This window comes from Catharus ustulatus, chromosome 11 (genome assembly GCF_009819885.2).
Source record: "Catharus ustulatus isolate bCatUst1 chromosome 11, bCatUst1.pri.v2, whole genome shotgun sequence".
Taxonomy (NCBI): Eukaryota; Metazoa; Chordata; class Aves; order Passeriformes; family Turdidae; genus Catharus; species Catharus ustulatus.
Window position 1 is genome coordinate 12,286,100 of NC_046231.1, and position 106,796 is coordinate 12,392,895.

The 106,796-nt window shown below is 40.8% G+C and overlaps 2 protein-coding genes across 8 annotated transcripts; both read right to left on the reverse strand.

Moving 5' to 3' along the window:
* Positions 1 to 40,046: 40,046 nt before the first annotated feature.
* Positions 40,047 to 86,028, reverse strand: SLC12A4 (solute carrier family 12 member 4). 5 transcript variants are annotated; one of them, XR_004419042.2, is made up of 26 exons: positions 85,750 to 86,028; positions 65,439 to 65,533; positions 64,380 to 64,511; positions 58,409 to 58,555; positions 57,786 to 57,840; positions 57,322 to 57,452; positions 56,655 to 56,896; positions 54,703 to 54,917; positions 53,630 to 53,794; positions 53,455 to 53,553; positions 51,809 to 51,866; positions 51,072 to 51,246; positions 50,690 to 50,808; positions 50,152 to 50,250; positions 49,717 to 49,836; positions 48,917 to 49,021; positions 47,802 to 47,970; positions 46,377 to 46,572; positions 45,548 to 45,717; positions 45,239 to 45,370; positions 45,035 to 45,142; positions 44,194 to 44,378; positions 43,476 to 43,490; positions 41,486 to 41,619; positions 41,027 to 41,199; positions 40,047 to 40,307 (listed from the first exon to the last, which is right to left on the reverse strand). XR_004419042.2 is itself a non-coding variant. In XM_033069707.2 (25 exons), exons 1-25 carry the CDS (start codon positions 86,021 to 86,023, stop codon positions 41,108 to 41,110), a joined length of 3,432 nt encoding a protein of 1,143 aa, XP_032925598.2. In that variant the 5' UTR covers positions 86,024 to 86,028; the 3' UTR covers positions 40,047 to 41,107. The 5 variants fall into 5 exon arrangements, 4 of the variants coding, with proteins under 4 accessions (XP_032925598.2, XP_032925600.1, XP_032925599.2 ...); XM_033069707.2 differs by having other exon boundaries at positions 40,047 to 41,199; XM_033069709.2 differs by lacking the exon at positions 85,750 to 86,028 and adding an exon at positions 68,909 to 69,147 and having other exon boundaries at positions 40,047 to 41,199.
* Positions 86,029 to 94,691: 8,663 nt separating this feature from the next.
* LOC117001209 (dipeptidase 2-like) lies at positions 94,692 to 106,224 on the reverse strand. Of its 3 annotated transcripts, none has more exons than XM_033069336.1 (11): positions 105,952 to 106,224; positions 104,078 to 104,362; positions 103,149 to 103,275; positions 102,544 to 102,673; positions 102,083 to 102,224; positions 101,575 to 101,644; positions 100,889 to 101,065; positions 100,298 to 100,385; positions 99,650 to 99,725; positions 97,953 to 98,088; positions 94,692 to 96,707 (listed from the first exon to the last, which is right to left on the reverse strand). In XM_033069336.1, exons 2-11 carry the CDS (start codon positions 104,203 to 104,205, stop codon positions 96,522 to 96,524), a joined length of 1,260 nt encoding a protein of 419 aa, XP_032925227.1. In that variant the 5' UTR covers positions 104,206 to 104,362; positions 105,952 to 106,224; the 3' UTR covers positions 94,692 to 96,521. The 3 variants fall into 3 exon arrangements, with proteins under 3 accessions (XP_032925227.1, XP_032925228.1, XP_032925229.1); XM_033069337.1 differs by lacking the exon at positions 105,952 to 106,224 and adding an exon at positions 105,454 to 105,534; XM_033069338.1 differs by lacking the exons at positions 104,078 to 104,362; positions 105,952 to 106,224 and having other exon boundaries at positions 102,544 to 102,647; positions 103,149 to 103,337.
* Positions 106,225 to 106,796: the final 572 nt, after the last annotated feature.

Consider the following 106,796-nt stretch of genomic DNA (forward strand, 5'->3'; position numbering starts at 1 on the left):
TGGTGCCATGAGATCCCTACATGACCAAAACTTGTGAGTTTTGCTACAGGCAGAAGTGGAGGAGGGGGGAGCAGAGGAAAAGAGCAATCAGCATAAGTTAAGTGCTTTTTTATTGTGAAGAAGTGAATTAAACTTTTCTGACAGTAATAACTACTTCAGATATTCATGCCACAACCTATTTAAACCAACACCACCTGAGCACTCTTAGATCTAAGGAAAGAGTACACCTCAGTGATGACAAAAGAGCAATTTTAACTACTCATGTCATTCATTAGCTTTCTTGCCATACTGTCCTTTGGGATGAGAGTTTGCATCCTTCTGAAATGAGGACTCAGTACTTCATTTTCAGTGGTTTTTATTAGTTCCTTCTCTTGGTGAAGAACATTGTCTTTGCTGTACATGTCCATGCTGTTTTCTGACCAGTTCCATTCCACTAAGCTGAAGAGCAGCAGGAAGAGAATTCCTGTTACAGCTACTAGTGCAGAACACAGCTTAATATCACAATGTACTTCATGAAAGAGAAATTCCCTTATATCAACAATTAAAATGGTTTTATCATATGATCCACACTCTGCAGACTTTTCCAGATAAGCAAGAAAGTTGCATCCAAATAGACAGACTCTCATCTTTTTCTTGTGTTTTGCTCCAAATAAAGAATGTAAAATACATAAGAAGACACAGTTTTAGAATTATATAATTACCAAGTGGCACAAAAAACCAAACTGGCTTTATTCCCCTCCTGTGTACATGTTATTATTATAATTTAACCAGGATTCGCCTACCAAAATGTAGTAAGATTTTGCTGAATAATTTAAAAGTATATTTTAGGCACAGTCAGCTCTCTAAACCTATTCCAGCTCTGTTCCCTAGTAGTATTATGCAAAGTAGAAGATACAGAACAAAATCTGCATTTGGGTGCTGTTCTTATTCTGTGGTCACTTGTCACTGCAGGAGCTTTCAAGTGATCACTACATTCAGTAGCTTTGAGTTGGTTCTTGTAATTATTTATCACTAGGTCTACAGCAATTTTCAGAGGCAGTTGCTTCTCAGATGGATCCAACCCAGAGTTTACCTCTAGACATTACCTCTGATTTTTTTTTTGTCTCTATACATTCAATTGAGCTTGTCTTTTAAATGTATGTAGTGCTTCCTCTTTTTAAAAACAGACCTTTTACATGGATGGGCCTTTTTATTTATAAAACAATTTTTGTTGAGTTGTTCTCTTTTTTAAATAGCCAAGTTTTAAAGTGCCAAGTGCTTGTGGGCTTTATCTATTTAACACTGATTTCTGTTCAAAATAATGAAAGGGAAATTTCTCTCCTTATTCATACTTTTCCTCCAACACATTCAATACTTCAGAACGAATCAAGTGTTGTCCTTCTCTTGAAGAGTCTCTGTGACAAACAGTAGTTTTATTTAAACAGGGATTTAAACCCAAAGAATACTTTCTTCTAATTATAAAGGAAGTCTTATTTTCTGGCCCAGCTGATGGCCAACAGCTGCTTAAACCCTGTTATTAAATATATTTCAATAATAAAGGAATTCCAAATGTTGCAGTTCTAATGCTGTAATTACACAAAAAGCTAAATAGTGAAAATAAGTTGAAGGCTTAAAAAAAGTCATCCCACCAACTTCCCAGTTAATCTCATTTTTATTGTTTGCCAAACTACATGAGAATCTTTCCAGTGTTTTAAAGCCTGCTTTTCAACAATACAGCTGCTTCAGTCGCTGTCTTGGCATGGCTCAAAAGCTTCTTAGCATGGATGTAATTATCAGGTTTTGAAAGTTCTAGGGGCTGTTTAAGGTGGAGCTTTAATAGGTTATCAATTTACACATTGGTTGGTTGGCTCATGATTGGAAATGCTGAAAACCTCCACCAACATTCACTTGGGACACAGACCATCAGCACCATCCCCACAGCACCCCCACATGGGAAAAGTTACATTTCCTCACCCCTCTGCTCTGACACAGGAACAAAGCTACCACACATGGGAGTGAAATCAGCTTCAGCCAGTGTGTTCAGGTTTGATTGCATTTCAATATCGACTCCCAAGGCAATTACCTACTGCATTGTTTTTATTTCTGTTACTGTATAACTTCTTGGGTTTTGTGTAGTATTTATAGCTCAGGACTACATTGCACTATTGCCACCTTGTTCTGAGGTTTTCTAGGTAAAGAACTTGCAATCTATACAGAAGACAAAAGTCTTATCAAAGAAAGTAGGAATCTTAGTACCAAAATTAGCCTGGATGAAAAAAGACAATACTCAGTGCATGACTGCATAGATAGACTTTAAAGCCAAGATGTTGCCCAAAGAAAGTCTCCCCTCAAATAATATGACTTCTGTCCTAGAGACAAATGTCTTCAATTCTCCACAGAATAGGATGATGAACTACCTCATGCCTCTTGGGTGATGAATGATGCCATTAGACAAACTAGCATCTATACAAATGACAAATACTTCTGTGAAGACCAGGTGATGTTCGTTTCCTCCACTCAGTGATGGTACAGACAGGCCAATAAGAAGCCATAGCATGGGCACCCACCTCCTCCTACACACCTGCTCCGGGTTCCCAAATCATTTTCAATATGGAAAATACCAAATGCCACATAGATACTCCTCTCCCTTCAGTTGAAACACTTGTAGTAAAAAAGAAAAAGACCAAAGCCTCCAATCAGGTCTTATCATCCATGTCACTTAACACAAGTCTTCCCCTAAATCCATCTGGACTTTTCAGCCCAGCAGCTCACCCTTCCCTTCAGCTAAACCTGTTTCAGGAACAGACCCTCTCTGGGGAATGCCACTCTCCCAGATATCCCCCTGGAATTGTTTGTATATACTGACTGAGTAGGCAGCCCACTTTTCAAAGAAGGAATTTTTTGGTACAAGTTGCAGAATCATCTGTTTGCTAATTATGTTGGCTGTTTGGGTAACGAGCCCACGGGAAGAGTTCAGTGAAGCAATTAAAGAGCTCATTTGACAGTTCTAGAAAGTATTTCCTTGAAAGCATTTTCTTAATCTTATAAAGAAAGCAGCTGTCATATATCAGCATCTCTCTTCTGACCTTTCTTTAGCCCAGTGAAAAAGACCAGCCTGTGATCCATGATGTTTCAACAATCCACAGAAAGTTAGTTAGCACCAAGGAAAGATTCTCCATTCTCTCTTTGACCCCCTCCCTGCTATCACTCAGCCAGCTAATTCTTCACATCCTTGGAACTATTCTAAAGCTACATTACTAAAACTCCTCAGATTTAGATTTCTGGAAGAAACAGTGGGCCTTCAAGGCAATAGTCCAAAAAGCACTAATGCTATTTGTTATTGGGCCCCCCTTTGACCCACATCTTTTTTATCAGTCCTTCTTGTGCTCAGTCATGTCCTGAGACATTCACCCTGGCAACACTTCAGAGACATCTTACCATACTTAGGGATTCTGCAGGATATCCAGGATCAAACATGACATTTTAAATTTAGAATGTAGGAGAATTACTTGGCTGTTACTACTATGCATGTTCCCTAACTGAACGTGCAATGTGTGTTATGTGTACTTTTCCCAGAGGAAATTTCCTGTACTTGGTCTTTTCTTCTCAGCAAAATACCATTTAGGTGTTATTATTTAAAAAGGTCAAGCCCAAAATTTTTGTATATACATTTACTTCTCATGCTATTGTTTTGACATGAATTAAGTTTATTTTGTACTGTTAGGTTAGGAGGCCACATCAAAGTTCTTTTGCTGTTCATGTCTCTTTTGCAGTCCTTCCAATTCTTACAGCATTAATTAGCAGATACTTGCTTTTATGGGAGTATATGCCTTTCATTCATATCCTGGACTGCTTCACTAAATTTCATGAGGAATTGGCAAATGTTAAAGAATTTCTTTCCTAAGAACGAAATTAAAACTTTAGCTCAGCAATTTCAAAAGAGATGAGACTTAAAAATATTTTATTTGCAATGCCATGTTAAAACATTTTAAAATGAGCCTGAAGGACTCAGACATCAGAAAACTCACAGTTCAACAAGGAGCAGTAAACTAGTATTAGATTTTGTTTAATTTCAAAACTCCCTATCTTCAAGGTTCCAACAAACTAGGATCTTTTTGTTCTAACACACTTTATTTTCTCAGTACTAGGAATAATTGTGATCCACAGATCACCTCATGTAAGAACCTGATTTTCTTAGTGTAGAGACTAACATGATGTTTCAGACTAGACCATGAACAGCTTGGGAGACTTTCTCCTCTGACTCATATCCATGTTCCTGTTGCTGGCTGTGGGCTTTCCTAGCTAATCAGTGGAAAGTGATTAATTTGTACAGTGGTACTGGTCAAATTTAGACCAAATTTAGGTGCATTTAAATTCATTAGAGGCTACTACAGAGAGCTACATGGGCAATAAAAACATTCCATCAGTAAAAGAACATAACAGGGTAATAGTCACTTTTAAGTACAGTTTTTATTGGCTCTCCTTCACCATTATAAAACAGAATGTGCTTAGACAGATTGCAGTCACTGGGTGACTGAGGAGCAGAAGCAGGAACTGAAGACACCAGAAGAACAGAAATGACACAGATGTGACTGTGCTCAGTGAAATTGTGCTCTTAGAAGGACATGAGGTCTCTAGATCTGAGTGCCTGGGAAGAGCAGGGGATAAATGGAGAGGTTTAAGTCTCAGTCCAGCAGTGCAGCCTCGGGTCCATTAACCATGCATTAATTTCCATAAGAACAGGAGCCTTTCCTGCCCAAGCACTGACAGCAAGATTGAGTCACCCACGTGCTTTGCTTTCCTCCTTTCTTAAGGTGTTTCTTTAGCTGCTGTTCTTAACATGAATTGCCTAATTTCATTATAAGGAAACAGAATAAATTCAGTGAATTAAGAGAATTACTAAGCCTTAAGCTGGCTTTCCTTTGAAGGTGTCATGTTGTTTCTTGGCCACTGCCAAGAGGCATCAAGCTTGCAGGTGACCTGCATTTGTAATTTATCTTGCACTCTGTGAACCTTTCTGCAAGACTTAGCTCTCCTTTGCTATGGGCAATATCAGTTACAAAGGGACAACCTCCAAACAGTACATTTTGAAAATAAATCCTAATAGTTCTGATGAAGATTTGCCTTACAAATAAAAGCTTTACAGTGAGCATTTACTTGGTTTACACCAGTGTTTTACTTAATTTTTAATGCCTTTTTATAGCAGTGACTAGAATTTAACTTAGATCAGGGTACCTCTGTATAGGAAATATTTTACTATTTTTACCAGTTTTTTTAATTTTCATAGAATATATGTATATTGTAAGGCGAGAAATTCAACTTTGATGTAACAAGGTTATCACACAGGACCTATCTCTCCGTTACCAGATTTTGTAGTCAGCCAGTCTAGTTCAATAATATGTTGGCCTTTGATTATAAATGTAAAAATGTGATACAGGAGAATAGAACATTACCTACAGCTAATGCACATTGTAGCACAATATTCTCCATTGCTGCCTTAATCTCATAGAATGAAGTCATGTGTTTCTAATTTATGTTCTAAAAAAAAAACCAAAAAAATCCAGAGTATCCTTTGGCTGCAATTTTGTGTTGTTAGATGACTTAACATTAAACCAAATGTGTTAGTGTCCAGTAGATCTACTTCCAAAGCAAGAGAACACATTGCAGTTTTCAGGAATAAGTCTTCATAGGAGCTCAAATCTTGCCACTAGTAAAAATTCTCTCCAAAGTGCCCCAGTGACCAAAAGTGTCCAAACACAGCCACCATGTTTCCATGCCTAATTCATTAACTGTGCAATCTGCAAGTCAATTTTGCCTTTTTTTTTTTTTTAAAGTCTTTGGTTATCTGGGGGAAATGGCATTTCAATTTTTTTTTCATTAATTTTTGTTTTTTTCAAAGGGAGACACCTACATGCCCATGTGTGTAATTAGAAACAACTTACATTTCTTATAAATATGGATATGGATGTGTGTGATGTGTGCTGGTTAATTATACTTAAAATGCTGATAAAGATGGTGAATGTAAAGTATTTGTCCTCATACCTCTGTCTTTCTGTGATCAGTGTAAATAAGAACTGTTTTAAGCTGTGCATTAATGTAACAGATTATCCCAATATTGTGTATAAAATTATTTAAATAAAATCTGACAAATATGCACATAAAAAGAGTATAAAGAAAAGGAATTATGTACCAAGAATTTACTTCTGTCAATTAAAAGCTGAAATGAAATTTTTGCGTTTTGTCAATACTTTTCAAGCTAAAGCTTTGCAGGGCAGCTGGTCCTTGGCTTGGCAGACAGCTGAAAACAAAATCCCAAAAACTGGAAAGCTACACAGCACCCAGCCTGCAGGAGATTGTTCACATCCTTTTGGTGCCCAGGGGATGCAGTGGGCAGATCGATTTCTGCATTTGAACTCCTTTCAGCAAAATAATTACAGTAATGCAACAAAGCTTTCACAAGCACACAGTGAAAGGAAATAATCAAGACCTTCTAGGAACATGAATCAAGATGCACAGCAGAGATACCCTAATTCTCCAAGGCTACACTGGTCTCCTTTTCACAAGAAATTCCTTTTGTCTTGTTAATTTTGCCATAAGTAGTAATAGCCATAAGCACATTATTCTAATTTACAGATCAGCTAGGAAAAGGAGACTATTAGCCCAACATAAATGAAGAATATGCAACCATGATTTTATTTAACTTTTTCTACTGTAACAATTTTCTTATATTTCCACATCAGTAATGAAAAGCACTATTTTCAAAGTCTCCATACAAATTTTAGTCTTGGAACATACAGAACCTAATGACCTTCCTTGGTAATTTTTCTTTAAACAGATCTCAATATTATTAAGGTACAGCCTTCAAATATTTATATTTCTCTACTGCCTTCAAGTAAGAAAGACATGGTTTAAATTATTTTAATACATCTGAAAGACTGAATGACAAAATTTTTGTATGCCAGTTTTTAATCATGTCAAACACTCCAACCCACAAGTTAGTATTAAAGCAAGTCAAAGTTGAATAATTTCAAGATACTTCAAAACAAATTTCTGTGAAACAGAATTTATTCTACTGTTCAACAGCAGCCTAATTACAAAAATTAACTTCTTACCACTACTCTTCATTCTCCCAACAGTTGCTCTAACCAAGCTTCAGTCAATTGGCAAGTGTTTGGGACTCAGCATTAACAGATTATTATGGAAGCAAAACTAGATAGGGATTACTTAAAATAAGGGGATCATTCTGTCCTCCTGGAAGTATTATTGAAGCCAAGTTTTCTGTCTGTTTTTGGATACTTATGTTACCTCTTCTGGTATCTCCCAAATTTACTCAAAAAAGCAGGAATTTAAGTAGCAAAGCAGAAGAGGCAGAAGAGGAAGATGAGGCAGAAGAGGCAGATGTGTCAGATGAGGTACTGGATACTACCAACTGTGTCAGCATCCCTGACTCTTCAGCATCTCAGTTTCATACATGACATTTAAATTTGCTTTCTTACCTAAGCCAATATTTCAAACCTAAGATCATTTAAAATGCAGAAGCACAACAAAAACTACCTTTGAAAATAAAATTGAAGGTTTGGGAAAGTCAGAAACATCTGCAGATTTTTTTCATTATAAGACACAATGCTGCCAAAAAGCTGAAGTATTACATTCTTGTACAAGCAAAGAGAATGAAAATTGATATGACATGTTTAAAAGTAGTAACTGAAATAAAAAGGACCTTTTTTAAGAGTTCCACAAGAAAGCAGATTTAAAAACTAAGAGTGAACTGCTAGAATTGAAAGAGATCCAGAAATGCCTACTTGCATAATCCACCAATGTGTAATTCCAGCAATAAATCAAGAGCAATTCCTAGAGAACAGCAGGGCCCTCTCCTTCCTCAGCTGGAAAAGCAGTGACAATATTGCTAATCTTCCTGAATTTTGAAGTGTCTGGGACAGACCAGAGCAATGGCATTACACAAGCCAGATATTAGAACCCTTCACCCCTACAGTTGTTAAAACTCTTTAAAGAACATACTAAAGCTACTCCTCTTCCTGTGGTTTGCAAAAAAGGACTAAAATAAGTCAATAATTTTCTTCCTAGGTGTCTACAAAGTGTGTGTAGAAACATTTATATATTTTAATGAAAGCTGTTCTGCATTGCACAAATCCACATTGAACCCAACTGGAAAGTTCAGTATCTCCTGGTCCTAATTCCTCCTTATGCACACAAGCAGACTCAAAGTTCAGCCACCCATTAATTATTTTTCTGCAGGGTCATGTTAAAATCAAATTTTGAAATTTACTGTCATTTCAAGCAAAAATGTTTGATCAAAACATTGATTCCCCTTTCAGCAAAGATTTAGTTCTCAGTTTGCACAGACAGAAATCGACTTTAACCAAAATATATGACACTGCATGCATTTTCAGAAGGCACTGGTGTTGGGGGTTTATTACTTTTAGTCTCTGAGACTCAGAAAAAAACAACATAATTTAAGATACTTACATACCACCGAAACATTTTAAAATTAAAATCCATTTTTTAATTTCCTTTCTCTCTGCCAAAGCCAGAAACAATCAAGCAGGGAGTACTGTTGGTCAATACTGGTTTTCTAAATCCCTGATCACAAAATTTCCATAGACAGGCTTGGGAAGCACTTGAAGTTCAAGTTGTTTTAACTAATTGAACACCGTATCTTTTCTGATAAATACTTGAGATTAATGTTCACAATTGTGCATTCAGTTTTATCAAAAAAAGCACTTGCTCCCCACAAATATCAACATGAACATTGTTGTCTCTAGATGAATTTCTGCAAGCAGCACTTTGTAACAATATTAACCAATGTGAGAATGGCAGCTCACAAACAGAACAAAATTGTCAAGTGATTTCACTCATTACCTTTTAACAAAACCTTCACAAACCACTACAGCAAAAATAAAGCACATGTAGGCTGCAAAATAAAAAACAAAAACAAAACAAAAAGTTGCAATTTCTGTCAGAGAAAAAGTTCTACCACATTTCAAAGAAGAGATGCTTGCTGCTTCATTCAATGGTGCTTGTGAAAGCAAATCTTTCAAGAAATTTTATATTTGACATTGAGTATGACCAGCAATTATCACAGTTAAAGCTATTCAGTTGCAACATTGAAAGTATCATACTCGAAATTCCATGTTTTTACCCTTTTCTTTAATTTGTAAAAGTGAAAAAAATTCCTAGAGGGGAAAGATTCTGCTGACTCAGAATGACTCTGGTGGAAAGGGACCACAGGGGCTCATCCAGTGGTGCTCAGCTGGAATTTCCTGTCCCTCACTCTCTGCCCATTTCTTCTTGTCCTGTTGCTTGGCCCCACTGAGCAGAGGCTGCTGCACCCTCTGCCACCTCCTGCAGCCCCTGGCAGACACTGGGGAGGTTCCCTCAGTCACCCCATGAGTCAATCAAGGCTAATTCCTCCCTCCCCAAGAAGGGAAGTTTATCCTAAATTACACTTTAAGGTAAATATGGATGATTTGCTTGAAACCAAATGTACATTTATCTAAACTATTTCCTGACTTCTTTCCAGAACACACATTAAAGGAACAGACCAGAATTCTGAGCCTGAGGTGAGCCAGACACTGACTGTCAGATAATGGATCTTGCCTGGCTTTAGTTCCCAGAACTGATTTATTTTTCTGCCACTTACTGTCACCAATAGAACTCCGGTCCTGAGCTGAACAACATTCAGACTTCTGTGTTCTGCTGAGGTCACTGACAGCTTCTGCTTCCAAACTTCAAAGTTAATTAAGCCTGATTGTGAAGAGTATATAGATTGAACTTTACAGCCAATTTTGAATTCTTCCATCAGGTAGCTTTCACCATCAGTAATGACAAATCTGAAGGGGACAAAGCATTGTAGGGCTGTGTGGTGAAAAGCAGAGATCACCAGAGTTTCACACAGTAAAAGCAGAGCTCTCTAAAGGCACACTCAGCACTGGTGCAGTAAGGCCATGGCACACATGGACTGGCACCAGCTCTGCAGCTCACCCCAGTGCTGTCCCCAGCTGCACTGCTCCCCTTCCCAGGTTTCTCTGGCCACCTATGCCAACCTGTGCAGGGGTTTCCAGATCCTCCTTACCCAAAACAATTCAAGTCAGCTATGGCACTGAAACCATTTGCTGCTCATTTAGTGCAGGTCAAGTGATAGAAATACAGGAGTTGTACAAGAAACAGGAAACCTGCAATCCTTTTAAAAGAACAGAATGAAGCATTAAGTTTTCCATAAAACATTCTATAATCTAAGAATACACAGATAACTGTCTGGAGCTGAAGACTATGAAATTTTAATATTAGAAAGAGCTGATTTTATATTATTTATTGGCCAATACTACATTTTGCTTCCTGTTTCGCTGGGCTTCAGTGGCCCCACTCCTATTGAGAGAGTAAATAAGGCTGAGAATTAACTTTGTAAAAACTTTGATTTCCTACTTTTGGAAAAGAACAAACTGGCTTTCAATTTATAGTTGTCTAATCCAAAACAATGGCAAGGGAAGCTTGGCTGCTGATTGAGTGCCAGTGCAACCACCTGGAAAGGACAGGAGCCTCTATCAGCCTTTCTCTGGTTTGAACTTCTTAGGCAGCCTAGGAATTTCAGAATCTATTTTTAAATTACTATTTTGCTCTTTTGCTATTTCTTAAGCACGTTGCATTTACCTACTGAACTGACCCTGAAACCCCCAAACTAATTTGTTCTTTGTTTTTAAATCTGATTTATTTAAAAATTAAACCTGAAATATTAATCTCCCTCCTAGGCATATAGAATAATCTTTGTTATTCAAGAACAAAAGGACCTGTTTTCTACTCATCTGATTTGATGTTTTTGTCCTTGTAATATGCCAGTTCAGTAGTTCACATTTTCCATTGACTTTTCAATGCTTTCTGAAGCCAAAATGACATTACCCTTTAAGTACACAAGGCTGTTGTCATCAAGAAAGAGGTAGCACAGAAAAGTCACAAAGGTACACAAAGCTAAGATACAATTAAGCAGCTAAAAAGAAGAAAAATAAAAATGATCAACCATTTCTGCTCCCATTCCCCCTTTGCATGCAGAGCCCACCTGGAGATACATCAGCTCATTCCTCACAGCACAAATGAAGGCAGCAGGCAAGGTCAGGTCAGGGAGAGTTCAGTTCAGGCTTCATGCCCAGGGTTGTTCTTTTCTTTGGGGTTTTTAGGGGGCTTGATTCACACACAGGAGTCCCACATATGACAAAACTTCACAGACAAGACATCTCACCGCCTCTTGTAGGTGTTCTGATCTAGGTAGCAGCCCTTGAGAGACCTTTTTAGGTACTCTGACCTGACCTAAAGAATTCTGAGACATTCCAGTTTCCTGTATTCAAGAGACATAGTTCATTTTCTCCTGAATTATGTTCTAGTCCATGACAAACAAGTGATCACTGATTTTTTGTTTGCCATCATTAGCACCTATCAGCAACACCAGCTTGATTTCCAGGAATATCTTCACCCCCTCCACACGTGCTGTGGCTACACCAGGATAGACTTTTTTGACTATTTTGTTAGCAACCTCAGTATCCATAAGATTAATATTAGAATTGACCACATGAGGATCTCAATCTAGCAGAAAGCTTATGAGATAAATATTTTGTAAAACAGACTGTATTTTTAGGCAAGAAGTTAGAACTTCTGTCAAAAACCCAAGCTAACTCTTCCAATATTTTGTTTCAGAAAATTTATTTTTACAAAGCAAGGGAGATATTATTTACTGCTTTTTTATTCATAACACTTTGCTACTATTTCAGAAAGAATACAGTAATTTCACGATTATAAGCCGCACCATTCTGACTAAAATTCTGGTCTGAACCCGGAGTGCGGCTTATAATCAGGTGCGGCTTATATATGGACAAAGAACGAAAAGTTGCTGTTTTAGTTTGGAGGACAGGTGTCTGCTGAGAAAGGCAGGAGCTTCTCTTTGAAATGGAGAATGTAAACCCCCTCCCTCCAAATTACTATAATTTTGAAATCAAGGGGTTTTCAGGCAAAGATATGGGAATTAGGAATAACAGTTCTTTTCTAGGGAAATTAAAATAGAAATACAGTACTACAAAGAAACAAACCCCAAACCCTGACACAGTCAGAGTACAACCTGACACCCCCTCAGGCAGGGTGTTGGCAGCAGTCCCATTCCATGGTGGCTGTATCCTCCTGCAGTGACAGATGTGGCTCAGTTGGAGCAGTGCTCCTGTACAAGGTGCAGTTTCCCTCCGGAGCTCCAGTGGTGATGTGGAGAAATCCGGTTTTCCTCTGGAGTCCAGTGGAGAAAGGGGCTCCCTTAGTGTCCCAAAACCTCTGTTTTTATCTTGGTAAGAAATGTTGGGCTCTTCCCCTTGGCTGGAGCAACTTTCAATGGGATGCAGTAATTTTATCAGTCCCACAGTGGGACTCAATGGCCATGAGCAGAAAATGACTGGCTGGAGGAAGGATGGGGTGTGAAAAGATAAAGAACAATGCCCTGCCTGGTTTCAATGGATGGCCCATTAGCAGAATATCTGCCATGGAGATAAGGATCACTGCCCCCACCCTCAACAGATGGTGATAGAACAGATACCTTTTATCACACTCTGTATTGTAACCCAAGACAGTTGCCGACACCCGGACATGCGGCTTATAATCAGGTGCGGCTTGTAATCGTGAAATTACTGTAATCCTTTTATGTCTGTTGAATAGCTGACTTTTGCTCAGCTATTTGCTAAGACCAAAATATGTTTTACAGAATAAATGATAGAGTAAGTTAGACAATTTTGACTGGAACCTGAGTTCCTTTAGCTCATGCTACATTCCCCTTTCTGGGCCAAATACAAAATTATCACCCATAAGGACGTTTATTAGATTGCACATACAAAACACTGTTCCATGCACAACATCAGTAGAAAGTTATTACCTCCATTGATTTTTCTGCTGCCTGCATTGGGCTTGAAACAACTCTGTACAAACAATGTAGATTTGCATAATCCTCATTTAAATCTCTCCCTGCTATACTTTCATTTTGAGACAAAATCCTACATAAGAATGCCCCAGAGATTGTCAGACATTCCCAGGGTTTTTCTTCCTTTATATATGGCATATTCTTTCATTTATTTCTGATATTTAATTTTTTGTATGCAAGCAGAATAAGCCATTATCACCTGGCTAGAACAAATGCATCAGGGTAGTAACAAAAACCACCCAGTATTTCTTAATTTCCAAGACTTTATTTCTAACACAGAAATTTAAAAATCCTGATGTGGACTAAACACTAAAAATTAGAAAAATATCACTTAAAATTATTCAAGAGGTTTCAAAGGTCTTCTGGAGTTTTAGTGCAATCCATTCTCAAAAATGATCATATACTTGAGCATATCTGGCTTTTCAGCAGTTTGTTAGCCAGCTGATTTCCTTCCAAACACCTGCTGCTATCTGGTGTGATAAAAGGCCAAATTTACAAAATTCCTTAAAATTTATTTCAATAATGAAAGTCAGTAAACTTCCCATAAAACAGCATAATTGCTGTGACCATGACAGTTTAATCCAATTCAAGAGGAAAAAAACACACTTTGGTTAGCTGTCTGGTAACAAACTCATTGAGACAATTTGGACCCTAATCTAATTCACAAAACATTAATCTGTCTGGTTCCTGATCTAAAAGCTACCATTCTCAAAAACTTCCATCTGCTCTTGTTTGAATGTTTTCAAGATGTATAAAAACATGTCAAACATCTTCCAGAAGGAAAAAATATTTCCATGATTTATGAATATTAAACATTAAATACCACACCAAATTTAAGGCAGTTCTGAAATACTCAAGCAAGAAAAGTAAAAAAAAGTTGCTAAAGTTCCTACTGTGTTTTTCCTATATATAGTTACAGAATTGTTAATGGAGCTTATAGATATGCATACAACACACTAAACAAAAACAAAAAAAAAACCAAGAGTAGCCTGATGTCAAGCAACACAATGTGTTGATTAATAGGAATTTTTTTTATGAGAGGACTTCCATAAAAAATAATTTTGTAAATAACTCAGCTGCTGCTCCAGCTATCTCCAGCTCTAGGAAGACACTTTATTCCAACTCTGCCTCTGTTGTGTTTCAGCTGTGCAGAGTAATACATGCCTCCCAGTTCTTCTTTATTTACTTTCTGTGCCCAACCAGTGCCAACTCGATTGATGCATGTTTCTGCCAAGGGAAAACTCTTATATTACACCTGGCTATAATAAACTATAAACTCAAATCCATCAATCAGAGTTTGTATAACCCCTAAGAGGGCACTTCCATCATTTCCAACAGTTTCCACAGCAGCAATAATTTCATTTACTATCAGCCCAGGATTATGCCCAGATTCAACTGTGTGAGCACACCTGGATTTGTCTAGTGAAGGCATTCAGAGGATCTGCAGAAAATTCTCAGTTTGGCCATTCCCCAAACAGCCAATCTCCCCTGAAGTGGTCACACAGACAAATAAAATGAGGGCAGAGGAAATGCAGGAAAACATCTTACATGAATATCCATTGGAATTCAACATGAAATTTTGGACTTACAAACCTCTGCAAACATGAAAGTTGGGAGGTTTTGGCTCAAAGACTGGAAAAAGGCCCTGAGAGGAGAATTCCCTTTCTACCAATGGCATATTTTACAGTCCTACAGGATCATTTAGGGCCACCAGAGAAAAAGTACATATAAACTCCCAGAAAATGTCTCCTTGTCTATACAAGCATCAGGTTATTGACATGTAATTGTGGTAACAAGCAGATGAAATTTTTTATTAGTTTTTGCTAGAGTGATTTTTGATGGGTTTTTTCCCCCTCTTTTTTATTTAATCTGGAACAGCACTATTAGAATTCTAAAAAGGAAGCTTTCCTTTCCCCATCTTAGTAATATTAGATGAGATTCTCTAAGAAAACAACCTCAACCATTTATTAATAAGGTTTACGATGGACAATGCAATGTATTTTCTATAAAGAGTGCTTTTCTTGTCAAATATGTATCAAAATTTACTACCAAGACATTAATAATTGTTCCTAAGTCAACAGATTAAAATGTTTAAAGGGTTTAGGAACACAGAAAGAAAATGTACTCCTGCTATACAAGGGCAAAGAATTTCAAGCCTCTGACCTGGCAAGCAAATCTCAAGCACAAGAACAACTAAAACCTGTAAAATCTCTTCTGGATAAATAAAACTTGCATGCAGACATGAAGACAACAGAACTGCTGAGGGCTGCACTGAGCTGCAGAATGGTTTTACTGCCCCAGAAAGGAGCACTGGCAGTAATCCTGCCTTTGGAATCAGATGCTGTCACAGATGTGGGGCACAGCTGGCGTGGCAAGAAGGAAGAAAAGCAGTGACAGGGCTGCTCCTAAAAGCAGTCTCACAACAGCTCTTTGTCACTTTATGTGGATGTGCCAGGTACACAAACCTTGGGATTTCCTAAGACAGCATCACAGCTGTGCAAGAAACACATCCACCTGGCAAAATCAACACCTTTACTTGAGCTCATACATCTTTTTCTCCATGTTTTGCCATCTATATGTAAGCCAGGCCATGCATTAACTCTTACACAGGAAAATATTTTTAAAAGTTGCAGCTGCACCACAGAGTAGGATTCCCAGAAGAGAAATCAGTGCTGGAAAGTTGGTGTTTATGCTCGGGGTAAGCTGTTAGGCACATGATTTTGGATCATAAAATGACAATAAACAAAGCCTGCTCTATATATTTTCTGGCTGATGGACAAATACCGTGCAATTAAATGTCAAATTAACTTGTGCAGCAACTGCTAATAGTTTTCACATATTTGGAAAATAGAGCATTGGTTTTCTGTTACAAATTATTTAAGGCTGACTCATTTTTAAGGTTCCTAAGCACCATAGGGCTCCACAGTTTTTTTGGACACTGGCTGGCTTTCATGAAAATAACACCGAAGAAATCTTAGGAGTAATGATAATAAGCAAGCCTGACATGACCTACTGGGGCTTTTTATTACAAAAACTATTTAGACAACAATATCTAGAGGCAAAGAGTATTTGAGCAATAAAAAAATAAGTACTTTTCCCCTCAGGAAGCACTCCTTTCTAACATATGTCAGCCATAACAAAATTTGGTGGTAAATAACAGTACCTAACAGTACAATTTTTTTTTTTTTTTAATATAATATGGTGTAAGTATTATGCAATTTTTAGTCCATATCACCAGAGTCCAAAGTTATACTAGAAGGAACATTCAGGCTCATGATTTAGCTTTAGGTAATCCTGCCATGTCTAATTCTTCACCTATAAAGCAAATGCTGTGATATTTAATTCTCTAACAGAAATCAGCATATTCATAGTAGTTCTATGAAACTTCCAAAGAAAAAAAGCAGTAACTTGAATACAACATCTTAGATTTTCTGATTAATATGCTGTACACAGCTGCTATTCTTGATTCATTTCAGTTGCAGCCTTCTATTTGGGTAACACTGCTCTTCTCTCACATACAATTGAAGGTGATAAACTCAATATTTTTCATACACATTAGCCTATAATAAGTGTTAAGCTCAATCAAATTCCAAAGATTGAAAAGGAAATGGATGTACACACTTGGTGTCTCTGAACTTAGAGGTTTTTTGTACAGAATCAGTGTACATCACCCCACCCAGATCTAACATTTCTACAGCACAGCTTTCTCCTCTGTGCACAAGCCTCAATTGCTTAGCATGGTCCCTTGGTGGGCCTGAAACAGGGAAGAGTTTAATTTATTTAAAAGAGAGAACTATAAATCGTTTTTCCCAGTGATTCAGGCATCTGTCTTAGGGTATAAATTAGGTTTTAAAAGTGTTTGTATACAAATAAATAATTCTTATTTTGAAAGTTGCCATAGAGACACACTGCTTACAGTTGACCAGAATGACAGCTCCTGTTGAAGGAAACAGAGCTGAGAAGACAAGAAGATAATAGACCATTGGATTTAAATCTGAAGTCATGTTAATCTAGCTCTTTAATAAAACTCATTAGTTACACAGAAATGAATTTTGTGCAGAATGTTCCTGTGGGCTGTTGTAACTCACTGACTTCAATGAAGTCCTCATGGATGAATTTGTCTGCAGTTTTACTGAGGTTCTCAGTCCCTGGTGAAGCTGATCTGCCAGGCTGGAGCTGAACAGGAGGGCTGGGTCAATAAGAATTTATCTCCCAGCTCAAACTCTGTAACTCTCCTGGCCTTAACAGGGCCTCAGAACACATCCCCACAAACCTCATTGTCAGAGCTGCTAAAAAATAAATGGGTGTCAGAGCTCCCAGGAGTTCTGACATTTTAAAAGTCCCTTGCAATTCAGCAGATAATTTTGTGTTCAAACATACAAAGCTTTTTAAAAGCTTTAACTCCTAATTTCCAGTTCTTCACTATGCCTTTTCTGCCAACCCTGATGGTCACCTTTATATCAGTTTATGCAAGATTATTCTCATATCTTATCAGTGCCTTTCTCTTGGTGGATTATTCAAAAACTCTCTTCTACCCAGCATTGCTGACATCCTTAATAGGCTGGGAACAGTGCATCTTCAGGAAAATAAGATTAGACCAGGAACATTCTATTCAAGGTTAAACTTGATACCTTTAATAATGCAAAATGTAAAAGCCCAAAGCATCAGGAAGCCACTTTACCATCATCTCAAAAGTTTAATATGGTTGGGTTTAGACCAGTTAAGTTCCTCATATTCAAGGAAGGGATGCACTGACATCCAAGACATGAGCTCAGTCAGGTAGGAAATCTTCCAGTTCAGTCTATTTTAAAACTATTAGAGCAAAGGGTACATTTTGTAAAAGCAAAACCCATAGGTATTCCTGCAGGCTCCAGGTGAAATGATTCTTTAAACAAATGTGACTTCTAAACAAAGTTGTTGTTCTTACCAAGCAGATCACAACTGTGCTGCCTGTTCACTCAACTGTGTGCTCACCACCAGGGCAAATGGTGTTTAGACAAATAGCAGAGACCAGCAGTGCAGTCAGCAGAAGACAGCTGTGAGAGCACATCAGCAAGCAAGAAAATATTTTTTGAGATTTCTGAGATCTTGCTACAGGAATTTCCTCCCTTCTCCTAAGATTTTGAAGCTCTCACAACTTAATATGTATTTTATATAGTAGACAAATTCTCGTATGCTGTGGTAATCAAGAAAAGAAGCCACAGTACCAGTCACAAAAATACAGTGTTTAGTTTTGAAAAGAACTTTAACACTGTGTCCATAAAGGCAGACAAAATCTAATCAAGTGATATTATAGGATTTGCAGACATGTGATGTTTCTAAATGGGAACAGTCTGTATCCTTCAAATATTTTGTAATTTTTTTTGAATGAAGAAAATATTTTAAAACAAATAAGGCTAATTTTAATGTGGAGATAAGCATTTCTGCACCAAACAAAAAAGATGGCTATAAAAATGCACATAAAACTAAGGAAGAGCCTTCCTACTTCAGACTGATTATATTCAAACTGAAGTAAAAAAAATTACGTACTAATGTGAAAAGATATGGCTTTAAAGAAGACAGAAGTGTGCTGAAAATTAAAATGCCTTTTCAACATTCAGGCCCCCCACCCCAAAATCTCCTCAGTTCTTTATAAGCAGAACTTTGGCTCCAGAGGGTTTGGTCTGATTCAGGGTTTTTGAAAATGTGAGAAGAGTTCATTACAGCTTCAGTAGGTCATGTAGGTGTTCATGTCACCAGGAACTGCTACAAGAAGGTCTTTTCCTCTCCTTCTGGATTTTATAACCAAAGACAAAAAGGAGCCTTGTCTGTGTGATCCACTGGAGCAGTAGCAATAATCTTCCAGCTCTAAGTCCCTACTGAAATCTGCTCACATCGAAGACATGGCCATAAAAGGACACCATTTTAGCCCCTCTGCATTGCTGAGAAGTCACTGCACTATTTCCAGGATCCTGCAGGAAGATAATTGCTCATTAAAAACAAGGAAGCTGGAGAGCAAGCTTATCTACCAACTCCAAAACTCATCACAGGGCACATGAGGCCAGCTCATACCCTGATGTCATGAGTCTCACAGCATTAATCTTTCCATGACACAGACTGAGGCTGCTGGGGAAACCTGCAGGCACCACAGCGTCTCCAGCAGCATTTCAAGGCCACTGCCACAGCACAGCTCATCAGTGTGTGCAAAGCCATGTTCCACAGGGGTCACTCAGCTCCCCCCATAGCTGCTCCCTTTACAGCCATGCACTCACAGCCACAGCACAGCTGCACTGGGCTCCCAGCACTTTGGAAGGGTGAGGGATGGAATCACCAGGGGAGGAGCAGAATGAACAGGTTCAGGCACAGCTTTTTCCTTGGGAGATGGCTGGGAATGACCTTGCTCTCCTGACACTGCAAACACAGACTGCCCCTTGCTCAGCCCTGAGTGGCTCTGCCAGCTCCTCTTCCCCCTGAGCTGTGTGCAGGGGCCATGCCACAAGCTCTTCTTTTCCTTTCAGAAAGAGGCAGACTAATAGAGTTTGCCAGGAAGACTCACAGAAGCTACACAGCTTTCACTTCAGGGATCTCGTGGCCAGTGTCATACCATCTCAAACAGAACTGGAATTATGACATGGCACGAGAATGTATCCATAGACTATAGGATCATTTCAGAGCCACAGGCCACAGTGTTTATAGTTGCATGGAAGGGTAGGGAAGGTACAAACCCTGCTTCCCTTCTCTTCTGAATAAAATAAAGCATGAGTGCCACGATTTGTTTCTGATGCCTTACACTGATTTCACTCAGGGAGGTGACTCCCCTTCAGTGTGGGTTCTACCCTGCACATCCAGCTGGCCAAATCAGAGTCACTGCCCCTCATCTCAGGCTCACACAGGTCTTCCCAATAGTCTCCTCTGAAGAAGATGGGACATTGGTTCTCCACTTCAGTTCTTGCCTCACTTCCCTCAGCCCTTTCAAGATTTGTTTATAAATACCAGCTACTGGCCTTCTGTTACACTAATTTTGTTTTCCCATTCAGATCTCTCCATTACATTTTTCTTCTCATCCACCATATTGCACCACATAAAACCCTTCTGTTTTTCCAGTCACTTTTAGCACACTTGTGGTGCAAAGTCCTGAAATATTCAACTTCCATAGATGCATCTTCCCTCTATCACCTCTGTCTCTAGACAAAAATTCAGGCAACAGAGTACTTCTCCAATGGGATCATTCAGCAGGATCTATAGGAAATACCTGGTTTTCATCCCAGTTACATAAATAGCAAGTTTCACATCTCTGAACATTTTGGGATTTTGGTCACCAAAGGAAGATGTTTCATATTGAACTATTTATATCAGAGGGTCGTAAATTCTTTTATATAATTAGTACTGGAAACCAGCTACATGCCCATTTGTAATAGCACTTCCAATCCCAACAACAGCAAAGAAATTACACCAAGGAAAAGGATTTTTAACTCTTATCTTGTAACTCACCAGACAAAACCAAGAAGTCTTCAAAACACAGATATTCATCTATGCATCAAAGTTTGCTAAGTGCTGCTTTAAAGACATCATCACAGCTGAGTCAGAGATAATAGCCTTTCATGTGGTGTCTTAACTCACAAAAGATTATTTGAAGAACTATGCCCATAAATGTGCACATATATCTTATTAATGCCAACTGAAATTATACTTGTGCTATACAGATCTTTGAATCTTTAATCTTGAATCAAAATTACAAGTCATATTATTTAGAACATAATTTTAAAAAAAAAATCTTAATTCATTTAATTTGGCAGAACAGGAAAGATAGAAATAAAACACCAAACTGGGTTTTGGTAAAGTCTTTTATTGTACTTAAGAGCTCCCTAAATCAGGATAAGACCACAGTAAAGTAAGCCAAATCTTTCTTGCCCTTTCCATACATAATCCTCACATACTGCAGCTGGTATTTTGCAGGGGAAAATCATCAGTACAGTAATTTCACGATTATAAGCCGCACCATTTTGACTAAAATTTTGGTCCGAATCCGAAGTGCGGCTTATAGTCAGGTGTGGCTTATATATGGACAAAGAACAAAAAGTTGCTGTTTTAGTTTGGAGGACAGGTGTCTGCTGAGAAAGGCAGGAGCTTCTCTTTGAAATGGAAAATGTGATTTCAGGCAAAGATATGGGAATTAGGAATAACAGTTCTTTTCTAGGGAAATTAAAACAGAAATACAGTACTACAAAGAAACAAACCCCAAACCCTGACACAGTCAGAGTACAACCTGACACCCGTCAGGCAGGGTGTTGGCAGCAGTCCCATTCCATGGTGGCTGCATCCTCCTGCAGTGACAGATGTGATTCAGTTGAAGCAGTGCTCCTGTACAAGGCGCAGTTTCCCTCTGGAGTCCAGTGGTGATGTGGAGAAATCCGGTTTTCCTCTGGAGTCCAGTGGAGAAAGGGGCTCCCTTAGTGTCCCAAAACCTCTGTTTTTATCTTGGTAAGAAATGTTGGGCTCTTCCCCCTGGCTGGAGCAACTCCCAATGGGATGCAGTAATTTTATCAGTCCCACAGTGGGACTCAATGGCCATTAGCAGAAAATGACTGGCTGGAGGAAGGATGGGTTGGGAAAAGATAAAGAACAATGCCCTGCCTGGTTTCAATGGATGGCCCATTAGCAGAATATCTGCCGTGGAGATAAGGATCACTGCCCCCACCCTCAACAGATGGTGATAGAACAGATACCTTTTATCACACTCTGGATTGTAACGTGCAGCTTATGATCAGGTGCGGCTTATAATCATGAAATTACTGTAATCATTAATTTTATTAACATTCTGCCATAGCCAATGCATTTGGGCTCAGAAGAATGTTTTGCGCTGATGATAGAAGAGAATTTAGATCTCAAAACAAACGGTGATTGCGCTCAGTCTAGCCCAGTCTTCAGAAGTACATTGCTGCCATTTTCCTGAGCAGCTCCTCTATGTGGAAGTGGCAGAAGAGAGAACACTGAACAAGTCTTCCATGGCCCTGCATGGAATCGAGGAACTGGGGCAACATGTTGGATTACAAGAGCTCCTGTTGAGTCTGAGCGGGAAAACAGACACAGCTGCTGCCCTGCAGGGCTCCCTCCCATTTGCTAGCAGCACTCAAGTAGTGAAATTGCACCATCATATTTATTTCATCATTCACACACCTTTACTTCAAATTATTGGTGCAATGTTTAAGATATGCAGTGAACTGATACTCCAGAGAATAGAAACCAGAATAAATCCTTCTGTCCATGAAAATAGAGTCAGGTTTGGCACAGCCCCCTTATTGAAGAGTTTTTATCTCATAGGGAAAAAAGCGCCATCTTAAATTTCATGAGGGATTTCCTTCTGAAGACTAAAATATTGCAAGATCTGATATAAGCCTATTGGTTGAGCACAGCTAAAGAACCTTACTCATGTCTGCAGGTACAGAAGCCAGAAAATCCCCACCACATATTCCACTTAATTGAAGCAAATGAGTTGTTTGGCAGGGTCCCAGTAAGGACTCCCAATGCCTTAGCAAGCTCTGAATAGAACTCTAAATTATAACAAAAAAAGATAAAATCTCCAGAAAAAAAAATTATCACATTTAAGAGAAAACACAGATGCTTAAACTTAAATTTAGCATCTTGGAAGTTGTGAGAGGAATTCAGTTGGTTTTTTATACTAGTTCTACATCAATGAACTTTAATAGGCATTTTTAAATTAAAGACAGATTTGCCATTATCAGCTTTTATCCTGCTGCAATGATAAATTTTTGGATTAAAAACTCTTCCACACTATGGCATAAGGTCACAAAGTACTTTTATAAATAGCAGTAATAGCTTATGTTGTTTCTTTTATAAAGAAAGCCAAGAATAGCAACAACCAAAATATATTATGCATTCACAGAAATTCCTCATTCTACAAAAAAAAGCTTCAAGCCAGCAGAATTTCATGGAGAATAAGTATACTTTGGCAGACCATGCTACACAGTTTTTCTTCAGCCAAAAGGCATTCACATGTACTTTGTTTCACTTCACCCTATGAAACTGGGGATGGGGATTCCTTTTACTGTGCACATGCTGTAGATGTGAGACTTGTGGAATGGATCCTCACACCAGACATTCTACAGAGTTGAGCTGAAACAAGCACACAGGAGATACTGCAGAAACTGTTTAGAAGTATATTCTAAACAAGTATATGCACTGGAAGTGAGAATGGCACCAAATTATTTTAGTGTCTCCCTAACAGAACTGTTAGCTCAGTGTCATAGAGTACAAGACTATAATACAGAAAAACTTTCAACATGAGCCCTTCATCAGTCATAAAACACTGAATAACTGAGTATAGATTAAGTTCTCTATAGGGAAACCACAACTGTCATCTTTTAAAATAGTTTGAGAAGACTACAGTCTCAAAAAAGTCATTAATTTCTCCATAACACTGATGTCAAGATGCATTTTAAAGATCATTAGGTATCATTAAAGAAAGGTTTTCATCCCCATCACATTTTCAGGGAAGGAAAAAGAAAATGAAAAAGAATTACCTCTTGTTCTGTTCTCCTATCTGCCCAGAGCAAAATGCAAATGCAAGCAGTAGGAAACAAGTGCCCATCTTTGATTGACCTTATTTCACTGAGTATAACCAAAAATTAAGAGTTCTCTTTCCCCAATAGCTCTAGTCCTAAAAGAGGTTGCCGCTTTTCAGAGATGACCAGATTACCAAAAATTTGCTAAGAGAATTTAAGTGAGGCATTTACAACTAATAAAAGCTCAAATGGTCACTATTAAAATGTCAGAACTTCTTTGGTGAACACCAAAGCTATTGACATTTTAAATGTCAACTATTTTGTATTTTCAACCCTATAAGCGAAGTCCTTTATCATTTAAAAGGCACTGTCCATTTTTTCAAAATTATTTGTGGAATTTCTTTGTAATTTTCATCAGTTTGTTCAGGACAACATTGTGTCCTACCTAATTCAATCATGTATGACCCAAACACAGATTATTTCATTTCACCTTTTATGGTAGCCAGAACAAATCAAGGCAAAGCCTTTTTGGTACCATTTCTTACACTGTCATCACTTGCCTTCCTTCTGCATAGAACACATCATTGCTAATGTGCAGAATTCCAACTGTGCATGACTAATACCAAGCTGCTAATAATCTCACCAATTCCTGGTGCAGTGATATTTCCAAAGGATTAATTCCAAACTCAGCCTCTGTTTTCCTTCACATGGTTTTAATGGGAGGCACAGGACAATGCTGAATATGCTTAAATGGAATGAACAGGTCTAGTAAAGAAACTTGTTATCTCTGCATCCTTGCTTAGTCTTCGTAGGTCACATTATCAAATACCTTGAAATACCATAAAAAGTGTATAAGTGACTGTAGCTGGTCAGTGCTAAAAAACCAGATGCTTTCCTATTGGCTGTATTGTCTTTGATTTTGGCTGTCACTTCTGTAAACTTCCAGGAGTGGAGCTTAAATATTAAAATTATTTAAACAACTCAAAGATTGGATGTTTTAAGAATTTTGCTTCTGCAACAGGGAAAGCTTTGTAGTGGGTTTGTTGTAGTTGAATCAATGTTTCTGTTAACACCCTTCTTTCAGGGAGAAGGCTTTATCAGAAGATGAACATTTCCTTGGAGCTAAACATGAAGTGCTCAACTTCTGTACACCACCTTGTTTTTACCCACAGTAGGAGGACAGCTGACTGTTTGAAACTTTTTAAACTCAAGATGCTGACCAGCAGGAGGAAACTGAGAATTTATCAGCTCATTGATAAGGTCATTATTTCAAGGTTTTCCCAGAAGGAGAACTCCAATCCCACCCTCGATTTTAAGGTGCAAGAGCAGAGTCCATGTTGACATTCTGTGACTGAGTCCCAAACAGATCAGTATTGCTGATGATGAATGAAAGCCTCGGATTTTAGCAATCCACCATAGACCTCACGTACATTTTCACACATACAACCTGTGAATGCTGTCATTGTCTGAAGCATTGCCCCTTTCCAGTCTGTTGTAAGTAGTGCTGGTTTGTGTTCAAGGTCATGAGTTATACTGCAAATGTTTCACCTCTCAGAGCTGAGGGATCTCCAGGTGGAAGAAGGAAAACTCACCTTTTTGTGGGCACCAGAAACAGACCTGCTGTGCTCCAGCAGACTGAATTCCAAAGACTACAGAACCACAGAATGCTTTGGGTTGGAAGGGACCTTTGAAGTTCATCTAGTTCCAAGCCCCCTGCAATGAGCAGGAACATCTTCAACTAGATCAGGCTGCTCAGAGCCCCATCCAACCTGCTTTTGAATTTTCCTAGCTACAGCTTCTCTTAACAATCCATAAAGAGCCCTTTATGCAATCAGCAGACATTCATTTTTCTCTCCTGTGACAAATAGCAATGGTTAATTCCCAAAGAGCCTCCTCTAGGAAGGCAACAGAAGTATGGATTTTGTATCTTCTGAAAAATCTCCTAGGAATTATCACTGAGTATCTTTGGGGCTAACTGGTTCCCATTACAGAAAAATGTAGAGACAGATGCAGGATTCTGTAACGATTTTCCATGTTCCTTTAGACAAAATTTGAATTTTACTTAACTAGCAGCACTTCATTAATAACTTCTGGTATAAGTCAAGCAAGGGAACAGTATGCACACCTTCATTATTTGCAACAGAATCAGCTACCCCAGTTGCTATCACCTCTGGTTGTCATGCAGTTCCAGAGTTTCAAATTAAATACACCACAAATCTCAAATGGAGACCAAACATGCACAGCCTGGCCACATCTGGAACTGGATCTGGCAAGGCCTGAAGTGAGTGAAAGGGTAAATTCTCAAGCTTACAGTGCTGGGCTGGCACCAAAGCCAGGAAACACTTTCAGATCTCACCATCACCATCCCCTTCTGACCTCCAAGTGACTATAAAAGGAGAGCTTTCCAGTAGGCCAGTTTCCATCTAGGAGCTCCCATTGTAAGATGACAGATTTTCAAGAGATTATAAACATGATTAGAAAAATCTCTGGTGGTTGATCTGCATGCATGAAATTAAATATCATCTCCCTGTTAAAATATTATCTCCCTGCCAGCTCTGGTTTGTCAGAACGCATCACACTGTAAAATTCAGACGTTCCCATTACGCATTTGTAGCTTTGCATAGCACAGTGGAACTAAGATTTATTAGGGCTTCTGTCCATAATACACAGAAAGATTCCAAATAAACTCCCTTTCCCCCTTCAAGAGGCTCTTTGACTTCACTCACTGACAATACAACCCCAGGAGAGAGGTAACAGACAAAGGAGAACCAACACAAAAATATTTGCCTTACTCTTTCAAAGCAGTAACCAGTGTCCCACTGTTTTCATAATCTTTGCTATGTCAAAGGCCACTTATGTTTAACTAATTAAAAATAAGGCCAAGAAAGAGCAAACCAACAGGGTAAAAGAAAATGAGAAAAATAAAATAGATTTGGGAAGTACAAATAAAATGGACTAAATGTGAAAAAGAAAGGGCTAACATGACTCAACAGTAGAACTCCCAGATGGTCTAGAGAGACATTTTTGGATATAAACGTATGAATGAAATCACATTAAACAAATATTACCCTTGACATTTTTCACTCATCATTTTACACATTTTCCTGGAATTTTCCATAGCAGCTACAGTTCAGTCAGCAGCCAAAGCATACCAGTAGATTGAAAAAAGTTTAATTTTTTTTAGAAATAAAATATATACTCCTGGTAAGTAACTAATTGCCCAATTGATTGTTTTTAGTCATGTTATTTCTAAGTAAACATTATTTCTACATGTCCAAATATGAACTTGAAACAAGTATTTGAAACAAAACTTCAGAAAATTTATAAAAGTTTGAGAGATATTTAAAGAACAACCAACTCCTTAGTTGGATCACAATGAGTATCAGAAAATCTATTACTGCCAACAAAACCTATGGATACCATTGAGAGAGAGCAGAGAATGCAAGAGATTCATTTATTCCATTAGACAAACTGCTCTCCAGATGAAATGTTGACAGGGTATTCAACACAGTGAGTATGTCATAGACCAGTGCACAGTAACCTGCAATGGGAATGCATGAAAAGAGACCTAACACTACTTGAAAAAACATTCTGAAGCAGAAGATGCCCACACTTCTCCTAAATGAAGATATTCCAGCAGTCTGACCCATGGCAAAAGCTGCCACAGACATCACACAGGCAGTCAGGGATTTGTTTCTTCCCACTAACCTCTGTCATCTATTTTTTTTTTTTGTTTGTTGTAAGAGGATTTCTGTTTTCTTGTAACCATCTAGTTCACATCTTCCTGACCACAGTGCAATTCAGAGGAGGGCTTTCCTCTCAACCAGATTTCTGCACCTTTCTGCATTGGGTTCCACAGTCAGGAAAGACTTTAACTCCACTTGCACAGGGAGTTGAAGTACTTGCTGGTTTGGATTGAGAGCACAAGTGACACCCTTTGGAGGCTTTGCTGTGCCTTCTTGCTGTGGCTGCAGTCATAACAAGGATAACCTTATTCAGTGCCTTAGAACAAATGAAAAATCTGCCCAGTGAGCATTTCCGTCAGCGCCCAGCAGGGAATCCAGGCCACATTCCAGCGTTTGTTATTTCTGCAAAGGCAGCTCCTGGGTCATTGTCTCAGCATCCTCCACAGGCTGCAGCACTCCAACAATGCCAGGGGTTTTAACTCTGATGCCTTTAGCGATCTGGCTTCAAGGGTGTTTCCAGAAAAATAGCCTCAGTGGAAAACTACAGGAGCAGGGAATGCAGGGGTGGGAAACTGCAGCCCATGAGCAGGGTGGGACCATGGCAGCATTTCACAATCCTTCTTTCAATTATTAAAGTTACCACATCAACAGAACAGGAATTTAGGAAAAATTAACCCAAGCCACCAAAAGAAGCTTCTGCAATATTTCTAATTAATCTGGTCACTCCTGAAACCACTTTAAAGTACCAACAGCAGCACACTGTAATATCGACTATTTATTGTTTTTCACAGCACACAGCTTGTGCTTGAAGCCACATAAAGTAATATTTGAAATTAGTTTATCTGGAATTCTAGTGCCATAACAAATGTTAGATAAAGGTTGGTTTTGAGCTCAATTATTCAAATTATTCCAAACACTGGTATTAGCTAAATAAAGACCCAAGCTGTGCATTGTCAGCACACAGAACACATGGGGGCACCCATGTCCAACAAAATGGGACACAAAATGTGACAAAAAATGCTCTCCTCAAAACAGCTTATTTGGCCTCTCCATCTCCTTCCTGAGGAAAATGTAATTGCTTTGTTCCATTTTATAATTTTGCTCCTTCTTTGAAGGATATATAGTTGAACAAAGCCACTAAGAGGAGTTTTTCTATAAGCCATAATATTGTCACAATGAAAGTTTTTAGATCCAGATTTAAAAGTAACTTAAATAGTTAAGAAAATAAGAGCCGAGACTGTCAACAGCAACCCCTTTAAAATTTTCTTAGAGCAATAAATTAAACAGGTCAAAACAAAGTCAAAAAGTCTAATTAGAGAGTACCTTCTTATACAACCAGCCAGGATCAGTGTTTATATGTCAGACATGCTCACAAAGAATGGTTTTAGAAAAGTTGCCATGCTGCAATCAGTAAAATACCTGATAATTTCAGCTTATTATACTAGTAAAATTAATCAGACCATCAGAACAGTGTGTGTAATTGCAAGCAGCAAATATTAAAATGAAAAGGCATTAAAAGAGTGTTTCTGTAGTACCAGTTGTATGTGTTTTATTTGAGCTCAAGGCTTACCTTGATGACATGACTGTTTTAGGACGTTCCAATTCTGTGGGCTCAGAGGCTGTTTCTTTAAGAGCCTGAAAATCTTTCTTTGGGCCATTTCACCCAGGTCTCAGCAGTAAAACTGAAGTAAAAATACAAAAACAGTTTAGAAGTCTCATTTTTAGGGACAAGCAGCCTATGTATAAAGACAACAGTATCAAATACAATCTCTCCTAATGAATCATAAGAGCAAAAATAATAACACATAACCTATAGCTTATGAGTTTATTATTTAGAAGGTTGATTCATATTCTTACACATGATTTCATATAGAAGGGGGGGAAATTTTTCCAACCCACTAGGAGTACTAGACAACAACTACTGTTCATAGTTTTTAGAATTTGCTTGCTCAGGCCCTTATGCCAATTTCTCATCTATTAAAGGTAATTAAACTACACATGATTTGCTAACTAGAAAGATCTAAAGAGTTGTTTAGAAGTAAGAGTGGGATAAGAAAAAAGAAATCTAGTTTCTCTCAAAAATAAAAAGGTTCTTCTTGTCTCATTGCAACAAAAATATCTGAAGTAGTCATAAAACTCCAAAGTTTTATACAGTCACAGAATTTTAAAATCAAAATCTATAGGTTAATTTATGATGAAGTATATCAGCAGATCCTTGCCTAGAGCCTGGCTTTCAGTGAGAAGACATCTCTGCTTTCACACCTCCCCAGAATATCCTAGTCCCTAGATTTGGAGACACTATTTGCTTCTTGTGTTTATCTTCTGTTCTCCAGCTTTCAAAAATGCACAGGCACAAAACTTTGTTAATATCAGAATAACAATAAAAAAAATAATCTCCTATTAGGGCACCTAAACTTTGTGCTTGCCATCATTTGAAACTAACCCCTCACAGTGCCTGTTGCAAGGTAGATCACCATCTATTTGATTTATTTAACATATTTTGAATTTTAGAGTGCATGTTTCAGTCTCTGTTGTGTGGAGTGTGCAATGCAGCTTCTCTTCCCCATGCCCAGGGTGCAGGTGTCCCCCTGAGCCATCCTGAGGCACTTCCAGCCCTGTGCCACCTCCCTGGCACCAACAGCAGCCTGAGCCACCAAAACCCTTGGTCATCTGTCCTGGGGTGTGACAGCCTCACAAGGAAACCTTGCAGATGGTAAATGCTTATCTCAATCTCAGATGTGTTGGTTTACAAGCAGTCACCTTCAAACAGATCTGCCACAGCTGTGAAAGGTGCAGTGCTCAAGGCTGCACCTTTGTGCCTTGTTCAGTAACAGCTATCATTAATTGTAGTTCAGATCCTGTGATCTGCCATTGCTTTCCCACCAACCTTCTGTAATTGTCACAGAAGAATCCTTGAAGGGCCCCAAAAGTCTCCTGATTAAAAATCAAGTCCTTAAATTCTATTTATTTTTATTAATCTCTACATAGGCTGCATATGGTTCTTCCCCTCCAACCAACTATAAAAAGCAATAGGCAGTGTACAAAGGAGAGAAGAGGACAAAAGCATTAAGACACCCAGGTCCCAGCAGTGGTTTTTTTTCCTAAATGTTCCTGTCTAACCAGCTGCCTGAAGTAACAAGAGGTCAATGTCTACCATCTATTTAAATATCTGGAATTAGATTCACAAATAACATCCCTATGGCAAATGCCATTTGTCAGTGCAGAAGAAAACTTAAAAGCCAGGAGCAATTGTCTCCACCTTCTCTTTTAATGCCTACAGGCCTGCTTGAGTCTCAGCTGTAGCATTTAAGGTAGAGGGAAGATATAGCATATTCATCAGTGACAGTAGCACAGCTGTCTAAACCCACCCATTCTGTCCATGTGAACAACTAGACTTAACACAACCTCTGCCTGTGCTGGGGGCTTTTGTGTTTAGCCTCAAAACATTCTTTGTGACAAAATACAAGTATTCCCAAAGAATGAACACTGCAAGAAAAATTGGGGTTGTATTTATTCCTACATAGGTACCTTGTAATTGGTTTGCTCTTCGGACAAGCTTTTTAATAAAGTCTGCCGCCAGCAGAGCCACAGCTCCATACAGGTTGTCAAAGTGATTAAAGTTCAGTGCTCTCATTTAACCCCTACCCATGGATAATCCTTTTTACATTGTCACAGGGATGTTTGCACTGACTTGCTGAAACAAGCCACACCCAAACTCCAGCATTGCTCCTGACATTCTGACAACTTGTTGCTCTCTTCTGAAGCTATGGAATAATTTTGCTTTCACATATCACAGAAGGAAATACTTTGTCTGTCCAATAAGCTGTAGGAATAAGGTGACTACTCCAGGCATGGCTGTAGACGTGCACCACATTCAAGTGTGCATAGCTTACCACTTTTATTAATATGGAGATTAGCTTTTTACTTACAGTTTTGTTGGGTTATTCCAGAATTTACATTCAGTTCAGGAGATCTACTCCACAGAATTGTTTGGAATAGAGATTAAAGTCCCTTTAGCTCACCATGAATAGAGAATATGACATTGTAAGAGGAAGTAATACCAAATTATAACTGATATATTCTGCAATTTCCCCTTTTCTTGCAGGCTGTAGAGCACATTGAAAAGCCCAAGTCTTCTACTTCTGAAGCAGATCTTTCCCTGTGCTTTTCATCCCCTCTGCTCCAGCTGAGGGAATTGAGCTCCATGTTCTCTTATCCACATGCACAAAGGACAAACAAGACTGTTTATACAGTTTAGCCACTATTGGAAAAGCAATTGAAGCTTGTTTGTTGTTGTAGTGTTTTTTAAGACAAACTAGAACTTGAGTGTTTAGCCAGAAGTTGCCACCTTTTATTTCCTTAGTGTTGCACATGGTCTAACAAGGGAGCAGATTATGCAATAGCTGTTTGGAAGTCAGTCAAGCCAAGCACTGCTGGTTACTACATTATCAAATGATAGGGCTGTTGTAGGAATTGAAAGCAGCAATTTCCTTTTCTATATTTATTTCCTTCTAGACTTGCTGTGTGAATTAAATCATCTTTAACTCAGCAGATATTTCTAGTGATCCTGGCTGCTCAAGAAGCCACAAAAGAATCAGTTAGCTGACTGAGAGCACATCTGTAAGCAGCAGCTGTCAGTGAAGGCACTGCCAGCAGCACCCACAGGTGCTTTGGTTTGAAAGACAGGTGTCTGCTAAGGAAGGCAGGAACTCCCCTTGCAAAAGAAAATATGACCCCCTTCCCTCCAAATTGTTATAACTTTGAAATTACAGGGCTTTTAGGCAAAGATATGGGAAAAGAAATAACAGTTTTTTGCTAGTGCGTATATATATGTATAACAGCAACAACAAACAGAACCAGAAACCAGTAACAGCCTTCTCTTGGCTGCAGCCACCTTCCCCTTCGGTCTGTTAATATGAAACATAAAATGGGATTATAAACTTTTACTGTCTGCTTTGGTCCATTGTAAAACAAATAGTATCAAGTACCAATTAACAAGCAAGATCATCTATTTGTGCTGTTTATAATTGTGGTGAGGAGTTCAAACAAGAAAAACTCTTATCACCTTCTTTCAACTTAATCACAGTACCTGTGTGCTGTTAGAGTTTATTTTACTCTTTGTTTTATTTTGTTTGTTATGTTTGTTTTATTTGTGGTATAAATAACCTATGAAGAGTACCTCAATTTTCATCCAAGTTCCATTTTAGTCCAGTAACTCAACCTCACAGTATTGCATTTGGAATAATTTCTGATTATTAACTGATCATCAAGTGTTCATTTTAAAATCCAGCATTTAACTGAAGAGTTGGCCCAGACACACCAGAGGGTGATGACACTTGAGTCTTTTTTCATGAGGAATTCAACGATTTCTGTGAACTGGCTCCAAGAAGTGCATAGATGTCACAGAGCAGGCGCCTGAATGCAGTAGGTTTGCAGCTGGAGTCTCTTTATCAGTGTTTGACATGGGTTTCTTTGATGATGCCAGTATACAAAAATACTTGGTCATCTGGGGTTGAAGCATGTCTAATTCTTTAGTTACAAAGGTGAGATCAATTTTCTGGCTAATTTTAGTACCTTAAAGCAAAAGAAATGTCAGCATCAGAAGAAGGTCAACCTTGCTAAAATATTTGAACTTTTTCCTTTGTGCCTCTTATCTGCAGGACTATCGACTTCTAATTTTTTTTTTCCTAAGTTGCCTTCTCTGCTTCTTTGATTTGCCACTGTATGCCCAATTTAAACACATTATTGAGTTTCCCTAAAAATACTGACAGGCAAGTTGCAGTACCCAGGATTTGATTGTGGGCATATGGTTAGTAATGACATTCTAATTAGATTTTGATACTTAAGCCTGGTGTGAGGAGGGTCAGACTCTTAATCGTGTTAGACTTTGAAGAGATTATGAGTGACTTTTTCCTCCTTACAGACTCTGCACTAAAAGCTGTCTCTCTGTAACTGGATTGCAACACTAAATGTAACTTGATAAAACATTGGCACATTGCTGTATTAGCTAAAAAATGATGCAGGCAAATTCAGTCATTTCACAACCCACAGCACTGAACTGCAATATGAAAAGACACCCCACACAGCCCTGCTGAAATCAACTCAGCATAATCACAGATGTCCAGCTGAACAATTCTGTGAATACTAACAGGATTTGTTCTCTCTGAAGACTTCACTGACAGAGGTGAATTAACACAGAAATAGGACCACCTCTAACTTCAGTCTCCCAACAAGTTTTCTGTACCTTGTTCCTTCTATGTAAGAAATTATAATAATAAAGAGCACGTCTGTCATTTCCACTCTAATTTTTGTCCTGACTTTGTGCAAAACTGGTATTTCAGGAAAACAAAGGCCACTCAGTATTAGAGGAAAGCTAAAGGTGAGGAGAAAATGCAGGGACATAAAAGAAATGCTGTAGAGTGCACATGGTCTAGAACTTATGACTTAGAATTCTTATATCAGTAGCTATCCTTCCTCCACTTCCTCTCCAAAATTACTCATTTATACAGACACATTTCAAGTAACTAAATATGTCTGGCACAGTTTCCAACAGCAATAAAATTTATTTATGCACAATTAAAAGCTGACATGTACTTTAGATCAGTCTGTACTTGGAATTAATCTCCCTGATGTTACATGTTAGTTTATACCATAGCAGTCAAGTGGCCTTCAGAGTGAAAAATCTCTCAACTGTTACTGAAACAATGAGCCCTCTCCTCCAAAGCCACCACTCTGGGCTGCCATTGCACCAAGGTACAGCCTATACAGAAATCAGAAGGTTTTGTGCATGAGAAGCAGGAGATGAAAGCCTCAGAATTGCACTTAGCCACTTGGGGTTGTACTGAACTCCAAGACAATGTCATCCACTCAGTGTGTTTTCTTAGGGTGTGTGGGCTGACTGTACAGACACTGCAGTAAAATACTTCAGTGATGTGGGGCTTATGCCAGCTTTCATTAACTACTGGCACAACAGGTGGCAGAAGGAATAAAGCAAATGAAGGATGGGGTCTGTCTGCAGACACAAGAGGTAAATCAGGCCTATTTGAAGTAGTTGATTTTAAAATCTGAAAACAAAAAAACCCCCCAGCATTGTAGAAATGATGCACTTCTCTGGTACTAGCATAGCTGCTAAGCCTTGCTCACAGCAGTCTTACACAGCTTTAACTTTAGTGGGTTAAAAACTGGGCATGAGAGTTAAACTGAAATACCTGAGACAGAATGGAGGAAAGCCAGTGTCTCTGTCTCTCTCTTTCTCTCTGCTTTTTATTTTCATTATGCTCATTTTAGCTCACTGACCAATTCAATAGGCTCTTTTGAGCTGAGAAATATCTCCATAAACACAAGCAATTTGTTGGAAATGGTAACAAGTAGAGCCCAGCCAAACACACTGATATGGAACAGAGCTGAAGCCACTCTGACAGGAGCTGTGCTAGTTTAAAATCCATTAACAATAAGCAGGGCCACACTTCACCCCAGCACAGCTGGCCTCTGAGGAGGCTGATTGTACTTGTCCTTGAAAGAGAAAAGAGCAGATAAGCCACAAAGAGTTATATTGTGGGGACAGCTTGTGTGGACCCTGGTGAAGGACATGAAAGGAGCCAAATAAAAATACATTCAGTCCTGATTGCAGCCAGCTTATTTTGATGGGAACTATTTACATATTCCACTTAGATCTATAATGTTACTGTAGTGAATTTTTTTTTTTTTTTTTAAGCCTCAGCAATTGATTCCTTATTTGCCAGTTTGGGGAGAGGGGGTGTTCACCCAAGAGAAAGCAAATTAAAATTTAAATCATAACTGTAAATTTAAAATGAGGATCAAACTAGTTGCTACATTTAGCAAATTGTTTCAGACATGTAACAGCAAAATCTGATGTATTTGGATATGTAGACGAGGGAAGTTTGACAAATACTGCATTTATATTATTTGCTACCTTGTTACCTGTAAAAAGTCTTGAATTTAGAATTTATGACTCTCAGTTTTAAGCTGTGATTCCTTATTGATCATAGATTGAGAGTGGGTCTTCTGTAGAGTTAACTGCCTGATCCAACCAAAACTTTCTCAAACCAATTACGAGAAGCTGAGCAGCAATAACAGAGTGGTCCATAAACTTCTTGACTTTGGGTTCTTTATTTCTTTTTTATTTCTACAAACTATTTTATATTCACGTGCTCTGCTGGTTACTGGTTTTTCCTCTGGTTTACACGCAGAGCAGAGGACTGAATTGTCAGAGAGGAACTGCACACCTTTAGTACTGACAGTATCAAATACATCATAAGCATGTGTGATATAACTCAGTCTGTACAATACAGACATTCTTGTATGAAAATCAGCATTTGTTGAGGGAGGCTCACCTCAGCTGTTATATAATATTTCAGTTTGCTGAAGAGAAGAGCTTTTCAAAGGTACTGCTTTTTGAAACTCAAATGTCTGGGTTGTGTTGGGCTTTCAGTCAGATTCACTGGCCTGACATCCTGCAGATGTACCAAGGACAAGCCAATCTCATCTTACAAAATATGAAGCTGTTGTTTCCCTTGAATCTTCCCTCTGAATGTGATCCATCCCCTATGACAGCTATGGTTCAAATCCCTCCAATGCTTTGCTGTGTTTGAACCATGGAGAGTTCTTTATGTCTGGAGGTGTTTGGAAAATATTGTTTTCTCCTGGCAGTAGTATTTTATTGGTAAGAGAAGAAACTGCATTAAAAGGACATGCCCCAGCTTGGAGCTGGAAGGCGAAATATGTGCTGAATTGTGTGCTTTAGTTCTTAAAAAGCATCAGTTTAGGAGGACTGACTTTGCCAGAGATTTAAGTTCTATCTCACATCCAGTGCTGCAGTTTAAACAGGCAAAACTTGTCCCTGCTGCCAAGAGACGTGGCCTCAGCCATTGCTACATGGCTGGACAGCTGCTTGTGCCAGCACAAAATGGGCAGGGACGGAAGACAAGAGAAGAAGCAGGCAAGGGCAGGCAGAACTGTCTCAGGAGCAGTAGCAAGCTATGGCAATTCAAAACCTCGCAGGAAATCCCCTAGATTTGAGCTGAGAGGAATGCTGAGCAAGAATTAAATAGTTCTGTGTGTATTTGACAGATCACGAGCAGCTTAGGATTTGGTGAAAGAAAAAAGGGGAAGAGTATCTAACCATTAGATATTTATGCATCAAAATGACAACTTGGTGCTTCCATTTCCCTGTTGAAGCAAGCCCAGAATATCCTGTCATAGATCCTGACCCAGAAGGTTCATGGCCCAACTGGTATTTTCCTCTTTTAGTGATTCTGTAAGACCCCTTTATTTGGTGAGATAAATCAATTTTTGTTTTACTTATTTAATAATGAGTGAGAATTACACTGCATGCAGTCCTATCCTCTCTCTCTTACCACAAAGCCACTGACCTATTGTATGACAAAGACCTGCCTGAGGTCTCTGGTGATCAATTCCATCACTGTGGGCCAAGAGCATTTCTTGAAACATTTCTATTTCAGTACTGATATCTGCATTACTGATATTGTCAGAAATAGCAGAAATCATGGCAAGCTGGAAAGGCTTAGCCCTTGTGGTGTCAAGCACTGATGGTTCTTGAGAGTCCCATGAGACAGCACAGAGAAGGGAAGGAGAAGCTCAGAGCAAGCCCTGTGCAGAGGGCAGCTGGGGACAGCTCCTGCTGCCACTCAGCCCTACCCAGGGCTGTCATTACTTTTGGGAGTGTCCCATTTTTTGGGCTTTCCCCCAAATCTCAGTGAGCTGCAGCCTGTCACATACAGTGACTGCAGTGACTGGCACTCCTTGAAGCACTCAGGAGCTGGCAGAGGAAAGAACATCAGGCCTGCCAGGAGTGAGCAGTGTCTGCCCAGCTGGCAGCACCTTCCCTGGCTAGAGGAAGAGATGTGCCCTTAATGATGCTGTTCCCAAGAGCAAGAGCCCTACCTGCATTATTTCAAGAGTGGAAAGAGGATTTTGGACAGATGTTGCAAACTGTAGAGTCCGTTTTAGTCAACTGTCCACTAGCAGGGTGTGTTCTGTTCAGAGAGCTTGGAATACAGGCTGTGACTCCTGGGGAATGGGGAAAATGGGGAAATGGGGCATTCCAAAACCCACCACCTGCTGAGGGTCTGACTGTGCTGTCTGACACAAGAAATCCAGAGCAGTGGGGAACCACTCCCAGGGAAAAGCAGCACTTTGTACTGGCAGCATCTGCCTATAGGTGCCCTATTTGACCTGGGCCAGTGGCTGTGCAGGGGGATAATTGCTCCAGAATGGAATGGGAACTTGCAACCTCCCAAGCACAGCATGAGGCAGTTTATCCCTTCCCAGGGGAACTCCTGAAGAAGCAAACATTATTATGGATGACGCAGATAAGAAAATGAGAAACGAGGATGGGGGAGGAGAAAAGTGGAATCTTTTAATTCAGCACGTTCCACTGGCTATCAGCACACACAGGAGGCAGGGAAGCACTCCCGGAGGCAGGGAAGTGCTCCTGGAGGAAGGGAAGCGCTCCTGGAGGAAGGAAAGGGCTCCTGGAGGAAGGAAAGGGCTCCTGGAGGAAGGGAAGTGTTCCTTGGGCAGGAGAGCACTCTTTGGAGGCAGGGGAAGCCCTCCTGGAGGAAGGAAGTGTTCCTTGAGCGCTACCACAGGAAGGGAAGCGCTATTTGGAGGAAGGGAAGCGCTCCTGGAGGAAGGGAAAGGCTCCTGGAGGAAGGGAAGCACTGCTGGAGCAAGGGAAGCGCTCCTTGGGCAGGGAAGCACTCTTTGGAGGCAGGGAAGTACTCCTGGAGGAAGGGAAGCACTATTTGGAGGAATGGAAGTGCTCTAGGAGGGAGGGAAGCACTTCTGGAGGAAGGGAAGCGCTATTTCAGGAAGCACTGTTTATTGGAGGAAGCGCTGTTTATTGAAGGAAGCGCTGTTTATTGGGGGAAGCGCTGTTTGTTTATTGGAGGAAGCACTGTTTATTGGAGGAAGCGCTATTATTGAAGGAAGCGCTATTATTGAAGGAAGCGCTGTTTATTGGAGGAAGCGCTATTATTTGAGGAAGCGCTGTTTATTGGAGGAAGCGCTATTATTTGAGGAAGCACTGTTTATTGGAGGAAGCGCTGTTTATTGGAGGAAGCGTTGTTTATTGGAGGAAGCGCTGTTGAAGGAAGTGCTGTTTATTGAAGGAAGTGTTGTTTATTGGAGGAAGCGCTATTATTTGAGGAAGCGCTGTTATTTGAGGACGCGCTCCTTGGCCGAGCGCTGCGGGCCGGAGCCGCTCCGGGAGCGCCCCCTGGCGGGGCTCGGCAGGGCCGCAGCGGCTCCGCGGGGTCAGAGCTTTCCGCAGGGAAACCAAACGGCAAAGCCAGCCCTGCGCTTCCCTATCCTTCCCTGTGCTTCCCTATCCTTCCCTGTCCTTCCCCGTGCTTCCCTATCCCTCCCCGTCCTTCCCCGTGCTTCCACGGGAGCGTTTTTAAAACCTCACGAAATATAAAAACGGCCCCGTTGATGCCTCAAGTATAATTCCCTATACCAAGAGTTTAAATCAACCCTGTCACACTGTATTTCAGTTGCTATGTTCTCCTTACCAAAAAAAGCTCCTGGCACAGGAAGAATGGAAGATGACCATTCAGGTACCCCCACAGATGACTCAGATAGAAATTACCTTTTTTTTCTTACACAACCTTTTCTATGCTACTTTACTTGCAGTGCTCTGAACAAAGTCTCAGAGGAACTTATTATGATCTTCAGGATGTAATGAAGGCTTACATAATTGGAACCTATAAAATCCTTGGGGGTCCCCACACTGCTGAATTAGTGTGGAGGTTTTTAATCCCCACGGTCTGTAACCACCTCTTGAAAACCCAATTTACTCCATCTATAAGAGATTCACTTGGTTGCTTTGATGTTAACACACAATGAGCCACAAACAGGTTACTTGGGTCAGGTAACAGATGGCACTGAAATCCTTTTGTGAAGCAGAGTCATCATCCACTTGCACAAAATTTCATAAGGAGAAGGTGTATGTACTTCTCAGAGTGCTTGAATGAGATCACATTTGGTAAAAGTCTGAGGAACACAATATTTCATAGTATTACTTCTATAAAATAATGTTTGCAAATAGGTATTGACTATGAAAATTTCTGTACACTTGCACTCCATTACTCAGATGTAAAAATAATCTGTACAAATAGCACAGCATTTGCAAATAAGAAAGCTTTATTCTTTCCCTTGGTTTGAAAGTGTGACATTAGTTTTGGCTTTCAAAATCAAAACGGCAAAGGCTTGTTAAAATAAAATCCACTCAATAGAGAGCACACCCTAGAGGTATTTCCTGGCTGTTGTCTTGAAGGGATCTTGGCACAGATGAATACCATCCTGTTCCCATCAGGTGTGTCCTTTACAGAGAGGACAAACAGGCTTTAACTATCAAACTCCTATGAACAGAACCTTTATTAAGTCATTCAAGATAAAAGCCTGGATAGTTTCTCAGATTTGAGTCATGTTGTGATCAGTGGAACACCCAGGAGTACCAGCACAGCAGAAGTAGCACAGCACCTAGCAAGAGCCCCCAGGACAGAAATGTGCCACTCCCCACCTTTCTTCCAGGTCCCTGGGATGTTAGTTCACACCTGTCCTGGCATGGGATCACCACTGTCCCAGACACAGAAATCCTGAGGGGTACCAGCCTGTGTGTTCACTAATCTGCAGGTGCAGAGGTCTGTGTGGCTGTGGCTCTGGCAGTGCCCCCAGAGCCTTTCTTCACTCCTCAGACACACACCCAGCTGCTCTGGTCTGAGCTGGCAGCAACCCTGTGCAGGACTTGTGGCCCCTGGGTGAGCACCAGCACAGCCCCAGCCCCTTGGTGCTCACCTGGTTGTCCAGCAGTGCCAGGGCAGGGCAGGGGCTCCTCCTGCACAATCCACCCTCACACACAGAACAGAGAGAGGGTTTCAAAGGTATGCAACATTTTATTGAAAAAATACGAATGTTCTGTACATAAAGTACAACTTAATGGGCTTGATAAAATCTCCAGAGACTTATTGGTTAATATGGGTCTTCTTTTCTTCTCTTCCCTCTAAGGGCACAAAGCATACAATGAAGCAGCAGGTCCCCTGTACTTGTGCAAGTGCAATCCCATCGCTGTGCGTGCAGCAGAGCACTGGCTCTACACGGGACTCCAACATGCCCAATGTACTTGTGATGGATGGTCTGCAAGAAATTTAAAGCATGGAAGAACTGCCACAGGACTGGTCCTTCAATCCACTGGTGATTCAGAATTTATTGTGAGATCTCTGCTCTCCTAAACAGTCTGCATCTGCATATCCAATATTTCTGACAAATAAATACAAAAATAAATAGGGATCTGGCCTCACACAACCTGAAGTCTCAGAAGCAACAAAACTTATAGCAAGCTACATACATAATTTCAACTATATCAACATAATTTATTTAAATCTCTATCAATAAATGTATTAAAAGTATAAATTCTTACCCAATACTGAGAGTTTAGTTCTGGAAATAAACCCAGAAAAGGAAAGCTTTTTCAGTCCTCTCTTACAATTTAGTGTGCTCTTAGAAAATGCTTTATAGCTGAACTTCAGCAGAAACTAGCTGCTATATAATGCACTTCTATCCCCCAAACCTAATATAAAAAGCTTTTTAAATCTTTTTACAGTAACTGGCTTTCATGTCCTAACTTTACATACAGTTACTAAAAATACTGCACGTAGCAGTGCTGACTAAAAATAGGTTTAGTGTTAAAACTACATGCACAAATGCTGGGGTACCAAAGCAGAAACTGAATAATGTGGCAGCTTCACAATTTATGTTGCAAAGTGGATGGTGTAACAAATACTGCAATCCCAAAAGATATGTATGTTGCAAATGGAAAACCAAGGACTGGATGAGGAGAAAGTTAGGCAAAAAACCTTTTTTTCTTCTCCCTTTAAAACTGGAATGTCCGTAATGGCCAAGAAGGTAAATGTAGAGCAGGGTTAGAAGCTTCTAAATCAGGAGTAAATGGTGATGACCTCTCGGCCCCCGCCTCTGACAAGTAGTACCCTCTCCAGACCTTCAGTCAAGACTTCCAGAAACTCCATGTCTGTTTGAGTAAAGTCAAGGACAAAAGATAAAAACCAAAACACACAGAGATTAGACCAGGGCCAGCTCTCAGCTCTGCTCTCACTTAGTGCAAACACCCCTCTAAGTACCAAAACACTGTGAGTTTGTGGCACTTTCTCCTTTCAGCAATCACTGCCTTACAGCCACAAGGCAGTGCCCTCCACTCACTCTGTCACATATTACAGCTCACTGGTGGCCAAATGAATTCAAGAGAACACATTAAAGAAAAACCTTCTGTGTGGCCCAAGCCTTGGCTGAAAGGATACAGTTTTCATCTCCATCAGTATTCTTTGGAGGACCAGGCATGTTGAGGAGCACAAGTCTGGCATCATGGGATCTATTTACAATGACTTCATTCAGCTTCACTGCTGTGTGCATCCTTCGGACATTAGACTGGTTCCTGCAGAGGAAGCACATTCAGACTTACTGTTAGAAACACGCCTCTGAATTATTAAAAAGGTCCTTTAAAAGCATTCTCAAATCTCCTAAATACCCTGCTAAATGTCAACTCAACACAGTGACTTTCTTCAAACTTTATGAAGAAGATACAAAAGACATTTCTCAGATTTACTCAGGTACAGCTAGTCCGCTGGTTTTAAGATCTCTGGTGTCAAGCCTCCAGTTTAGAAAGTTACACTGCTCTTCAAAAAGCATGCTTGATAAAGAGGATTTAGAGTAGCATTAGAAATGAAAACACAGTTGCACGAGGGGCTCTGGGTGACTGGGACCCCTCAGACCCATGGCAGCACAGGCACCTCTGCCCACTCAGCACCCCCAGACTCTCTCCATGGCCTGGGAACCAAGCAGCAGGCTGGCACCATCGTGCTCAGCCCACGTTTCCCAGCAGCAAACTTCCCTCTTGGTGTTAACAGCAGTTGGCATCCCCAGAGGAAGGCTGGGCTGCTACAGACTGCAGTCACATAATGGGGATTTACAGGATGGCAGCTGGAACAGGCTGAGTGTAAGGGTTTTCTGGAGTGTTACAGGATGTTAACTCTCCTTCAGGACACTACTCAACCTCTCTGCCTGGCTGTTTACAACAAACACTTTTCTCCAGGTGTCTTTAAAATCTCAATCACACTTTCAAACTTGAGTAGTCACAGTTCAGAAGTTGGGGGATAAAAGGGAAATAGGTGCAGCATAATCTCATATGCCTCCACTCCATAAGAATCCAGACAAAGAGAGGTAAAAGCACTAATTATTTGGAATATATTTACACAAAATACCAACAATTCATGTAGGAACAAAACTCAAAATTAACCTTTGGGGATTTCAAGCCAGGGAATGTTTCCTTCTTTGAGGAAATCAACCATTATTTTGTTAATATAAAAGAAAATACAATATAGAAACTTATCTAAAGAAGAATATATTTATACTTTAAGGCTTTTCCACTTGAGTTTTTGTCTTCATTTTAATATAGTAAAAATAAGTATTAGTAGAAACAAATGAAATATGAATCTGTGCTTTCATTGATTCAGATTTGCATGATGAGTGAAACTGTTTAGTAACCTTGTTGCTCTTCTGAATATTCAGATTTGCAAAGAAATTAATTTATATACACAGAAAGAAGATGCGGTGGGAAGAACCATGTCTATTATGCTAACAGAATAATTTACCCACTGTGAATTACCTCTCTGTTACTTCATGTTATTTAATTTGGAGCAAGGACATCCTCTGTCTTCACCACATCAGCTTCAGAAAAGCAGGGACAACACTGAGGCCAGATTATGTTTACAGGAAATGAGGAAACAACCAGCAGCAGGGACGTAAGTTGTTAGCTCTGTATAGTTTTGGAAAGGGAGCTGAAAACTAAAGGTTTGGTTTTCTCTAAAGTGATTTTTAACACTGGCATCTCCCCAGGGATTTGAAGGTGTAGGCTACAAGAAAGGGCTTGTTTAGAGCCCAGACACTGCCAGAAATAACATCCTAGCAGTGTTGTGTGGAATGAGGGCTTCTCTAAATGAGTAAGGTTTCCTCCTGCTTGTGTCATACTCTGCTTAGGAAAACAGGTGCAGACTGGAATTGTTTTCGATCCTCAGTTCTCGTCAGGACAACTCCTGTAGTTTGTTACATCCTATTTACAATGATACTTAGCTTAAGTAGCTAATCCTGCTCCCTTTAAAACATTGCTAAGGCTGCTCAACTCTAGTGCCTTTTCTTCCATCAGTACACACAGTTTTCCTGCTTTTAGCTGAAAAAATTAAGTCTTTCCTCTCAACCATCTTAATGTACTTCTAATTTAAATAACAAACTTACAAGTTTTCCCACCCTCTGAAAGCATGGAAGAGGAAAAAGTACAGGTAGTTAACACCAAATTCAGCAGAATTTCTCTTCAGTATGATTCAGCCTAAAACAGATTTGAATTCTGGTTTATAAGGAAGCAAAATCTGGACCTTTGCCAGGTATGCAAAACTGACTGAGCTCTTCATGTGAGATGTAGGACATCAAAGAAGTCACAGGAGATTCACACAGCTTTACACAAAGCCAAAATAGACCTTTCCTTCTCACTCTTCAGGGGGCACACACATGGTAGTTCCACAGCTGCTGTTACATGTCAGTGCTCCTGCAGCGTCTCAGAGGGTTTATCACACACAGATGCTCTTCCAAATCATTCATCACCATCTCCACAGATTCTGCCTTTATGCATTAAACGTCCACACTACACTTTTATCATCTTTTCTTTTAAATTCTGATTAGATCAGTGAAATTATCAGTGTGTTTTACTGAGGTATTTGGGAGACAGGAGGGAAGTTGTTACAGGATTTAACAGTTCCAATTCAGAATTTGGCTATACCAAGTGAAGTAATGAGGGATGTATGCACGTCTGATTGGTTAGAGATTTCTGGGGAGGCTAACTGCTGTCTTTTGTTGAGAAGCACAAGTCCAGACCAAGGATTAGGAAACAAAAGATAATAAAAGCACAGCACATGAAGAGCTTCAAGGGATGCAAAGTGTAGACTTAGACAAGACTCACGGCTTAATGCTGATGAGATCTCTAAAGCTTCCCACAGCACTGCCCCGGTTCCGCTTCTCAGCATCACATTTCTCTTTTGTCCAGGTCATCTGGATATTCTCAGGAACAGGGTCTCCCTCATCCTCTTCATCTGAGTAGAGGCTCTCCAGACGTGCTACTGAATGTCTGTCCTTTACAAGCTGAGCCTGGAGGGCACATGAGTGACAAGGTGAGCTCATAGAGACTTAACTTTATGCTCTCTGGTGCTCTTTAAATAATTATTTAAACTAGACTTTTTGTTCCATTGAATCTTTTCTTTTGCTTGCTCAATTTAGCCTTCAGGAGAGTTGTGATACCAGGCATTTGCCCTAGCCAAAAGTCTTACACATCAAACTGATTTTAACAGTTTTGATGGGTGTAAGCCAAGCAGAATTTGGACTGACAGAAGCTTGTATACAAGAAAAAATATCAGTCTAGCTCACATCATGACATGGTCAGAAATAACAAACAAGACCGGCCCAAAATTGACAACTCGAAAACAAAAGCTTGACAAGCACATGCAGAAAAGATGGATCATCTTTCATAGCTACATGTCATAGACATCATAGTCACATGGAAAGACATCTTCAGTAGGAAAACAGGATATGCTATAAACTGAGACAAATACCGGATATCCCATATAAAGAAAAAAACAAGAACTACATGCAATTTTGGGAAACAAAAATAGCTACACTAAAAGTATTTCCTTACATCTTCAGAGCACAGGAGTTAAATTTAAGCAGCAGCTACATAACACACTACTAGGAAGGCAGTTTGTGTCATCCCCTCAGCAGCCCACTGAGAACAACCACAAATGACATACCTCCCTTTCCCTCTCAGTTTTTGTCAGCCTCATTTGCCTCAACATCTGAGATCTCTGCTCCATCATAAGAGTTCTCTCGTAAGTATATGCTGAGATATCACTATTGTGCTGCAGAAATAAAGATAAATATTGTGCTTGTAATCAAATCATAGCCAGACATCACCACATGCACAATAAAGTGAAAAATGGGCTCAACTCCCTTACCATTTCTACCACTTCTACCTCTGCCTCTATACGGAGTTGATAGAGGAAAGTAGCCAAATCCTTCTTCATCTGGATGCTGTTATCATCCATCTGAGCAACAGTAAAAATTCTCATTTTGCATTTTCTCCAAACCTGGGGAGGGAACACAAACTCTCAGTTATTTGAACCAATAATACTTTGCCCTACAAAACAGAAACCTAGCAACACATCCACTCTCATTGATCAATACAGGCTCCACAACTGGACCACGTTTCTTTAAACTGAAGAATGCAGAAATTGGTGAGGGACATTCTCTGTGCAGCTGCTTACTTTGTGCTGTTTGAGAAGAAAAGGAAGCAACATCAACATGCCTCCATCATGCACAATCCACCACACATCAATGTTGCCTTCGTTGTAACGCTCGTGGTTGCTGGGGTAGAAAGACACATTTTTGGGAACCAGCAGAGCCAGATGAGCTGCAGTTGTGCAGCGAACAGTACCTGCCCAGGAAGAGAAGAACACAGTTACTTCCAAATCCTGCAAGAGTCATTTATGGGTAGAAAAATGCTACTCGATGAGCAAGTGTCAGCAAACCATAAAAGTCATCACTTAAATAAAGAAAAGTATGTACAGCAAGGCTTGCACAGACAGGTCAGTCCAAGTGACAAAGGCAGGATAAAGCAGACTTGCAGGAACACAAGCTCTATATCACAGTCAAAAAAAAGCAGCAATCTTCAAAGCTAAGTATGAGGAGACAGCATCTGCTCTGCTCTAATTTGATTAAGTAACTGGACCACAGCAGAAGGAGAAAGATAGAGGCAAGGAGAGTGCTAGGAGAGTTTAGAACCAGTGATAAAAAGAGATTATCTAGGAAACAAAGTTTGCCACAAAGCCAGCAGGTCTCAAGCCTGTAATTTTTTAACCATTCATTAGACACATGACTTTTAGCTGCTAGATTTATCTTTGAAGATCTTTCTTATGCCTCTTACCTACAGGTATTTGAAACTGAGCAGTTTTATGAGAAAATACGTACTTCTGCATCAATACTAAAAAGACAAACTCAAAACCAGTCTTACAAGGATTCTGTTAAAATCCCCTGTGTGTAGCATGTGTGTAATAAATCTGCAATGCCTGATCACACCAACCCTGTAAAGCTCACCTATAAATGTCTTCCAAGACCTTGGATCTTCACTCTGTCTCCAGCCATAGGGCCAGCCCAAAACCACAGTGTTGTGCTTCATGCCACCAAGTCCACAGGACTGGATCAAGTGAGCAATTCCTTCTCGAACTTTATTGGCTACAACTACTTGACAAAATCCTTTGACCTTCTCAATTTCCATCATATTCTTAATAGTCTGCAAGACAGACAAGGAAAAAAAAATCTCAGTTTTCCATCCTAAAAAGAACTCCTAATATTTCTCTGTCATGAGATTACAATGTAAAGTCCTGTTTCACATGTCCATAGGTAAAGCATATTGCAATGAGAAGTTCTGCTCATCAGATTTCCTTAATAAAACAAGAGAAAACACCCACTCGTTTAAAACACATTTTCTTTCCAAACATAATAATTTCTAACAGATTAAAGTAAGGATTTTTTGGTTTGTGCTATCATCTCTTATTAATAGTAGAAGACAGTGATATCTGTTACTATTTTACTTCCCATTTTCTCATCCTGTAACATTTATCTTTTTAAACTCAAGGCAAATCGACTTCATTTGGATTTCCAGTTTCAGATTCCCATGTAACATGCTGTGTTATATTAAATTTACAACTACAAGCACCAAATCCCACACACCATTAAGTATACCTTGCATTTAAATAAACTTGATCAACACATAGCCCATTAATTAGTTTTCCTTTTGTAACAATTTTCCTACAGAAAAAGCTTCTAAGGAAGAAAAAAATATGCTAATACTGTACAAATGTAAACAGGGCTATAATGGCATATATACACAATGAGGAAGATTAACTAATTTATTTTAAAAATTTCAGGAGCATCCTTCAATGCCTTTTGCAATTAATTTATCAACACACTAAAAAAGAACATATTTGCTAGGTTTAAAAATCATAGAATCATAGAATCACAAGGTTGGAAAAGACTTTTAATATCAAGTCTAGTCCATGCCCTAACAACTCAACTAAACCATGGCACCAAATGTCACACCCAATCTTTTCTTAAAAAGAGATGGTGACTCTGCCACCTCCCCAGGCAGACAATTCCAGTACTTGATCACTCTTCCAATAAAAAACTTTTCACTTGGAATATTCACAAAACTAAATACTCCTCTTCCCTCCATCAAGCAGCACACAGAAACTCCTACAGTAATTATTTCCTATAAATGAAGAGAGTTTTGTGCAGTAAGGCTGTTTGCAAACATGAGCATTGATCTTGCATTCCCAAAGGCACAACTGGCAGCTGAAACACGTATGCAAGTCCTTTACTGAACAGTTGTGGTGCTGCTGAACTTGTTCTGTGTTTCATGGAAGCCTTATTAAGATGCTTTTTTCCACATATGATTAGGAAACAAGATTTTGCATTATCTGCCCACTCACCCCTTTCTATTTCAGGATTTAGGACGCTCACCTGCTCAGCAGCCTGGGCTTCTCCATAAGTTTCCAAGAAATTCCCTTGGATGACTGATCCTATGATAGTCAAACCTTTACCAGCTTTCAGCTGGGATGCAAATGTTAACAGTCTAGGGTATTTTACATGCAAATCTTCATCAAGTTTCAGAAGCACCAGCAACTGAGGCCTGCAGAAAATAAAAATGACAACATATTTTTAAAATAAAGCTTTAACAATAACAGATGTAAAAATCTGCCTCTCATCACTTATATTGTATTTGTATATTAACTCTGAAACATTCCTTCTGTACCTCACACATTTGAGGGGTTTTACTGAATATTTTGTTTCTCTCAGTTAAAAGCAGATATGAAACTGTGGGAATTCTGCTGCTGCATTGTGCTGACAGTAAAAAACCTGCTGATATACTCAGCTTGAGAGGCTTGCATTAGTGTTTTATTTACAGGCATGTTTTTCAGGGCTCTTTTAAGTACTGTTGGAGCACACAGTACATACTGTAGGGCTGTTCTCCCAGATCTATCGGGATACTTGTGCCAAGAAAATATCTGTATTCTGCATCCAGAAACCTGGCACATGGAAAACACAAATATTTTCATCTAAACACAGATCCCACCTGCCTTCTGTTCCTTCAGGTACTGCTACACAATCAATCAAGTTGCATTCTGTCTGGCTGAGCAAGGATAAAAATATTTATAAAACTCCTACTGCTTTTGTTCAGAGCCCAAGGGTTGTGCAGTGCCCAACCAAGAGAAGGGCTCTTGCCCACTTAATCTGTTTTCAACAGTAAAAATGAAATCAGAAGGAATAATGTTGGCCACTGTTCATTTCCTGGCCACTACACCTCTGTACTCAGAGACCTCCAGTTTCCCCAGGTTCCACCTCTGAATTCACCAATTTGGAGCCCAGTTAAAGATCCAAAGGGCACTAAAGCTCTGCCCATACAGGATCCACACAGCAAGGCTGGGCAGTGACAGGACAGCTCACTGCAAATTCAACACTTCTTTTAATATTCTGGGCATTTGAATTCATTCACACATCTTGTTTAGAGTCCAGCTGAACTGCTCTGGTGTGAGCAGATAACCATGACAGCCATTCCATCAGCCCAAGGTGAGTACCTCCAGTTCTTGGTGTGAGGGGGGCCCTCCTCCAGCCTGAGCAAGGCGTACCGCGCTGCGCTCAGCGACAGCCCCCGGATGCCGTCGCCCCACTCCTTCTCTGCACTGTGGAGAACACACAGGTCAGCCAGGTTCCACCTAACTGCACTCCCACAGTCAGGCTAGAGAGATCTGAGCACCTTACAGAGTGTAATAACGTGACACATAGCACATATCCATCCACATTTATAATTTGTACATTAATATCTGCAGTATCACGGATCACATGAGGAAAGTGAAAATGTTTCAGTAAAATATATGTGATGAAGCACCATTCTGGGCTTAATTTGTAATCAACACTAGAGAAGGTTTCCCAAACATACACAAACATCAGGTCAAACTAAGTTATAAAGCCACACTACAGCCTGACTCCATTCAACGCTGATCTCCAGCAACCCAAGCAGCAGATTCAACTTTTCAAGGACTGTTCCAGACAGAACTTTGCACCAGATAAATTGGAATATAATGGTTGGCATCAGCTGTTCTGGGCCTGAAATAATCATGTGCAGTACACAGCAGATAGGTCCCAACCAGTTTTCTACTTCCTGTGATTCACATTTCATATAGCACCTTTAGAGGCTCAACAGCAAAGTGCTTCAGGGGCTTTTGCTTAGCAGTGACTCAGTAAAATAATGAAAACAAAAATCAACTAATAAGGGAATCCCTCCAAGTCCTCTCTGACAGCTCCTTTACCAAACATGAAGACATGAAGATAATTCATTAAACAGATCCAGCCTCTTCCTTACCCAGTCAATACTTACCCTTGGTATTCAATGTATTTGTAAATCATGCCTGCAATAAGCATAGCTACCAAGGCATAGTACCATGATGAAATGAACATCAGTGCCAGGCAAATACTCATGCCTAAAAATGAGAGGGCCCTGAAACAGAAAGCAAAGGCATTAATAAGTAGTGGGGCAGAAAAACTTAAAAAACAAGTCAGTCACATTCTTGCTCTTTTTTCTTTAAACTGTCTATGCTGAACTGGCAGTGAAAGTAAAGCCTCCAGTGGGTCTCCTGAGTCCCACCAGTTTTAGTATCCTGTTGTTAAAATGAAACTCTTGTGCCATGACATATCTGAGTCTGGCTCTTGTGTACAGCTGATACCCAGAGAAATACAAGATGCTCCCTGTGCTCCTAGAGAAGGTTCTCAAGTGCAGATTGCAGGCTCAGAGAGGTGCCAGCCCTTCACTCACCAGTGGTAGTATTTAAAGCGGGGCCGCCAGTTCGGGGTTCGCAGAAGAGTCTGGACTGCACATGCAAGATTAACAAAGAGGTAACACATCAAGAAAAACCTGCAAAACAAAAGTGCAAAACCTTTTAGCATGCACATTTACAGATCCTGGTATGTATTATAATTACATGATTGATTTCAGGTCAAACTCCCACTGCCCTGTCCCCCTACCCCTGTGATTTTTATCAGCCTGAACCATCAGCATAAAGAAGCTAGAGCAATTTTTTAACTGGATCAAATTAGATCTGTTAATGCTGTCTTTGTTCCAAACCAAATAAAAGTATAATAAAAACTTGCTTATTCACAGAATACTCCAGATCAGAAACAAAAAGATTTATATGTAGAGCCTGAAGTCAGAGGATTCATAAAAATTACAGAAGTGGAACTCAGGCTCTGGAAATTTGCTTTACTGATTTAAGATGTTCTGAAAGTCAAACTAGCAAAATTCAATAGTATTCTATTCCCCTCCCCCCCAAGATAGCAACCAGGCTGTTTCTTACATTGAGAGGATGGGAGCCACCATGTCAAGGGAAGCAATAAGGATTCCTAGCTCAGCAATTAATGCTGTTAACAGCAGAGCCCACGTTGGTTCACCATTCGCTTTTCCATGACCAAAGATCTGAAGAAACAGAAACATTAAGCATATCTTGCCATGCTTCACAGAGTTAAATGTTTGACTTCTTGATAAAATTATCCCACAAGTCTAGTTAAAAATCTTTAAAAGTATTCTTTGTTTTCAACAAGAGAAAAAAACCCAAAATAAAAAATACTGCCCCTCACTTCAGCACTGGACAAACTGGGGAGAATAAATCTGATTTTAACAGCATGAAGTCAGACAGCAGGTGGGGCAGAGCGAGCAGAAAGCCTTTGGAGGTTACAGACCCAGAGGAAAGGGATGATGTTGTCCTTGGCTATGGCCTGCAGCAGGCGGGGTGCCCCGGTGAGGCTCTGCAGACCTGCCCCGCAGGTGGAGAAGAAGGAGCCGATGACGATGACCCAGGGCGAGGGCCAGGACAGGGTGCCCACCACCAAGTTCTTGTTCACTGCATCACCAAACCTGCAGGCAGAACACACCCAGGCATTCCTATTCTAAGGACTGTTTTGAGACTCATGTTTGGGGTTTTCAGGTCAGTTTTAACATGTCATTTAAATACCATTATCAATAATACCATAATTTTAATACGCTGTACTGTATTATTTTCTTAACTAGAAAACACAAAGTAGCAAATAATCTGAGCTACTTCTGATAGACAGAAGTGTCTGCAGCTTGATTTCAACATTTTATTATACATATTTTTAAATTCTTGTATGAATATCACAACATTATTTTTTACTATCACCAAAAAAATGCAAGAACTAAGACACAAGATGGAAAATCTGAGGGTGCCCTGCCACTGAACATCAAATGGAATATAAGAATATGCCAAAAACAGTCTTTACCATTTACATACAAATGTGGTTTAAAAGGCACTCAGAAGTAAAAATAATATTATTTTTTTCATTTAAAACATTAAAAAATAACAAGGAGAGGAGTAGGGCATGCAGACTGACAGGCAAGAACATACCTACACTGCAAAAAAAAGAAAAACAAAGGAGAGCAATAAAGCAGCAACACTTACTTATCTCTCAGGACAACACCTTCTATGCAGGCTCCAAACAGCAACACACAGCTGAAATCTGGAGGACAGAGTGTGCTAAGGAAGCAGAATTTATTAGACATGGCACATGAAGGTATTGTGGAAAGGACAGTATGTGCCTCCATCCCATGGCACTCCAGCTTCTCCACAAGTACAGGGCAAAACTGGCAAGGAAATTAATGTCTCACTGCTCACATAAACCTTCTAATGTTACAGGGAAAGGTTCTTCTAAGTTTCAGTTTTTAAAAAAGGACAGGTTTAAATGCTATGATAAAGGAGGAAATAATCTAATTAAGCATTTTTATACAAAAATGTCAATTTAATCTTCTGCTAGTACAGAAGTTGACATTAAAATCTTTCTTTTCTCTCTCCTCCTGTGTCTGAAGATATTTTGAACATACAGAAAACCATTACCTTGCACATTCTTTTTTTTTTGTATCTCTGCTGACATTCACATCACCAATAAGTCTTTGGCTATCAGATTTGTGACTAACTGTACTACTTCTGCACTGGGGAGTACAAAATACCTCAGGCTTTTTGGACCTGGCACTCCAGTAAAGTTTGTGATCTTGTGAATTAAGCTCACTCAAATGATTAAATCTTGAATTCTACCCCTGAAATGCAACTATAAGTTACAAAGTGCAATAAAAGGAGAAACATGCTCCTGAGGGTGACAGTGCCAGCCTCCCCAGGGTGGCACATGGCCATGGACACATCCAGTTACCCATGGGAGAGGCCTGAGCTGCAGCAGAGCTGGGGTTGAGGCTGTGCCCTGTTTAATATTCATGATTCCACAGGAAATGCTGCTTCTTGGTACAGGGTCAGCTCCCAAAGTGACAGCAGGGAAAGGCTGCACTCCTAAGGAGCTGGGACAACAAGCTGCATGCTGATTTACAGCTGGGCAAGTTTTGGCAAAGAACAGGCATGAAACAGCAGAATTTCCAGGAGAGTCACCATCCCAGCCAGCTGCCCTTTGGGTGAGACTGACTCAGAGAGCTCTTTTGACTTTTTTTTTTTAATTTTCTATGTTGATAAATTGTCCTTTAGAACACCAAGAGCCAGATAAAGCTGAAAGATCTTGGCTCATCTCTTCTCTAGCAGGAGAGCAGAGATGAAGACAGTCTTTTGTAAGCAAAGCTCCTGTTGTCCTAAGCCCTGAAGAGCTGAAAAAACACTTGGGAACATTCAGTCTAATTTCTGACTCCAGTTTATCTTGTTCTAAAATGTTCAGGAAAACCTATACTCCTTAAAGTCACTCCAAAGAAAAGCTTTTTTTTTAAAAAAACATAGAACTGAAATTTATGAACTCTCCCATTAAAGCCTCCCCTCATCTTAATGTTTCACTGCAACCTAAAAATAAATCTCCAAGTACACCACCAGCCTGAAAAGTTATACATCACTGTGTAGCAAAGAACAGCAATGGGAATGCAAAAGAAAAGAACCCACCACACAAAGGGGGATGGAAAGTCACAGGATAATTATAATTTCAGCTCAAGGATTAATGTTCTGTTGTTGTTTTTGGGTTTTTTTTTCCACTGATCATACTTGCACTGACAATTTGGTGAGCTGAAGGCAGTTGCAGAAATCAGCTGTAATGTACCAGCACTCCAGTAATTTTAAAAGGATACAGACTAGAGATGTGGTGACAATGGCGAGAATCGTTCCAACAGGGATGGATTTCTGTGCATCCTTGAGGTCCCCTGATCTGTTTGAACCAGCCATGATACCTGCAGGGACAGGCAGGTAAGACACAGGGCAGGAGGAAGCCCAGAGCCCCAGGGACCCCTGAGCCAGCACTCTCACCTGTCACTGAAGGGAAGAAGATGCCAACCAGCACCATGAAGGACGTGGTGATGTCGGAAAGCACGTACAGGTGCAGGTTGTTCTTCTGGCCTGCCACATCCACAGAGGGCTGATGTGCCCTCTCCAGTATCTCTCCTTTCTCCAAATAATTGCTCCATAAGTTGTCTTCAAGGTTATTGTCACACCACAGAAAAAAAAAAAAAGCATGTTTCAGTTCAAACCTGTTCTCATTGTAATGGGTTTACAAATGAGGATTACAAATCAACACAGGAAAACCACAAATATGTATCAACAGACTACAGAAGTCTAAGCAACTTAAACTCCACTACTAAATGTAACATTCTTTTAACCTCATACCTATTTCAACCCAAGGAAATACACTGAATACTCTTATGAGCCACACAGTGGCTCAGAGAAAGCAAAGCAGCAATATTGACCAGATTTCTAGACAGAAAGTTTGCACTTCAGTCAGTGGAACAATTACAGAATTATATGTTTGGCATTTGAAATTTGGCTAACAAATGCTGTGCCCTCTTGTAATCTTAGAAACCAGACTGCTGGTTTCTGTGAGAATGGGAACCTTCAGCACTCAGCACCTGCACAAAGCAGCTGCTCTCTGGTGTTCATTTCCATAATGAACACTTTTCAATTATATTTTATTCAGGAGTGGGCAAAGAAGGAGACACACTATTTCTATACAAGTAGTCTTATCTTTCAGAGCATAATCTTAACCTGTCTAAAGTACAGAGCTGTCACTACAGAGTTCTGAAAAATTTTAATAATGCTATTATTCATGCTAGTATAACTTAAAATCACAGCTGACTTCATGCTGAAATTATGAGATGAACAAGGGAAATTGAATCAATTTTACAGGAGATAAGTACTGTATCAGGACAAAAGTTTTATCTCCTCTTTTTAAAGGTTATGAGACTGGACTTTATTGAAGATAATTTTCTTCACTGTAATTACATTTCTTCATTCCTTTTTTCTTACCCAGCAGGGAAGAGTTTGACCCATTTCAGCTGCTCAGCATGCCTCCTCTTTAAGGAAAAAAAAAAAAAGTTCTAACATACCTATTAAAATGCCACTAGCAGCTCCTGGAATTCCTGCTATCTCTGAGACATTGTTCATCAGGAAATATTCATCACAGTGCTCGGTGGTTAAGTTTGTGCTGTGGCAGAAGAGCTCCCAAAGCTTAGAGGCCACAGTTATGTTATCCTTAACTACAGTTTTGGCACAAACATCAAACTGATCTCTTGACAGAGTCCTGTTGCCCAACATGCAGATCCTGGAAGGGAAACATGAACACCAGAGTTATTGGATGGATGTCACTGGGAAAAGGAAATCCACACTTGCCCCTATTTATTCTTTTATATCATGTGGGAACTTCAAGTGGCTCTACTGTGCTACATCATTTCTCACCTTCAAAAGGACGGCTGTAGCATGACAAAGACTGCATCTGTTCCCTTTAAGGGCCAGAAGTATAAAGCTACTTTTTTGATTATGGAATTTGATTGATTTCTCTTAGACAATAAAAAGGAACAATAAGGATAATTTCTGGTTTTTTTTGTTGTTTGGGGTTGGTTTCCTTTTGTTTATTCAACAGAGCAACTGGAGTGGAAGAAATGTGAAGACAACTAGAATTCAAATTACTAAACATTTAGAATATTTAAAGATATTTGGAATCTCATTAACCCTGTTTCTATATTGCAATGCTTGAATTGCAAGATAGACATTTTAGATTCAGAATTAGGAACACATTAAAATCACAATAAGCAAAGGTTCTTCTCATTAGCAGATACTGTGCCTAATTGCTAAAATCCTCCACTGCCTGTTGTGTTTCATCTAACCACAAACATCATTTATTTCAGCACTGAAAAATTTTTAATCCACTTGTCCAAAGACAATTCCACAAGATGTAACAGGTTCCTGCTACTAAAAGTTCATTCAGCTTTTCTTTCCACTATTAGAAAACCCACAGGAAAATAAAGTTTCTTCTAATTTAATTTTAATTAACTTTAATTGTTTCACAGGTCTTATTTATCACTGAAGACAGAAAAATAGAAAACCCTGGGCTGTTTTTGCATGGTTTGCAAGCCTGTGAACTGTAAATTCCAAGAAGCCTTCCCCTACAAAATTAAAAATAAACACACTCTCTTGTTACTTCAGAAAAAAAAAAAAGAGGAATACAGTCCAAGAAGAAAGATAGGGAAAACATTCATGAACAATCTAAGAGATAATGAGGGGGATGCAGAGACACTGTTTTACTTTTACTGCTGTAAACCTTCACTGTTGTAAAACACTGTAATCACTGGGCCTTGAATATCCAAAGGGAACACTTGAGGGCTGCAAGTACTTAGCTATGGTCAAAGCATTTCAAGAGGTGAATAATTATGCAGATCCAACTCCTCTATTTCCATTCCATGCATCTCTTGTCAGCAGTATCAGAAAACACAGTTTGCATTCCTGGTAAAACACACCCATCCACATTTCTGCTGCTCCAGCTCCCAGTTAAGAAGCCGATTCCACGTTTGGCACGCCAAGGATGCTGGGTCCAGGGCAGGTTGCTCACAGAGCAGGGAGAGCTTTTCTGGAGCCTCACACAGCTCCACATCACACTCCCAAGAGGTGCCCAGTGTCTCAGCAAGGAGCTGACCACACCAGGAGTTTCCAACCACAAAGGCAGCCCGTGGTGTCTGACTGTCCTGGGGAAAAGGGACCTGCTAAACTGCTCCCCAAGAGCTCAAATAACCCAGCAACATCACTCAAATCCCAACCTGGACTGCCTTTGCAGGAAGCAGAGCAGTGTCAGCCTCCATCAGCCTCACCACAAACCAAAACTGCTTAAAAAGTGTAATAATATGTTCATTTTAGCACACTGTCGTTATACACAGCTAAAAGTAATGGAAGTCATTCACAAAAAGGGTACCTTCAACAATGTGTACAAGCTTTAAGTAACCCAGATTAAAGCCCAGCTTCCAGAGGCACAGGCAGAGCCACAGCCCCCTGCAGGAACAGTACTCACGGAAATTCAGGTGGATCGAAGATGGACTTGATAGCTCCAGCATAAATGGACAGGATGGATATTACTACACAGGCCAAGAAGAGGGAAGCAAATTTGTTCACATACTTCACACCTACGAACACCACCACTGCCATGAGGATGAGGAACACAGTGCCATAGACCCTCATGTTGTTCAGCATGGCACTGGATGCATCGTGGGCACCAGATGGATGGAAAATTGCTGCTTGTGGCACAATGTATGTCTGAAACAAGAGGAAGCAGAAGTGAGCTGGAGGAAAACCAGCAAAAAGCCCTGTCTGGGATTGTATGCCTGTACCAGAAATGTAAATCACTTTGCATTCTGCAGCATGCTCTTCACTGGGAATCTTTTACAGGAAAAGTCAAGAGACAACAGCCCTTTGTATGTCAGCTGTATAATTGAGCCAACTCTATCAAAGATGAGCTTGAGTCTTGGATTAAGTCACACTTTCATCTGTGCTGTCAGAAAAGCTCCCAGGCTGCATACTCAGAGTGTGCAGCTTCCAAAGGGAAGCACTAGAGCTAAAGAACTGGACACCAAGGAACTGGAGACCTTCCAGTCTCCTCCTGTAAATGTGCATGTAAATATGGGACAAGAGTACTGGGGCACTTTCTATATGTAATTTGTTTTTAAAGCAGGATTACTCACCAATAAAATCTCAATGGCACCAAGGATATACATGGCTCCTGCAAATGTTGTTCCCAAATAAAAACACAGCCCCACAGCTCCACCAAACTCTGGCCCCAATGACCTAGATATCATGAAATAGGAGCCACCAGCTGTGAAACAAGAAATGTCAGAGAAATTATGATTGAATGCTATAAATGTTTAAATATTCACAGAAAGAACACAACAGAATTGTATATACTGTATATGCTATTTTGAGGTTCAACTGAAGTATCTTTTTTGCTAGCACAAAGGTAAAAACTAAATAAATTGTTTTTGAGCCTGATTGGTAACAAGAAGAAATACTAGATATGAATTCAGGCTTTGTATTCTGGATTAAACAAATTTCTCTAGAATAAAATCATGTTAACAGCTTATAGTAACTTAGGTTTTAGAGGTTTTTTTACCTTTCTAACACAACTGAGACATTAGCTAACCACACTTACCTGGAACAACACCGTTCGTGGCAATTGCACTCATTGATATGGTTGTCAACATGGTCTGGGGAAAACAGGGAAAAGGAAGTAATTGTGTCAACAACATTTTTTTAAAACATAACTTATTTCTTGATAAAATAAAGCTGCCACTGCATATAAGACACAGCATTTCTATTTATTCTGCCTGTCATTATCGAAAAGAAAACAAGGGTAGCAGGAATTTAATCACTGAGCTGTTAGACTTCTGTTTGAGAGATGGCCCCTGCTTTATCAGGTCAAACAGTGGGTGTCTGCAGACAAGGCAAGATAACAGAGCACAGGTGCTCCTCCATCTGCACAGCTGGGATTCCAACCAAGGCTGGTCCAGCAAAGCAGGCAGCCCTTACCTGGGGCAGGCTTGGAAAACAGCTATTTGCTGAACCAACACTCTTCATAAGAGTGTATTTACATTACAATTTGCCAGTTTAGAAGTAATTGAAAAAAAGAAAAAATCCTGCAGCTATGAACATGGCAAAGTAGCCTGGCTTAAATCTGACTTTTCTTTACACCAGCACCTACAGTGCTGCCTCCCCAGGTTTCTCAGTGGTTGCACAGAGGTTATGTACAGTAATACATGTGACAAAAGTACTTACACAACAGCAGCAGAGCAATACAATCAGGAAGGACTGAAGGACTCCAGCCATCCCCACCATCCAAGTCAGCCGAAGGAAGAGAATAACCCCAAAGATATTCTGCATGCATGGCAAATACACCCCCATCAGGGTGCCCATGCTGGGTGACTGGAAAAAAAAAAGAATTGGTATTCATTAACTAAAATTATTCAAAACAGAGATAGTCAAAAAGGCCTTGAAGTTCAGTTTTTAAAAGCATAGAAACCTGAGAAACCTAAGGTAGACACATTCAAATACTGTTCTGGATTTCCACAGAACACAACAAACTCCAAAATCATTAATTTCTGAAGAAAATGCTGACCCTGTCACATACTGAAGTAATTATCCTCAGTATGACTAGTAACAACAGGAGATGTATTTATTTGGTTTTCTGTAGATCCATAGAACTTTCAGTATGAAATGTGTCAAGTGCTGCAGACTCCAAGTAAGACAGATCCTTATCCTACTGCCCAGAGTTCACAAATTAGTTTCAAGGAAAACATACTTTTGTCATGTTGCCACTAGAAGAGATTTGGAAGCAATCTGGAGACACAGATAATGTATTTTTCTTCCATTTATATATTCCACATATATATAAAACCAATGGTTCTACCCTTTCTTAAGTTCAATGTCTGAATTGCTCTTGACAGTGACTGAGAAAACACAAGTTACATGACAGCAGCTGCACATGACTGGCCTTCAACACAGCATCCTGCTGAATAATCATCCAAAATAATGGCACCAAAAGTGCCACTGCTCAGGGCTTTATTCCAAGGAATAGAAAAATGTTTGTTGCATTGGTACACCTGGCACCAGCAGCATTTCAGAGTTCCAAATCTCTGTGGTTTCCTGCCAAGACATTTCAGTGCTTCTGCTTTTTAAGATTTCCTTTTGCATTTAAAATTATACTGAATTCTAAAACACAGGGGGAATAGAGTCACTTCTGAAAAGCTCACCCTTTTCATACTCCCTTCTATAAATAAACATGAATTCCAAAACACATTAGATAGACAGCATTTAAAGAAGCCCTTGAACAGCATTCAGATGAGAAGGATATTAAAGGGAGATGACAAAACTTGTTCAAATTTGACTCCACACAGCATTAACTAGATGCAAAAATAAATAGCACCTTTATAGACAAATGAAGTCATGAACCCAAACCAATAGTATGTAAGACAAGCAATAAAATGTGTGCTAAAAACTTTATATAAGGTAATTCAAGAGTATATTTCACTACAAAAAGCAAAATCCTTAAAGAATCACATGTTTATAAGATCACCAGGTCAAAAGCAACCAAGGAATTTAGTGCTTCAACTTGCAGAATTTCCTCATCTGCACTAAAAACCTGAAGCAAAACTGTGCCCAGGAACATGATCTGAACTGCTCTTCCTCAGAAGTGCCAGCAGCTGCTGACTGAATTTTCTGAAGTCAGCTTTGAATTCCTGGTGTGACTAAAGCTGAAACAGATCAACCAGACTTTTCTCATGCACACTGCAGCTCAGGTGAGCCTCCTGAAGGAAACTGGGTGACAGAATCATGTGCTGAGGGATTGCAGTGGAATTATCCTATGTGACCTGCAAGCATGGGGCCAGAGCTGTTCCTCAGCTGCTCCAGTGCCACAGTACCAAAAAAAATTAATTCCCTAAACCATCACTTGCCAGTTTATAAAAATTACCATCCTAAATATCTAACCTGATCAGCTTTACCAGGATTATGTATGAGGATAAAATGAATTGCTGTCTGATAGTAACAGAAATGACACTTGTTACATAAGTGTCCTGAGGTAAGGATTTTTTACTGAGTTATTCCAGTGCTATAATTGAGGAGGATCTTCATGAACTATTATTTATAGTGTACTTGTTTCCTCAAGGAAGGGAAGGTGTAGATACTTCTGACTCCAACACTTTCATCTGATTCACACTGTGTCTATAACACCATAAACATACACTCAGAAAGGACTAAAAAATGTTGTCAGGCACTGGGGAGATATTGCCCAGCACAGGGCATTCCCACTGTCACATTACTGCACACTTTGCCTCTCAAAGGCACATTCCACATCATTTTATCATCATCTATCTGACCATTCATCCATGAGTCCTTCCCTTACAACATCTCTGAGCCCATCAAGTGAACCTGTCAGACATGTGGGTATCACAGGATAAAGGAGTTTGTCAAAACTGACATCTTGGAGAAGCAAATAAGCCCATCCTGTTGCTCCTACACAGGAGAAGCAAATGGACCATGGTTGTTGTGTTTTCTGTGTGACAGCCCTTCACACACTATGAAAGCAGGTGAGATTTCAGCCTGCCCTCACACACCTCCCAACACCTGCTTCCTTTGCACAAGAATCCACTTCAGCTCAGCTCTTTCCTGTCTTCTGCCCTATGTGGTCCCTGCAGCTTTGTGCCACTGTTCCATCATCTTCTCCCCCCTCCTAAGTGGCCTCTTAAGCCTATCAAGTTACAAGCTCACTTTGACCACAGAGGAAGAGAAATTGTGCATTAGCTGCGCACTTGTGAGACCACTGCAGAGCAGAGCAGCCTAGGAAATGCCCAAGTGTCTGCCAAGCAAGTATTACTAAGTGTATATCACACATAACAGCTTAATCTGGATTATCTTACTCTGGGAAAAAAATAGCCATAAGAAACAATAATTTACAAATATTACTTGAACCAGCTTGTTCACAGAAATATATAACACCAGCAATCTGCAGTGACTAGATTTTTTTTATAGCACCTAATCATCACTAAGTGATACTAAACCAGTGCTAAAGTTTCAACAAACTGTGACCTGAAACAAAGGTATTATTATGTTCAGCCTCAACAGCGACCACAAGAAAAAATGTAACACCCCAAGCTGCATAAGGGAAATAAAAGAGAGTCATTCTGAAGAACACCAAGTAGGGACAGAAAAATCTCGAAAACAATCTCAGTTTCAGTGATGCAGATCATGTTTCTGTTCACTCTCATCAGCTGCAGACACATAATTTATGTAAATATTGATCTGAGTCTGAAGGACACTATTTCCATTGTGCCAGAGTGATGGGTTATTGAGGCACTTGGCTGCAGGGCTGGGGACATTGATCAGCAATGACAGCTCTCACAGCTGCTCTGTAGCATGAGGACAGCCAGCAGCACAGCAATGAACTGCCTTGTTAAAGACACATGAACTGAAACAGTTTATCTAATTTTTTCCATCATGACAAGGGGATACTTCTATAGCACTGTGGCTTAAGTGCTTTATTGCAAGACTGTATTTAGAAAAGAAAAAACAACCCAATTTCCACCTTATCACATTGGGGTTGTGTCAATTTTACCTGGTGTGTACCTAACAGAGAATGCTACTACCAAAAGTATTGACTGGGGTTGCTGAAACAAGGTAGTATGTTTATATTAAGATGTCTTGCTCTGACATGAAATGAATTTGAAAGGATATGATTTGGCAGGCAGGGCTGTGCTAGGTGCCAAAAGGTCCTCACTGAGAGACCTGTCTTACCTGCTCAGAGAGTTACAGCCACAGCCTGCGAGGATTGCTTTCCTCAGTTCATTTCTAAATACCAGAGTCTGCTCACCTGCCTTGCTCCAGCTCTTGCCTATGAGATGCCACTTCCAGTAAGTGACAGACATGTCACTCTTTGTCACAGCAGCTGAGCAAGCCAGTGCAGCACTCATCAACACGGGGGTAAATGTGGTTTATCCACTTCAAACAGACCTGCTGCTGCTGGAATGGACTGCCAGGCTTCTGTTCCATGCTCAGAAGGAGAGGATAAGGTAACAGCAGCACTGTGATTCATATTTCAAAGATGATTTTAAAAGTATGTAGAACAATCCCATTTGCACTGTTTCTGAATATCTTCAATCCATACCCTTGTCCAGTTACTGCTTTTCAATTTCCTGGGTTTCATGGTTATAATTATTGGCCAAGGTTTTCAGTCGTCTTATATTCTGCAGGATGTTTAAAATTTTGTATTGCTCATGGCAAGAGAGGGAGAAGAAATTCAACCTGCAGCTATGATATTGCAGCTGATGTAATTTATCCCAGAGACAGACATGCAGACAAAGGTTTGCCTAAGGAAACTGCAGTGTTTACACAGAAAACACTGAGATATTAATACAGCATGATACTGTCACTTTTGGAAAGGTCACCAAACCCCTTCTGCAAAAAACATCTGAGAAGTCTGTGAACACACATTTTTGGGACATGGGAAAGACTAACTCAGGAAAACAGAGTTATTAAACCTGAACTCCATTTTGCCACAGCAGCAAAGCTTTAATAAAGTTAATAATCCTTTTTAATGGCAGTAAACAGCTTGCAAAGTACAAGCATGAATCACATCTAAATGTAGAAATATTAACACCACACCATGCATGGTACTCTACCAGTTCTCAGTTTTCTGGTATTTGCCCCATTTTTACCTAGTGAAGTTTTACACACATTGGCTTTAACCAAATGCATACTATAGACCCATTGCCAAACTCTCCCAATTTTTTTCCATGAGGGAGGCAAGGGGCTAGCTTCCAGATTGCTCTGCATCTTACCCTGCTATTCTGGTCAGGCAGTGAAGAAGGAAATAAAGAGTAAAAGTGATCAGAACTTCCTCAAAATCACAAGAACTGTATCTATTGTATCCTCCACCATTCTACTTTTGTCAGGGAAATAATCAAGCTGCTTCTGATAGCAAGAGGACAAAAATTTTAGATTATGCAATAATACCCTATTAGGAGCTGATGCCTGACATCATTCCCACCAAAGATGGGAAAACAGAGATGCTAAACAGAGATGCAGCTGACATTCTTTATTAATAATGTTAAGGTGAAAGCTTTGGACAAGACTCAGCCATTAGTATAATAGCAAGTACCACACAAAAGAAAATCATAATTAAAATGCTTAAATTGCTTCTTTAGTGTCAGCTTATAGGACCAGAATGCAGCTACTTCACTCAGATGACCTTAGCTCACTCCTGTCATGATGTCTCACTAACCACACTATTGCAGCACTTTTAGTGCATATGTTCTCAAATAAAATTTAATTTTAAGCTTTACATTGACAAAACAACTTTGTTATCCCCAGTGTAAAACTGCAGAGTAAGGACCTGGAGTGTGAGTAAGGGAATTCACATGGGGTAACATGCATGCTCCTTGAGAGCACTACTGGTTTGCACCATTATCACTGCCATCTCTTTCTGAAATGCCTCAAACTTTGTAGGGCTGTGCTATAAAACCTGCAGAATTCAAGTGTTATCTTTGCTTTTTCTGAAGCCTTCCTTTTGACAGAACTTGCAAACAAACTGACAGGCCTGCAAGCCATGAAATGCAAGCACACCCCTTGCAGGTGCAGCAGTAACCCAAGCACCTGCAGCTCTGCCAGAGGAGAGAGCAGCAGTTAAACCCTGCCCTCCTGATAGAAATCAACTTCCAAAGATCAAACCTCACCTGCTACAGCCACTCCAGGCCAGCCCCAGGGGCCAACCATCCAAATGCAGGTGCTTTGGGGCACAATTCATTGCCCAAGTGCCTGACACCAGAATGACTCCTGAGCTGCCCCAGGGTGTCCAATCTGACCTCCACCCACCACCCAGACAGGTGTTGTCTCCTGCAAACCCTGTGTCAGTATAGCAGGCTGGCAGAGATGTGTCAGACACCACTGGGCGGCTCAAACAGCACCAGGAAAAAAAGCTGGGGGCTGTTTAGTTTTTATTTGTACCCCACTAAAAGCCTATCCCCTTCTCATCTAAATCCACACCAAGCATAAGGAATTGCACTGCAGTGCAGTTTTAACCACAGCCTGCCCCAGTTCTCTGGTGACAGCTGGGTCCCTGCAGGTTCTGTGTCATTTCTTTGCAGCACCTCCTGAGAGAGGTTAAGAAAAAGCAGAAGGGAGGCCAGCTCCCCAAAAAACCCACAGGGAATCATCCCATTCATCAGTGCTGGCCAAGGAGAGAACATCTACTCACTTTTGATACTTTCTTCTTCGATCCATCAGTATTTTCTGCTTCTTCATGTTCCTTGACACCTTGAGTAAGATTTGTGTAGTTGACCAACTTGCCAAGCAGAGATGACACTTTTGGTCGTATATCAAGTTCTTCCTGTGGAAGAAGACAACAAGGCAACTTCTGCAGTTCACAGCATTTCTGAAGAGTGGCTGGGATCACACCTTCCTGGGCATGCCTGAGGCTACCAGGGAACACACCAGGAAAGTCATCCAGGGTACAAGAGTATGTCACTGTGCCTGAACCACTGATGAGAGGTTTTAATTTTCTGAAAGGAGGGCAACTCTAACAGGAAGAGGCCATGCCAAAATGTCTACCCATGTGAATCATTCTCCTTAGGTGCTGAAAAGTATAATTACTGCAATGAAGAAGTCAGATCCTTAGAACTGTGAGAAAATGAATGTGTACCTTGCATGCAGCTCTAACATCAACTTACATCAACAGATATACTTTTGAAAAGGTCAAGCTGCCAAACAAATCAGAGATTTAGTGATTAAACTCTGCTCATTGTAGACATGTGTGCACTCTGATGATTTTATTACATTTTCCAAACTATGTTATCTATTTCATTTGCATCTAGACAAAATTCCAAAAAGCCAAATGTATGGAGGGCCTCCCACCTTTATACTCATCCCATCCCATTTTTGTTTCTGGTTTGGGGGCGCAGGGGACAGAAAGCCCCAGAACAAAATAATTCCCTTTCTCTTTGAAATAAAGTCTTGTATGTCTGATAGCACAATAAGGAATGCATGGTAAAGAGAAACAACTTTCCACATAGGAAATAAAAACCAGTTGAGAAGGACTTCACTATTTGCAGCTTTATCGTATCTTTAAGTATCACCTTGAACAGTTTCTGACGACCCAGCTGTCATCATCCCTGAACTCTGCCCTCTCTGCTACTGGTACCCCAAAATCAGATGGACACCCACAAAAAGGCACTAGGGGGAGAAAGATGTGCTCAATCCCTGCCATCATGAGAGACCACAAATCACATTAGAAGCACAAAAAGCAACTAGAAATTACCTCAAACAAGGCCAGATTTCTGTCATAGTAATCACCTCCCTTGCCAGCTTCTGAACTGTTTAGGAAAGGACTGTTTTCTTTATGGTTGCCATGACCTGTGAAGAAAAAAAGAAGCAAGTTTTGATAAGAAGAAAATGAGACTGTACCCTTGAAGAATCCATGGGGAATGAACTCATTTGGTTAACTGAATATGTTGCTTTTTAGTATCTCAAGTCATACAATGTTAGCAATATCAAAGGTGATACTCTCAAGGTAGAGTTATTTCTATTTCTACTCGTCTCTGTCATTAAAATAGAATAAAAATCACCTCAAAGTAAAATTTCCAAGTAGGGTCACAGCTACAATGTGTTACAGGCAGCTACAATGCTATATATGCCCTTACTCCAGCACTGACTTATGGAACTGTTTCATATAAAGAACAAGGACAGCTCCTGTGCATTTACAAATCACTGCCAAGGTAACAGCAGCCTCTGAGCTCCATGTCCAACCCAGTCAGACACACTGAATAAGACTGAACACGTCAAAGACTCCATTCTGTAATGCCAATACAGGCACACAGCCCCCAAAGCACCTTCTCAGTTCTTAAATGCAGTTTGTTATTCCCTGTGCCCACTAATCCCAGACATCCAACACCCTCATGCTTTTACCCTTATTGTGCTTTGAACATTGGAGCTGTGCATTCTTCAGGCTCCTCTGATACTTCCAAATTAAAATCTAATATCAGGTACACACAACCAGAGCATTCCTATATGCAATGAACAATGTTCAAAAATTAAAAAAAGGGGCATGGAAGATCAGAAGAGCTTTCTGTAGCAAGTAGCAATCAAAAAAAAAAAAATAGCAAGGGCACTATAGTTTAAAACAACCTCTAAAGGGAAATAAAATTGATTTCCATCTTTAAAAGAAGTTCTTGTGTCTCCCATTACCCTCTGCTCATCAAACAAAAATTCTTTTATTTTGCCTGTACTTCTTCACTCCCTGCTCTCTCAGCCAATACAAATGAATGATTTCCAAGAGCATCTCCTTAAGAAATGATTAATCCAAGGAATACCTTTTTCTATTTACAAAAGATGTAACCACTACAGAAATTAAGAATGAAATAAAAAGAAATTATTATCTCAAATGAAAATACTGCAAGTTAAAATATTGTACACTGAGTACACCAAAAGCAAGAGATTAAACAGCTGGATTTTGGGGTGCATCTTTTCAATGATTACTGCAATCAATTCAACCAGGCTACACTAAATTATTTTACTATAACTCAAGTGAAAAAACTCTGCATTTTGAAATTTGAATCAGCTTACAAAATGAACCTCCAGGCCAAGGGAAGAGTGACCCCTACACAGAGTGATCAGCACAAACAGCACTGTTACAAAAGTAATTGTTATAAGCCAAAAAATTATGAGAACATTCAGTCCTACTCTTACTGAAGGGAAGGCATGCACAGAAAGCAGCACAATTTTCTGGAAATTACTGACAGGTGCTTTGAACAAAACTATTGGAAAAACAATATTCACAAAGAACAGAAGGATTTTTAAGTAAATTCTGTATTTTTAAGTAAATTTCCATAAGTAAATACTTAGCTGACCAAAAATATATGAAAAGAGCAGCCTCCTGTGCTTATGTGCCTACTGCCTTTCTCACAGCTCTGACAACTAACCCCAAAATGTGAATGAGCAGCTGCCTTGAACAAGGGGCTCAGCTCATCTGCTGACCCCACCCACACGAGATGCTCACTTTGCTGTAATTGTAGAATTTTTCACACTGCTAGAAAAAACATCAGTAAGCTTAACAACACAGCATCAAAATCAAACACTTATCAACTTTAGCAAAGGTTAAAATCCGCAAAAGCTGCTTGCTTGCTGTATTTGTTATGCCTATACTGGAATATACCAGATCAATTTTGCTGCAGTGTGTGCTGCACTCCCCCCATCCTGTTGTGGTTAAAGTACATTTACAATTTTTGCTGAGGAAATGGAATTATCTGCCATATACCTTTTACTCATTTAATTGAACACAAATGATAGTGTAAATTACCAACAGAAATACTGTCTGCTTGATTCTTCAGGATTCTGGTCTCTGCAGTATCTTCTCCATCACACTCATCAAACACAGCAAGGTCATGAGCAACTTAGGTTTGTTTCCTCCATTCCTATATACACCATATAGGAAATCCTATATACTGGCTCTGCTGACTGAATATTTGAAATATCAGCCTAGTTGTTGTTTTTTTTTGCTATCACTGAGTGATTTTTAAAGCAATTCTTTGCTGCCTTAGTTTTCCTTCTTCCATCAAGAACTCAACCTTATCACTGTCTCAAGCCAGTATAATGGGTTTTCTTTTACTTGTAATACTTGGAGAAACTCTCAACTTTTTTATGTATAAAATCCCACTCCTGCCAAGATACATTCATACATTCAATCTCAGCTTCTTAAACAAGCTGATAATGCTTCAGCTCTTTCAAAATGCCCTTGTTACCTTAATCCACATAACCCCTCCTCAGTTAAGAAAGATTACTTCATAATACCATCTCCCTGAGCCTGATAAAGACCAGTGACTTCAGATGAATCTTCAACTTAATTAATATTATTTTTCAGATGCATCTTCATTTTGCCACCAGTGAATTTCTCACAATTGGTCTGTTAAGAAGACCTCTCTCTCTATACAAAGGGCTTTCATTTTCTATCTAATTCTCCATTTACATGTTCAAGCATCACTCAGACCCTTCCCATTAGACTTTCCTTCCAAATGTGACCCCTTGGCATGCTGGCTTTATACACCATCCTGCACACAGGAAGCCCAAACTGAACAGAAAATGCAGTAGAACTAGTGACTGGAAATATAGTATTGATTTTGCAATTGTTAGGGCACATTTTCTTATTGATGGTTCCAGTGATAGAGAAGTACAACTGTCTCTTCACCACTTTGACAGCACTAGCTCCACTGTCCTGAAATAACATACAAATGAATTACTGCAGACAATGCAAAAATAAAAGTGACCTTTTGCTGATCTAATGAAGTGCCACTTTAAAGCCCCTCTCAAACACTGTACACTTTCAACAGGAAGTGAAGGAGAGTAAGTTTATATGCAAGTTCTTTACAATGACTTCCCAGTTCCACATCACCAATAAGCAGAACTGGTGCTAACTCAAGACTACTCCATGGCTAACTTAATTAAATGACAGCCAAAAATCACCTTCATCATAGCTGCATGTTCAAGGCAATCTCTTCTTTATAGACATGTTTTAAATCAAAGCATTCCTCTCACTTTCTCTCTTCTCATATTCTGTTTCCATTTCAGGAGTAAAACCTCCAGCAAACAACCGTTTCCTCAACAACAATCACAAGTGTACTTCGATAAAACAGACCAGACTGCAGCACAGCACAGAAACCACACTGCAAGAAAATACATTTGTGCAGTATATTGTGTCTGCCAAGGAGCACCAGCAGCAGCTGCACAGACACTTACTTGCATGGGAAGTTATCTCCATCAGTTTGGGAAGGGAGCGGATGTGACCTCGGAAAGCCACTCTGGGGAATTCTTGCCCCAGCTTCACCCCAGCACAGTTTGCATTCTGAAGCATGAAGTCTCCTGGGCCAGCACCATCCTGTGACATGAGCACAGTTCTCCACATTCTTAGCTAGCAAGTCTCTGGTCCTGGCCAGTAGCTATGTGGTGTTAGTTTTCATCATGCAAGATTGATTTGCAAGGAACATTTCTCAAGGAGGGAGCTAAATATTCTGCAACAGAGAATAATTTATTTGCCTTAGTCCCTAATTAATCTCAAATTTTGAGGTATTCAAGCTGTATTCCAAGTAGGCTAATGTTTCCTCTTCACTTGTTTCATTGCTTCTCAGTCTTCATTATCTTTGGATAATTAAGGCATTTTATTTCTGAATGCTACCAGTTCCCTCCCAAACCAGACAATTCTATTTGCAGCCACCACTTCAACTATACAGTTTATCTACACATCTCCAGCATAGTTCCCTGAACTCAGATATGGGCCCAGGTCCTGAGAACAAGTTCCTCATCCTGTGGATCACCTGAGTTCCTTAAAACAGCAGAGGTGATCCATGGAACAAAACCTAAAACGCTCAAGTGTGCAGGTTCCCACACTGCAAACACACAGCTCAGGAAACAGAACCAAAGCAATAAATGGATGTCCAAACTTCTGCGTCACAGTCAAGAAAAAACACTGTGATTAAACTGTAGCAGATATTCTACTGACTGGTTTTATTTTGTTCTTCTCCAAAAGGTTAATGTTGTTTTTACTAAAAAAAAAAAAAAAAATTAAAAGGATTAAGAACACGGAGGACACTATTCATGTTACTGCTTTCCTTCTGGAAGAGGATTAGGCCAGACAGACACAGTTTCATTGCTTGAGCACGCTGAATACAAGTCTTTTGTGTAAGCCATTGTGTTTTCTTAAGTAACTAAGGGATGAAAATAAAAATTTAGAGAGAATTATAAATAAAAGACATATATGAAGGTAACTAAAAGACAGATTAGTGAGGATAAATGAAAGCTGAACAATTAGGCAGAGTGAGACTATTGTAAAGAAAAGACCAGGAAGCTTTACAATGATAGGGTTTACTCTGCCAGACTAAAATAATCACTGAGAAGGTGGCAAGAGCAGTTGCATGACTTGACCTGTCAAGGTTTTATTTTTCTCTGCCAGTTGCTAAACTCTCTCACAAAAAACCACCACTCCCCTACTTCATCACATTCAGGTAAAGAAGTGGAAATTAGTACATCGTAAAAAAACTACAGATTCCTTCATCAGGACATGACTAACCCAGAGAGGCTCACCTACTTCTCATGGAAACTTTATCCACCTGGCAAGTTTAGATGTGTGAAGGCACAGAGGGGCAGAGCCTGACCAGCTTCAGCCTGGCCCACACAGATAACAAAGTGAACAGAGCAATGCCAATTAAGCTACAGCCAAATTAAAGCATAAAAGAAAAAGCAAATTCTGAAGAGGGCTGAAAATTGCTGAGAAACTTGTGCCACTTTGCTTCTACAGGCACATCAGAGCTGAGCCAATGCCAGCTGGCAGAGCCATGCACACCCTGCTCACAGCATCCCAGGAGGAACAGCCTCCAGCAGGCTCTGGAGGCAGGAATGCTGCACCAAGCTGCAGACACTGCTGGGACCTGCAAGGATGGCATGCAGGGCTGCCAGAAGCCTCCCTGCCTCAAGGACCAAGTCTTAAATGAGGGACTAAATTTCTTCAAATAATTTCAGTGTGGAACTGAAATGCTCAGCTTGACCAAGAAAGGGCTTATTTACCCCTTTATAACTAACAAACAGCAGGTATTTCCTAGAAAATCAGCTCAAAGGACAGCCCAACACTCCTCCCCTCAATGTAATTTAATTTTTGGAGCAGTGGAAGAGTTAGTATCTCACCTGTAATTGTACTGTGCATGTACAGACTCCTTTGTGTCCACCACAGTAACAAACACTGTTCAGCAGTGTTTTAGCCTGTCTAGCAGCTAACACCACATTTTGGTGTTACTCAGTTTCACAAGAATTACTGGCCAGAAAACCTGTGATAGTTAAGGACACAAACTGAGCCATTTTCATGCACAGGCAACACTACTTGATCTGGTTTTAAAAATAGAAAAAAAATCATACTTACAATATTTCATCTACCAGTAACACTGGAATCCAAGATTAGAAATCAGAGTTGATACCCAAGTAGCTGCTGTGGGTTTCCCTTAGTACAAGCAATCCAAACAGCAGGCTGTTGGAGCCAACTAATCACACAGGCTCACTTCTCACTCAGAGATGGCTCAATTAGCTGACCCCTGGAGTGCCTCTCCTGTGCATGCACCTTGACATGCTGCAAATCACCTCTAAAGAGAGCCTAACCTAAATAAAACCCTAATTTATAGATGTGTTAAGGTAGGCAAAATTTATCCCACTTTGGAAATCAAGTTCGTTCTGTTCTGATTTGTGTTTCTCAGATTTTCATGTGTCAGTATGTTCTCCAAATTTCTACACAAGTGGTAATTAAGACACAATTTACTTTGATTTTTGACCACAAAAATCAAAACTTACAGTAGTTTCACGAATACAAGTCGCACGGATTATAAGCCGCACCCCCGGTGCCTCGACAATGTTGCTGTCTTTGTCAATAGATAAGCCGCACCCTGAATATTAGCCGCACTTTCGTTCGTCGCGAGAATCCGTGCGCAGCTTTCACAAATTGGCCAATTAGTAACAGGATCGCGGCATAGCGGGCTTTACTGGCTCGGGGCGGGGCCAGGCAGGCTCGGCCCGCTCATGGTTGCCGACGGGGCCGGGTGGCCCAGCTCAGCGCCACGGCTCGGCGGGGCTGGCCGGGTGGTGCTGCAGCTGCCGCCGGGCTCGCTGGCCCCCCTCTCCCGTCAGCACCGCCCCGCTGCCGCGTTCGCTCGCCCGGCTGGCAGGGCTGCCGCCGCCGGGCTCGCCGGCCGCCCCGCTGCCGCTTTCGCTCGCCCTGCGCCGCGCCCGCCCCGCGGCGCTTTCGCGAGCGGCGCTTTCGCTCGCCCCGCCGGCAGGGCTGCCGCCGCCGCCGGGCTCACCGGCCGCCCCCTCCCGTCTGCACCGCCGCCGCGTTTCCTCGCCCTGGCCGGCACTGCAGGCCCCCGCACCGCCGGGCTCCCCCACGCTGCTGGCCCCGATTCTGCTGGGCTTCCCCCGCTGCCAGGCAGCCCCACCCGCCGGCCTTCCTGCTTCTGCCATGCTCCCCTGCACTGCTAGCCCCAGTTCTCCCGGGCTCCCCCGCCCTGCTGGCTCAGGCTCTGCCGCCCTCCCTGCCCCGCCCTGCTGGCTCAGGCTCTGCCGCCCGCCCCCCACACTGCTGGCCCCGCCTCTGCCAGGCTTTCCCACCTCAGCCGGGGCCGGCCGGGCTCCAGCTTGGCTTGGGGCTGCCGCGGGCTCTCACTTCCGTGTTGGCAGCTTTTAGAATTTTGTTAATAGATTAGCCGCCCCGGAATATTAGCCGCACTTCCGGGTTTCCACCAAAATTTTGGTCAAATTGGTGCGGCTTGTATTCGTGAAATTACTGTAACTATTCTCACAAGACCAAGAAGCAAATGAATACACACAAGGCATTCTACTGGGGGAAAAAATGCAGTAACAATTCTTGCAAACAGATATTATTGCATAATCAGGTTTCATTAGTCAGATTGAGGGCATTTATTCACAGCCTCATGAATAAAGTTTTAATATAAAAAGCTATCCATGTCCATTTTTATCACACTTTGGTGTGACACTTCTGGTTTGGTTTGTTTTTAACAGCTTTGAGACACTGTTTCCCAGATGTCAATAAGGATAATGCTCACACTGTTCCTCCCAGAGGCTGTGTGATGTTCTGAGTGTTCTGCTCATCACTCACAGGCCATCGAGACCTGCAGGTCAGAGTACTGCTGAGAAACAGAAAAACCTCAACAATCTTCCTGGACTTTGCCAGCAGTCCAAGAACCCTGGGATCTCCACATTTCAGCAGCCAAGCACTCAAGAGTGCTGCTGAAGTAAAACAAGAGACTGTCATTTTAGGATAACCTAAGAAACAAGCAGACAACAATTTGATTTCAAATACATTCTGAGTCTGCTTCTATTGATGTGGTTCCTCACATGTGGCTGGACTAAACAAAACTCTTATTCATCCTCAGAACTGTTATGGAACGTTTTTCTTGGTTCATTCATGAGACTATACCAAATAATTCAGTGCATAATTTTGCTTTTGCAGATATCACTGCCTTGACATTTCATTAACAGAAATCAGATATTTAACTTTCATATTTTTCAAAAGTGAAAACAATAATTTCTTTATTCTGCAGTAGGAAAATGACAAAAGTAGCAAAGTTATATTCCAAGCTCAGAAAAAATAATTTCTCAAAATGTTCTGAAAATTGCAAAAAAACCAAAAAAAGTTCTTGTTTTGAGGCTGGGCTGGTTCAGGTGTGGGGTGTTTTTTAACAGAATTATTGTATTTATTATTGTATACACCAGAAATAGGAGAAACAGGAAATAACCAGCATTGCATCTAATAAGATAAAACTCATTCACACTACAAAGTAGGCACTGCTAATGAAATAACTGAAATCTGTTAATGCCAATTCACACAAGACCTTGGGCTACCAGGTCTTTTTCACTGAAGGTGGCAGAAAGCACAAGCTGTAAAATCCCAGCTGACCCAGTATTTTATGAAAATAAAAGCCAAAGTAACACTAAATAAGAACCCACACAAGAATAAGGCTTATGAGATGAAAGCACAGCAGAATGAAAGGACAGGTCTTCCCCTGGATAGCTTTGAGATCCTCTGTTCAAACGAGCAGCTTCACTGGCAACACTGAATGCTCAACATTTCCATCAGAAACTGCAGTTTAAACACCAAACCACTGACATTTGTGCTCATTTTAATAGTATATGCTCTTCATTCACTACTATAACAATATTATGCTATGTAATAACATTATTTACTTCACTGTTAATATAGTTTTGAGTTCACTGGATTTGCTGTGATTCTTAAAACTTATTACACACTACATTGCAGTACACATTCATCATCAGTAATAGTTATGGCAGCTACAAAGAAAGCATGACGGTACAGAAAAAAATAAAACAAAAAGCTGTACTATTGATAATGTATTCATTCCTCTGAACCAGTTCAGAGTTTAAAAAAAAAAAAACCCTGTGTTCTGCTTGAAAGAAACAGTCAGAACTTTCCCAGACAACACCCTATGCAACAGATAGGCTGGAGTAGAGTACAAAAATAAGTATACAAAGACACAATTAAGCACAGATCTTGGATTTATCCCTAGATAAACATGTGTGAAGACTTCTACTGTCCTTTGCAAAACTAGGTTAGAGAACAGCCTTACCCATCAAGTTGTCTAACCCTACACAATCAAAAGGATTTAACAATTAAATAATCCTGTGTTTCAGAAAGCACTGACTTGATTTTTCAGTTAAGATACACTAGTATTTTCAGAACACTACAATTCTTTGTAGGTGCTAATATCAACAAAGTACTTACCCTTTAGCAATAGCTCTTTGACATTTTCAGTAACTTGGTTTACCATTATTCTTCGTCCAGCTCTTAGCACATGTTTTAGTAAATGCTTCCTCTGTGAAGTCCTGAAGATTGGACAACTTTAATAAGATTGTATTTCCAAAAGCACTTTTTCTACCTGCTCTGACAAAGTGCTGGCTGCAATGCTGGACTGATCTCCAGGAAGCAAGAGTTCCTTACAGAAAGCTAAGCCAACACTGATATAATCCTGGCATTATAATCCTTTCAACACTGAGAAAACACACAAATAGCAGGATCTTACAGAAAATGCTACTTGTCAAATCCAAGCCACATTTAAGAGGCAAATTGTAGTTTGCACACTTAGAAAAGTGTGCCACAGACCTGCTGCTTGCTGAGTGTGGAATCAGACAGGGTTTTAAACCTGCTAATGCCATGAAAAGTGCAGCTCTGTGACGTTAGCCCTGCAGGCACTGCAGCTTTCAAGTGAAAATAGTGATCTGTTTCTTTCCATCTTCAATACACTAGAATATGATGACCCATTAATGGATAAACCACGTGTAAGATCACAAAAAAAAATAAAAAGCTAACTAGCAACAGCAGAATGAAACGGGAGGTTTATAGGAGATACATAAGAAATAAAATACTAACTCAATGATTCCAAGCACTTCATAACCACCAGAGCCCCAGCATTCTGCCCATCCACAAGGACAGCAGCACACACCTCACTAGGATCAGCTACATGATGAGGTAGTGCAGCCACCAGAATACCTGTGCAATTAAAGATTCCAAGTGACTTTTGAGAAATTGGATTTAGGAACTCACATCACTTGGGAGCTTTCATAATATAACCTGTCACTGCCAGATTAAAAAAAAAAAAAAAAAACACTATAAAAACAATATTTATTTCACTGTAATCCACTTCAGAGGTTCCTTCATGTGGAACAACTCCAAGACCATTTCTCACAATTATCCTCCCTGAAATTCCATCCCTCCACATGCATGAGGGCCCCTCAGATACTGCACACCTTCTATCACAATATAGGGAACAGCATTCTGGTACTTTCTCTGCCTCAGGAAAAGCCTCTTGTCTTTGCTATAAGGTGTTCTCACTTTCTCTGAAAGACTGCAATATCCATCTATGACACCAGTAAGCAGATTCCATGCAATATTCTATTCAAATACACCTTTCTTTCTGATGGCAAATACAGAAAATTCTTTTCAGTTCTATACATGTTCAGCTGACCATGGCTTCACAGTACAAAAAAGAGAATTTTAAAAAAAGTCCAAAAAACACAGACCACAACTTTGGACATACCTGTTCCCCTGCTCCAGCTCAACACAGGCCAAAGAAACAATAGTACAGGCACAAACCTTGGAGTGAGAGAAAGCAGATGGGAACAGGGACCACTAAAAGCCAGTATTGCCACCAGCTCAAAAAACTTCCTACAGGGAACAAGTGGAAAGAAATAAAGTAAGAGCCAGGATGCTAAATATGCTCCAGACATGCAGAAAATAACAGGAGAAAGGAGATTTAATTACTTGAAATGTTTCAGTGCATGTACATTCTGTGCATTGCATACCACACAATGTACATTTACAGACATCTATCTACTATCCATTCCTGGAATGCAGCAGAAAGACATTGGTAACCACTGATTGTGAAACCCTGAATGTCATTAGTTTTCAGTCAGCTAACTCATACAGAAAGTGCTGAATATCAGATATTTCTTACACTTGAGAAGTACTGAGTTCCATGTGAAAACAAAGTTCACGAGAGATTCTTTTTCTAAGCCAAGGAAAAAGTAAAGGGGGAGGGCATTTTAAGGAGGAAAGAAATAAAGAAAAAAGTTAAGCTTGTGTATAGTCCAAGGCTGAAATCCAAGGATGACTTTTCAGTGTGAAGCGCTACCAACAGCCAAAACTCACTCTAACTCTGGTCATAATACTTACAGAAAGTACAAGTCAGCATGAGACTCCTCCAAGCAAAGGGAGCCACTCCTTCCCACTGAACATTTTAGAGGGTGGAGAGAGTTCTAACATTGCACATGATAAAGAGCAAACCACCATTCTTCTAAAGTACAAGTATTTTGAGACACATTTACAAAGAGTCCACAGGTCTCCCAAAACAGCAGAAAACATTTCACACAGTTCAACACAGCACAGACCAAGACAAAGTCAGATATCTGAAGAAGCCACAGTGGCTTTTACCATCATTTTACAGAAAGTTCATCTGTTTGCAAGAGCATCAGAGAGAAGTGAGTATAACACATTAGCTTAGAGAAACTCTTCAAGGAGCAGTCAGCAACATTAGGTCACTTTTCTGCTTCACCAGTCAGGAGCTAGGCAGCTGGAACACAATCTAAATCAGAAAAAACTCTATAACAGTCAGTTTGCTACTGCTAAATATATGCTTCTACCACTAAGTCTACAATGCAGTGTCCTAAAAGGGCAAAGACAAAATCCTGCAATTAAATAATTCTCTGTGTTGCCTTGAGTTACAGCTTTAAAGCTCCTTGCATGTGTGCTAAAAGGCATCTTAACACAAGGCAGACAATCATCCCACTGTCTGGTTACATAGAATTGGGATTTACCAAACATGGTTCAACTATGATTGTCACAGAAATTAACCTCTGACATTGCCACCACATTTCCTGGAACACAGAAACACATCAAGAGTGAGTGGTTTGTGTTGGTCTAGACAAAGAAGTCAAGGTAAAAGCTCTATGCAGGAGCTGAAGCAAGGGCTGGCTTGTGATGCTCTCAAAACATCTGTGCCCCAGTACAGGGTGCAGAACACAAACAGGAATCAAGGGAAGGGAAAGGATGCTGCTGAGGGGATGGGAGGTGGTCAAGTGGTACTACTGCCAAACACTTCACATAGTGAAATCACAGGCTGGACATTGAAACCTTAGCAGAACAAAGCCAAAAATACACAGGAGTAGTAGATTCTAAAATCAGACCTGCAAGTCAATTAACAAACTTCTACCTTTGTGTCAGCTCTGGACACAAATATATACTACAGTAAGTAGTAGAAAAATTAAGAAAGATCAATTACACTACTTAGAAGAGGATCAGCGAGACAAAGCTCCTGAATGCAAAGGCAGAAGGCAGAGGAGAAACAGTAATGTGCTGTCCTCCATCAGAGACAGCAGCAGCTATGCCATCCTCTTGAATTACTCCTAGTCCTGACTCAGATCTGACCTCCTACAAGGAAATCCAGAGGTGGACTTTGCACACAGCAACTAAGCTCAGCTTGCAAGCAGAGACAGGGTCATAAAACAAAATAGCATTGCTATAGATCGTTTTATGGAAAACAATTACACTCCAGGGCATAAAAACTGCATTTTACTGCAACAATCAGCAATTTAAAGTATGCAAGAGCAAGTCTCAACAAATTTGCCCTTGTTAATTCAGCAAATGAGCAGTTTCTAATGGCACACCATAAAATGCCTTTTTTTCCCTTTGACATGGAAGTGAAAGTCAGAAGGTTGTGTGGTCTGCTTCATGATAAGAGGGTAACTGCAGGGATTGAATGATCCTCTAAATCCCTCAGGTAAACAGAAGAAATTGCTGGCTACTGGTAGGAGATGAAACCGAAGGCTGGTAATTAGACTGCAGGGAAACAAACCCGTTTAGTTTAGTTGAGGCATAATTACCTTGAACCTATGCATAGCACAGCGTGCCTCTGCCCTACACACAGCTCTGCCAGGATCTGTTATACAACCCCTGCAAGGCAGCTCCACCAGCAGCTCACAGCTTTGATCCTCATTTCCAGAGTAATCGATGGATTGTATCCTCATGACAGCACACACCATGTGCCAATCAATGGAAGTTGGGCTTCTAGGACAATGCAGGTCACTTGGGTGGAGAGAAAGGGGCAAATTAAGCATTCAAGAGGATAGACCTGATGGCCAAAAATCCAGGAGAGATTAGGCAAAGCAAAATGTGAATACCTGTGGAAATGCTGGCACATCATGCCTGACATAAAGGAGCTCCTGGGTTCCTGGAGCAGCACTGTGACCACCAGCACAGAGGCGGGATGACTGTGACACAGAGGTGGGATGATGGCCACCCCTTCACCAGCACCAGCCATCTGCTCCCTTGCCCAGCCCTGCTGGCACTGGCCTCTCATCTTCTGCTCAGCAAAATGCCATCTCATTTACATTTCTAACAAGTCTAAAGCTGCCTCCAGTCAGCAAAGCACAACTGCCAAGTTATCAAACTTCCCCACTCATCCATAAGCTAATTGAGTAAAAGCTTTTTTGGGGCAATTAACACTTTATTCTGCATGTCAAATTCCATCTCTCTGTCCTACAGAGCACAAAGAAGATCAAGAGATGATTAAGAAAGAACTCCATCAGGTACCATTAACAGCAACAAAAATTTGAAAAAATGTATTCCCAGAAGTGTATCTCTGCTGCTCAGACATGATTTAGGACTGCTGGAAAGCAAACAACCTTATTCTCCAAGCCACACTAAAACCCACCACAAAATCTAAAGCCTTATTAAAAGCCTGTTAGGAAAAAAAAGCTACTCCATTCACTCCAGGAACTTCTTTTTATGGTTCAGAAGTGACAGCTTGAAACTTGTGAAACAGGGTTTAAAATAAAAGCCATAGGGGACAAATAGGCTACAAAATAACCTCCAGACATAGTTACACATATACATGCAGTTACAGTATACAAAATGTTGTCATATTCGAATTCTAGGGAGGTTTACATGCATTGTAAGGGCTATATTTTTGTGCAGACCTTTTAAATTTAAAGACAGACATATTAACTGTCATGTATTTGAGTCTGTGAAAAGACTAATATTTGTGTATGTATTTTGTTATTTTGCTTGCTTAAAAAACAGATACTGTTTGCTTGGCAGCTGCTACAGCAGCCTCTGTGAAAGATGCTCAGTCCTCCATGCATGACAAAATCCAAGTATGCTGAAAGAAATCATCCAGAGCAGCTCAACTGAAAGAACAAGAACAGTACTACCCATTGCTAAGGGATCACTTGGCAGCATTTAAACAGTTGCCTATTGAAAACTAATAATTAAGAAAGAGGTTTTACTAAATCAAACAAATTTAAAAAAAAGAACACCTGAATATTTTATTATCTGAAAATAAAAATCATCTTAGTACAACTAAGAAATGCAAAATATCCAATGCAGAGGTTATTGAAGAAAAAGAAAATACCCCTAAAATGCAATTCAAACAGGCTTTAAACCATGCAAAATGTCTTAAAAATGGTGCATTTTTTTTTCTCTGTAATTCCGGTCACAGAGCAAAGTATTTAAAGAGCAACCTTGAACCAAGAAGTTGAAGATATGGGCCCTTTGATCAAAGAAATCTTGCTCCACATATTGGTGCTAATAGCAATTTTTCTGTAATTTAAAGCAGTCTGCAGATTATTTGTTGCATTACAACCAAAAAGCAATGTAAATCCTTAACTTGGTCTTGGAAAGGGAAAATCCTCTCCCTGTGGCACTGGGTATCTCCCATTACCTGCACTTCAAAACAAGGCAGGGATCACTAACTCTGATCATTCTCAAGGTGGCTGTTCCCAGCCTCAGCCAACAGCATTTATTATGTTTGGCTACATTTCCTAGTCAATGAGACTGCAAACTAGCTTAGTCTTCATTTTACACAGAGCTTTAGAGCAAAAGCCAAAATTCAATTTTATATTGAAAAGCATGTAAAAACTTATGCTGCAATTTTGTTGCAGCAGGGAAAAGAAAGCAGATGTCACTATTTTCTTTGAGGAAGTGAAACACTGAAGAAATTTGTAAGGGGAAATTGAATAACTCAGAACAATTTTATACGTGACAGAGAGATGCAATACAAACAAAAAACATCCAAAAATGTACTCAAAATTCTTAAGAAAGGTTCAGAGATTGTACAGAAGCTATAACTTCAGCATTATTAAAATATTCCCAAACTTAGTCTCAACTCAAGTTTGGAATGGCCGCTTAGCAAGCATAAGCAGAGAAAATTAGGTAGAAAATCCATGACTTTTCATGTATGACTGCTCAGCCTTCAAATGCAGGTGTTCTCCAAAACACAAAAAAGATCTGCAGCTGCAAAACACCAACAGAGGGTTGTTTGGGTTTTTTTAACAATCTTCTCTTCGTTTCTCACAACGTGCAGACCACGCACACACGGGTACGGGAGCTGCTTTAGATGTATCACAAAGATCCTTCCCAGAGCTTTTTCAAATAACTGAAATACCAGAGAACCCACAAAAAGGGCCATGTTTTCCTATATTTAGCTGAGTCTCCTGTTCACCAGCAGCTGGCACCACGATCCCCTTGGTACTGGACAGCTGCAGCCTCTCCAGCCCAGTCCTAATCACTGCACAAATTAGAAGTATGAGACATGCTTAGCAAAAGTAGCAGTTTATGCAGCAACAGGAACTTTTCTGTTTTCCTAGACAAGTATTTTAACAAATTAAACCTTACTACACTACAAGCCAATAAAAGAAACTAAAGGTATTTACCATGGGCTCCAGGAAAATGAGCTCCTCAGAAAAATTCCTTTGATTACAGGGTAAAAAGAAAGTATATACCACCTCCTTCACCCACCCAGCTATTATAAACAGTTAATTATGTCACAAAGCACTTTTCCACTCTCATTTTTCACATGCCGAGCTCTTATCTTTCCTTATCTGAAGCAAGAGTCCACTTCTCTATGCACCTGTATTGTTGAGAAGAGAATTCTGGAATTTAGCACTGCAATCAGTGCTGTGCTAACTGCTGACTGGTCAAACAGAAAGAAAAAAAAATTTAGAAAAAAAGGAAAGAAAAGGAAAAAAGTCCTAACTACAAAACACCTACCAGGACTTCTAAAGTATAACCCTGCTGTAAAGTGCTTTTTCAGGATCCGCACTGAAAACTATAACTATTGTTGTGGATCCCCCAAGTATCCTTTGTGAAAAGAAATAAATATTGACATACTTAGAACCAACAGGACACCTTTAATATCTCCAAATTTACACATCATACTTTTCAGAGAGGGCAAACCAGATGCCAGCAGAACAGATAAAAAACACCTCCTCATCAAAATACAACTACACTGAAGAACATGCAGTGTCCATCCCGTTTTCAGAAGGAGAATAGTTAACAAATCACCAGAAAAGACAGTTCACTGACATCAGTACTGCTATTCTCAGGTTACTTTCTTTTTCTCTGAAACAATTCAGAGGTTCTCAAGTCCACCCCAGGCTGCCTCCTCTATGACTTCTTTCTGTGGCTTTGAAGCAACACAAAAAATGCTGAAGACACAGAGGTTATGCAAAAATATTCCACTATGGCCACCATACCAGTGCCATTTAGCCACACTGCTGCCAGTAGAAGTTTTTAAGATAACTTAAATGATATTTGGACATGTTTCTGTCGGTCCTATTTAGCCCTAGTGTCTAATTTATTACATGACTAATTTTATCTTATCTCTGGACTTTGCCAAAACACCTACATGTAAGAATTAAGCACTTTGAAGAAGAATTTTTGAATGATTTATGCATCCCCATTAAAAGTATCTTCAGACACATTTCATGTGAGCTTAGTTTCAAGTCTTGCAAAAGACTGAAAATCTTTACCAGTAAGTTACCACACATTAAAGCAGTGAACCAGGAAGTTTAAAGCAAAAGCACACTGCTATCACACCAGAACTTTACCCACACTTCCCAAAGCAGCTCACTGCAAATGAGCAGCACAATCTGCTGCTGCACAACAACACTGAACACACCAACACAGAATGTAAGCTCAAGGTAAAAGTCTCAAGTCTAGTTCTAGAGAACTCAGGGCTTGGAGGAAGCCATGTGATAACTGGAACATAAGCAGAGCAATTCCTTGGCAAAAACCAAGGGTGGCAGGTGACCAAAGCTAGTTAGTGACACAGTTAGCTGATCAGTGTCTCATTTTCACACAAAAGTCAAGGGAAGATAAATAACTTCCCACAGGACACATGATATTGGCACACTTCGGTTAACAGGGTGCACAATGACTGTGGAGCTGAGATTTCTAATAAAGCAAAGTGTATTTGGTTTTTAGAACACTATTCAGACCCCACTATCCCTCTTCTTGCCCTGTGTACCCAACCTAATATGCTGGCTTTATTTCAAAGACAGAGGGGATGCCAAATTCACATTTCTCATCCCTGACGATCCATAAAGAAGGGCTCACGTGTTTATCATAGGATCACAGGATAATTCTTTGTACTTCTTTTTCTAAATGAAAGATGTCAAAGTCTATTACAAGCAGTGGCAGTCAGTGGAATCTACTTAGAAATAAAATGCTGATTTTATTCATAAGCAAGCACTGGAACTATCTGACAAGGCTTAATTATTGCACACTGAGTAATATCTTCTTATGGAAATGGTTGATGAGAAATTCTGTTGCAGAATAGTTTCACATCTGTAGAGTTTAGATGACATCCTATCACTTGATGTCCTAAAAAAAGCAAAATTCAGGGAAAAAATGCAAAACCTTCAAAAATAGAGATACGACAAAGGCAGTGGTAAAAAGATCAAACCAAAAAAAGAATCCATCAGAATCACAAGCAACAGTCTAAGATATTGTGCAAGGAGCAGTGGACAACACAGCCACTACTTTGCAGACTGTTACAGAGCAGCTACAAACAGCCCCAGTGCCATGGCCATGCTCTGGAAGGGCCATGCCATTACTGAGTCACCCCAACAGATCCAATCAAACCAAACAAGTCTTGAAACCAGGTTCTGAACAGCAAGCTGACTAAATAGAATCTTCTCAGCAGAAGGTTCACCAGAATAACTGCAACCAGTTTCTCCCACTGCCTGTGGTGGAGCTACTTGAGGGCACAGAAAGCCTGGACCATGGGCACAGCTTAGGCAGCTCTGTGTGCATCCATGTAAGAGTGTATCACGTATCAACTGTGCCCACTTTGATAAGGCCACAACCCAAAACTTGAACTCTGCACTCAAGTCAAACCGTTTATCTTATCTCCAATCAGGGGCATCACCAACACCAACAAATCCCTCCAAGAGCCCCGTAATCAGCTGCCACAGAAGGCTCTGCAGGCTCTGTTTTAGCCAGTTTAGCCAGGGCTAAACAGCTCCTAGACACTCTGCCTTCAACGGGAGCTTCCACCTCTGCGGTGTCACATCTACACCCCCTGTGTGAGAGGCCAGGGTAACTGCACAGGATGTAGAAACCGAAAGGAGTAACACAAAATTGAGTTCAGATTCCCCTCTACAGAGGTAAACACAAGAAACTTAGGAAAAAACAGAAAAGGCTAGTGGGGAAGAACATGCTTGTCAGTACAGGTAGGCAAGACACCCATTTTTATACGCACACCCCGAGGATATGAAACAATACTTAATTACTGTGAAAGTAAATTAAAAAATGGAAGGCAGTTAGAGTTCAAACAGAAACAGAACCAGCTACCATATATTAGTAGAGAAATTACTAGATATTTATCAGCTTTAAAATAGAGAGACTCAGCTAACTTCCAGCAGCATGGTTGTGCACTGCAGTTGGGACAGCAGCACGTTAGAGGCTGATAGACGGTGACAGGAGCCGAGTGGGTATCCTGAAGTGTTGGTTGCACACATCCTACAGGCAGCCTCACACCCAAATAAGAGGTGGTTGGAGCTGACCTTCCTTTATCCACCATGGCAGCAACTTCCACAAGCCACACTTACCAACCCATGGCCAAAGCTAGCTATGGAGAAAGCATTCCACCTCGACCTGCTGAGATGGGTAAGAAACACCTGTTACTTTCATACACATGGGGCTGTATGGTAAAGTAGCCTGAGAGTAAAACAGTCCTACTTTACAAAACAAATTAAAGGCCCTGCACAGCCTTTAGGGCTAGTGCCTCAAATTGTCTGTGGTAATAGACAGTTTGGGAAAAGCACCTCCTTTTCATCATCCTGAAACACCCACACCAGGCATGGAAAGAACGGGCATTAGGGCTAGGTAAGCAACTCGGTACTCAAAATCTAAAATTTCCTTGAAAATGATACAAAGAAACAAAGAAATTCCCAAAGCACACATATCTGAGATTGAAACGCATATTCTCAGAGAAATGAGCGAGTTAAAACGGCAGGAATTGAACTTTGTTCTTATGACAGTTGAGGATCACTCAGCACAAGAACCCTGTTGCCTTCCTTAAGCACAGGCCTGAGCGGGACAGGCTCCCTTCAGGGATTACTGTACATTGAGTAACATCTGCAGACTGAAAAGTTTGACTGCCAGGGTAAGGAAGAACAGGTCAGGTGTTTACTGCTTTTTCTTTTGTTGCCTAGAGTCAGTCATGATTCACAGAGGTAAGTCAGATTCACCAGATCAGCCCATGGGAAGATCCTCTTCCTAAAGGTTACACAAAGCTAAACATAACCAAGGCAGAAAAAAGAAGAACAGATTGCACAAAAAGCAAAAACAACCTTGACCAGAACTACACACTGCCCAAATCTAAGTGTCCTTCACATTCCCACTAAAAACACTCACTGTATTTAAAGTGATTTATATCCCAGTCACAGCAAAACACCAAGACAGGCTGAGCACTGCTATCAGCTGCCTAGTTAAAGAATGTACTTCTCACCACCCAAAATCCCCTCCTACTTACGTGATCTTCTTCTGTAATCGGAATAAATTAACCCCAAAGAAAAAGCAGCTCTGCCTGGCAGAGCAGTTGTGAGAGCCACACAGGCACAAAGCACTCGCTGTAGTGTTCAAGGGCCCGGTTTGCAGGAGAGAGACCTTGCTGGGCAGCCGCGTTTTTTAAGATGATATAAACAAGTAGAGCAGATACCGTTAAATTCGGCTAATTTAACTGAATGCTCTGTCACCCGTTTATTTTGGCCGTGGAGCACTGAAAACATCCGAGCCTATCTCCACGTACTCTTATCACCTCTGGAGACGGCAGCCTGCGGGAGCACCGATAAGAGCTATACCCGGGCCAGCCCCGCTCCCGCTGCACCCGGGCTGTCACCAAGCGCCTGGGGGGGCGGAGGGAACCCCGGGCTGGCTCCGGGGAACCCCGCGGCCAGGGCATCCCCGGCAGCACCGCCCTGCCCGGCCCGGCGAGCTGACACGGGCGGCAGCGCCGGGCTCCGCATCCCGGCCGTGGCAGCAGCGGAGCCGCCGCCGCCCGGCGCTGCCGGGGGCTCCTCCCCGGGGCGCGGCGCCCCGAGCAGATGGCAGCAGCCGGCACCCCCGCCTTTGTCTGCGCCGCGGCCGGGGACAGCGGGGCGGGGAACCGGGCTCGCCCGAGCCCCCGGAGCCGGGCACCGCCGCCCCCCGCCCGGCCGTGCCCGCTCACCGTCGGAGCTGACGGTGTCGTAGGAGTCGCCGGGGGCGGGCGCCGCGGCCGGCTCCCGGTAGTCCACCCAGCTGAGCCCTTCTACGCTGTCGTACTCGGCGCGGGGCTTGTCCTCCACCGGCACCACGGTGAAGTGCGGCATGGCTGGCGGGGCGGAGAGGGCTCCCCGCGGCACCGCGGCGAGGCAGGCGGGACGCGGCGCGGAGCCGGCGGCGCATTCCTGCCCCGTGCGGTCACTTCCTCTCAGGAAACCGCGCTCCTCAACTCCACCCATTCCAGTGCGAGCGCCGGGGCGGTGCGGATCCCGCCGCCCCCGGACCGCCGGGCCAGCACCGGGCGCGGGGGCGGGGGTCGCTCCGCCGGGCGGGCGCGCTCAGCGGCGGGGGCGCGGAGGAGGGGCCGGAGGCGGCGAGGCCAGCGCGGGGAAGGGGGAGCCTTCCTCCCGCGTTCATCGTGACAGAGCCGGGCCCGGGGGCGGTGGGAGCGGGGCGGGGCGGGGCGGGCGCCCTCCGCCCGCCGCCCTCCCTTGCGGGCTCTGCCGGGCCGCCTCGGGGAGGAAATTTCCCCTCCGCCGCGGCCCGGGCTCCGTGCGCCGCCATTTGCTCGGCAGGAGCGATGCGTGGGGATGGGGGCGAGCCCCGGGCCTGGGGCCGGGTGGTCCCGGGAGGTGCGGGCAAGCATCATCAAGGGAGCGGCGGCAGGGGGAGCCGAGAGCCCCGCCGGGCCGGCAGCGAGAGCGGTGTTGGGGACGGCGCGGCTCCGGCTCCGGCTCGGCTCCGCCCGGCTCCGGCACGGCTCCGAGTCCGCACGGCTCAGGCCCGCGTGGGGCTGGCGGAGCGGGCGGAAGGCGCAGTGTCCCCCCAGGGCCGGGTGCGGTACCGGGCCATGTGCAGCTGTCCCCGCTCCCTGCGTGGCTGTCCCCTGTGCTCGCTCTCGGCTCCGGCGGCACGGACCCCTCTGCGGGGACGTGGCAAGCGGAGCAAGCCCATGGCAGAGGGGAACGCGGCAGCGCTGGAGGCCGGGGGAGCGCGGGCCCGGCGGAGATTGGCATGCGGGCCGGGCCGGTGCTGGAGCTGCGCGCACGGCGCGGTTGCCAGGGCAGCGGGCGGATGCGCTGCTCGCGGGGCTGCGGGCCGGGACACCGCTGCTCGGTCCCGCTGCTCGGTCCCGCTCCGGGGCACAGCCGTGACCTCCCCTCCGCACAGCCCCGGCACACCAGCCACCCAACCTCTTCTCTCCGCTGAGCAAAATTAGATTTTGTAGAAGCTGGCGCCAGCAGTGGGTATCTTGGCCTTCATTTCTCATATGGTAGCCTTCACATGGAGTTAAAACGTGAATTAGTAGCTGATAATGCCATTTGTTGTCTGCATCTGAAAGCTGGCCTTGACAGAAGGATCTCTTTTTAATGTCTTGTATAATCATCAGGAAAAAAACTCTAGAAAACAGTTTGTGTACTTTACTATGGACTGTCAGTTTTAACTAGTTCTGTATATTTCTTTAGACTAAAATATTCCCTGATAAAGAAATGGGTGTACAGTGCTGCAAGATGTAAGATTCATGTTCAGATCACACAGGAGGATACAAAGCTCAGAGCAGAGGACGAGCTGAGGCTGGACCTTCCCTGTGCTCAGAACCACCTTACCCCCAGCTTTCTGAAAATGTCCTGCCCTTTTGACAAAGCACCCCCCACGTCACTGAGAGGGAGAAAAAATTGTAATGAGCAGGAGGGAGACAAACCTGAGGGAGAATGCTTTGTTCATGAGAACTGACTAATAAGTCTACTGTTAATTAGTTGGGGTTAGAAATAAGCATGAAGGATCCATGCTGTGGATCCTAGGGGGTACGGGTCTCTCAGTTCACTTAACACAAGGTTGCTGCTGGACCACCTCTGGGGCAAGTCACAGTAATTTCACCTCTTGGTATTGATCAGACAGGTGGAAAGACTTCTAAGACTCCTGTGCTTTCATATAACCTACATTTTACTCTCGACACTTTGCTCTGTTGGAGAAACAGCAAGCATCTTCATGTGGCCATGTGTATCTCTTGTCAGCCTCGTCACTTTTGGAGAAGATTGAAAAAAAAGAACAGAATTTCTTCTGCTGAAAACTCCTAGTTTCTTGAAGACTTAGGAGGAGAGTTATTTTTTTCCCAGTAACCCTAAAATGAACATGCTTGTAAATATGAGTCCCTGAGATCTACAAATTTTTACTTACAATTTCTTTGGGCAAGCAGTAATTTATTCCCCAGAGGAAAGTAGAACAACTGGCCAAAAATTAGCATTTTCTGTTTTAGCCTGTGTGGTTGAAATACGTTTCTTTAGTGTTCAGGAAAGATTTGACCCAGCAAGATAAGGCCCATCAAGAAAAATGGAAAATTAATTGATGGGGGACAAATAATTTTATATAGAAAAGAGGCAAGATGCTAATTCATCATTAAGTGCGTTTGTTCACTTTCAGTCTTCTTTTGTCTTTTCCACTTTATAAAGCTTTCAAGGGAAAGTGTCTGTTTAAATAAACTGGCCTAGAAAAAGGAGACAGGGACTGTAAGAAATAAGTCTCCAAAATTAATGTTTTTGGAGTCATGCCTATTCAGAAAGAAGTTTTAAACTGAGCGCTTCCTTCTCATCATGGTTTTAAAAGCAGCTGTGGCAAGGAGACACCACTCTTTAGGCACCAAAACTGCATCTATGCCATCACAAAACATTTTAGTGTCATAGAATCAGTGGTGCTGAAATTGTAACCCATGAGCAGAAAAAAAATTTAAAGAAATTTAGGCTCATGCACATATACCAGCAACTCCCTTCTCAGGAATGGAAACTATATCCAAATGTCTTAGGAGAGAATTGAGCCCTAGGAAACCATTCAAGTCTATTGAAGCAAAAATATTTCTTTTGTCTAGGGACAAGGGTTCTTTACTGACTTGCAGAAAGACCGTATTTAGAGCTGAGAAGTTATCTACCCACATCAACTTTGTTTAGCATCTGGTTTGTAAGAGAACACAATTTAAACCTAGATGGTTGATACTGTTTTGGTTTTTTTCTGGGGATAATAAATGACTGTTACTCTGAATGATATGAGTGGCCATCATAAGCTTAAAAGTTGTCTGATATGACTATGATGCTGGAATGAAACTGGATTATCTACAATACTACAGTATTTACCTGAAACAACATTGCTATCTTCTCATTAAATAAAAGGGATGAAAATTACCTGTTTTTTACAAATAGAATTTGGGATTATGGTTTCGTATAGGTACAGACTGGTCAGTGAAAACAAAAAGCAGAGATGATAATTTTAATTTCCTCTTTTTTATTTTCCATTTTTCTGCACACCCCAGTCCAATATCAACGGAGAAAAACTGCACTTCTAAGAAAAAAGCCCAGTGGTTTCACAGCAAAAAACAGTGAGTTCAGCTCTGCAGAATCTTACTGGATTATTAGAAGACTTACTAGAAAAGGTCTGTATTCTCAGTACTGTAGTGTACATTTATAGCATCAGTGAAATCAGCAGCCTAAAGATCAGCAAATCCATCATCTCCCCTCTGATACACAACCAGGAACTGCTTTTAAACTGGTACTAACTACAGATCATGTAAACAAAGACACAGTTCTGTTCTTCATTGGTAAACCACTGGATATTTGTGAAGTACCTTAAGCAGGTAAGGCTTCCAGCTGAAAGGTCAGCACCTTCCACAGCAGACCACTGTATTGTTCAACTCAAAGGCTGTATGAAAAACTCTGAGCCTTCCAGAGGGTAGTTTAGTAAACTGCTGTGGAGCCTGGTATAAATCCTCAGGGCAGGCAAGTGAGGTCGAGTTTGCCGTGAACACTTTTTACTGCAGGTGACCACCTCTGAAGCCTTAAAAAAGGAGCTTGGCTTTTACAGCCCAGCGTGAGACAGTGGCTGCACACACCCCCAGCTGTCAGACAGGCTCAGCTCATTCTGCAGGGAATTTGTCAGCACTCAGAGCACCCTGGGCTGCTCACACAGCCATCCTAGGAGAGAGGGAGCATGGAATTACTGTCAGCATTTACAGGGGTTCAGCCCTCACCAGGGATGTGGTGCACACCGTGGAGCCTGGTGCACGAGCTCGGGAGTGTTGGCAGCTTCCAGACCTGCAACATGGGATGTTAACCTCAATCAAACAACAAAAAGCATCATCATTTCAATTCCTTCTCAAAGCAAGTGATTTCCATTTGGTTTAAAGGATAGACACAGCATCTGAAACAATATTTGGGGACAGCTTTTCATATCTTCCTTCCTGAATTTCATGGAGAGATATTTAATTTTAAATAGTTTAGTTTTTTCTCACTACAAGAATCAAAGCCAAGCAAAAAAAAAAGTGTCATCTGTAGAAATAAGTCATAACATTGCAATTCAGATAATTTTTAAAAATTCATCTCTAAAATTATGTTGCCCCTAACACAGCAGGGAATTTGTAAATGTTATTTATTGTTTTGAAAGATTTTTTCCACTAGAGTGGAACCTGGGTGACAAATAGCCAAGAGCTGACAATCAGAAATAAAATAACAACACAAAATGCACCACTGCCAAGGTACAGTTTCCCAGGACATCAGGCTTGGCAAGAATTCTGCCAGTTCGTGGCCAGCATTTCACCATCGTGAACTTTGGTTTTCAGCACATTCCTGCTTCTCCACATGTGAGGATCACACCAGCCTTGTGGACACAGCAGGCTGGAACTGGCAACCTGCCTGTAAAGGTTTCTCACTCACAAAGACCAGGATCCAGTTCCCATGACAAGGACAGGCAGTGGCTGGAAGAGATCCTTTGGAGAGGACCACGACACCAACACCCATGCAATAAATGCTTGTAGGAGATGCAATGTGCAATTCTCCACAGGCATTTCCAGGAGAAAAGTAAGGCAAGGAAAGGCCACATTATAGCAAGACAGGAGTTCTGCTGAAGACAACTGAAAATTTTGCTGTTCTGCTAGAAAACACATCACAGTTTAAACATTAAAAGACCACAAGAGGACACTCTGGTGCCACTTACCTTCAAAGTTTATTTACTTCAAGGAACTTCTGCTTCACTTGTAAAATTAATTATAGCTGTATTTGGGACACGGAATGGCCATTTCTACCAAGAAACCTTAATCTCAGCTTTAGAAACTGGAAAGTTGCTTAGTCTTTGAGATGCCCTTTCTTTCCTATTCACCCGGGTTCTGCATATTCAAATAAGAACATCTGAATCAAACTTGTTAAACATGGCAGTAGTTTTTAGTGTAGGATTTAGGTGCTGGAAAAAATACTACTCTGTGGATCAATTTTCAGGTCAGTTATATTTTAGCATGGGTAGATTTGTCATGGTTTATTTAATTTTTAATAAAGGGCTCAGAGAAGGAACTGAGCACAGGCCTAGACAAGATTCTTGAAATGCTGAGTTTATCTACAGGAGGAAACGCAGGAAGATTAAACCAAATCCAAAACTGTATTAAACTTTTTTCTAATGTTTGCATTTTAGACATAAAGGGATCTTCTTTTGAATTGTGTGATGAGACTTGTATTAGCTTCAGTTTTAATCTCACTTGGTTTGATCTTTATTTTGTTTATGAGCAATAACCTTCAGGGGAACTTGAATTCTTGTTCCCTGGGCTTTATATTTTCCTTTAATTGCAGAATCGACAAAAGAAATGTTTTATGAGAACAGATAGACCAGGTACTGGGAAAGGGCTTCAGAGGAAAATACCCATTATACAGAGGAAAGAATCATCTTAATGGAGTTTAAAAAACAATCTGGGGAGAAGCAACAGCAAAAGAGCAAAATTAAGTGCCCTCTCATTTGAGTTCTGATTGTTAGGGCCAGACCCTTAATTAGAAGCAGCAACAGTTTTCTGTTGTAAGATAAATGCTGAACTTTGTTTACTTAGCTTTTTTTTCCCCCCCTGCACTATTTCTTGTCTCATGACAGAAACAACTGAACCAAGTCCAATATGTCTCTGAGGTCAGAGTTTTTGGAAACAGTTTTTTGTTGTTGCTTTTGCATGGCAAAAAAAAAAAAAAAAAAAAGAAAAGAAAAGAAAAAAAAAAGTCATAATGAAGATATAAATAAACATGAAGGTTAGTGAGAAACTTTTTCCATTTCTCTGGTGTCAAAAGGTTTTTTAAAAAGATAATTATAATAGCAGCAAATAACCATTCCCATGTCAAGTTGTTCTATGTAGATGTAAGGCTTCTAGGTAAGATAGCAAGACAAAAAATCAAGACCAGATTGAAAAATAAAGCAAGAAAAAAAAAAAAAAGGTTACTCTTGAACCACTGAATCAAGCCTTCCAGAACTGTCCAAGTAGGGTTATCCAGGATCACAGTCTGTCCTGAAAACAATTCAGCAGAACAACAAAAACACTGCTCTGGGTCTGCAAATTGAATCCAACAAATCTTAAGAGCAAATGAAAGCCACTATTAGTGGGAAGAACCTTCTGATTATTTAATTCTTTTCTAGTCTAAACATGTTACATTTTCAGAATTTGAAGCAATTTGATCATTTCCATATGTATAAATCCAGAGAAGAGCAAACAGAACTGCTGCTTTCAATAGCGAATGGAAGAAATCCAAGTTGCTGCAGTCCCACTCTGCTGTTTCGTTCCTCCCCTAACAATGGACATGTTAACCCAATCCCTGACACCATCAGCAGGAAACTCATCCCTTGAAGGGGAAGTTTCCTGCAAGACCAGCTCGCTGAACTCAGCTTATACAAACACCAGTGCTGTCTCAAGGAGCAGGGGAGACACCTTGCAGCCAAGGACAGAGTGCAGCAGCCACAGCTGACTCTGGCACGGGCTGCTGGGGCACTGCTCCTCACTCCACAACAGGAGGGGGATGCAACACCTGGCTTTGCAAAGCTGGTTCTGTGCTGCAGATGCTCGCTAAACCTTAGGTGTAAAATCAAATGAAGTTAATAAAACAAATAAACTCATACTCATATACAGTAATTTCACGACCATAAGGCGCACCGGACTATAAGGCGCACCCCCCGGGAGTCGGCAAAATTCGCAACTTTGTAGATCATACAAGGCACACCGGACTATAAGGCGCACTCTTTTTTTGCAGCGAGGCTCCGCCCTCAGCTCCCCGTGCGCAGTTTCTGGCCAAGGCCCCGCCTCAACGCAGCAGCCATTGGTCCCCGGGCCCACCTCCACCCGGCTGCCGTGGCACTGCCGGCTTGCCCCACGGCTCACAGCTCACACTTCCAGGGTGGCAAATGTCGCAACTTTGTACATCATATAAGGCGCACCGGACTATAAGGCGCACTTCCGGGTTTGGGAGAAAATTATAGTCAAAAGGGTGAGCCTTATAGTGGTGAGATTACTGTAGCTGGTTAGACTTAATGCACGATGTTTACTGACCTTGAAACAGAGAAATATGCTGGCATACTGCTTGAGCAACTCAATGACATGCAAGAAGGAATGTAGATGTTAAGCACAGCTGAGTAATGTATATCCAATCGAAAATGTGCAGGAGTCCTTCCTGTATGGGTGGAAGTTTGATTCAGGAGCTGAACTACTCAGATTTTAGGTGACAGAACTGTCATGTGTGTCAGACCAGCAGCAGATTTTGGAGGTTTGCTTTCTAGCGTCACCATTTGCCCAGATGAGACAACTCAGAAGTGAAGGTTTTTATTTCTGTGATTGCTACAATCCATTAGTTGGGAAAAGGAGGGAAGTGCCTGAAGGAAGGACACTGTCACCAAACTTCAAAAACCAAATCAATAGTCTGCATCAATATTATGCCTGTAGTTCTTGGCTGTTCATATCACATATGTAAAAACATGAGCTTTAGATTGTTTAAGATGCCTTCAACTTTGGGTCTTCTGAAAATCAGCCTAAGGTGCTTCATAGTACATAGATCTTGATATTTACAGAAAAAAAGTAACAAATATTTCAGAATTCATGTTAGCACAACTCATTATTTAGAAGAGGTAAGTCATGACTTGCATTCTTTCATTTGGCAGCCAACAAAGCTTGTTACAAAGTTTGTATCAATTATATCTGGTACTTCACTGATACCAGCAGCCATAATAGAATCTGTCAGCTGAACTTGAATGCATTCGAATTTCCAATGCAAATGGCTGTCATTAATTGGGGCAGGGCAAAGGCATTCAGTTGCAGCATGAATCATCCTCCCATTGGGAGGCAGAAAACAGAGTACAATCATTTTATGCTTGAGTTGTTACAAATGCAGAATTGTGAGTACTACAAGTTGCTGTCAGGGCTGGAGACGTGAGTCACCTTCACCAGAATGAAGGGTCACTAGTTTTTCTGGGAGCAGTCACAGCTGTATCTTACAGGATTTTACTTTTGAAATTGATTTCTAATAAGATTGCTTTCTACCATGTTTCAGGTTGTGTGGTTTTGATCATTTAAAAAAAATAAATTAGCTGCATCTGTTAAAGCAGCTAGATAACATGGATAGTCAGTGCACAAGATTTCATCTGTTGATTTTGCCTTCTGATTTTGTTTCACACAAGCAACTTATTTGAAGCATTCTGAATTACCATTGTAACTGGTAGTGGAAAAGGGACTTCTAGACCAGGACACATCTGTGAGAGGTGCTGTGAGGCAGGTTACCCAAACCCTGATGCAGGTTCCATATGCCTTGTTCTCCATACCTTGACAGCTTGAGCAGAGATTTGCTGCAGGTAACACTGTCCTCATGGACTCACTGCAGTGACTGATCCCTTCCCAAGGGCTTGGATGGCTTTAGCAGTATCTGAATCTAATGAGGATGACTGCCTACATCCAGGATTACACCTACTTGAATTTCTCCTGCCTGCCATGGAAGGGGCAGCCCTGCCCTCTGTTATCAACCCAGAGTCCTCATGGTGCTCTGGCCTTCTCTCTGCCACAGGGGTCTGTGATTCTTTCAGGGTCTCATGGGCCCCTGAACATCTACACTGTTTTGTGAGACTACACCAGTATTGTTACACAATTTTAAACAATATTTTATTGAAATTTCATCTCTCTGTTTTGCCACGAGGTTACAAATTACTCATTGCACAAGCAGTCAACAAATAAGTGCAATACATTATAGATAAGGCAAGTCATAGAAAAGTATTTTATGTATATATAAGAAAAGGAATGTATATTTTTAGTCCATGCTGTATTACGGCAAGGCAAAAAAGTAAAAATTATCAGGCAGTGAAGTGACAGTAGAGTATAAAGAAAACAGCTGGAAGGAATAAAGGAGCATGTTATATTTTGTGTAATGAAACAAATATCAGAGTACTAGTTGTGAAAAAAGATGGCAGTTTTCCAATGGCTTATGAACCTATTAGAAGAAGTACTAATGGGAATTTGCCCTATTGAAATCATCATTTTACCAGTAAAACATGTTCTGATGACAGCCAAGCAATATCAGGGAGCCCAGACTTCTGAATCAGTAATTCCCTTTTCCACATACATATCCAGGATCAGCATTTATTGAGAAATTATTCTTTAAAAGTTGGCTTGTGTGCAACTAGATGGTTCCATATGATTTGTAAAGAATTTGGTAACGCACTGGAATATAACAGAATATATTTATCAAGGAGACCATCTTATCAAAAGAATTAATGAAGCTTAATTTTGAAACTATAAAAAGCCAGGGTCCTTCCAGAAGCCCTGCTTGTACATGGAGTGTAGAAATGGATGGCAGGAACAGTCTCAAATTCCTCTAGAAAAAAACTAATGTGCTTTTTTTTCATCCTGTTCATGCTCAGCCTTCTCTTTTGGTTGTTAAATACTTTGTGTGTTTACAAATGCTTTCCTTAGATCAATTATAGGGCTTTTATTCTACACTAAGGCTAAATTCTGTAGATGTCATATCAGTAAATAAAAATTGGTATAATAAAATCACAATTAGCAGCAAGTATCATGGGAAAGCATTTGCCAGCAAGCACTGGGTGCTGCCATCTTATAATTTAATAATGAATCTCAGTATATTTGACTAAAATGTCAGTTTTGAGCCTACAAAGAACAGGCCTATCTCAATATATGCTCTTCTCTGCAGCAGGAACTTCTAACCTCACATGCCTTGTGCATTTCAAAATGTGTTCCAAAGGCCAAAACAGCAAATTTATAATAAAAATGTCTCTGTCTAATCTCATGTCTATGAATCCACTGGCCATGGTTCTGCCTTCACCCTACAGTATCTGACCAGTTGCCCGCTGTCCTGGTCAGGGTTCAAAAATTAGAGTTTAGTGCTGCAGGATGGGTCTCTAAAGTTACTTGTAGGCATGCTGTTCAAACTGGACTAGGCTTGCCACTCGTCTTGTCATCCTAAAAAACAAAAAACCCCAAGGAAACCAAAAAACACTCTTCTCCATATGGCAGGGGATGGTCTTCTCTGACTGTGCCATCAACTATCGATGAAAGTTGTATGATTTAACAAGAAGTAATATTTAAAAACTTCTTGGCACAGATGTCTTAATCATAATCTCTAGTTCCTGTGTGGAACTGCTGGTTCTGTACTCCAGTATTATTCTACAATATGGGTACCAAAACCATGCATCAAGTATTACAGAATTTATTCTTTAAATGTGAATATTTTCCATTAACAGTGTTGGTCCTGGTCTAGCCAAGATGATACAGAATTTATCACTTCAAATTCTAAATGCTTTTGCTACATCATCTATAATTTACATGATTTTTCAAGTATGCAGATGAATTTATAGAAATCATGTTTAAAATTTATTACAGTTTTCTGCTAACAAATCACAGAAAGATAAGTAGTTGCTTTGCAGAGTACTCCATAAATCTCTTTCTAGACTCCATAGATCTTATGATATGTAATATAGCATTAAACATGATACAAGTGTCAGACTGAAAGGTTGTGGCGCTGGGGGAAATCCAAAGGACCTGGAGGGCTGAAGCTGAGGCTTACGTAGATCTAGGCGACAGGGATTTTGAACTTCTTCCAGAATTTCACTTTCACCTACATCCATTACTGCAAAAGTGTTCCGCACCTGCAAAAATTCAAAAGGTTGTCCCTGGGAGCCAGACTGGCACAACAGCAAAAAGCTTTATGCAGATAATGAATTCAATGCTATTTCAAGTTACCCAACTCAAACTGTATAGCAAAACCACATCTGAACGTGAGGAAAACAACTTTATCCTGCTGTCTGCATTCCTATGAAACCTTTCCCAGAATTCAGCACAGAGACATTGCAGGGAAGAGTCACAGGACTGACTGTTCTTTGTCTTGGCTCTCTCCACATATGGAGCATGAAACTCATGAGCTTTCTTCCCTGAACTGAGCTCACATTCTCAAGACAGAGCTTCAATATCTCTAATTTCGAAGGGAAAAAACATTAATAATCCCACAGATGCATTTTAGCCTCTTCATAATGTCAGTCTGCCCCAATGAAGTCAGTATTGTGTAGATATTTTGGCAGCTTAACTGGAATAGTACAATTTTCCCTGATTTCTGTTCACCCAACATCCCTGAAAAAGACAAGCTGAAGAAAGGCCACTGTGAAATATCTGTTGTCTGTAAGGCTTTGTGTGTGATATCTGCTTACCTATCCCTGTAAATACAAGCATAGGAGTCAGCAGTTTGGGAGTTTCAGCAGAGGCATTTGTCAAAGTTACCATTGAGGGGCCCTAGTCTGAGCCAGTCTCCTTCCCTCCTCTCCTCCCTCATCCTTCTGGATTAACCTCTACCATTTATACTTACAGCTCATTGTGATCTACTTGTTATGTTTATGGCTTGTTACTGATCTGGCCATGGCAGAAGCCTTTTGAACAGCAGCCCAATCCCATGACAAGAATTAAATTGATTTGCAGGAGTCAACATTCCTTCCTGCCCCAGCGAACACAGCCAGACTGTGATGCTGGTACATCCGCAGTTTCTCCAAACCATGAAGTGATTCCATTTAGAAGTCACTGATGTGTGTTTATCAGATTACTGCAGAGAGAAAAACTTCCAAAGAGCTTTGTCTGCTCTCTCTCATTTTCCTTTATGCTGCTAACGCTCTCTTGCCATCTTGGTTTCTTTCCCAGCATTTGGATTTACTGAATTAGGTGCTTACATTCCCCAATATCGCTCTCATTGAACAAAAAAAGAAAAAAAACCTCCAAAACAAAACACATTAAATGAAAAAAAAAAAAACCCAAAGAAAAAACCCACCCAAAACATAAACAGCAAAACACCAACAGTTCCTCTTTCCCTGTTAGTAAGACTCAAGATTCAGTTTGGATTTTAATCTTACATTTTCTACTTCCCTGAAGACACGGAGAAAGTTCTCCCTTAAGACTCCTTTCAGTTCAGTTTCATTCCATCCTCTTCTAAGGAGTTCCTCTATCAAAGAAGGGTATTTAGAGACATCTTCCAGTCCCTCAGGAAAGCTGTTGGCAAGAGTCACACAAGAGCATTCAACACACATCACTGACAAATTGGAGAAAAAGGTTTTTAATTAGTCTTTTGCACATATTGACTTTTGAAGTGAGCTCACTTTGGACCCAGTTCTTCCTCTGAGAATTCAGCTGACAAACAAAAACAGGACTAGAACACACTAAAAGGCTTTTTTATAGGACCCAATAAACAGAACACAACTGGAATGAAGATGCACTTCTATAGAGGCAAAACAACAGCATGGGAGGATATTAGAACAAAAGGGAGGGAAATTCATGTATACATTATTCCACACTTTCCATCTGGCCTTTAGAGTAAAAGGAAACAGCTGCATCACAGATGAATTTGGGGCAATCCACATTATGAGATCTGGAGGTGAAGGCATTTTTGTGAGCTCTGTTGTTTACAAAGTACTTTTTCAAAAAAAAAAAAAAAAACAAAAAAACCAGTTAGAATAATAATATTGATTTGAATTAAGCAAATTGTTTAGGCAGCGGAAAGAAACCCATTCAGAGCCCTCTACTAAAGAAATTATGAAAAGCAAAACTGATCTATGCCTTGTGCTAATTATTTTCAGAATAAAAAGGATTTTGAAATAAAAAGCATTAAACAGCTGTTTTTAATTGTATTTCCATGCGACTTTGACATTGTTTTGTGATAACTAATATTTTTGTTATTTTCTGTTCCATGAAAGTGTGGTGATAAGCAGCAGGAATTAGGACCTTAAGAACTCCACCACCAATTTAACTGATGGTCTTTGAGAAAATCCATGTGGTAAAATGTGTCCTTTTGTTGCAACTGTGTTTTTGTTTTAAGCATTATCGTTTCTGAGCTATGATATCACGGGAGCTGACACAATGGGTTTGTGTTTGTACTTGACAGGTGGGAGCCTGACTCTGACTTTCATTCCCAAGCAAATCTGATGCAGGAGAAAAACAAAAAAGGCAAAGGAGATAATGCTTTAACAGAAAGATAAATAGCAAAAAAAAAAAGTTTGCAGCAGCAAAATGCCACCCAATCTGCATTTATTTCCCATGCTGTAACTGCAGGAGTCCAGGAGTGACCCAGTTTTGTGATAGGCTGCTCACCAGGCTCTGCTTGCCTCAAACACTTCCCAAGCCCCAAAGCAGGAGTGGTTTCACAGCACCCAAACTCTTTGGGCCTTCCCCAAGGATAGTGGAGGAAAGAGTTTTGCAGCATCTCTCTAGACTGGACCATTTACCACGCAAAGGTTGAGGCAGCTTTTCTGTCATTCATCTGTGGCTTTTGGAGAAAAACAACCTTTATCACTGGTTTTGTATGCACAAACCAGCACCTAGAACACACAGCTTCAGAGTTCACAGGGCAGGAGGATCCATTTCTACATTTGTAGCACTGCTTCATGCAGTTCTAAAAAGGAATCATTGTGCTCTTCTTTCATAAAACTTGGTTTAGTGCTCATTAGGAGATAATCTGATACCAGTTTTTTTAGTCTGCCTTCTTTCTTTCCCTTAAATGAATCGAAACCCACACAATTTAAGGAGCAGATGTCAATGTATATAGAGCTTTACTGACCGTTCCACTCCATCATAGTCACCACCAATTCCTATGGATTCTGAGCCTGCAATTTCCTTTATATGGTCAAAATGGTCTGAAAGAAAATATCGAGAAAAGAACATCTAAGCACCTAGCAAAAAATAGATGTTACAGTTCACACACCTTGGCACTAGGTAACAGCTGTCCTTAATCATGGGTTCTTGAACAAATCCTTTTTTAAAAAGTCAAAAGACACCCCATCAGCCATCAACCTTCAAAATAACAACTACACTGCTGAAATGTAAATGAGGAAAGAGACATGATCAGCACATTCATTCCTAACAGGTAGCCCAATTACACCCATAGAATTTTCATTATCCATTACATAGATATGTTTCTCGCTCTTAATTACATAGGCTTAAGGTGTTTTCCAGAAAGTAACAACTGCTTTGGTTGTTGGCTCTGTTTGTGAGCATTGTGTCCTCCAGCTACACACACATCTTGTACCTCTTGTTGTTGTTTAATGAGTGTTAGCTGAAAAAATACCTAGGGCTGGGCTAAGGTGTGGATGGAATGAACAACACTGTAATTTCCATGACCTTGCAAATTATGCATGCACCAAGATATCCATGTAATTTATACAAATTATGTAGAACCCACAAAAACTACAGTATATTAACATCAAACCTGCAAGGGTAGAAATATTAACAACTTTTCTGCCACAGGCCAGTACATCTGCATTGAAAGTCACCATGATAATTCCCTTGTTCCTTTTCTGAAAGAGATGAAGAGACAGGTGATGAGGGAACACTCATGCCCTGCAAACTTCATGGGCATATTATGTAGAATCTTCTATGCTCACCCATCAGTGAGAACAGCAACACTGAGTCAAAGTTCAGACGGCAACACAAAGCTTTGGCTCCCTGCCCTTTTCTCTGGGTTCATTTTACCCATGTAGACTGAATCAGCCAAAGTGCAGTGACTACATCCAACAAACTCAACCAGAATCTCAAAGTATTTGCAAACACTTCATTTTTGTAGTCAAAGGCTAAACATAACCCAAAGAAAATGTCTCAGAAGTAATTGTAAGCTGCTGCTCAAGGATCTGCTTCTAAATCAAATGCAGGGATGAGGAGGTGGAAAGTAAACATCATTATTTGAATGCACGTTTGCTGCAGCCCACACAAACATGGCCATTAAAACAAAAAACAAAACCCCCAAGAAATAAAATCAACAATTCCTTCCTCCAAAAACAAACCCAAGAACCGTATCACTCACCAGTTCCTGGAGGATATCATCAGGAACATTTCTAGAGTGATTGCAAACAGAAAATGCAGAGGAGTGGCTGAAAATTACTGGTGCTTTTGAGATATTGAGTGCAGCTTTTACAGTGGAGTGTGAGGTGTGAGATAAATCTATCAGCATACCCAGGCGATTCATCTCCTTTACCACTTCCTAAAACAGATGTACAGAGAACTGTGTCAGTATTAAGTTTCCTGAGAGGAAGCCATTTAGCTGGTGTATGTAAACAGATAGATTAATTCTGCAGCTGTCAGCTAGTCATAAACATGTTGTGCCTGTATTTGTTTCTGTGTGCCTATTAATTCATTTGTGATTTATTCACTCAAAATTAGCCAGCATGCCAACACATGCTCAAAACTTAGAAAACTTAGTCAATCTAAAGATGTGTTATTCACATCTTACTGCTTGCACACATGAATTCATACATCTAATCTGTATTAAAACAAATTAAATCTCACACTTATTTTACTCTAAGAAACATCACAGGGAATTTAGTTTGGATAAATCCTGATCACCTCCTCACTATCAAGAACTTAATTTATCAAGAAATTACTTTATCAAGTAATTAATTTTCAATGACAATTTGCTTTTGAAAAGAAAAGGTCAGAAGTTGTTAGTTGCATGACAGATTGCCCAGATTAGCATTTGAAAGAGATCCTTACTTGGCCAAAGGCAGTCAGACCAGTAACACTGGGATAAAAGTTGTGCATTCCTTTAGATGATGATTCAGACCTTAAAAAGGGGAGTGAGGGAGGAGAAACATCATATTATTCTGGAGAATACAGTTTCAGCAGCCCAAAACTTACACTGCACACAAGAAAAATTATTACAATGTCACATAGCCAAACGTGGCTATGAGCTACATAATAGGTATTTGTTCAGCCAGTGCTTTTTATGTTCATAACTGCTTTCAGGTTCACTAATGTTGATGTTTGTGAAGGAATTTAAGACAAGCAGACTGTCAAGTGTCCAAATTATGATCATAACAAGCACTATATAATGGATGCAATCTCCCATTATACAAATGGCAAGTTATTTATCTCCAAAAACTATCGCCTTGACTTGGTTCAAAGTCTTTCACAGGATAAGCTTGTGTTGAATCCACAGTTTTGCCATGCAGTTGCCCTCCTTTGCATTAGACAGTCACACAAAAATATGCACAAGAGTTACCAAGGAGTGTTGCAGGAGTGTGTTAAAGTCATGTAACGCACACCCAAGTCATAGTACATCCTCAGTGTTGCCAAACTGCTGTCAATGGAGTGGCCACCTTCTATTCCAATCAAACATGCAATCCTCCTGCTCTCAGAGATACCTGGAGAACACAAAGGGAGATAATTCCAAAGTAATTCCAGGACAGATAAGAAGCCAGCACAACTGAGGAACAATTGTTTGTGTAAAGAGCAAGCAATAATAAAGACATTTTCAGAGGATTGGAGCTTATAGAGTACATGTTTGTATGGCGAGTTTTCCCATGACTGCAGTGGACCAGGGCTGTGCACAGTCGGTGGCTGTGGTTCACAGGAAATGCTGAAGTTACTCTTTAAAGCAGGAGAACTCGCCTGCTTGGATCTCTCTGTACACACCTCCTGCAATCACATTTTAAAAACTAATTTTACAAGAAGGAGCATCACCTTGGGAGGTCATCACAAGTTCCAGCTCTTCATAGCTGTTACACATCCTCTTGACAACATCAATTTGCTCTAAGGTCAGGCGCACAGCATCCTTGTTCTGAGCGCTGCAAAGAACATACACTGACCAAAACTGAAAGAGACATCGACAAGTAAAGCAGGTAACTTGTGTTTTGGCTTGGAAACTTCTGTTTGCTCTTAGTTCAGGAGCACAGACCAAAATAACTTCCTGCAGTTTACAAGGGGGGTGCCACTATAGCTTTTTCCCCAAAGAAAGAGTTAAGATGCAAGGCAAGAGCACCCACTCCAAACATGATAAAGTCCTCCTGATACACTCAGCTGCTCCGCAGTACAAGCAGGAAAGCAAATATAAGCTTCCTTAGTTTATATATCACAAAACAAATGCTGCTGTTTTGACTGGGCGTATCTGAATTATAAAACCCAAACTTTTGAAACACAACTCTCATGAGGGTCTGTGGCTTTTCAGTTTTTTAATTTTTTTATTTTTCAACATAAGGAACCAAAATCAGGGCTAGGAGTACTTTTGTGGCTGGGAAGAAAGCAAATGTAGAAATATGGTCTGAGCCTCACCAGACAACAGTACATACCTGAGCTCCCACATAACCAGCCTGAAGTTTCACGAGGTTTGTATGGGTCAGGTTGAGTTCTCTTAAGTTGACTCTGCTGAGTCTGTTTTGGTAAAGTATTCTCAGCTGCAGTGCAAAGTCATTGTGGCTAGAATGGAAAACAAATAAGGCTTGTGATAAAAATAAGTTGTTCCCTTTCTAACCCAAGTGTAATTTCTTCCACTGTTTGTAGTTCCTTAGACCTTTAATTGCCAATAATCCTTGCAGCAAGGGATGCCTGAAAATCTCTCTTCTTTTCTGCCTTTTCTGCTTCTCACCCCATCCCACCAGCCAGCAGGTTGGGGGTGGACAGTGAGCTGGGAGTGGACAGAGCTGAGACAACTGACCCCAGCTGGCCGAAGGAATATTCCAGAGCAATTGGGTCATGCTCAGCATATGAAGTTGGGGAGAAGAAGAAAGGCAGGGGACATTCAGAATCATAATGTTTGTCTTTCTAAGAAAATGTTATGTGTGATGGAGCCCTGCTTCCTGGGGATGGCTGAACACCTTAGTGATGGGAATAGTGAACTAATTCCTTGTTTTGCTTTGTTTGTGTGTGGCTTTTGCTTTCCTTATTAAGCTGTCTTTGTCTCAACTCCATTTTCTCAGTTTTCTGATCCTCTCCCTCATCCCACCAGAGGACAAGTCAGCAAGGGCTGTGTGGGGCTCAGTTGCCAGCTGGGCTTAATCCATGACACCTACCCAGAAAATCACAGCAGTGTTTAGAATAACACAATCCTACATTAAGTACCCTCTGAACCAAAATTCTTTCCCAATGTATCACTGCAAGAGTAGCTCAGTGCTATGTGCTCATAACAGCCCATGTCTCTGTTAATCTACACACACTTCAGCATTTCCTCCTCGCTTGGCAGGACTCACAAAGAGGGTTTAGATGAACATATTTTATATACCCATCGATCAAACGTGCATCTTGCATCAGCTCAATAGCTCTTTCTCTCATTGATTTCTCACAGCTGAATGGTACAATATCAGAAAAGAACATCAGCAGCCACAATAGCTTTGCCATATTTCTCTTCATTTCCGTTTTCCAGTGGAAAAAGTGCTAGAGCACAGGGATACCACAGTTGTTCACTGATGACAATGAAACAGCAAAATTTCCAGTCTGCAGAGGCTGTAGGCTTAACAGTGCAGTCTGAGTAGAATGCCCCTCCTGAATGATAAGGCTGGTGTGAATTCTGGAGGAGGAAAGAAAAAAAACAAAGAAATAGTAGTAAACAGAAGGGAAGGTAGCATTGGAAACGCTGAAACTGCTCTGAAAGATTTTAGGGCCTCTGGCTGTTGTGCTCTTGCACATATGACCTCTCCTTAAACTCTGCTGCTGCCACCAGCTCAGTGCTGAAGAGAACCAACTGCTCAGTCAGAGCTGGCAGGCTGAGCCTGCTACACCCTGGACTCATACCTCCCAAAACCAGCTCCCAAAACAGCAGAAGAAGACAGTTTTTTCGTTATGTTCACATGCTTGTTCTCTTTCTGTGGGAAACCGACACTGAAATGAGCACTGAAACTGTTTTCTGAGAAAGTTGAGAGCTGCTTCTGAGTAAACACAGACCATCAGATGGGATGAAAGGAACAGTGATTGCTAGAAACACAACCATCCTCAAAATCCTTCCTCTGATAGCAGTAGAGTCTTAGAAGTTTTTCTTCCATAAATATGCGTCAGAAATATACCTGCATTGTGGGACCCAAAAACTTTAGTGGCACAGCATTTCTACAAAACAGAAAGATTAGTGAGCAGTCAGTAGCTGTTTCTTTTCTGCTCTATGGCAACCATAGAGATTTCCCTCAAATGTCAAAGCACAAATACAGACTCACCCTTTTGTCACAAACGCACACTTTGCTACCACAGAGGAAACAAATTTTTGTATCTCTAATCTAGAAAACGTTAAATTTGTTTTCGGCAACTCAGCATGATAAAATGTTAAAAAGAAAAGGTCACAAAAACTGCTCAAGCAGAATTCTGACAAGTCAGTATCACAAAGGCAAATTAGTTTCTGTAGGCATGTTTTGGTTGCAAATTGCCCAAGCCGAAATACAGATCCGCAGCCTGAATCTCTAGAACTCTTCCCGATCCTGACAAAAGGACTCTGAAGGAAAAGCTAAGATTTTACAGCTTATTATCTGCTCTGGCCTCATATACATATAGAAGTCCATATAACGTGTCAGTTCAAACTGCTTAATGAGAAAGTAGCAAACCTTGTTCACACAATAAAACTTTCTGAGGCTGTAAAAACTGATAGACACTGTGGATTTTGGTCCAAATACTTACGATTTTTTTCCTAAATTCAACAGCAATTTTCAGGAATATTTTTCAGCAGGAACTAGGTACTCTTCCAGTGGTTCAACTGCTAAAATAAATTATTTGTATCTATACATTACCAAATCTCCTTTCTGTGTATGTGTACAAAAATGCAATTCTTTGTAGCTACAAGAATTTTCCGTGGATTCGCTATATCAAAATATCTTCTCAGTTTCAAGCAAAATACTCGTTAACAGTAAGACTCATTTGTCTTTGAAACTGTTTAGGTATAAAAAACACTCGTAATTAAATCATCATCCAGAGATCAGTACTTGAAAATTGAAGGAGTATTGCAAGCACTACACAAAATTAAGAACATGGCATATTAGCATCCCTATTTAAACAACATTTAAAGTACAAAACCCACGGAGCTTTTTCCCCTGCTGACTGAGCAGAGTTGAGAAGTGGAAGCTGAAATAAGATTTATAGCTTTACTTTGTTCATCTAGAGGCTCCTTGGAGCAGTTACCTGCTTCAGATAATGCCGCCGAGTCGAAATCCACTTTCCCTGTGCTGGAGACAGCAGCTAAAGCTTGGCACTGGGTCTGCTTGGCATCACAGCAGCGACCAAGAAACCTGCTCTGCCTCTTCAGCTCGTGTCACGGGCTGCACACACAACAGGCATTTGGAAATTGCCACTTTCTGAGATGTGAGGTCTGTGTGTGAGCTTTCAGCTCAGCTACACCCCCGTGGGAGCCCCACAGGGCTTTTGCTGTGCCTTGCTGAAAACCCAGCGTTTCCTCCCTCTCGTGGCAGCCTGGCTGTGCATTCCACAGTGCCTCTGCTCACTAGCAGATGATGTGTTAAAATCACTGTATTGTTCAGAAATAGGCGCCTCTCACCACAGAGTCATTTAGGTTGGAAGGGATCATGTTGTCCAGCCACCTGGTCCCAGGTAAGGCAACTCCAAAGTTGGATCAGGCTGCTCAGGACCTCACTCAGTGGAAGTTTTGGTATCTCCAATAAAATAGATCATTCAACCTTTCCAGGCCCCTGTTCCAGTGCTTGCTTATTCACATTGACTACACTTAAGCCAGTAAATGTCTACCTCTTGTTACTGTACCTCCTGTGTTTTATTCAGAACTTACAGTGCCATTGTGTTATTTTTGTAGAGGTCGAAACAGTCACAAGCTACTGGTGACATTTCCAAAAATAATTATGTCTCTGAACATACTGTAGCTTTTCACTCCCTTTCAAACATGAAAGTTCAGACACAAAGAAATATATGCAAAACTCTGATGCTGGAGTTTCACAAGAAATTAGGTTTACTTATCATAATTTTTATTTCTCTTCATATTTTGAACTGGAAAACAA

Coding starts and splice junctions, on each gene's coding strand:
- LOC117001209 (XM_033069336.1), bottom strand. CDS start 104,205: ATGAAGAGAAATATGGCAAAGCTATTGTGGCTGCTGATGTTCTTTTCT. Junction 100,386..100,888: donor ATGATATCCTCCAGGAACTG/GTGAGTGATACG, acceptor CATCTCTTTCAG/AAAAGGAACAAGGGAATTAT. Junction 98,089..99,649: donor GACTATGATGGAGTGGAACG/GTCAGTAAAGCT, acceptor TCTTGCCAACAG/CTTTCCTGAGGGACTGGAAG.
- SLC12A4 (XM_033069707.2), bottom strand. CDS start 86,023: ATGGGTGGAGTTGAGGAGCGCGGTTTCCTGAGAGGAAGTGACCGCACG. Junction 57,841..58,408: donor TATTGCTCTGCTGCTGTTGT/GTAAGTACTTTT, acceptor TGTTTTCCCCAG/ACCATGTTGACAACCATATC. Junction 51,867..53,454: donor TGTCACCACATCTCTAGTCT/GTATCCTTTTAA, acceptor TCTGTCCTCCAG/ATTTCAGCTGTGTGTTGCTG.